We start from the raw sequence: 144,179 nt of genomic DNA on the forward strand, positions 1-144,179 counted from the left end.
AAAATTAGTGGACAAGATTCATAAGTTGCTTATATCCAAGTGTCTTAGCAAATGATTTAGATTGACAGATATCTTGGAGAGGTGCTAAAATGGGACCATATGTCTGATAATTTCAGTGTGATGGCAGCTGAGAGAAGGGAACACTGACTTGATTGGGTTATAGAGCTTGTGAATATCAGATTCTCTGTCAGAAACTTGAGAGGCACAGACACGTACTCCTCCACACCAGCCAGAGGCCGATTCCAGCACTTGGTTGAGCAGCTCTTGCGACAACTTCATGACACCATCAAACTTTTTCATGTCTTTTTGTTTTTTGACTAGACAGAATCACACACTTCACCATCTGATCATAAGGAATGGAATTTTCTTTATCACTTGGGTTTCACATGCCTAAAACAAGGCTTTAAAAAGTGCAATAGTAAAATGGGTGAAATAATTTACTTTGTGACTTTTCAAAGTCTTAAGTGAAACTAATTGCCCAATCTGATGCAGAAATATTAATGAATGGAATATTAAACGAACATTTTTAAAAACTTACCTAATATTACAAATGGAGTAAAGCAAAATAAAAATACCAGATTATATGTTAACTTATTTTCATTCAAGTAAATAAGCTCAAAAGATAAGTCTAAAACTATTGCCTTTTCAGTGAAAAAGCTTTAATTATTATAGATAAATCTTTAAATGTAAATATCTTATAAAAATATAGTACATTGTTTAAGGAGAAATCTCTATGGGGGTAGTAGAGGGTTACAGTTAATCTTTTTTTTAAACCAGAAGCTACTAAAGTGTTGAAGCTTGGGCACAAGAAGAATGTTAATAATATTTTTAATAGGGAACATAGCAGAGGATCTTGTCTAAAATTGGATAAATTTTGCTTTAGACATATTTAAGATATCTATCTACCCTTTAAATCTGTGCCAGATGAATATGGGAACATGGAACTCAGGCTAAACAACAGAATTAAAGATGGGAATTTGGAAAGTATTGTTTCATAAAACCACTGAATTAAAAGAGATCATATAGAGAAAAATATGCAGGTTGAGGGTAGAATTTAAGAAAAGGATTCAACAAAGGAAAAACTGAAGGTACATCTACACATCAATCTTAATGGCGGGATGTTGTGAAATATAAGAAACATTATGGAAATATGGCATTATATGTTGAAAAATAAACTGAAAAGTTGTTAGATCATGTCATGTTTTATGAAATGTGTATTCTTTTTGCACTTAGAAAGACGGGTAAAAAGTGTACATCTTAGCACTTCCAAGAATTCTGATCAAACAACTTCATTTAAAACCAGATAATAACATTTAAAGAAGAATATGTTTGTTAAAAATTACCTGAGACTCCCACTTCAGAGAAGATGGAGTATATCTACTTTTCTTTCTTGCTACCATCAAGCATGACCAAAAATCCTGGATACTATATATTAAGGGGAAGAAAAGGATAAGATTTTGAATAGTGGATAAGGGAATGGAGATAGGCCGGGGACCTCAGAATGGATCTCAGATGCCAAAATGTTATCAGCAGAGGCCTAGAGGAAAGCCAGAAACCCCGCTCCAAACCAAGAGTAATGAAGTACTCTGTCTCTGAATGTCAATAGAGATCAAGTGGGAAGCCTGGACTTTTACTTTGAAGTGGCAGTAATCAGGTGGCACTGGCCCCCCTGTTAGAGTGGTGTCAGAGGAATACAGACAAAACAGAAAGTTTAATAATATTTCAAGTTTCATACATAACATCAAAAACTTCCACACTTCAATTGAAAATCATGTGTCTTAAAAATAACTTTGAATATAAAAAAAAGAAAATCAGTAGATTCTATATTAGTTTTCCAGGCTGTGATAACAAAGTCCAGGTAGTCCCCAACTTACAACAGGGTTCTGTTCCGATGAAGTTGGTTATGATGTAAGTCACATATCTCATTTTTTTTTAATTTTCATTATTATTGCTTTTGATTATTAGTATCTTTATAAATCCGATCTTTATTTGTCTTTGAGGGTTGGCACGAGAATGATAACAGTAGCAAATTTCACACTGCAATATTGTACGTAGTACACATAACTAACAATAAGGTGTAAAAATAAAAAAGGACAGTCAGAAGTGTGATTTGTCATAACTCAAATACATCAGTAAGTTAGGGACTATTTGTACCGACAACTGGGTGGCTTAAAACAGACTTATTCTCACATATTTCTGGATGCTGGGAGTATGAAATCAAGGTATTAAAAGAGTCATGCTTTCTCCGAAACTTTCAGGAAGAATTCTTTCTTGACTTTTCTAGCTTCTGGTGACTCCAGGTATTCCTTGACTTGTGGAAGCATCATTCTAATCTCTGCCTCCATCTTCACAGAGTCATCTTCCCTGTTAATGTCTGTGTTTTCTGTCTTCTTAAAAAGGACACCAGTTATTGGATTTAGAGTCCAGCATTTCGCAGTATTTGTTGTTGTTGTTACGTGCCATTGAGTTGGTTCCAGCACATAGCAACCCTATGCACAACAGAATGAAACACTACCCAGTCCTGAGCCATCCCTACAATTGTTATGCTTGAGCTCATAATTGCAGCCACTGTCTCAATCCACCTTGTTGAGAGTCTTCCTCCTTTCCGCTGACCCTGTACTATGCCGAGCATGATGTCCTTCTCCAGGGACTGATCCCTCCTGATAACACGTCCAAAGTATGTAAGATGCAGTCTCACCACCCTTGCTTTTAAGGAGCATCCTGGTTGTACTTCTTCTAAGACAGATTTGTTCCTTCTTTTGGCAGTCCATGGTATAGTCAATATTCTTTGCCAACACCACAATTCAAAGGCGTCGATTCTTCTTTGGTCTTCCTTACTCATTGTCCAGCTTTCACATGTATATGATGGGATTGAAAATACCATGGCTTAGGTCAGGTGCACCTTAGCCTCCAAGATGACATCTCTGCTCTTCAACACTTTAAAGAGGTCCTTTGCAGCAGATTTGCCCAATGAAATGTGTCTTTTGATTTCTTGACTGCTGCTTCCATGGCTGTTGATTGTGGATCCAAGTAAAATGAAATCCTTGACAACTTCAATCTTTTCTCCGTTTATCATGATGTTGCTCATTGGTCCAGTTTTGAGGATTTTTGTTTTCTTTATGTTGAGGTGCAATCCATCCTGAGGGGTGTGGTCTTTGATCTTCATTAGTAAGTGTTTCAAGTCCTCTTCACTGTCAGCAAGCAAGGTTATGTCATCTACACAATGCAGGTTGTTAATGAGTCTTCCTCTAATCCTGATGCACTGTTCCTCTTCATATAGTCCACCTTCTCGGATTATTTGCTCAGCATACAGATTGAATAGGTATGGTGAAAGAATACAGCCCTGACGCACACCTTTCTTGACTTTAAACCAATTAGTATCCCCTTGTTTTGTTCAAACAACTGCTTCTTGACCTATGTAAAGGTTCCTCATGAGCACTAAGTGTTCTGGAATTCCCATTCTTTGCAAATTTATCCATAATTTGTTATGACCCACACAGTCGAATGCCTTTGCATAGTCTATAAAACACAGGTAAACATCCTTCTGGTATTCTCTGCTTTCAGCCAGGATCCATCTGACATCAGCAATGATATCCCTGGTTCCACATCCTCTTCCGAAACCGGCCTGAATTTCTGGCAGTTTCCTGTCGATATACTGCTGCAGCCACTTTTGAATGATCTTCAGCAAAATTTTGCTTGTGTGTGATATTAACGATGTTGTTCTATAATTTCCACATTTGGCTGGATCACCTTTCTTGGGAATAGGCATAAATATGGATCTCTTCCAGTCATTTGGCCAGGAAGCACTCTTCCATATTTCTTGGCATAAACAAGTAAGCACCTCCTGCACTGCATCAGTTTGTTAAAACATCTCAGTTGATATTCCATCAATTCCTGGAGCCTTGCTTATTGCCAATGCCTTCAGAGCAGCTTGGACTTCTTCCTTCAGTACCATCGGTTCCTGATCATATGCTATCTTTTGAAATTTGAACATCAACTACTTCTTTTTGGTATAATGACTCTGTGTATTCCTGCCATCTTCTTTTGATGCTTCCTGTGTTGTTTAATATTTTCCCCATAGAATCCTTCACTATTGCAACTCAAGGCTTGAATTTTTTCTTTAGTTCTTTCAGCTTGAGAAATGCCGAGCATGTTCTTCCCTTTTGCTTTTCTATCTCCAGCTCTTTGCGCATGTCATTATAATACTTTACTTTATCTTCTTGAGCCGCCCTTTGAAATCTTCTGTGCAGTTCTTTTACTTCATCAATTCTTCCTTTTGCTTTAGCTGCTCGACACTCAAGAGCAAGTTTCAGAGTCTCCTTTGACATACATCTTGGTCTTTCCTTTTTTTCCTGTCTCTTCAATGACCTCTTGCTTACTTGATGTATGATGTCCTTGATATCATTCCACAACTCGTCTGGTCTTCGGTCACTAGTGTTCAATGCGTCAAATCTATTCTTCAGATGGTCTCTAAATTTAGGTGGAATATTATACTCAAGGTCATATTTTGGCTCTCGTGGACTCGCTCTGATTTTCTTCAGTTTAAGCTTGAACTTTCATGTGAGCAATTGATGGTCTGTTCCAGTCGGCTCCTGGCCTTGTTCTGACTGAAGATATTGGGCTTTTCCATCGTCTCTTTCCACAGATGTAGGCCATTTGATTTCTGTGTGTTCCATCTGGCGAGGTGCATGTGTATATTCACTGTTTACATTGCTGAAAGAAGATATTTGCAACGAAGAAGTTGTTGGTCTTGCAAAATTCTATCATTCGATCTCCAGCATTGTTTCTATCACCAAGGCCATATTTTCCAACTACTGATCCTTCTTCTTTGATTCCAACATTCGCATCCCAATCACCAGTAATTATCAATGCATCTTGATCACATGTTTGATCAATTTTAGACTGCAGCAGCTGATAAAAATCTTCTATTTCTTCATCTTTGGCTCCAGTTGTTGGTGCATAAATTGAATAATAGTCGTATTAACTGGTCTTCCTTGTAGGTGTATGGATATTATCCTATCACTGACAGTGCTGTACTTCAGGATAGATCTTGAAATGTTCTTTTTGATGATGAATGCAACACCATTCATCTTCAAATTTTCATTCCCAGCGTAGTAGGCTTGATTCAATTTTATCTCTAAGGACCCCATTTTCATATAAGCTTGCATTCAAGAGGTTTCAGGTTAAAATAGATTTTTTAGGGGACACTATTCACCCATTACAGACACCAACAGCGAGGTGACAATGAACTTAGAATTATCTGATGGAGTTTAAAGTAGCCATCGTAAAAATACTTCAATGAGAAGACATGAAAGTACTTGACACAAATGAAAAATATAAAGTATCAGAAAATAAATAGAAGATATAAGAAGAACAAAACAGTAGTTTTAGAACAGGAAAATACAATAACTGAAATTAGAATGTTAATGGATGAGTTTAGCCATAAAATGGAGGGGGCAGAAGAAAAAATCAATGAATATGAAGACAAAGAATAGAAATTATTATACAATTCTGAAAAACAGAAAAGAATATTGGCTTAAAAAAAGGAGTAGCAGGCTAACGGTGAAAAGTACTTAAAGAAATAATAAAACTTCCAAAATTAAATTTATAATTTTTATTTATAAATATAACATTTAAATATACTATAAATCTAAATTTGCACAAAAATTTCAGATTAAAGAAGCTGAGCAAATTCCAAACCAGATAAGCTTGGCATATTCAAATTTCTGAAAATCAAAGAAAAAGAAAAAATCCTGAAACCAGCAATAAAGAAATTACACCCTACCTTTATGGGAAAAACAATCTGAATGACAGTAATTTCTCATTAGAAACCATGGAGGTCAGAAGGAAGTGGCATAATATTTTTCAAGTACTAAAAGAAAATAACTGTCAACCAGAATTTTATATCCAGTGAATATGTCTTTTAGGAATGTGGGGGAAATCAAGTCACAATGAGATGAAGAAAACTAAGAGAATTTTTCATCCACATCCCTTCAGTAAAGGAATGGCTAGGGAGAGTTCCCTAGACAGAAAGAACATGGTACAAGAAAGAAAGAAAGAACAATGGAAAGGGTAAAAATGTGGTTAAGTACAATACATTTTCCTTTTCTTTTTTAAACATAGAACAATCTGAATGACTCTACAGAGAACTACGCTGATTGGGAAAAGCCCTAGTGGCATAGTGGTTAAGTGCTTGGCTGTTAACCTAAAGGTCGGTGGTTTGAACCCACAAGCTGCTCGATGGGAAAAAGATGTGGCAACCTGTTTCCTTAAAGCTTATAGCCATGTAGACCCTAAAGGGTGGCTTTAGTGTGTCCTGTAGCCTGGCTATGGGTCATAATTAACTGGATGGCACACAACAACAACAACAACAATACCATGTAGAAAACATTCTTGAATGACACAAGAGTATAAAAGGAGAACAGATTAATGATTGCCAGTGGTGACGGATAGGGTGGAGGGCTGTATCAATAAAAGGGCAATATGAGGCATTGTGGTGGTGATGGGACTGTTCTTTATTTTCAATATCTTTATATTTACCGTAGTTTGGCAAAATGTTATCATTCACAGAAACTGGGTAAAGAATATATAGGATATGACTGTATTATTCATTAAAGAGGCAAGTAATTAATAATAGAATTATCTCAAAATAAAAACATTAATTAAGATATTTAATGATAGTCCTGATAATATGAGAGATAAGAAAAAAATTATTTTCAGCAAATTGTACAAAATGTCTCTGTTCTCATATAAGAAATTGAGAAAATTTCTTTTGGATAATTCCAATAATGGACACCAGTCTATGCCATATCCAAGCCACATGCTGTGTCGGATGTATAGGTGGAGAGTTCCATAGCAGACTATTGTCCAAGACTGTAGGATTTATTTCCTCACCGTAAAGAAAGCAAGACATAGAAACAAGCAGAGGAACACAGGGAAGCTCTCAAAGTATTTATGATAGTCCAACATAAACTGAGTTACTCGAGATGTTATATGCATAAAGATATTTCTTTATTCATAAAGTCAGTGTTTCTTTTAATATTTCTTACTATTACTAACTATAGAAGTAATTAATGCATACTGTAAACTATCCCTTTTGTGACCTAATTAATTTTTTTTTTTTTTTTTAATTTTTGTTGATGTCATGGCTTTTCACTAATGGAACTAGTGCCGTATCCTGTATTTTGGTAAATTTTTTGTTGGTCAAGACAGATTATTATAAATTTTATGTGAGACGACGTATCTCCCAGTGGACTCAGAGGTAGGCGAGGAGCAATGAAGCAGTATGTCAAGGATGCTGCAACACGTGTACACTGTAAATGGCCCTTACATGTACCAAGGGGCACAAAGTACATCAAGGACACGTACTTACAGTGTTTTGGACCTGAAAATATCTTACTCACTTGAATGTTACCTGATCCCAGAAACCACGCCTTCCCAACAATACACAGAAAATAGTAAATAAACTTTCAAACCTTGTCTGGCTGTTTGGTAGGCTGAAAGGCGAAAAATGAAAGCAGCATTTATCATCACCATTGGGCACGAAGTACGTCGAGAACGAGCACTTACACAGTTTTGACCCTGAAAACGACTCATGTACTTGAATATTTCCGCATCAAGGAAACTGTACCTTATTTTCAGCACACACTAAATAGTAAATATACTTACCAGCCTTATCTAGCTGTTTGGAAACCTAAAGACGTGAAAGTTTTGCAAAAGCACTCCTTTTGGATGCATCCACTCACTGGAATGTCTCTCAACACTCAAATGTGCTGCCGACCAACTTCCTTGTTTTTTATTTAGTTATACAAGTCTCCGCCCTGATGCTAGAACCTAGTAAAATGGTGATAACATCTGCCAAGAAACCTTCACAGGCAGGAAGTGTAGGGGATACTTAGAGTACTCTTAGGTAGGAGAGGGCTCTGTAAGTGGGGCATGATGCTTAATTCTTAGTAACCTCAGTTGTATCACCTGTAATACAGTAATTATATAATAATATACAGTATAATATACAATACTCAATACTAATAATACAATATGGTATAGTATAGAAAATAAAATATTACTTTGAGGATTTTTTATTGTTGTTGCTATTATTGGCTGCTGTCAAGTTAATTCCAATTCATGGGACCCTAGTATGCAGAGTAAAACCATTCCACAGGGTTTTCAGGACTAAGGTCTTTCAAAAACAGATTACCGTGGCTGTCTCCAAGGTGCCTCTGGATGGGTTTTAGCTGTCAACTTTTGGTTAGTAGTCCAGTACTTAGCCATTTGTGTCTTCTGGGGGAATAGGGCTATTTATATAGTTCTGTATATATACTTATACACAGAACAATCTGGATGACTCTCCAGTGAATTATGCTAATTGAAAAAAGCTCTACAGTCCTGTTCTCAAAGTGAGAATGTGTATGTGCATATAAATATATATAGTGAGGGAGAGAGCTCTGGTGGCATAGTGGTTAAGAGATAGCCTGCTAACCAAAAGGTTGGCAGTTTGAATCTAACAGCCACTCCTTGAAAACCCTATGGGACAGCTCTGCTCTGTTCTATACGATCATTATGAGTCAGAATAGACACAATGGCAATCGGATATATATATACACACACACGCACACACACGTGAGAGTGTGTCTGTGTGTGTATGCACATATATATGTATATATGTCTCAAAGTACTTAATTTATGCCCTGACATGTGTTAAATTATTAATACATATCAGTCATTATTGTTCTCAGCAGTTGTTATTTTTTCAATGACAATAATTTTTAAATGAATAGGAAAATATTAATAGAAGACTGGGAGGATAAAGTTTAGTGGTAGCACAAGCTATAGCTTAAAAAATAGCATCATTTTCAGAAGCAGATAAAAAAACTGAAAAATAATCTCTCCTGATCAATTTACTATTGTCTAATGCAATTCCATAAAATTAACAGTATCCAGGAAGAACCCACAAAGGGATCAGGGATCACAAAGAGCTGCCCAGAGAATTGGTACTGCGGCATTCCAGTAAACATTCCTGCGTGGCTCTATATCACCAGCGTTGAATTTGTTGCATATTGAAAAAGTCACCCAGGAGATACTCAATCATGTTGATCCAGAAAAGATAGTAAACAGGCTTTTAACTAAAATAACTTATTATGCTAAACTGTCAGCCTTGAGCATCACCAAAAACAGAGAGAAATAGAAAGGAAATGAGATGGGTTAGAGATATGAGCAAATGACATCGTGTGACTCATTTTTTAAATAAAGAGGCTATTATATTCAGAGACAGAATATCTATGACAAATATATTTAATATGAGGGAAAATCTTCAAAACAAACCTGGAAAATATACTGAAATATCAAGGAGCTACAAATTGAATTTATATTTGCAGTTCAGTAATGAAAGTTTAAAAGGTCAGCACGTCAGTGTAAAAATTCAAGATCACATATCAAGAGATATCATCATTTTTTCCTGATGCAATTACACCTACCCAGGAAATGCCGATGTTTCAATAACTATGTTATTCTGTCCCAAATTCTGAATGATTAGAAGAAAATATAGTAATAATCCCAGCTCTTACAATTCACTGAGCATCCCTTGGGCCTTAAGCATTATTCGAGCCTCTTTAAATTTATAATGTCTTCTCCTCATCTCAGCCGTCTAATATCTACACCCCACCCCCATTTTATAATCAAGGAAAATGTGTAATAGAGCCTAATTACCTTGCCCCAAAGTGAGGTAGCTGTTTTTTCCATCACAGGAGGTAATGGATTAACAATGAAAAACGACAGTAGATATCTTCAAAAAGAGGTAAAGGCATATAAGCGCTCAGCTTCTGAAAGGTCAGAAAGCAGTTCGAACCCAGCCAGTTCTTGGGAGAAAGATGTGGCAGTGGGTCCCCATAAAGATTTACAGCCTTGGAAACCCTGTGCGGCAGTTCTACTCTTTCCTATAGGGTCACTATGAGTTGGATCAACTTGATGGCAATGGGTAAAGAAAATTTACACATTTACCCCCCAACACAAACTTCTTTATACTCACACAGTATTTATTCACTCACTCATTCACATATCAATGTTGTGAATAAGTTACATATGCCAGGTATTTCGCTATATACGGCACTGGTTTCCGGGTAGTATCTGCTCCAGTTTCAAAAGAGCCTTTCTAAGATTAAAATTATTAACCACTCTGGCATTCTGCTTATATTGAGTGGCAGTAACCATTGAAATTGTCTGTATTACTTGGATGATAAAGGAGACACTGTGTGAAAGTGCCTAGCATGAAAGATGATTAATGAATATATGTATGATTTTTAAATTATTATTACAATAAAAAATGCACGTTCATGATTTTAAAAGGTGAAGAGTACTGAATAGTATAAAAAAATAGAAATTTCTTGTCCCTAACTGTATATTCTTTGACAGTATATAGGATTACATTGCTCATATGTAATCATTTGTACCATATCAGCGTTAAACCAAAAAACCTGTAGCCTTCAAGGTGATTGGGACTTATAGGAGTGGGACAGAGTAAAACTTCCTCATAGGGTTTCCAAGGTGCAGTTGGTAGATTCGAACTGCTGATCTTTTTGATTAGCAGCCATAGCTCTTAATTACTGCACCACCAGCGGTCTGTATCAGTCTTAATTCTTAATATATTTTAAAAGAGCGCTGCCCAATACAGTAGCTATGAGCCACAGATGGTTATTTAAATTTGAATTAATTAAAATTAAATTAAAAATCCAGTTCTTTGGTTGAAATAGCCATGTTTCAAGGGCCCAGGGTCCACAGGTGGCTAGTGGTTATACTGTTGAACAGTCAGTAATAGAACATTTCTATCATTAAAGAAAGCTCTAAATAATATACTTAGTGGTATTGTTTGAATCTTGCTGAAAGCATTCTTAAGTCTTCTTAGATAAAAGTTTCATATAATCTAAATTATTCTCGAAACTCTCTTAGGTGATTAACATCCAGGAGACCATAACGATAATTCTTAAGTGTTTGAAATGACTTCCCCCTGCAGCTTTGGGACATACTGGTCTCTGTGGATAAGTACCGCATAAAATAGGTGGTTTGGGTCTAGGCAGCATTTATTTTAATTAAAAAAAAAAAAAAATACATCCTCTGTAAACAGCAGACTCACAGTGTTTCTGCTCACACTCTGAAAAGGACAATGGAACTGAGATTGATTTCTGAGCAACTGACCTGTCTTCCTTCAAATTCTCACTTTGCGGAATATTCTCTAGCACTTTGTACTCTTTATGGATTTACAGTAAATACTCTCTCTCTCCATCTTCCTCTTCTTCTCTTCTAAGTAATTATAAGTAAGTTCCATTGAATTAATCACTGAGGTGACTCTATCTTTACTTGATTTAGCTACTTTTGATAATACTTATACATTCTGTAGCAAAGAAATGTCATATTTATCTCACTTACAGTTACACTTCCCATTTTTATTGGACATTTACCACCACATTTTTAGATCTAGCCTTTGTAAGACAGATCACTCAATCACTTTAGAAAGGATCTTTCTTTTCATTAGCCTAAGTGCAAAAGGCCCTGCAAATGGCCTTTGCTGGACGCCCATGAGGGTTGGGCTGACTGAATCAGTCCTTCCCTGAAGACTCTTTGATTAATACAACTCCCAAAACATGCCTACGATTTCTAAGCCTAGAGAATCCCCACTCTTCACCTGGCAGAATAAATTTCACATTCTGTGCTGTCTTCTTCAGTATGTATTTGGAGTTCAATTCAGGTGTATGCTTCATGTTAAACATCAACTTACTGTATTTCAGAGATTTAGAAAATAATTCTGCTAAACTAATAGACCTTCCCCTTGACCTTTATATTGTTGTAAATGTATTTTGTAAATACCCTTATACTGTCATGTTGTTGTTAGATACCATTCACTTAATTCCGACTCATAACAACCTCATGCCACAGAGTAGAACAGCACCATAGGGTTTTCCAGGCTGTAAACTTTATGGAAGCAAATTTCCAGGTCTTTTCTCTCTCAAAGCTGCTGGTGGGTTGGAGCCACTAACCTTTTGGTTGGCAGCCGCATGCTTAACCATTGCACCACCAGGGCTCTTTAGCAACAGAAATGTAAAAGGGAGAATACAAACATGTATTCTCAGTCTGTTGTTTGTACTTGTCCTCTGAGTATGACATTAGATTATTTTTTTGTTATGTAATGGAAGGAGAAACTTGGAGTCAGCAGCTTGTGTCTAGTACTAGCTTATTCTCTAGAAACCTATTCAGTGTCCTGTAATGAGAAAAAATTACTTGGAATTTTATATTAACCTCCTCCACTAGACAGGGGGGTATAAAGGCATGAGGTAAAAGCTATTTTCCACAGGATTAGCCTGAGCCTGAAACCTCATTGAAATTGCGTACTCACTTGCTTGCTTCCACTCCTTCTTTATTCTGTTTTCCCCAGTACCTGAGTTCTCCTAAGAACACTGGATCTGAAACCTTGGCTCAGGGTCTGTTGTGTGAGAACACAACCTAAAACATTTGGTACTGGAAGTGGTCCCAGGAAGCAAGTCTTATATTGGATCACATGCTGGCCAGATGGCAAGGAGGACCTGTCTCTGGTTGTAGGTGAAGTGATGATAACCTGGTATTCTGTAGTATTGGAATAGATAAGGATTTTACCTATGTTAAACTGGGACACGATGGAAGTGGAAAAGGATGCACTTGTATGTACCACAGGTTTTTGCATCTGAGAAGTGTGAGATAGTAATAATGAGAACTGTGGAACTGGGTGGTTGTGTCTGAGTGTCGTTGACATGTTGGAGAGAGAAATCTACAGCTCAGGTAGATCAGTGAACAACTTAAGGCAAAGCGTGAAATAGAGCGAGTCCAAGTCATCATGTAAAAATATCCAGAGGACGGAGAGCTGAAGGGCAGATTAAGCTGAATGCCTGGTAGATTTTCAGAGAAGGCTGCATTTGCACACCCCTAATAAAGAAGCAGTGAAATCCTGAAACTTGTCAGATGAATGTATATTGCATGTGAAACCATTATCCTGAAGTTCAATATTCGACTCTCAGATTTCCCTGAACCTCCCAGAAGTAGATTTTGAGGATGCTAGAATGTTGGGACGTAGTGGAATGTAAAGCTTGATAAGGGAGAGTTTTTGATATGGAAATACTCCTCCACGTCTCAGCATTTAATACCCTAGCAAGGGTCCCTGGAGCCAAATCAGATACCCTGGCCAGATGTATCTTGGAAGCTCAGGAAAAAAAAGTAACAAAACAAAACAATAGAAAATTAAATGGAGATAACCAAAATCGCCATAGACGAGTGTGGTTTGGCAGAGGATGGGGAGAGCAGGGGTATGATTGGGACTCATAAATTGATTGTTCTCTTCCGTGTCTGTTATGGATTGAACTGTGTGCCCCTCAAAGTATGTGTCACCTTGGCTAGGTCATGATTCCCAGTATTGTGTGGCTGTCCTGTATTTTATGATCTTATTATCCTCCATTTTATGATATATTGTAAATTCTAGTCTCTGTGCCTATGGTTATGGTCCCATTTGGGAGTGACCTGTCCCTTATGTTAATGAGGCAATATTAGATCATGTTAATGAGGATTACAGTGGTATGCAACACCCTTATTAAAGTCACAGCCCTGATCCAACCTAAGGGGAGTTTCCCCGGAGTGTGGCCTGCACCACCTTTTCTTTCACAAGAAATAAATTGAGAAGGAAACAGAGGGAGGGACCTCCTATCACCAAGAAAGAAGAGCCAGGAGTAGAGCATGTCCTTTGGACCCAGGGTACCTGCACTGAGAAACTCCTAGACCTAGGAAAGATTATTGACAAGGACCTTCCCATATTGCTGACAGAGAGAGAAACCCTTCCCTGAGTTGATGCCCTGAATTTAAACTTAAAAAAAAAAAAAACTTAGAGTCTCCTAAATTGTGAGAGAATAAATTTCTGTTTGTTAAAGCCATTCACTTGTGGTATTTCTGTTATAGCAGCACTATATAACTAGACACTCTGTACTAAGATACTCTCTAAGTCAATGGTATTCTTAGGTATTTAAATATTTGTAAGAAGATAAGGATCCTACTTTTCTTTTTTTTTTTTTTTTGATTAAGCACTACTCATCGGCTAACTGAAAGTCTGGTGGTTCAACGCCACCAGGTACTCTGTGGGAGAAAAGAGATCGTGATCTGCTCCCATACAGATTACAGCCTAGGAAACCCTATGGGGCATTTCTACTGTGTTCCTATAGGGTCACTATGAGTTGGAATCAACTCAGTGGCCCACAAAAATGTTCTTTAAAAACTTAGATTAACAAAGTTGATATTTTACCTTCAGTTTGTTAATGACAGAATCAGGAGTCATTTTATTAAAAATAAATAAATAAATAACATTTTATTTGAGAGTAAATCAAATTGTTGCAGCAAGAAAGCCTGGCACTCAGGAGGAGATACCCAGGATCTTAATTTAAGAAAGATAGCAATCCCTCTTTATAACATCCTTTGAGGAATTTAGTTGGGGAAAAGGAGATAAGTTCTAGAAAGTTGTCATTTAAGCAAAGGCAGGCCTTTGAAGCATGGTAAGTTTGTGATGAGACCTGTTCGGCAGTTATCAGTTCAAACCCACCAGCCATTCCACAGAAAAAAGATGTGGCAGTCTGTTTTCATAAAGATTATAGCCTTGGAAACCCTATGGGGCAGTTGTACTCTGTTCTATATGGTTGCTATGAGTTAGAATTGACTCAACACAAGTTTTTAATTTTGCTGTTAGGCCACACAAGTTTGTGTTCTTTTTTCATTTGTAACCTTTGCAAGTGTTCTTGGCTTTACTATAAGGATGACTGAAAGAATGTAAGTTTGGAAAGTCCCGGTTAGGTAGGTAATATTTATAATTTTAGGTGAAAGCACCTGGGGCTGGTGTAAACTGGTCATGACTGTTTCTGGTTGACAAGTTTTTTCATCTTTCCAAATTTGTCCTGAAGGAAGAAAAAAAAAAATTCAAAATGTGGAACAGCTTATTAGGAATTTAGAAAGTGCCCTGACTTTGAGCTTATCTTAACCTCCTTGAGAGAAAATACGACCATATTTTTCCTTTTCTTTCACCGATCAGTTAAAAAACTGACTTTTCTACTCAAATAAGTGTAGTTTTTAAATCATTGCAGGCTGCTATACAACTTTGCAAAGCATTTTAAATGGATTTGTTCTTGTATAGCAAACACCTGAGGGCAGAGAGAGTGTATCTTATAATGCTTTTTTCTTTACAATTCAATTCTGAAATATATTCCTTAGATAACAGTCTCCAATACTATTAAATATGTTTATTTGAAAAAGTACTGAACTTTCAAAATATATTTGCTATTTCCAGAATACCTACATTTTCTCAAAAAAAGAATCAGAGTTTTTTTTTTATTATAAGCAATTATACAGTTTAACTTTATTCTTGACATGATCTCTGTTCCTGCTTCTTTTGTCCATTTGAAAAGTACTGATCCATTTGTCATACTCCAGGGAGTACAGAAAAGGAGACAGCAAGAGTCCACCTTAGATGCCTGAGAATGAATCTTATTTGACAACTTCCATATGTGTACTCACTTCTTGGTGTCCTCAGCTCAAGGTGGTTTTGAGGGAATTTTTCACTGTAGACTTATTGTTTTAGCTACATGCCATCACAATAATAAATATTAAACTCTGTGCTTTCTTACTCTCATTTTTCTCTAACTGTGTTTTCCAGGGCTGTTGGCCTGAAGGAGTCTTCCTTTTGTCAGGAAACCGAAGAGAAGTAAATGGAACTTTTGCTATGTTCTTATGATTTTAAAAAACCAAAAAAAACATGATTTCTTAATCATATAAGATATATACATATGTCTCTTGATTTACCATATGTCTCCTCTTTGCATATTAAATGAATCATGCTTCTTTTTATATCCAGATTATATTGCATCTGATATTCTGGCCTACTGGACTGAGATTAACAAACCTAAAAATGCTATTTTCAGTCATTTCTCAGAGCTATCTGTAGAACCACCTCAACTGAGTTTAAGAACAAATTTCTCTGCTTATCTGCTCTAGGGTTCTTACCCTCCTCAAATTAACCATGCCCGAACTAAATACTCCCATGAATTAGCTGTTGATTGAGCATAGGTTTTTTTCACTTTGATCATTACCGAAAATCTCAACCTGGCCTCGGAATTGGGAAATCACTTTTACTAATTTAGCAAAGCATTTATTTAGCTAACCCATTTATAATCCAGTAATTAATTTTCATTTACAAATAAAAGTAGCCTTTAGCATCTGTATCAGTCAGGTTTATCCAGAGACAGGGAGAGAGACAGACAGAGAGTCAGAGGATAAGGGAGAAGAGGGTAGGGAGAGAGGTTTATTTTAAGGAGTTGTCTCACGCACTTGTGAAAGTTGTTAAGACTCAAATCTGCAGGCAGGCCAGCAGGCTGGAAACACAGGAGAGAGTTGATGTTGCAGTCCTGAGCTTGAAATTTGTAGGACTGGCCAGCAGGCTGGAAACACAGGCAGGAGCTCTGTTGCAGGCTTGAGGTAGAATTCCTTCTTATCCCGGAAACCACAGTTTTTGCTATTAAGACCTTCAATCAAAAGGCAATCTCCTCTACTTAAAGTTAACTGATTTTAACTGTTGCATCTAGAGAATACCTTCATAGAAACATCTGAATTTGTCTTCCCAGGTGAAGTATATCTTCATATCCTTTGGTCATTTTTTCATTGGATTATTTGCCTTTTTTAGTTGAGGTGTTGAAGTATTTATAGATTTTACTGATTAGACCCTTGTTGGATACATCTTAGCCAAAATTTTTTCCTAGTCTGTAGGTTCTCTTTTTACTCTTTTGGTGAAGTCTTCAGATGAGCGTAAGTGTTTAATTTTTAGAAGCTCCCAGTTATCTGTTTTCTCTTCTGGCATTTGTACTTGTTAGTTATAGTTTGTATTCTAATTATGCCATGTATTAAGGCCCCTAGCTTTGTCCCTATTTTTTATTCCATGATATCTATCATTTTAGATTTTATAGTTAAGTCTTTGATCCATTCTGAGTTAGTTGTTGTGTATGGTGTGAAGTATGAGTCTTGTTCTATTTTTCTACAGAAGAATATCCAGTTTTGCCACCACCATTTGTTGAAAAGTGTCTTTTCCCCACTTAATGGGCTTTGATCCTTTGTCAAATATCATATGACCGTAAGTGGATGGATTTATATCTGGGTTCTCAATCCTATTCCATTGGTCTATGTGTCTGTCATTGTACCAATACCAGGCTGTTTTGACTACTGTGGCTGTATGGTAGGTTCTGAGATCAGGTAGGGGAGGCCTTCTACTTTGCTCTTTTTCATCAACAATGCTTTGCTTATCTGGACCCTTTTTCCTTTCCATTTCTTTAAAAAATGCTATTGGTATTTGGATCAGGATTACATTCTATCCGTAGATCACTTTGGGTTGTTGTTTTTAGGTGCATCCTGTTGGCCCCAACTCATAGCAACCCTAGGTACAACAGAAGGAAACATTGACTGGTCCTGCATCCTCACAGTTGTTGTTATGCTTGGGCCCATTTTTCAGCCACTGTCTCAGTCCATCTCATTGAGGGTTCTTCTCTTTTTTATTGACCCTCTACTTTATCAAACATGATGTCCTTCCCCAGGAATTGGTTCATCCCGATAACATGCTCAAAGTACATGAGAAAATGTCTCACCATTCTTGCTTCTAATGAGCAAACTGGCTGTACTTTTTCCAAGACAGATTTGTTCATTCTTTTGGCAGTTCATGGTATGTTCAATATTCTTCTCAGAATAATTCAAGGCATTGATTCTTCTTCAGTCTTCCTTATTCGTTGTCCAGCTTTCACAAGCATATTAGGCAATTGAGATTAAATAAGCATGGTGAAAGGATAAACCCTGACACACACCTTTCTTGACTTTAAACCATGCGGTAGCCTCTTTATCTGTTCTAATGACTGCCTCTTGGTCTACGTACAGGTTCCTCATAAGCACAATTTAAGAGTTCTGGAAATTCCATTCTTCACAATTTTATCCATAATTTGCTATGATTCACAGTCGGATGCCTTTGCATAGTCAATAAAACACAGGTAAACATCTTTCTAGTATTCTCTGTTTTCAGCCAGAATCCATCTGACATGAGCAAAAGTATCTGTTGTTCCACTTTCTCTTCTGAAACTGGGTTCAATTTCTGCAAGCTCCCTGTTGTTGTACTGCTGTAACCACTTTCGAATGATCTTCAGCAAAATTATACTTGTGTGTGATGTTAATGATACTTCTCAATAATTTCTGCATTCTGTTGGATAACCTCTCTTCAGAATGGGTACAAATATGGATCTTTTCCTAATGGTTGGCCAGGTATCTGTCTTCCAAATTTCTTGGCATAGATGAATGAGTGCTTCTAGCGCTGCATCCATTCGTTGAAACATTTCAGTTGCCATTCCAACAATTCCTGGAGCCTTGTTTTTTGCCAGTGCCTGAAGTGCAGCTTGAACCTCTTCCTTCGGTACCATAGACACTTGATCATATGCTACATCCTGGAAAGGTTGAATATCTACCAGTTCTTTTTGCTACAGTTACTCCTTGTATTCACTTTGGGTAGAACTGACATTTTTGCAATGTTGGGTCTTCCTATCCATGAGCATAATATGATTTTCCATTTGTGTAGGTCTTTTTTTGTTTCTTGCATTAGTTTTTTATGATTTTCTTTTTATAGGTCTTTTATATCCCTGGTTGAATTATTCCTAAATATTTTATCATTAAGAGGCTATTATAAATGGTATTGTTTTCCTGATTTCCTTTTCTAAATTCCCGTTGGTGTATAGAAATCTATCTGATTTTTGTATGTTAATTTGTATCCAGCTACTCTGCTGAATCTTGGGTTCCAGTAGTTTTCTTGTGAAATCTTTAGGGTTCTCTGTGTATAGGATCATATCATCTGTGAATAGGAATTGTTTTACTTTTCCTTTCCAATTTGGATGCCCTTTATTTCTTTCTCTTGTCTTATTGCTCTAGCTAGAACTTCCAGCATAATGTTAAATAGGCATGGTAATAAAGAGCATCTTTGTCTTATTCTTGTTCTCAGGGGGGAATATTTTCAGCCTCTCTCCATTTAGAATGATGCTGGCTGTTGGTTTTATATAAACGCCCTTTATTGTGTTGAGAAATGTCCCTTCTATTCCTATTTTATTCAGAATTTTTATCAGGAATGGATAATGGATTTTATCAAATGTCTTTTCTGCATTGATTGAAATGACCACGTGATTCTTTTCTTTTTTCTGTTTATGTGGTGGATTACTTTGATTGATTTTCTAATGTTGAAACAATCTTGCATGCAGGATATGAATTTCACTTGGTCAGAGTATATTATTTTTTTGATACGATACTGAATTCTATTAGCTAGAATTTTGTTGAGAATTTTTGCATGTATATTCACAAAAGATATTGGTATGTAGTTTTTTTTTTTGGTGTCTTTGCCTGGCTTTGGTGTTAGGGTTATGCTAGCTTCATAAAATGAATTCAAGAGTATTCCCTTCCTTTTGTATGTTCTGAAATAGTTTGAATAGTACTGTTGTGAGTTCTTCTTGGTAGAATTTCCAGCACTTTTTTTTTTTCTTATGGGGGAGAGTTTTTGTTTCTTTTTTTTCCCAATGTATCATTAATCTCTTCTTTTGTTATGAGTCTGTTCAGATTTTCAATCTCAGTTTGTGTTAGTTCAGGTAGGTAGTGTGTTTCTGGAAAATGTCTATTTCCTCTATGTTCTCAAATTTGTTGGAGTACAGTTTTTTGTAGTACTCTGTTATGATCATTTTTATTTCAGTTGAGTCTGTTGTACTGTCTCCCATTTCATTATTTGGATTTTTTTGCTTGTTCTGTTTTTATTTTGTCAATTTTGCCAGTGGTTTGTAGATTTTGTTAATTTTTTCAAAGAACCAGCTTTTGGCTTTGTTGATTCCTTCTATTGCTTTCCTGTTCTCTCATTTATTTCTGCTCTAATCTTTATTATTTCCTTTCTTGTGGTGGCTGTGAGCTTCTTTGGCTGTTTTCTTCCTATTTGTTTGAGTTTTAGGGCTAAGGCTTTGATTTTTATCTGTTCTACTTTTTTGATGTGTGCTTTTATTCCCTTTTAGCATTGATTTGACTGTGTCCCAAAGCTTTTGGTGAGATTTGTTTTCATTCTCATTTGAGTTTAGGAATTTTTTCATACTCTCTTTGATTTCTTCTATTATCCAGTTGTTTTTTAAGCAAGGTATTATTCAATTTCCATGTATTTGATTTTTATCTTTGCTGTTCCTCTTACTGATTTCTACTTTTATGGCATTGTGGTCAGAGAAAAGGCTTTGTATTATTGTTATGTTTTAGATTTTATTGAAGGTTTCTTTGTCAGCTGAAGTATGGTCTATTTTGGAGAATTTTCCATGTGCTTTGAAAAAAAGTATACATTGCTGCTATTGGGTGGAGTGTTCTCTATATGCCTATGATGTAAACTTGGTTGATTATGGCCTTTAAATCTTCTGTATCTTTGTTGAGTTTATTTCTAGATGCTCTGTACTTTACTGAGAATGGTGTGGTGAAGTCTCCTACTATTATTGTGGAACTGTCTATTTGTCTTTTCGGTGCTGTTAGAATTGTTTTTATGTATTATTTTGAAGCCCTGTTTTTGGATGTGTATATATTCATTAAGGTTATGTTTTTTGATAGATTGTCCCTTTAATCATTGTAAAATGTCCTTCTTTGTATTTTGTGGTGTATTTTTCCCTAAAGTTTTCTTTATCTGAAACCAGTATTGCCACTCCTGTTTTTGTGGCTACTGTTTGTTTTATATATTTTTCCATTCTTTAATTTTTAATATATTTATGTCTTTGTGTGTAGGGTGTGTCTCTTGTAAGACAGCATATTGGTGGGTCATTTTTTGTTTTTTAATCCATCTGCCAATATCTGTCTTTGCTGGGTGCATTTAGGCCATTTACATTCAGTATGATTATTGATAGGTATGAGTTTATTGCTCTCATATTGAGAAAGAAAATAAAAGGGTGGCACAGTATGAGCCATCGTGTTGTGGCGGGCCTCACCCGGGTGTCAGCAGGGAGGGGAGTAAGTGGTGTACAAGGCTAGGCAGAAGGGAGGAAGATAAAAAAAGAAAGAAAATAAATAAGTGACATCATGGTGGAGGGTGATGCACTGGTGGCACTCTATCCAAGGTGGTTTGGTGGTGGCCAGTGGGGAGGAGGAGGAGGTGGCATACAGGGTTAGGTTGGAGGGAGAAGTAAAAGTAAGAAAGGAGAAAGAAGAAAAAAATGGCAGCACGTTGGGGGCTGGTGAATGGGAATGAAGTGAATTTGAGGTCAGTGGGAATTGAGAGGATGTGGCTTATGGTGCTAGGTGGGAGGGAGAAAGAAAAAAAGAAAAAAATGGCAGCAAAGTGGGAGCACGTGGGTGGGAGTGAGACAAACCTGGGGTGGTAGTGGGCCAGTGTGCCAGTGGCTGTCTAGCCACTGCAGTGCACAGGGACAGGTGGGAAGGGGTGGAGAGATGGCATATGGGGCTAGATGGGAGGGAGGAAAAAAGAAAAAAATGGGGGTAGGGTGGGGGCCAATGAGGGTGGGGTGGACCCAGGGGCCAGTAATAAGGGGTGGCATAGGTGGCTAGGTGGGAGGGAGAAAGGAAAAAAAGAAAAAATAAATAAAAGGCAACCAGGTGGGAGCTCAGCAGGAAGGGAGCGAGGAGGCATATCGGCTAGTTGGGAGGGATAAAAAAAAAAAAAACAACAAAATCTGTGCAGTTAGAGGGGGGTGGCCCCAGGGGGGTGGGCTCATATTGTGGGACCCAGCAGTGTGGGACTCATGGGATGGGGGTGATTCTTACTTCTACTCATCAGAAGAGTGAGGGGTGGGAAAACATGTTTCTCTGGTTACCAGGTGCACTGTCTCCTGTTGGGAGCTCCATGAAGTTGCCTTCACCTTCTCCCTGTCCAGGGCCTTTGTGGGCTATGTTTCAGAATAGCCATGCTGTGCTGTGTTAGTGGCAGGGGGCCTCCACTTTGCATCTCTCCTTGTTCTCTGTTTCTGTCACTTTATTCTTCCATTTGGTATTTCATCTACTTCTTTTCTCCTTCATTTGATGCTCAGGACTCCAAGACTGACATTGGTATCTGTTTTACTTAGTTTTTTTTGGTCTTTGCTGCAGAGGGATGGTGTGATGTGTCTGTCTAGGGCACAATGTTGGCTCTACCTATCCTGCAAACCTTTATGTTTGTAGTCAAGGGCAAATTGTTCGTGCCACCAAGGGACCATTGAATAAATAAATACATTTTCTGCTTTTTACTGTAATCATAGTTATTGATGTCTTTCATCCCTATTTCCTTTATATGAAGAATTCAGCATGTAGAATATTTTTTATTGGTTCATTTAGATACCCAAACAACATATGTCTCTTGAACATCAATGTTGACATTTCTATTTCTTAAATACCTACTCCAGGTGCCAAGGATAGATCAATGCAAAAGATGACCCTGGCCAACTTTGATAGAACTTACTATCTACTATTGTGACAGAAATTAAAACCCATTGTCCTCAAGTGACCCTATAGAGTAGAACTGACAAACTCTGACAGAGTAGAACTGCCCCATAGGGTCTCCAAGGCTATAAATCTTTATGGGAGCATATTGCCACATCCTTCTCCTATGCAGTAGTTGGTGAGTTTGAACCACTGACCCTTCAGTTAGCAACTGAGTACTTTAACAACTATACCACCAGGGCTCCTTCGATATAAATTAAAACCTGGTAAATATATAAATAAACAAAATAATCTCACATTTTGATAAGCGCAGTAAAGTTAAAATAAACAGATTTTGAAAATGATCTAACATGGCAACATCTACAGATTCAACTTCAAAAGACAGTAAGTGAAGTATATATGCAGTATATATGCTTATTTAATTAAATCACAAATCAAAAATGCTTCTGCATGCATAAATCAAAAAATAAAGGAATATACAAACTCCAGGAATTATGGTTTAAATGCATTTTGTCTCATAAGGAACTAATATATCTTAGTGATTATGGATTCAGGCTCCGGACTAGAACTGCTTGAATATGAACCTGGCTTCTGTCTTTTACTACCAATGAAACATTGGAAAAGACACTATCTCTATCTCCAAAATGGAAATATATCAGTGAGGATTATTGAAAGCATTAAAAGAGTATTAAACATGATATCTGGTACATGTGCAATACCCCAAAGTGTTACTTAATCTATTACTATAGCGGAGTTAAGAAGCCCTGGTGGCACGGTGGTTAAGTTCTTGACTGCTATCCAAAAGATCTGCAGTCCACTCTACAGGGGAAAGATATGGCAGTCTGATTCCATAAATATTTCAGCCTTGAAAACCCCATGCAGTCCTACTCTGTCCTATAGGGTCGCTATGAGTCCGGATCGACTCAACGGCAGGGAGTTTTTTTGTTTTGTTTTTTATAGTAGAATTTAAAATAGACAAATTGCCCCTCCCCTGAAAAAAATTCCTATTTTATGGAAGATGCCCATAGGTTTTCATCTGCAGAGGAAGTAAGCCTTACTGCAATAAAGTGACCCTCTCTTTCTGCTTCTGTTAGACAGTAAGGACTAATTTATTAAAAACGCAAGAGTAAATTTTATATATCGGTCACGCAATGGAGGTAGCCACCTTCGGTAGATTTGTGGTAGCTCAATGGTAAAGTGCTTTGCTGCTAACCAAAAGGTAAGCTCTTCAACCCTACCGGCAGCTCTGCGAGAGAAAATACAGGGCAATCTGCTCCTGTAAAGATTACAGCTTACGACGCCCTATGTGGCAGCTCTGCTCTGTCACATAGGGTCACTCTTAGTTGGAATCGACTTGACCACACACAACATACCTTTTCAAACACTAGATACATTTTGCGTCCTTTTGCAATCTCTAATTCTTTAACCTCAACTCTTCCTTATTACTGTTACCTTTCAGTCTATAATAATAATTATTTAGCCTTAAATAAAGTATTAAGTTTTGACTACATTAAGCAGCCTGGAGGACCCTGTTCCAGTGAAACAAATACTCCTAGCAGCATCAAAATAATCTATTAATTCAACCATTCAAAAAATACCAGTGATAGTAGCACTTGACCGGCACTATGCTAGGTTCTGAGACTACGGTGCTGAGAAAACTGCAATGCTGAGAAAACAAGAATTCAAGTACCTATGCTCCCACCCCAGACCTATTGAATTAGAAACTTAGGTTGCCAGTTGGGACAATCTGGCATGATTCTTCTATACCAAAATCTGAGAATTACTGGTGTAGAGTATGGTCAGAGTTACTTAGTCGTTTGATTTGCCCCACTGATTGTGCAGGACAGGGCTACTCAATATGTAAAGGCCTTGAATTCTGACAGTAATGCCTTTGACTTTTTTTTTTTATTGGATTCTTGTCTGACATTTTTACTTCCCAAGAAGAAAGCTTCTATTCCTGTTTAACACAAGGATCGATACTTAAATTTTTCTAGTCCAATTTTCACAGAATCATTTAGAAATATTTAATGTTTTTCAAACTATTGATAATATCTTTTCATCTATTACCTGGTGCTGATTGTAAAAAATGCCTTGTTTAAAAAAAGGTCTTAATTCAGTGAAAGAAGATGTTAAGTGATAATTTTAAGTTCTCTGATAAACTCATTCTTTTTCCTCCTTTCTTTTCCGTGGCACCATAATTCTGTAACATTCCTCTGGTCTTCCTCATCTGACCTTACTTTATAACAAGGATCTACAGCATTTTCTATTCTATTTTTTCTAAACAGAATTTATAGCTCGGACTGCACTATAAGCTTTGTGAACAACTCAAGTCAATTCCTAATACTCTAGGATTACTATTTTAAGAGAGTTATGAGAAAGATTGAATTCTACTTTATGTAGATATTGCCTGTGCTTTTACAACATTTTTGTGGGCTAGTTTAACTGGCACACCTTTATCATATACTTGGTTTCTTAAGTGCTCAAGATATATGCACTTTAGGAGGCTAAAAGTTTTAAAGTGTTGTGGTTTCCTTCTCTCAGGCGATACTTTTCTTCCTGGAAAAAAACTCACTATCATTTATAATCAGTTGAACCAATTTCAGAAAACAAATATCATTAAAATATTATTCCACACGGTAGTACTTGCATCTTTCTCATACTCAGGTTTTCATGTTATGTGTCCTTTCTTTTATATTTTTATATTCTTTGTATTAAAAAAAAAAATTAGCATGTCATATTAGGAAAGGTGAATCCATGAAAAATGTTTCAAAAAAAGTTATTTTGGGCTTGTACATGAATTTTTAATTATTTTATTTACATATATGGGTATATATGTATATATATATGTTGTTGTGGTGTGCCATTGAGTTCAACTAATAGTGACCCTATATGACAGAGTGGAACTGCCCCATAGAGTTTCCTAGGCTGTAGTCTTTATGGAAACAGACTACCAGGTATTTTCTACTGTGGAGCTACTGGAACCACCAATCATTCAGTTAACAGCCAAGTGTTTAACTGAAAAAATGATAAAGGCCAAATTTATACATCGATTCCACCAATACTTTGTCTCAATATAATTCTAAATTTTTAATGTCCAATGACTAGTATTGTTAAAAGTTTTAAAGCAATTGGGGGACTATATTCTGGTGTCCCAAAATTGTTTATGAATATGGATATAATGTTGCTGCCGAGAAAATTTTTTCATAATGAGTAAATTACAGGCATCACGTCAGTTTTGGCTTTGAAATGCTGGTGATACCATTCTCAGAGCAATCTTCATTCTATAAATAACTCATTAATAAAACATTTAAAATAAGTTAGTATCATTCATACTTCATTGGTAACTTTTTTTTGGTTTAATGGAAATGTGCAAAATTTTTTTCTCACGATTGCCTGCACAAAAGGAATCCATGTTATATATTCTGTGAGTAACATAATAATACAAGAGTATTTGAAGGTTTCCATACAAAGTGGAAAAATCCATTAGATTTCAATTAAAACTTTTTATATTGATGCAGCAACATATACCAATTAAGTATTGGCTATGTTAGCATAAAAGGATTTATGGAAGCACATTTTTAACGATTGGTTTTGGGTATGTCTCCTAAGGTTTGCAGTCACTATCCTGTTAAATAAAGAGCCCTGGTCGTGCAACACTCAGGCACTTGGCTGCTGAGCAAACAGTCAGTGGATTGAATACATCACAGAAGAAAAGACATGGCAATCTGCTCCCATAAAGATAACAGCCTAGCAAACCCTATGCAGCAGTACTACTCTGTCATATAGAGTTGCTATGAGTAAGAATCGACTCGATGGCACACAAAAACTACAACACAATATCCTGTTAAATATATCTTTTGTTGAATCCACCAAAACAACTGTAGACTTTTGATAAAAATTATAAATTCATAACAAATGTTAGATTTATGGAACCTTTGGATATTGAGGAAAGAAATAACCTTTTGTACACTGGAATATTAGAAGCTGAATTAACTCACGTTTTTGTTTGTTTTTCTAATGACATATAGTGCTAAATAGAGTTGAGAAAAAATTCTTTTTTCTCCGCTAGGGGTTTTTCAGCATGATATAACTAGCTAAATATAAGGACCCTTTATTAACGAAACTACATTATCGGAAATAGTTTTACTAACATAGCTAGAATCACAATTGAGATTGCATAACAGTAAGAAACTAAATTGTCAGTCTTTGTATTTAAGACAAACTAGGTCTTTGGAAGTACTTAGGGAATTTCTTCAGGGCCAGACATGTGCCTCTGTGCCTTTTCTTATGTTCTTCTATTGCCTGGATAAGCTAAATAATAATAATAATAAAAAGTCTTCAGGTTTTTTTTGTTTGTTTGTCTGTGTTTCCTTACTTGGCTTTTATTTAATTGCTATTGTTCTTATTTTCCATTAAAAAATTGACATAACCCCACATTTTTTGTCATAAAGTAAATCTTAATAAATTTAAAAAGATCAAAATCATACGAAGTATTTTTTTTTTCCGACCACAATGGAATGAAGCTAGAAATCGATAGCATGAAAAAAAAAAAAAAGTGAAAAATACACAAACATGGAAATTAAACAACATACTATTTTTTTAATTTTTTAAATTTATTGTGCTTTAAGTGAAAGTTTACAAATCGAGTCAGTTTCTCAGACAAAAACTTATACACACCTTGCTGTGTTCTCCTAGCTGTTCTCCCCCTAATGAGACAGCACACTCCTCCTCTCCACCCTGTATTCCCTGTGTCCATTCGACCAGCTCCTGTGCCCCTCTGCCTTCTCATCTCGCCTCCAGACAGGAGCTGCCCACGTAGTCTCATGTGTCCACTTGAACCAAGAAGCTCACTCCTTACCAGTATCATTTTTTGTCTTATAGCCCAGTCCAATCCCTGTGTGAAGAGTTGGCTTCAGGAATGATTTTAGTCTTGGGCTAACAGAGGGTCCGGGGGGCATGACCTCTGGTCTCAGCCAGACCATTAAGTCTGGTCTTTTTAGAATAATTTGAGGTCTGCATCCCACTGTTCTCCTACTCCATCATGGATTCTCTGTTGTGTTCCCTGTCAGAGCAGTCATTGGTGGTAGTTGGGCACCACCTAGTTCTTCTGATCTCAGTCTGATGGAGTCTCTGGTTTATAAACAACACACTATTAAACTCCCAAAGGGTTAAGAAAGAAATCAAAAGAGAACTCACAATTTTCTTACAGTCAAACGGAAGTGAAAGCACAACACACCAAAACTTACGGGATGGAAATAAAGCAGTACTCAATAAATGACAACATTTAAAAAAAGAAGAAGAAAGATCTCAAATTAACAGCCTAACTTGAGAACTTCAGGAACTAGAAAAAGCAAAGTAAACTTAAAGCTACCAGAAGGAAGGAAACAGCAAAGATCAGGGCAGAAATAAATAAAATTGAAAACAACAGAGAGAATTAATAAAACCAGAAGTTGATTCTTTGAAAAGACCAATAAAGCTAACAAACACTTAACTAGACCGACAAAGGAGAGAAAAGATGCAAATAACCTAAATACAAAATGAAAGAGGGGACATTACAACTGACCTGATAGAAATAAAGAGAATTAAGACAGAGTATTATGGACAGCTGTATGGCAACAGACTGGATAACCTAGATGAAATGGACCAATTCTTATAAGCAGACAACCTACACAAACTGACTCAACAGGAAATAAAAACTTAACAGATCCATACAAGTGAAGAGATAGAATCAGTGATAAAAAACTGTTCCAACAACAACAAAAAGTCCTGGGCCAGATGGCTTCACTAGAGAATTCTACCAAACATTTGGAGAAGAATTAACGAATACTGTTTAAACTCTTCCAAAAGATAGAGAAGGAATATTCTCTAATTAATTCTATGAAGCAAACATAAACCTGATACCCAAACCAGACAAAGATACTGCAACACAAAAAAAACAAAACAAAACAAAAAAACTACAAGCCAATATATCTTATAATATGAATCAAAAAATCCTTAACAAAACACTAGCAAACAATGCAACTGCATATTAAAAGAGTCATACACCATGACCCCATGACCAAGTGGGATTTATTCTAGCAATGCAGGGGTGGTTCAACATTAGAAAATCAATCAATATAACACACCACACCAATAAACCAAAAGAAAAGAACCACATGATCATCTCTATGAATTTAGGAAAAAAAAGATAAAATCCAACATCTTTCTTCATAAAAACTCTAAAGAAGATTGGAATAGAAGGGAAACTTCTCAATATGATTCCGGGCATATGTGAAAATCTAACAATCAATATTATAATTAATGGAGAAAGACTGAGAACTTTCCCCTGGAAATAAGGAACAAGACAAGGGTGTGTGATCTCACCACTTCTATTCAATATTGTATTAGAAGTCCTAGCCAAAGCAATTACAAGAAAAAGAAATAGAAGGTATCCAGACTGAAAAAGAAGAAGTGAAATTATCTCTATTTGTGGGTAATATGGAAACCCTGGGGCATAGTGGTTAAGAGTTATGGCTACTAACCTAAAGATTTTCAGTTCAAAAGGTTGGCAGTTCAAATCCACCAAGCAGTCCTTGGTAACCCTAGGAGGCAGTTACTCTCTGTCCTATAGGGTCGCTATGAGTCAGAATCTAATTGACACAATGTCAACTTTTTTTTTTTTTTGGATGGATGATATGATCCTGTATATTGAAAATCCAAAGATTCCACAAGAAAATTTCTAGGGCTAATAGAAAAAATTAACAAAGCTGTGGCTACAAGGTTAACAAACAAAAATCAGTTGGCTTTCTATACTCCAGCAAAGAGAAATCAGAAAAGGAAATTAGGAAAACAATTCCATCTGCAACAGCATCTAAAATAATAAAATGCATTGGAATAAATCTAACTAAGAACGTGAGGGACTTACACAATGAAAACTATAAGACATTGCTGAAAGAGATTGAGGAAGACTTAGTAAATGGAAAGATGTTCCATGTTTATGGATTGGAGGACTTAATGTTGTTAAGATATCAAACTACTCAAAACGATGGATAGATTAAATGCAATCCTGATCAAAATTCCAACAGTCTTCTTTACAGAAACACAGAAATGAATTCGCAACTTTATATGGAAATGGCAAGAGGCCTCTGATAGCTAAAAGAGTGTTGAAAGAGAAGAACAAAGTAGAAGAACTCATACTTTTCTGATTTTAAAATATGCTATGCAGCCACAGTAATCAAAACAGCCTAGTACTGGTATAGACACATAGACTGATGAAACAGAATTGGGAGTTCAGAAATAAACTCACACATCTATGGTCAAAAGATTTTTGACGAGTGTGCTAAGTACATTTGATAGAGGAAGAAGAGTCTAATCAATAAACACTGATGGGGAAATTGGACTTCCAGAAGCAGAAAAATGAAACAGGATCCATTTCTCACACCATACACAAAACAAATACCAAATGGATAAACAATCTACATGTGCAAACTAAAACGATACAATTTTTAGAAGAAAAAGCAGGGGCGATGCTATTAGGCTGAGCTTTCAACAATGGATTATCTAATGCAACAACTAAAGCACAAACGGCAAAAGACAAAATAAATAAATAGGACCTCATAAAAATTTAAACTTTTGCTCATCGAACTACCAAAAATGAAAAGATAAGTTACCAATTGGGAGAATATCTTCAGAGACCATACATCTGACAAGAATTTAATAATCAAACTATATATAGAATTTCAACAATTCAACTACAAAAGACAAATAACTCAATTATGAAATGGAGAAAGGACTTGAATTGACATTTCACCATAGAGAACACAAAAATAGCCACCAAACACATGAAAAGAAGCTCAGCGTCACTAGCCATCAGACAGATGTAGATCAAAACCACAATGAGATATCACTTCACTCCCACTAGGATGGCTAAGACCAAAAAACAAAAAAAAAATGACAAATGTTGATGAAGGTGTAGGGAAATTGAAACCCTTATTCATTGCTCATAGGAATGCAAAATGGCACAGCTGTTGTGGAAAACAGTGTGGTGGTTCCTCAAAAAATCTTAAAATAGAACCACCATTCGACCCAGTAATTCTGTTCCCGGCTATATACTCGAAAGACTTGAAAGCAGACAAGACTAAAAAAGACAGCTGTATAGCAATGTTCATTGCAGCACTATTCACAGTAGACAAAAGGTGAAAACGACCCATCTTAGTCATCTAATTTTGCTATAACAGAAATACCAAAAATGGATGGCTTCAACAAACAAAAATTTATTCTTTCACAATCTAGGAGGCTAGAAGTCTGAATTCAGGGCACCAGCTCCCAGGGTAAGACCTTCTCTTTCTGTCAGCTCTAGGGAAGGTCCTTGTCATCAATCTTCCCCTAATCTCGGAGTTTCTCAGTGCAGGAACTCTGGGTCCAAAGGATATGCTCCCTTCCTGGCACTTCTTTCTTGGTGCTGTGAGGTCCCCGACTCTCTGCTGGCTTTTCTCTCCTTTTACCTCTTTAAGATAAAAGGAGATGCAGGCCACACCCCAGGGAAACTCCCTTTACATCCCTTCAGGGATGTGACCTGAGTAAAGGTTGCATTCTACCTGAATCCTCTTTAACATAACCTAATCTTGGCATTAACAACAGGCAGAGATTAGGATTTACAACAAAAAGAAAAATTTCATCAAATAAAAAAAATGGAGGACAACCACATAATACTGGGAATCATGGCCTAGCCAAGTTGACACATAATTTTGAGGGACAGAATTCAATCCATAACACAACATAAATGCCCACTGACAAATGAATGGATAAACAAAATGTGGCACATATATACAATGGAATACTACTTAGCCCCCCACGTGTCAGTTTGTTGTACTGTGGGAGCTTGTGCATTGCTGTGATGCTGGAAGCTATGCCACCTGTATTCAGATACCAGCAGGGTCACCCATGGAGGACAGGTTTCAGCTGAACTTCCAGACTAAGACAGACTAGGAAGAAGGACCCAGCAGTCTACTTCTGAAAAGCATTAGCCAGTGAAAACCTTATGAATAGCAGCGGAACATTGTCTGATATAGTGCTGGAAGATGAGCCCCCCAGGTTGGAAGGCACTCAAAAGATGACTGGGGAAGAGCTGCCTCCTCAAAGTAGAGTTGAACTTAATGACGTGGATGGAGTAAAGCTTTCAGGACCTTCATTTGCTGATGTGGCACGACTCAAAATGAGAAGAAACAGCTGCAAACATCCATTAATAATCGGAACCTGGAATGTACAAAGTATGAATCTTGGAAAATTGGAAATCATCAAAAATGAAATGGAACACATAAACATAGATATAATAGGCATTAGTGAGCTGAAATGGACTAGTATTGGGCATTTTGAATTGGACAATCATATAGTTTTTTTTATAGTCTACTATGTTGGGAATGACAACTCTAAGAGGAATGGTGTTGCATTCATTGTCAAAAAGAACATTTCAAGATCTATCCTGACGTACAGCACTGTCAGTGATAGGATAATATCCACACGCCTACAAGGAAGACCAGTTAATATGGCTATTATTCAAATTTACAAAACAACCACTAAGGCCAAAGATGAAGAAATAGAAGATTTTTATCAGCTGCTGCAATCTGAAATTGATCGAATATGCAATCAAGATGCATTGATAATTACTGGTGATTGGAATGTGAAAGTTGGAAACAAAGAAGAAGGATCAGTAGTTGGAAAATATGGCCTTGGTGATAGAAACAATGCTGGAGACCGAATGATAGAATTTTGCAAGACCAACTACTTCTTCATTGCACATACCTTCTTTCACCAACATAAATGGAGACTATACACATGGACCTCGCCAGAAGGAACACACAGAAATCAAATTGACTACATCTGTGGAAAGAGACAATGGAAAAGCTCAATAACATCAGTCAGAACAATGCCAGGGGCCGACTGTGGAACAGACCATCAATTGCTCATACGCACATTCAAGCTGAAACAGAAGAAAATCAGAGTTAGTCCACGAGAGCCAGAATATGACCTTGAGTATATTCCACCTGAATTTAGAGCCCATCTCAAGAATAAGTTTGATGCATTGAACACTAGTGACCGAAAACCAGACGAGTTGTGGAATGACATCGAGGACATCATCCATGAAGAAAGCAAGAGGTCACTGAAAAGACAGGAAAGAAAGAAAAGACCAAGATGGATGTCCGAGGAGACTCTGAAACTTGCTCTTGAGCATCGAGTAGCTAAAGCAAAAGGAAGAATTGATGAAGTAAAAGCTTGCAAGGGCCATCCAAATCACAATAATTGGTCTTTATTCACCTGGAGCAACAGACAAAGAAGAAGAGTCAGGAATAGAAAGAGGATATAGAATGTGTGGCTAATTGCCTCCACAAACAACTGCTTCTTTTTCTACGAGACCAGAAGAATTGGGTGGTGCCTGGCTACTATTACTAAACATTTTGATCAAAGATTCCAGAGAAGAATCCTGACCAATAGTGGAAAATGCAGAACAGAATTTTAAATTCTCAAGGACGCTAGACTTTCTGGTGCCATGGAGGGTGGACAAATCCCTGCAACTATTGCTCTGAGATAATCCTTAAACTTTAAACCAAAAATATCCCCAGACGTTATCTTAAAACTGAACAATAGTTTAGCTTAACTGGCAAAAAAGATCTGCCTGGAGCATTATGCTTTTTTAACAACTGTCTCTATGGAATCAAACTGACAACAAGAACTTGAAAGATTAGACAGGAAAATTAACAGGCAGTGAATTTATGTTAATGACAGAGGGACAACTCAGAAAAAGATGATGAGAATGGTTGCACAACTCAAAGAATGTAATCAATGTCACTAAATTTTACGTGTAGAAACTATTGAATTGGTGTATGTTTTGCTGTGTATATTCTCAACAACAACAACAAAATAAATACAATTTAGAAGAAAAAAAGTGGAAAGCCATCTGAGGTTGACCACACTAGCTTTTAAGATTTTTAAGTTTTAGGTCTACACTCCAAATGTGTACCAGTCCACATACAAAACATCACAAGCCTAATAAAGGCCAAATATTACATTTTTACTTCCTTGGACAGGTTGTTACTGTAATTCTGAAAAACCTGTTTTTTTAATTTATTTAAGATTTAAAAAATATGCTTCATCATAGTCTGTAAATTAGTGTAAATTAAAGTCATGAGTCCAATTGCCTCATTTTAGGGGAAGAGAAACTAGGTTCAATAAAGATGAAGTGACTTCACCCAACAAGTTCGTGATGGATATAGCTGTTGTAGTTCTTAGCTGTGGTCCAGCTAGCCCCCAACTCAAGCAATCCCACGCACAATGAAATCTGACTATTGTGATCCATTGAGTTTTCATTAGCTGATCCATTGGATTTTCATTAGCTGATCCATTGGATTTTCATTGGCTGGTTTTTCATGAGTAAATCGCCAGGCCCTTCTTGGAGATCTAGCTTTATCGAGAATCTTATTGAAACAAAAAGACTTAGTATAACAGACATTTATTGTTTTCCTACCTAAAATTAATTTACCTTCCTCTTGGTGCAACAATTTTTCCTGTCACCCATTTCCACCAAAAGACACATGTATACTATCTCAGTCTATGCCAGTGCCATTCGGGTGGAGGAAGTGACACAAACATAAACCAATTAGTACACTGCAGTCCTCTGACCAGAGAAATTGATTCAGAAATGGGTCATGGCCCAATCAGAGCAAAGGAGACAAATAGAGATTTTCTTTGCTAGTAATCTCTGCTGAGACAAAAGTTCTCGCTCTTCCCACAGAGCTGAATTGCAAGTTCATAGGAACTGAAGATGCTGTAACTATCATACAGATACAAAATATCAACCTATATTAGAATGAAACCAAAGAAGAGAGGAAAAAAATAATATATTTTCTGAATCTCTTTCTCAGAATATTCCTGAAGCTACCTTGAGCTCTTGAGTTTTAAATACATTGGGCCAACAAATTTCCTTTTCTCCTAAAAAAAAAAAAAAGACATAACCAAAATATCAAGAAGAATAAGACTATGCAGTGACAATGCTAATAACATAAAAAGGATCACAAAGGTCTAAGACACTTATCAAGACTAAAAGAGGCTATATCTTCCTTGTAGATTTCCTGGAACAACAAAAAAACACAAAAGTTTCTTTTTTGAAAGTAACCTTGAGAAAAACTGGGCCACAGGCTTACTTCTATGTGTAAAGGATCACAGGAAGAGAGCTTGGATGATACTTAGGTCAAAGACTTGGACAGTATAGAATTTAGTGAGCCTGTCTACACTCAATTCCTCCATCCAGCAACTGACAGACCCAGCAAAAAACACTGATCTAAAATTTGCCACATGCACCCTGGGTCATATATAGAATATAGAATCAATGAAGTTTCTCAGCTAGCACAATTGCAACCTAGTTCAATAGAAAAAAAAATCCTCCTATAAACAAAACTAGTAATTCATGCAACAATACCTCAAAATACTAATTTCCTTCTCTATTCTTGCTCCTCAATTTCAATAATTCCATATGCATATAATACATAAATGACAGACAGATAAACTTTAGGCATATTTTCAAATACAATTTCTCATCAATAAAATCTTAAAGAGCTACTTGCTTCATACATTCCAGAAAAACTTTCCTAACGGTAATTTTCCATAACTTTCCTATGATTCCAAAATATAAAAAAACTGAGATTTTTTTTTGGGATCGCACTTATTTATATCATATGTAGCATTTAACTTCTCCTAATATTTAAGTTTTTTTAATATTTTAAGTGTCATTAGAATGTTCATGTACTTCATGTAGTTTATTGTGAACTCTTCCATTTGTTATATAATTTATTGTTATATAATTTTCTTCTAAAGCTCTACCTCCTAGAGAATATGCTACTTTTTGATCGGTACATTTAAAATTTGCCTAAAAGACAATTTCCTTTTCCCTCAGGTTGAGATACTATAAAAATTTTAAGACAGGTGAATAACATAACTTAACAATGCTTTTACATTCATAGTTTCCTAAACTAACACTCTATTATTTATCCTTTTTAAAACCTATTTGTAAAGGAAATAAAAAATAAAGGTTGTGGTGTTACTTTTGAGAAATTATTTTTCTTGCCTTTCTCCTTTGCTTTCTCACTCTCTGTTTATCACCCACAACCAGCTTCTTACCTTACTACAAAGTTGTGAGGCAGAGAACTCAGGTCAAGTCGAATGAGGAAGACAGGAGCATGACTAACTGGAAATGAAAACATCAGCGTAGCACTCTTCTCATGTACTCATTACTTCTTAATAAAAAGTCTTTAAGAAAACCACCATTTCACTAGTAACCTGAATAAGTGCAGCCTTTGCTCGCCTCCCTGAACCAGTTTCATTTTAGAGAGATGATAGGTCAAACCATTTTTTATTGTAATAAAATCACCATGAGGTAAACAGCATTTGAAAAACTGTGCTACAAAGACATTTTCTCTACTTTTTTTATCCAAATACCAAGAGACACCAACAAAATTAGGAAACTGGACAGTTTCTCACTCCTCTGATAGTCAAGCTTTCATTTCAGAAATAAAGGTATGGGTTCACAGATATTAAGTGACTCAGTCAGAATTCTTTATTTGTGCTATCCTATAAAAAAAAATATATAACTATAAATAAAAATTAATATATACCTATATAACTGAACAGATTCTGCACCTGTTTTCCTTAGGTTTGTTCTCACCTTTCCTGATTTGCTCTGGAACAGAGTAGTGCTAATCTATGAACGCCAATTGTCCAGGCTTCCAGGTCAGCCATGCCTTTGGTCAAGCAGAGGCACTACCGTGGAGGCCGGGAGAAGGGAACAGCCAAGGTTTTCCATTATCTATCTATCTGTCTGTCTGTCCATCCATCTATCCATCTATTCATCTATCTATCTATCCACCACTGTATCTCGATTGAGCAAAAATCACCAGTGGCAACTGTACCTACTTGCCAGTGAACTTGGCCCCCAGACTCAAACTGCTCTCTACTTTTCTCCCTCCAGTCTAGAGGAATGAATAGTTCTTTATCTTTGTTGCTGGGTTCTATGCTAATTTATCATATACCTTATTTGGACTGTCAGTCCCTTCATCACTTATGTAACTACCTCCCTGCATAAAATTCCCTCTGCTTAAAAGCTAAACTGTCTTTCTAACATCTTGGTTGTTCCTTACAAAATAAAAGATTATACAAAATATCTCTACTATATACCATCTGGTATTCAATTAATAAATGTTCCAAAAAAACTTAAGATCTCAGAGTTAGAATGGATATTAAAATTCAGCTATCATCTTTAATATGATTCCTAACAAATTATCTCTAGTCTATGTTAGAAGATAATAGGTATTTGTCACTCCTTTTTTTTTTTTTTGCATAGTCTTCTTCACATTGATTTGCAATTTGACCAATTTCGACATATATATGTATGTATAACTTTGATGTCATAGACTGTAAATTTAAAGGGCCCATACGGTACATTATACAACCTTATTTTACTGAACTGAAAACTAAAGAAAACACTGCTCCATCCTCACACTCTTTGTTATGCTTGAGCCCATTGTTGCAACCACTGTGTCAGTCCATCTCAGTAAGGGTCTTCTTCTTTTTCACTGACCTTCTACTTTACCAAGCCTGATGTTCTTCTCCAGGGACTGATACCTCATATGTCTAAACTATGTGAGAGGTAGCCTCGCCATTCTTGCTTCTAAGCAGTCTGGCTGTACTTCTTCCAGGACAGATTTGTTCGTTTTTCTGGCAGTCCATGGTATATTCGATATTCTTCGCCAAAACCATACTTCAAAAGCATCAGATGTCCAGCTTTCACAAGCATATGAAGTGATTGAAAATGGCTTGGGTCAGGCTTGACTTAGTCCTTAAAGTGATATTTTTGTTTTTTAACAAAAACTACAAAAGGTCTTTTGTAGCAGATTTACCCAATGCAATGCATCTTTTGATTTCTTGACTGCATCTTCAATGGCTGTTGATTCTGGATCCAAGTAAAATGAAATCCTTGACAACTTCAATCTTTTCTCCATTTATCATGATGTTGCTTATTGGTCCAGTTGTGAGGATTTTTGTTTTCTTTATGTTGAGGTGCAATCCATATTGAAGACGGTGGCCTTTGATCTTCATCAGTAAGTGCTTCCACTCCTAAAGCCTATCTAATGCAAATATTCCTACAGTTTCTAAGCTTAAGTAGGTTGTGCTATGCCTTTCAAAGAAAATATATAAAGCTTATCTAAGTAATGCACTTATTTTCTCTGTAAGGCATAGTACAACCTTCTTAAGCTTAGGAACAGTAGTCAGGACTACAGTAAAATTGCTAACCAAAAGTACAAAAATGAAGAAAAAACTATGACACTAAATAGAACAAAGAAAAGTCATGCTTACAGTACAAGAGCTAAAATAAGAAGGCAAAATGTCCCCTTGCTTGATCTCACCTGGGAATACGTGTGTCAGGTTACTCAAAATTTTCACCTCTTCCTGAGGATTATCTAGAAGAGATAGGTGAGTAAATGAGCAATAGACTTCATAGCTGTAGTTGGTCTGAGGTAGCATCTGGTATTCACCATTTTCCTCTTTCACTATCTATTCTAAATCTTCAATCATGTTCATTTATAATCTCTATGTCTTAGTGACTTACTTGGTTGTTTCCTTAGTTACCTGGTGTTTCCATACAAAAGATACCACAATGTGGGTAGCTTTAAAGAATAGGAACTTATTTTCTCACAGGCCTGGAGGCTTAAAGTCCAAATCAAGGTCTCAACCATGCCAATTCCTTTTGTAGTCTCTGTCCTAGTTTCTGGTGTCTGCTGACAATCTTTTGACATTCCTTTGCCTGCAAACAGGTGCTCAGATAGTGTCTATATTTCCTTGTGTTTATGTCTGCCTGTCTGTACCCCCATGTATACAACATCACTCAAAAATGATAAGGTGTAGAATCCACTCTAATCTGACATGACTTCATTAGCATAAAAAAGAAAACCCCTCTTTCCAAACAGGGTCATATTTACAGGTTCAGGGGTTAGGACTTCCACATTTCTTTTTGGGGGAATCAGTTCATTACATAACACTCCACTCTTTGGCTGCCAAAATTCATGTCCCCTTAGTCCAAAATGGATTCACCTTATCACATCATTCCCAAAAGCCATAACCTATTCCAGAATCAACTCGATGTCCAAAATCCCATCTTCTGAATTACGTAAATCAAATATGGGTGATACTCTGGGTGTTTTCCATCCTGGGAAAAATTCCTCTCTTGATTTGTGAAACTTAGAATACAGATTATCTGCTTCCAAAGCGCAGTGGTGGAACAGACACAACATATGCACTCCCTTGTCAAAAGGGAGAAGAAATTGGAGGTAAAGAAGCAGTCGAGGGTACGTAACAAGTTCAAAACCCAGCAGGGCAAATTCCATTAGATCTCAAAGTTTGAAAATAACCCTTTGTTCTCTAGGCACATCTGAGCTTCTACTCTGTCCTCCAGACTCTAGACAGGGACCTTGCAGCTCTAGGCTTAGGCCTTCCTTTCCAGGCCCACTAGGACATCAACTCCATCTCCTCAGCTTTGGGAGGCCTCATTCTCCTGGGCCACCAGATTGATGACCAATCATTTTAGCCCTTTGTGACCCCTTTTTTCCAAGTCCAGCAGCACAGCAACCCTGCCCACTCGACTGGGTGGCAGCCTTGTTCTCCAGACTCATTGGAACAACAGACTCACTCTCCGGAACCAAGGTGATGGCTCTTCTCTTTGAACCTAGGCAGTAGCCCTATCCTTTGAAATAAAGGAAGCAGTGGCCCAATCCCCTGACAATCCTGCCACTCATTTTTAGACAAAATGTGAATAACAAGAGACACTAATCTGTGCCCAAGGGAAGATTATCCCTCTTCATTTTATTTCAAGGCCGCCCTCGAAGGTTGCTGTAATTCATCCACCATTTATTTGCAGCTTATATCTACATACGGAGCCACTCTGTTCTTACATGAAGCTTGAACATTTTCTCCCTCCTTCCTATGGTTGTATGAGATACAACTGTGTGAGAGAGGGAAGTCATTGGTATGAGATAAGGAAGAGCTCTGGCACTACCACGGATTGATGGCATGGAGATCTAGGCTCCTTGAGGCTTACTTGAGCCCTCTGCAGCTGCTTACCTGCAGCTGCTTAGGTATTGATTAGTACAATTTTCATCTTACAATGGACTGCTATTAAGGCTATCATCCTTAGACTTGGCTACCATGACAAATCTCAAGACAAGTTCACTTTGTACCTCATGTTCAAATATTATATCTTTATCTCCAGTAATACAACAAAAGTCATTTCTCTAAGTGAGTATAATTCTCTGCTGGAGATGGCATAGGCTTTCTCCTTAACTTTGGGGTTGTGCATGATGATTATCACATTGAGGCTTGTTATGAATTTCATACTACATCTTTTCCAAACACTATGGCCTACTGGATCAGGAAGTACATGCAGCAGTGTGCTTCCATTGAAGCCTAGGCCTGCTGTAGAGAACTTTCCTGCTCCTGGTTCCACTCAAAAAGGCTTCCAAGTCATCTGATATGGTCTGGAGCATTAATGCTAGGTATAGACTGTGTTTCTCCCAGGCCACAAATAGGCCTATGATGTGCCATATTCCTTCTTTGTGAATCTTTTCTTTGGCAGTAGACATCAGTGGTTGCCAATCACCTCTGCTAAAGGGAAATATCCATAACTGTTTTAATTTTATGTACCACCCTCTAGAGCATATGTGAATAACAATGTCTTAGGGCACTGGGTTTTTGCTGGGTTTTTTAGGTAGACTATCCACATCTTGCTCATTCCACTGGATCAGCATGATGTCATCAATATACAGATCACCATATTGTTTTGTGGTTATCTGAAAAGCATACAACATAATGGAATATAATATAATGTTGTAATGCAGATCTTGTCTGACTATCTTATGGCAAAATTTGGGAAGATTAACATAACATGAATTATTTTTTCTCATAAAATAAAAAAATAATTCATGCATCAAATAAATAGTCACATATTTTATTCCCAATTTCATATTCCTTAGTAATGATACCACTTGCACACAGAAGCTAAAATTATGGCTACTAATGGCTTGAGCACATGATAGTATAAAGTCTTTTTCCATCTGGTTTTGGCAGAGACCAGATTGGCAATTTAAACAGAGTGATGATAGAAATCCCCACCAACCTTGTTTTCTTCTGATTGTACATTTTAAGGAGCACCCTTGTTGTCTGTCATTCTGAGTCCTAAGGGTGCCATGTTCTGTTAATAATTTCTGCAACTTCTGAGTCAAATGCCTTGGATGGTCTTCTGATTTTGCCAGTCATCTGGGTAATTGTGGCCTTCTGGCATTGTCAATTAAGTGCCATGACCTAGCCTCAGTTACTTTGAGAAATCCATCATCCTGTGAACTATTAACAAGCATAGATCTATGTCTGTCTCTCTTACCATCAGTTCTGACATGCAGAAGAGAGCAATCACGGAATTTCTTAGTGATGCTGAAATCCTATTCATTAGCACTTTTTTTTTTTTTAGAAAATGTTTTATTCTGTTTTTGGTGTAAGTTTACACAGCAAATTAGATCCCCATTGAGCAATATCTATACATATTATTCAGTGACATTGGCTACATTTTTCACGTGTCAGCATTTTCATTCTGATTGTTCTATTTCCATTAACCTAACTTTCCTGCACTGCCCCCCTCTTCTCATCTTTGTTTTAGGGTAAGTGTTGACCGTTTGGTCTCATATAGATGATTGCTTAAAGGAATGCAGTATTCATGGGTAGCATTGTTTATTTTTTTATGAGCCAATCTATTATTTGGTAGAAAGATGAACTCTGAAAGTGGCTTCAGTTCCAAGTTTAAGGACATCTCAGGGCAATAGTGTCAGGGGCTCCTCTAGTCTCTACCAGTCTAGTAAATTTGCCCTTTTTTAAGAATTTGAGGTTTGTTCTACATTTTTTTCCCATTCTACCTAAAACTATTCATTGTGTCCCTGGTGAGAATAGTTGTTAGTGGTAGCCAGGCACCATCTAGTTCTTCTGGTTTCAGGGTAGCTGAGGCCGTGGTTTGTGTGAGCTATTAGTTCTGTAGACTAGTTCTTCTTTGAGTCTGATTTCCTTTTTTCTGTTTTGTTCCAAATGAGCACAGAACAATAGTTGTATCTTAGATGACCACTTGCCAGATTTAAGAACCCAGACACAACTCACCAAACTAGGATGTAGAACATTTTTATAAACTATGTTATACCAATTAACTGAGTTGTCCTGCAAGGCTATGATCATAAGCTTTCAAACTCAGTGAACCATTCTATGGAAGCATATGTGACTGTGCCCCCATGTGCTTTATTTTCTCTCTCTATATATACATATACACACCCACATTTAAGTATACATATGTATATGAATATATATGCACCACTTACAAACATGTATATATATACATATGCCTACAGATACACCTACACACGCACACCCATATACTCACATGTGCCTCCTTATATACATATATGCATACATATCTACTTCTGTAACCACACACGTACTTCTCAGTTATTACTGTCGTTGCAAAATTGTATATGTTACAACATTTATCAAAATTGTCTTATTCTTGTGTACTTCTTGGTACCATCATTTACCTTGGCCAAATTATGCAGACTTCACCCATATTGAGTATTATCTTTCTCATCACCAAAAGTAATGAGTGGTTACTACTTAGAAATTGATTCCCCCCTTTGTCCCTCTCCCTTCCTTGGTAACCACCAAAGAACATTGCTTTCTGTATGTATACCTATTGTTGCCTTTTTATAAAAGTGAGACCATATAGGATATTTTCCCTTTTGTGATTGACTTACTTCACTCAGCATAATGTCCTCCAGATTTGTCTATGTTATAAGATGTTTCAAGAACTCATCTTTATTCTTTAGAGCTGCATAGTATTCCATTTTATGTATGTACCACAATTTGTTTATCCATTATTCCATTGGTGGGCGCATAGGTTGTTTCCATCTTTTTGCTACTGTGAATAATGCTGCAATGATCATAGGTGTGCAAATGTCTATTTGTATCACTGCTATTAGATCTCTAGGGTGCATACCTGGATGTGGGATTGCTGGAGCAAAAGATATTTCTTCTTCTAGCTTTTTAAGAAAGTGCCATACAGTTTTCATAGTGATTGTACCATTTTACAATCCCAGCAACAGTGTGTAAGAGTTCTAATCTCTCCACAACCTCTCCAGCATTTCTCATTTTAGTGGGGTTAGATGGTATCTCGTTGTCATTTTCATTTGCATCTCTCTAATGGCTAATGATACTGAGCATGATCTCATGTGTTTTTTGGCCACCTGAATGTCCTCTTTGGTGAAGTGTCTGTACAAGTCCTTTGCCCATTTTTTGATTGAATTATTTGTCTTTTTGTTGTTGAGTTTTGAAGTTTTCTATGTATTTTAGAGATTAGACCCTTATCAGATATGTCATTGCCAAAGATTTTTTTTCCCCTTCTCTAGGTTCATTTTTTTACTCTCTTGGCAAAGTCTTTTAATGAGCTTAAATATTTAATTTTTAGGAGGTCTTGCCCAGCCTCGCAATCAAACATTCTTAAAATTCAGTCAGGAGGTATTCTGCTGTCTCTGGCTAGTGCATACTAGCTAATTCTTTCAACTCATCCTGGGTGGAATCTCTTGTCAGCCCGCAGCCGGGTTATGCTTAGAATAACTCTACTTATCAAATAGGCAACCAAGAGAGAGGAGGCAACCAAGATGCAACCTCCTGAGAAAGGCACTTGTCACCTTGAAAAATCTCTGCAGCGTCTTCCTCATGGGAGAAGTGTTAAGTTCTTACTAGAAAGTAGAGTGCAGAGGCAAGATCTAAGAATCCACCCAGATGTCTCATTCCATATTTCAGAGTCCCAGATATTTCCAAAAAGGACACTGATCTTAGAATAACAGAAATTACTTGGTTGAGCATGTAAACCTCTCTAGAATAGAGACTACTGAGTTTGAGTCTGCTCCTCAGTCTGTTTGCTCATGTAGGCCATAAGGACTTTTTGTAACCTACTTAAAAAAAAAAAATTCCAAGCACAACAAAAAGACCTTTAGCTGTAACATTGAGCCTTTAACTATTTGCTTGTTGCCCTCGATTTCTTGTTATCACTCTATAAGTTGTCAATACAACTTAGTAATAACCAGCAATTCCATTAGCCTTCCAGGCATTTTTGGCCCCATACATCTGAATCATTACACTGGCAATTGGGATGTTTTTGAGATCTGCACTGGGGAAAGCTTCAGCAATTGGACTTCCACTTTGTGCCAGAAAGTATCTGTGCCTTCCCTTCCCTTCAAGATGGGTTCCTGCTTGCCAGCTGTGTAGGGAATGAGCCACTGCCTAAGCCTCATCTTACTACCTGTTTTCTCTAACCATTTCCAGTTACCACATGTGTCAATTCTGGTCACTCTGAGAAGCAAATGACATGATGGCATATAATATGAAGGATAAAGGAGAAGGGTATAGGAAGAGGCAGGAATAGCCTTTAGGCAGGTGTTACATCTATGAAAAAAGAGTTGGAAAGACAGAGGAGCAGGCAGAAAAACTTAAGACTGCAGTACAGCACTGAGAAATCTCAGCCAAGCTGACAGTCCCATCACAAATGTTGTTCACTAGTGGATCCCTGCACTGGATAGAAATACCCTTGATTTAGTACCACTATCATCACAGTCATTGGCTGGGAGAAACCCCGGGATTTGTGACCTCAATGGGAATAATGTGGTAGCTTTGAATGTATGTCAGCTGGAGGCTTTCAGTCATTGTCACTCTATTAAGTAATATCTCTTTAAAGGGCTATGAACAGCACACTTCCGGCTGTCATATGTACCAGTGAGAGTGGGTGGTATGCACAATTCATGCTGGCTGTAGGCAATAAGGAGTTTTCTTGTCTGTAAAGAATTTATAAAGCAACCATAGGCTAAAAATCAGCCTGATTTTTAATAACTTCATATGCCAGTAATTCTAAACAATGTCAGAGATAAAATAATCCTCACTGAGGAGATATCTGCCTCATTACCCCTTCTGATTGGTAAGTCTCTGTTGTGTAGTACACTTTTCCATTCCTAAAAGTTTTATTTGCTACTTGCTCTGAACTGCCAAGACACAGAAATCTGGATAAAAGTTATGCACTCTTTTTGATGCTTCTTTTTAGAAGAATGATGCATATTTGTCACAACGAACTTATTAATACTCCTCAGAACAAAAAACCTTTGGGTTCCTCATGGCATTCATTATAATAATAAGACCTGCCCTATATTAGAATAAATTATCTGAATGTTTTCTCTCTAAAAAAAATGTTTTCTCTCTAGTAAATGTCAAATTGATATTCAGCATCCTTAAAGTCTTTTTTTTTTTTCTTCCCCAAATGCATCTCTTTACCCTCCCTTTCGGAAAACTAAGTATCTGCAATACTTCCAAAAGACACACTTGAAAATATTGTGCCATCAAGAAGCAGAAAACATAAATTTATATATTATTTAAATATTGAACATACACTTAAAAATATTCAACAGCAAAGTCCAATAACAAAAGATTTATTTGAGGACACAAGTGTGACAACTTGGCCTGGAAAGAAAATTTATAGTTTATATAGTGTATTATTTTTTACACTGTTGTGCATTTCAGAAATAGTCCAATACGTAAAACATTTAAACTTAAGACAAATATACTATAGCATTTCAGAAATAGTCCAATATATAAAACATTTAAACTTAAGACAAATATACTATAGTAAAAGGAAAATCTCTGGCTTTCCTTTTTTTTTTTTTTTTTTTAATAATCAGACATTTTACAGCACCATATTAACAAAAAGCAAATTAAAATTACTTTTATAAGAAAGAGCAGCATTCCAAGGCTTCTATTAATGACTACCACAATGTCATTCTACTTTGGTTGAAGAAAATGAATATCTTTAGTAGAAAAATGTCATTCCACGTATTTATTTATACCAGTTATTAATGTTAAAGTACTGCATGATAATAACCAGAAAATAATCCAAAATGATATTTCAAAGTAGCACAATCAAATACACTATAGCTGGATGAACGAATAGTTTGTACATTCAGTTCAATTTGTACTTGTGTGTCTGTCACTTTTAGTGTAATTTATTAAAAAAACCAATAAAGTTGTCTATTTGGAAATGATTGGGAAGATGCAAGACTGGAACCAAGGTCATTTATCCAGGACAATTTTGCCATACCAAACCCGCTGCCATTGAGTCTATTTTGACTCATAGCAACCCTGTAGGACAGAGTAGAACTGCCCCATATGTTTTCCAAGGAGTACCTGGTGGATTTGACTACCTGACTTTTGGTTAACAGCTGTAGCTCTTAACTACAACACCACCAGGGTTTCTGATTTTGCCATAAGCTCTGTGAAATTACATTATATTATATATATGTTACAAAGTATATGGTAGACAACACATGGGTTCCCAAAAGACCTTAACCATCAAGAACAGACATGAGGCTGTAAAGAAAGCTTAGATTACATCACAGAGCCATTGCAACCAATAAAAACCATCCACGTTACTGTAATTGTAGGTTCTGTTCTCCTGAAGTACTCACTGAGATTGCTGAGATGGAGTTTGGAGTACAATATATTAATTAGTTACCAAGGTCTAGAAAGAGTGGAGGGTGGAAGCAGGATCAGGCAGAGGAAGAAGTTGAGCTGAGAAGCAGTTCCAGCAAAATTTCAGTCATACCTGGGAAAAACTTTGGATCCTGTATCACTCAAAAATTTGTCCTACGTTTGGTTGAAGTGGCACACATGGGTTTGTCATGTGTTGAAATAGACTTGACAGCAACTGGTGGCTATAAAATTGTCTTGCTCAGTCTTGACGTGTGTTCTGTCCCAGGAAAGACTTCACCTTGGGCGGCTGAGGAAAATCGTGAAGGAACTAACAGGTGGAGGCGGTGTGTAGAATGCATTCCCTGTGAGAGCACACATCCATGAAGGACACGCAGAATAGCATAGTTCCATCTTTAGCACAATTTGAAAAATTATTTGTAGCTTTGTTCCTTTTCATCTGGGTATAACCTAAACAAAAGATTGGCAAAGACACTATTTTATACACTGACATAGACTAACAAAGTAAAAATACTACTATAACATTAAGTATCTTAGAAACCTCAAACAATAAAAGACTACATGTTGATATAATCTTTATAATTTTAAACAGAAATATTGATCTAAACACCTAACTTCATGTCATGTATTTATTTTATTTTAGTATTTATTTATATTTTATTGTACTTTAAGGTTTACAGAGCAAACTACTTTCTCATTAAACAGTTAGTACACATTTTGTTTTATGACATTGGTTAAGAACCCAATGACAACGTCAACACTCTCTCTTCTCAACCTTGGGTTCTGTATTACCAGCTTTCCTATCCTCTCCTGCCTTCTAGTCTTTGCCCCAGGGCTGGTGTGCCCCTTTAGTCTTGTTTTATTTTATGGGCCTGTACAATCTTTGGTGGAAGGGTGAACCTCAAGACTTCATTGCTGGGCTGAAAGGTTGTCTAGGGACCATACTCTCAGGGCTTCTCCAGCCTCTTTCAGGCCAGCAAGTCTGGTCTTTCTTTTTGAGTTAGAATTTTGTATTACATTTTTCTCCAGCTCTGTCTGGAGATCCTTGTCAGAGCAGTCAGTGGTGGTAGCCAGGCACCATCTAGTTGTACTGGACTCAGTCTGGCAGAGGCCATGGCAGATGTGGTCCATTAGTCCTTTGGACTAATTGTTCCCTTATAACTTTGGTTTTCTTCATTCTTTCTTGCTTTTGAAGGGGTGAGGTCAGTACAGTATCTTAGGTGTCTGCTTACAGGCTTTTAAGACCGTAGACACTACTCACCAACGTTAAATGTAGAACATTTTCTTCATAAAATATATTATGCCAACTGAGCTAGATGTTCTGCAAGACTGTGGTCCCCACAGCCTTCAGCCTAGCAATTCGGTCCCTCAGGGAGTTTGGATGTGTCTATGGAGCTTCCATGTCATGTCACATATTTACATTTTAGCTTAAGAACAAAGCTCCCTTTGTATTTGAAATTATTACTTAAAAAATAAAAGCGTTATTGCTGAATTTCAAATTTTGTAGATAAAACAGCAAATAATAAAATAAAAAGATAATCTCTTAGCTAAAAACAGGCATTTATGTTTTATCTTAAACCAAATAAAATGTGTTTTTTAACTTAGAAACATGGGCAAACATTATATCAAAACAATTAACTGCACCTCTAACTGATTTTGTCTGGATTACTGAGAATCTCCATCTTAGGCTCACTCCTCCATTCATTGTAGTGATCCGTTTGAATTTAAACTTACTGCAGCAGTTAACAACATAGACCACCGCTATACACATGAACCTCACCAGATGGGATAGAGAGGAAATAAAGCCACTACATTTGTGGAAAGAGGCAGTGGAGAAGCTCAATATCACCAGTCAGAACAAAGCCACAGGCCAACTGCAGAATAGACCATCAATTCCTCATATATAATTTAAAGTTGAAGCTGAAGATAATTAAAACAAGTCTGTGAGAACCAAAGTATGACCTTGTGTATATCCCACCTGAATTTAGAGACCACCTCAAGAAGAGATTTGATGCCTTGAACACTAGTGACCAAAGACCAGATGAATTGTGGGATGACATTAAGGATATCATACATGAAGAATTTATTAAAAAAACAGAAAAAAAAAAGACCCAAATAGATTCCAGAAGAGACTCTGAAACTTGTTCTTCAATATAGTGTAGCTAAAGTGAAATGAAGAAATGATGAAGTAAAAGAACTGAACAGAAGATTTCAAAGGACAGCTCAAAAAGACAAAGTAAAATATAATGAAAAGTGCAAAGACTGGAGTTAGGAAACCAAAAGGGATGAGCATGATAGGCATTCCTCAAGTTAAAAGCACTGAAGAAAAAATTCAAGGCTCAAGTTGGAATATTGAAGGATTCTATGGAATTGACTTGACGGCACTGGGTATGGGCAATAAAGTGAATGATGCAAGAAGCAGCAACAGAAGATGGGAGAGGGCGGGGCCAAGATGGCTGACTAGGTAGAAGCTACCTCAGATCCCTCTTGCAACAAAGACTCGGAAAAACAATGAATCGATCACATACATGACCATCAAACACAGATCTAAAGAGTTGATCTGAGTGACAGAGACTGAGAACTAACAACTAAGGGGAAGCAGCGACTGTTTTCGGAGCCTGGAGCCAGCGTCCCATTCAGGAAACCTTGGCGTCGGGCTTTGGACTGGGCGCAGGGGAGCTGAGCACGGCATCCTGAGATGGTGCAAACACAGGGCACAGCCCTAGCCCCCTGAACTGACCTCGGGGGAAGCCCAGCCAGTGCACGCAGGCAGCGCAGCCATGCGGCTGACACGAGGAGAAGTCAGCAGGAGGCAGCGACTGGTTTTGGAGCCAGGATTGCGGCGTCCCAGCCAGGGAACATTGGCGTTGGGCTTTGGACTGGGAGCGGAGGAACTAACCGCGGCTTCTGAGACAGCGCAAGCACAGGATGCGGGCCTGACCCTCGGGGGCAATCTCTACCCAGCCAGAGCACACAGTCGACATGCCCCTCGGGAATCTCAGATAAAACAGTCATCCCAAGCAAGATAAGTAACTTTGTTTATATTCGGGGTGCTACTCTCTCCTATTTGCCTGAACCCTCCCCTCCCGTTCCCAGGCAGCTTCATTAACATTGGAATTTCCTGAGCCAGAGAGTGAACTGCTTGCAGTTTTTCTTTCTTTTTGGTCTTTTCCTAACCCATTCTCCTGGCCTGAGAGAAGCAGCTACAAAAAACCCAGGGACCAAAAATCCTTACCTAATTGGACTAAAAACACAGAACCAGCTCCAGCCAAGCATATGTGAACCACAGTCTTGGGCTTTCATCCCTTCAGGGAACAAGGTGGCTGTTATAATGCGAAGGCAATTCTAATAGGGATCTGACTGTTATTGTTTTAGCAGATTACTGGAAAGAAAAGTTTCCCAGGTCTGATATCTCTGCATATTCAACAGAGCCCTCACTGACCCACAACAGGGAACTGAGGGCTGAAGCTCCCCCCAGACAACCTAGTCTCCTGACTTAGGGGTCTAAGGAGGGTGACACCCACCAATCAGTAGAGGTACTTGCATTGGGGGTCTAAGATATAGCTGCAGAGCCCACCCACCAAGGAGCTTTAGGAACAGAGACACATCTACCTCACTGACACTTGGGGGAAGCCTGTCAGCATCCTGCCCCCCCTGGAGCGTGAACTCCTGCTGCTACTAGAATCTGGTGCACACAACTATCACCACTACTTCTCTAGAAGGATAGGTGACAGTCTGCTCCACACACTTGATGACCCAAAATCAGATTCTACTCAAGAATAGTGAATGGACTCTTAGGCTTATATATCTGGTAACAGCCCAAACCAGCTGGTAATAGGACATAAGTGGCTCAAGGGCTACAACATTCAAGACAGTGCAATCTAGTAGCCCATCTGCGTATATTGAAAGAAAACAAAACAAGATAAGACTCAGTGAGCAAATATAGAATAAATCACTACAATGCCTTAGTGATAGCTCGGAGACAGCAGTCAATATCAAACCACATAAAGAAGCAGACCATGATTTCTTCTACAACTCCCCAAACTAAAGAATCAAAATCTTTCCCAAATGAAGATACAATCCTGAAATTGCCAGATACAGAATATAAAAAACTAATTTACAGAATGCTTCAAGACATCAGGGATGACCTCAGAAATGAAATAAGGTAATCTACAGAAAAAGCCAAGGAACACACTGATAAAGCAGTTGAAGAACTCAAAAAGATTATTCAAGAACATAGTGGAAAAATTAATAAGCTGCAAGAATCCATAGAGAGACAGCATTCAGAAATCCAAAAGATTAACAATAAAATTACAGAATTAGACAACACAATAGGAAGTCAGAGGAGCAGACTCGAGCAATTAGAATGCAGAATGGGAGCTCTGGAGGAACAGGGAATTGACACCAATATAGCTGAAAAAAAATCAGATAAAAGAGTTAAAAAAAATGAAGAAACCCTAAGAATCATGTGCGACTCTATCAAGAAGAATAACTTGCGTGTGATTGGAGTCCCAAAACAGGGAGGGATATCAGAAAACATGAAGAGAATAGTTGAAGATCTCTTGGCAGAAAACTTCCCTGACATCATGAAAGATGAAAGGATATGTATCCAAGATGTTCATCAAGCCACATTTAAGATTGATCCAAAAAGAAAATCACCAAGACATATTATAATCAAACTCACCAAAACCAAAGATAAAGAGAAAATTTTAAAAGCAGCCAGGGATAAAAGAAAGGTCTCCTACAAAGGAGAATCAATAAGAATAAGTTCAGACTACTCAGCAGAAACCATGCAGGCAAGAAGGCAATGGGATGACATATATAGAGCACTGAAGGAGAAAAACTGCCAGGCAAGGATCATATATCCAGCAAAACTCTCTCTGAAATATGAAGGCAAAATTAAGACATTTGCAGATAAACACAAGCTTAGAGAATTTGCAAAAACCAAACCAAAGCTACAAGAAATACTAAAGGAAATTGTTTGGTCAGAAAACCAGTAATATCAGATACCAGCACGACACAAGGTCACAGAACAGAGCATCCTGATATCAACTCAAATAGGGAAATCACAAAAACAAATTAAGATTAATTAAAAAAAAAAAAAAAAACACTCACACAGGGAATCATTGAAGTCAATATGTAAAAGATCACAATAATCAAAAAGAGGAACTAAATACAGGTGCAATAGAACCGCCATATGGAGAGGGATACAAGGCGATATAGGACAACACAAGTTAGGTTTTTACTTAGAAAAATAGGGGTAAATATTAAGGTAACCACAAAGAGGTATAACAACTCCACAACTCAAAATAAAAACCAAGAAGAACATAACGACTCAGCAAACATAAAGTCAAATACTATGAAAAAGAGGAACACACAATTTATAAAGAAAAATGTCTCAGCACAAAAAAGTAAGTGGAAAAAAGAAATTGTCAACAACACACATAAAAAGGCATCAAAATGACATATATAGAGCAATACTTATCTATAATTACGCTGAATGTAAATGGGCTAAATGCACCAATAAAGAGACAGAGAGTCTCAGACTGGATAAAGAAACGCAATCCATCTATCTGCTGCCTACAAGAGACACACCTTAGATTTAGAGAAACAAACAAACTAAAACTCAAAGGATGGAAAAAAATATATCAAGCAAACAATAAGCAAAAAAGAAAAGGAGTAGCAATATTAATTTCTGACAAAATAGACTTCAAAGTTAAATCCACCGCAAAGGATAAAGAAGGACACTATATAATGATAAAAGGGACAATTGCCCAGGAAGATATAACCTTATTAAATATTTATGCACCCAATGACAGGGCTGCAAGATACATAAAACAAACTTTATCAGAACTGAAAAGTGAGATAGACACCTCCACAATTATAGTAGGAGACTTCAACACACCACTTTTGGAGAAGGACAAGACATCCAGTAAGAAGCTCCATAGAGACACGGAAGACCTAATTGATACAATCAACCAACTTGACCTCACTGACTTATAAAGAACACTCCACCCAACTGCTGCGAAGTATACTTTTTTCTCTAGTGCACATGGAACATTCTCTAGAATAGACCACATATTAGGTCATAAAACAAACCTTTGCAGAATCCAAAACATAGAAATATTACAAAGCATCTTCTCAGACCACAAGGCCATAAAAGTGGAAATCAAAACAGAAAAATCAGGAAAAAGAAATCAAATACTTGGAAACTGAACAATACCCTGCTGAAAAAAGACTGGGTTATAGAAGACATTAAGGAGGGAATAAAGAACTTCATAGAATGCAACGAGAATGAAAACACTTCCTATCAAAACCTCTGGGACACAGCAAAAGTAGTGCTCAGAGGTCAATTTATATCAATAAATGCACACATACAAAAAGAAGAAAGAGCCAAAATCAGAGAACTGTCCCTACAACTTGAACAAATAGAAAGTGAGCAACAAAAGAATCCATCAGGCACCAGAAGAAAACAAATAATAAAAATCAGAGCTGAACTAAATGAATTAGAGAACAGAAAAACAATTGAAAGAATTAACAAAGCCAAAAGCTGGTTCTTTGAAGAAATTAACAAAATTGATAAACCATTGGCTAGACTGACTAAAGAAATACAGGAAAGGAAACAAATAACCCGAATAAGAAACGAGATGGGTCACATCACAACAGACCCAACTGAAATTAAAAGAATCGTATCAGATTATTACGAAAAAGTGTACTCTAACAAATTTGCAAACCTAGAAGAAATGGATGAATTCCTAGAAAAACACTACCTACCTAAACTAACACAATCAGAAGTAGAACAACTAAATAGACCCATAACCAAAAAGGAGATTGAAACAGTAATCAAAAAACTCCCAACAAAAAAAAGCCCTGTCCCGGACGGCTTCACTGCAGAGTTCTACCAAACTTTCAGAGAAGAGTTAACACCACTACTACTAAAGGTATTTCAAAGCATAGAAAATGATGGAATACTGCCTAACTCATTCTATGAAGCCAACATATCCTTGATTCCAAAACCAGGTAAAGACATCACAAAAAAAGAAAATTACAGACCTATATCCCTCATGAACATAGATGCAAAAATCCTCGACAAAATTCTAGCCAATAGAATTCAACAACATATCAAAAAAATAATCCATCACGACCATGTGGGAATTATACCAGGTATGCAAGGCTGGTTTAATATTACAATAACCATTAATGTAATCCACCATAGAAATAAAACAAAAGACAAAAACCACATGATCTTATCAATTGATGCAGAAAAGGCATTTGACAAAGTCCAACACCCATTTATGATAAAAACTCTCAGCAAAATAGGAATTGAAGGAAAATTCCTCAACATAATAAAGGGCATCTATACAAAGCCAACAGCCAACATCACTCTAAATGGAGAGAGCCTGAAAGAATTTCCCTTAAGAACGGGAACCAGACAAGGATGCCCTTTATCACCGCTCTTACTCAACATTGTGCTAGAAGTCCCAGCCAGAGCAATTAGGCTAGACAAAGAAATACAGGGCATCTGGATTTGCAAGGAGGAAGTAAAATTATCTGTATTTGGAGATGACATGATCTTATACACAGAAAACCCTAAGGAATCCTCCAGAAAGCTACTGAAACTAATAGAAGAGTTTGGCAGAGTCTCAGGTTATAAGATAAACATACAAAAATCACTTGGATTCCTCTACATCAGCAAAAAGAATATCAAAGAGGAAATAACCAAATCAATACCATTCACAATAGCCCCCAAGAAGATAAAATACTTAGGAATAAATCTTACCAAAGATGTAAAACACCTATACAAAGAAAACTACAAAGTACTACTACAAGAAACTAAAAAGGACCTACTTAAGTGGAAAAACATACCTTGTTCATGGATAGGAAGACTTAACATAGTAAAAATGTCTATTCTACCAAAAGCCATCTATACATACAATGCACTTCCGATCCAAATTCCAATGTCGTTTTTTAATGTGATGGAGAAACAAATCACCAACTTCATATGGAAGGGAAAGAAGCCCCGGATAAGTAAAGCATTACTGAAAAAGAAGAAGAAAGTGGGAGGCCTCACTCTACCTGATTTCAGAACCTATTATACGACCACAGTAGTCAAAACAGCCTGGTACTGATACAACAACCGGCACATAGACCAATGGAACAGAATTTAGAACCCAGATATAAATCCATCCACATATGAGCAGCTGATATTTGACAAAGGCCCAGTGTCAGTTAATTGGGGAAAAGATAGTCTTTTTAACAAATGGTGCTGGCATAACTGGATATCCATTTGCAAAAAAATGAAACAGGATGCATACCTCACACCAAGCACAAAAACTAACTCCAAGTGGATCAAAGACCTAAACATAAAGACTAAAACGGTAAAGATCATGGAACAAAAAATAGGGACAACATTAGGAGCCCTAATACAAGGCATGAACAGAATACAAAACATTACCAAAAATGACGAAGAGAAACCAGATAACTGGGAGCTCTTAAAAATCAAAGAGCTATGCTCATCTAAAGACTTCACCAAAAGAGTAAAAAGACCACCTACAGACTGGGAAAGAATATTCAGCTATGACATCTCCGACCAGCGCCTGATCTCTAAAATCTATATGATTCTGTCAAAACTCAACCACAAAAAGACAAACAACCCAATCAAGAAGTGGGCAAAGGATATGAACACACATTTCACTAAAGAAGATATTCAGGCAGCTAACAGGTACATGAGAAAATGCTCTCGATCATTAACCATTAGAGAAATGCAAATTAAAACTACAATGAGATTCCATCTCACTCCAACAAGGCTGGCATTAATCCAAAAAACACAAAATAATAAATGTTGGAGAGGCTGCGTAGAGATTGGAACTCTTATACACTGCTGGTAGGAATGTAAAATGGTACAACCACTTTGGAAATCTATCTGGCATTATCTTAAACAGTTAGAAATAGAACTACCATACAACCCAGAAATCCCACTCCTCGGAATATACCCTAGAGAAACAAGAGCCTTCACACAAACAGATATATGCACACCCATGTTTATTGCAGCTCTGTTTACAATAGCAAAAAGCTGGAAGCAACCAAGGTGTCCATCAATGGATGAATGGTTAAATAAATTGTGGTATATTCACACAATGGAATACTAATCATCGATAAAGAACAGTGACGAATCTGTGAAACATTTCAGAACACGGAGGAACCTGGAAGGCATTATGCTGAGTGAAATTAGTCAGATGCAAAAGGACAAATATTGTATAAGACCACTATTATAAGATCTTGAGAAAGAGTATAAACTGAGAAGAACACATACTTTTGTGTTTACAAGGGAGGGAGGGTGGGAGAGGGTTACTTATTGATTAGTTAACAGGTAAGAACTACTTTAGGTGAAGCGAAGGACAATACTCAATACACGGAAGGTCAGCTCAGCTGGACTGGACCAAAAGCAAAGAAGTTTCCGGGATAAACTGAATGCTTTAAAGGTCAGCGGAGCAAGGGCGGCGGTTTGGGGACTATCGCTTAAGGGGACTTCTAAGTCAATTGGCAAAATAATTCTATTATGAAAACATTCTGCATCCCACTTTGAAATGTGGCATCTGGGGTCTTAAATGCTAACAAGCGGCCATCTAAGATGCATCAATTGGTCTCAACCCACCAGGATCAAATGAGAATGAAGAACATCAAGGTCACACGATAACCACGAGCCCAAGAGACAGAAAGGGCCACATGAACCAGAGACTTACAGCATCCTGAGACCAGAAGAACTAGATGGTGCCTGGCCACAACTGATGACTGCCCTGACAGGGAGCACAACAGAGAACTCCTGAGGGAGCAGGAGATCAGTGGGATGCAGACCCCAAATTCTCATAAAAAGACCAGACTTAATGGTCTGACTGAGACTAGAGGAAACCCAGCGGTCACGGTCCCCAAACCTTCTGATGGCACAGGACAGGAACCATTCCTGAAGACAACTCATCAGACATGGAATGGACTGGGCAATGGGTTGGAGAGAGATGCTGACGAAGAGTGAGCTACTTGTATCAGATGGACACTTGAGACTGTGTTGGCATCTCCTGTCTGGAAGGGAGATAGGAGGGTAGAGAGGGTTAGAAACTGGCAAAATTGTCACGAAAGGAGAGACTGGAAAGGCTGACTCATTAGGGGGAGGGTAAGTGGGAGTATGGAGTAAGGTGTATATAAGCTTATATGTGACAGACTGACTTGATTTGTAAACTTTCACTTAAAGCTCAATAAAAATTATTTTTTTTTAAAAAAGGAAGATGGAAGGAATACACAGAGTCACTATACCGAAAAGAATTGATCTATGTTCAACCATTTCAAGAGGTAGCATATGATCAAGAATCGATGATACTGAAGGAAGAAGTTCAAGCTGCGCTGAAGGCACTGGTGAAAAACAAGGCTCCAGGAATTGAAGGAATACCCAGTGACATGTTTTAACAAACAGATGCATCACTGGAGATGCTCACTAGTCTATGCCAAGAAATTTGGCAGACAGGTACCTGGGCAACCAACTGGGAAAAAGAGACATATACAAGCCTATTCCCTAGAAGGGTGGTCCAATGAAATGTGGAAATTATCAAACAGTAATGTTAATATCACACACAATTAAAATAACCCTGAAAATAGTTTAAAAAATGTTGCAGCAGCACATTGACAAAGAACTTGCAGAAATTCAAGCAGGATTCAGAAGAGGACATGGAATGAGGGATATCATTGCTGATGTCAGATAAACCTTGGCTGAAAGCAGAGAATACCAGGAAAATGTTTACCTGTGTTTTATTAACTTGAGAAGGCATTTGACTGTGTGCATCATAACAAATTATAAGTAAGATTGTGAAGAATGGGAATTCCGCTTAATTCTCCTGGTGTGAAGCTTGTACAAGAGACCAAGAAGCAGTCATTTGAACAGAACAAGGGGATACTTCATGGTTTAAAATCAGGAAAGATGTGCATCAAGGTTGTATCATTTCACCATATTTATTTAAACTGTATGCTGAGAAAATAATCCAAGAAGCTGAACTATATGAAGAAGGACATGGCATCAGGGTTGGAGGAAGACTCATTAATGACTTGTGATATGCAGATGACACAACCTGCTTGCTGAAGGTGGAGGGAACTTGAAGAACTTACTTCCGTATGAATTATACCTTAAGATTGAAAAACAAACGAACATAAATCCTCACAAGTAGACCAATAAGAGGCATCATAATAAATGGAGAAAATACTAAAATTGTCAAGGATTTTATTTTACTCAGATCCACAATCAACCTTCATAGAAGAAGCAATCAAGAAATCAAATGACGTCTTACATTGAGCTAATCTTTGGCAAAAGACCTCTTTAATGTGTTCAGAAGCAAAGCTGTTACCTTGAGGACTAAGACATGCCTGACCCAAGCTATGGTATTTTTAGTAATTACATATGCATGTGAAAGCTAAACAATGAATATGTAAGACTGAAGAAGAATTGATGCCTTTGAATTATGCTTTTGGAGAAAAATATGCAATATACCATGGACTGCCAGAAGAATGAATAAATTTATCTTGGAAGAAGTGCAACCAGAATGCTCCTTAGAAGGGAGGACAGTGAGACTTTGTCTTAAGCGCTTCGGGCATGTTATTAGGAGAGACCATTCTCTGGAGAAGGACATCATACTTGGTGCAGCAGTGGGTCAGCAAAAAAGAGGAAGACCCTCAACTAGATGGATTGTCACAATGGCTTTAACGATGGGCTAAAACCGAACAACTATTGTAAGGACAGCACAGGACTGGACCGTGCTCTGTAGCACTAGATTAATCCCTTGTGTCTTTTTTCATTCATGCACAGTTCGGTTGCCCACTTATTTGACTTACTGCTTTAAGGGTTTTCTTTTTAAGAAGACCTTGATTTAATTCATTTTATGTCTTCAAAACAGATTTTTAAGGTAATTCTCTCAATAATGATGGATAATTGAATTATATTTGAAAATTGATTGTGGATGAAAAAAGATCAATCGAAGCACATTAAATTTTAATTGAATGGGGGAAAAGGAAGAAGGGAAAGAAAAAAAAAAAAATGAAACAACACCAAATAAGAATTAAAGCAATTACAACTAAAAATGCTCAATACAAGAAATAAAGCAAATCTTATTTTGTGAGCAAGGTAAATATAGCCCACACCAGGGTTTTTTTTTTTTTTTTCCCAACAGAGAGGTACTTACTGACTAATCTACTAATGGTCGAAAGATTTAATTTCAAATAGAGTGTAAACTATAGAACTCCTTCTATTTCTAGATAGTTCTTTGATAGCCTAATAAACTCTTCTTGTGATTCAAAGGAAATAAATCTTTCAAGAATCGCTGCCTTGGTGTCCAAGATCACTTTCTTTTCATTCAGTGAGAGCCAGGGAAAAAAGTGTCATTGTATATACAATTTCTTCCATCTGTCTCTGACTTTGCTCTTGCCCAGTGGCAAATTATTGCTACTCTGGGAATTAGACAACAAAAGAAACTGTAGTGCTTTGTGGTGAGCAATATCCCTCAGAAACCATTACACGTCACCTTTGAAACGTATCTCACCAACTTCAGCTTACCTCCAGGGTTCTATTTTTAAAGCTCATAATATTTTATCATTTATTACTGTATTAAATTTTATTTCTAAAATTTGGGGTGGCTGAGTTTTATTTATTAGTGTGTTCATTTGTGTATTAAAAAAATTTTTTTGTATATGATGTGTAAATTCAAGATATAATGGCTACATCAAAAAAGAAGTTTAATTAATTTAAAGGAATTGAAATTTGTAGCTCAAGCTACAAGGTTGCTTGTAGATAATATTTTTAGTAAAAGTACATTTTTGTCCAAGGGTAAAAAGGCAATGATTTACTCTAATAGTTTGATTTTTTACATAAACTAGTTACAAATACCATTGCCTTCTAGTCAAAAAAAAATAAGAAGTTTTTTTTTTTTTTTGTAGTCAATCCAATTTCCTTTTATCTTGTAAGCTATAAACAAACACAAATATATAATAGAGGAATAAGAATACAAGCCTGAGAGACTCCAAAAAGAAAAAAAAAATGTTTTGTACATCCTAATACAGAATGAATGGTATATCAGTAAGATATGGGTGTCTCATAAAACATATCTGAAGCTCCTTAAAGATGATTATGCAGTGCTTAGGAGCTATGGCTGCTAACCGAAAGGTCAACAGTTCGAATCTGCCAGTTGCTCCTTGGAAACCGTATGGGGCAGTTCTACTCTGTCCTACAGGGTCACTACAAGTCGGAATCATTTCAACAGTGAGTTTTTTTGGTTTAAAGATGATTTCGTTATTATATTCACTTGATTTAACCTTTGTTAAGCACAAGAATTCTGGAGTTACACAAATACAAATTCACCTACTGATTCTCTTTGGAGATGCTGAGTAATTTACTTAAGTTGAGTAAGTTCCCAACTCTGTGCATCCTAAATGATTCTAAGATGTCTAGGCTTCTCAATTTATACTTTTCTTTGAAACCTGAACACAAATCCCATATGACTTTGGAAAATCCTACATCATTTACAGTAATTCTAGGGAGTCCTGAGGGTGAGTATAGGAAAGGGATATTTAGCTCTGTTGGTTGTCTGTCACCCTTTGCTTGCTGCTACACTGATGTAGACTGTACTTTAAAAATGAGACCTTAGGGACAGGAATTTCATTAGGATAGAGGAAGAACTTGGCAATTTGTTTGCCAAAAAAAGAATGTACGCTGGATAAATTTTTCAAAACCAACTATTTTAGCGCTTTGGGAATCAATGAAAGCATATATCAAATTGAGAAGTATGTATTCATAAGAAGCTACTGAATCTTGGGTAAGAACAGTGAGAATCTGTACCTTTCTTGCCTGAGAAAATCCCTATCTGCTATTTCAAACTCAGTCAGCACAGTATTTCTGCCACAGCTGGACAAAGTATGAAAACCAGAACTCTGCTACCTGATGAGGTCCACTTCATTTGAAGGGGCTCAAAACATACACTGTGTCACTCTTAATGACAGTAGTGATTTTGGTGGGAAATGAATAATGTCAGAGGCTCAGAGGCCTGAAGTTACAGCCCTGGTCAGAATAAGCAAAAAACTAGCTGACAGTCAGAAATATAGCAGGAAGGTTTGGAAAATAAGACAGATATAGGGGTCTCCAGAAACTTCCACACATATCCAGTTGACTAAAAGACTGAAAGCATGCATAGAAAAGATCAGAGAAGGTCCAAGTTATGCACACATCCCTAGTTGACTGTAAGACCACGCACATGTGTAGAAAAAAAAAAACGTGAAAGGGCCTGGCAGAAAACCAGGGCAGATTTGAAAGTTGCCTGCATTGTGAATGCTCTCCCGAGCAGATCCAATAGCAGTGGGTAGAAACCTTTCTAGACCAAAGTGTTTGATCACAATCACTGACAAATCCATGATGGACCACTAAGTTATGCAGACCACTAAGCTATAAGACTGAATTTCGCTAGGAAGATAGCCTTAAAAATTAAAACAAGAATAAATATATAAATAACAATAGAGTTATCAGTAAGCGTACACCAAGGGAAAAGACAGATTCTATTACTCTTGCCCGGGGATGTTACTAAACAAGCAAAAAACAATAATAATAATAATAAACAAAATAAAATAGTGCTGTTTCACAGGGGAAAAATCAAAACCCAGAGTTGCTAGAATATACCTAAAATGTTCAATTTTCAATAAAAATCACAAGGCAAGAAAAAATAAACAGAAAATTGAGACCCATACTCAGGGGAAAAAAAAAAAAAAGCTTTTTCCCAGGTCCCAGTTCCCACAGGGTGAAGCAGTAATGGGCAGATATTATCTGTGCACGCATTGGCACGCACTACAAGAAAGGAATATTGGAATTAAGAGACTCTGCTCTTATACAGGACTCTGATGGCTTCATTAACATCTCTACTGGATAAAGAAAAACTTTATACTCAGCAATATGAAGTTTTCATGGAGAATTATCTCTCAATAATTCATTAAAAGAAACAAACATGAGGGATGTTGCTAAAATGATGTTTAGAGAAATTTTTAACCTCACAAATATATCACGAAAAGAAAAAAGGCTGATAATTACGATTTAATTATACATCTCAAGAAGTTAGGGGGAAAAACATAAACTATACTAATATACTAGAAAAAAAAATATACTAGAAGGAGCCATAATAATAAGAGTTTGAAATTAATAAAACAGAAAGCACATTTATAATAATAAATTACAATAAATTTAAACATTGGTTTTTTTAAAAGAATAATTAGATTTATAAACTTAGGTGGTGGTCGTTGATGTTAGTTGCTGCCGAGTTCATTCTGTAAGACTGATTAAAACAAAAAGAGTTACTAATATCAGGAAAGAAAAATGGGACTCATTACAGATAATATGAAGACAATTTTAAAAATCATAAAAATTCATGTAAAATCAATTTTAAAGATCTAAATGACATGACAAAATTATTTGAAAAATACTATTTAACGAAACTGACACAACAAGATGTGGGTAAGTAGAATAGTTATACATCTATTTCAGAAACTGAAAGCTTAAAAGCTTTTCCACAAAGACTCTGCAGGCCTAGAGATCATTAATGTCTAATTTTTCAAATACATAAAGATGGGTCTATAAACCAATCTGTGTTATTGAGTCCCCAAATGTGACTTTTCAAGATACTTTTTTAAAATTGTATTACTCTATAACCCAGAATTTATACTTTGTAGAACTTACTGAGGTTGTTTCCTGGAATTTTATGTAATATAAACTTTTTCTACTTTATCTGGGGATGAGTAAGAACATTTTTTTAACATCTCTTTCTGCAAATCTGTCAGGTTCCTTTGCAAGTATAGTTGTTTATGATTAACATATTTTAATTCATACTGTTAGACAAAAAGAGTCATTAAATATTTGCTAATTCACGAATGCTTATGTTTTAATACATTTCTATGAATGTATTCTGAAATTCTAATCAAGTTTTACTTCCATTCCTCCATAAAAAGTGCTCTGTTTGAGTTCGCCAGTGAGTTCCTGAATTCAATGATCGATTTATCTTCCTTGACCTATCATCAACATTGACACAGTTGATCACACCCTTCTTTTAAATACTTTTTCTATACTCAGCCTCTAGATACATCCCTCTCCTAGTTTTACTTTTTCTTCACAAGTAACTTCTCAGGCCCTGTTGCAGGGTTTTTTTTTTTTTTCTTCTTCTCGTAAAGTTCTTAATGTAGCAGACCCTTCAAGGCTTAAATCTTGGTACTTTTTTTATTATTAAGGAAATTAATAAAAGGATATTCTTAAATAAACATTTTTATATCTGCACACTTTGCCAGCTAAACCTTTAAAAAACCTGGACAGCCATATTGGAGTATAAAATTCTGAGAATGAATCATGAGATTTAGGGTATCATCCCTAGCCTATGTCACGTTCCCTCATTTTCTCACTGCAGGCTTCTTCCTATGCTGAAAAAGTCTTCAAATACATGTTCTTGTCTATTCCTGAATGCAAGGCTAAGCTCCAGCTGTGTACCCTGAAAAGAGCTACTGCTTAGTTCTCCTCAGGAGGACGGACTCAGAGGAAGGATTGCACAGGCCTTGGGAATTTGCTTGGTCCACTCGGGGCGGGGGGAATCTGGAGCCCTTAAATAGGGTCTAGAAGGGGTTACAGGGATTCCAGGCTGGCACGGCACCTTGACTGCAAAAACTATGTATGTGTGTTACAGAGATGGCTACCCAAATGAGGAACACATTGTTGTTTTCAAGATCTTGAAGTCCAGAACAGATGACATCTTTGCAGGATCTAAGAACAATATTGCCCCAAACTGAACTTTTTTTTTAATTGAACTTTAGATGAAGGTTTACATAACAAACCAGTTTCTCATCAAACAGTTAGTAAACACATTGTTGAATGACATTGGTTAACAACCCCACAAAATGTCAACACTCTCCCTTCTCAACCCTGGGTTCCCTATTACCAGCTTTCCTGTTCCCTCCTGCCTTCTAGTCCAAGGCTGGTGTACCCGTTTAGTTTTGTTTTGTTCCATGGGCCTGTTCGGTCTTTGGCTGAAGGGTGAACCTCAGGGGTGACCTCATTAATGAGCTGAAAGTGTGTCCAGGGACCATATTGCAAACCGAAATTTTTATAACAGACATCTCTCTCAAACTTGAGAGCCCTTTATCAAACATTTTTTTATATCTGTACCTGGATGCACAGTAACCAGCTCAAATACAAACTCTCCAAAGTCTCCCATCTTTTCCTGGAGAATTAAAATCAAGGTCTTAAAAAAGACCTTGTTGTTTGCTGTCAAGCTGATTCTGACTCTTAGTGACCCCAAGTGACAGAATGGAACTGCCCCATAGAGTTTCCTTGACTGTAATCTTTATGAAGGCAGAGAACCAAGTCCCTTCTCCCACTGAACAGCTGGGTAGGTTCCAACCATCAACCTTTTGTTTAGCAGCTGCACTCTTGAAAAAAAGGTTTTTTTTTTTTTTTCCCCCTTGAAAAAAAAGGCCTAGGGAACCCCAGATGACCTGAGTCCCATGATATCTCTAACTTATCTTGCTTCTTTTTCTCTCTCCCTCACTTACTTCCATGCATACTGGCATTCTTGATGCTTCTGTATACTGCAGTCATTCTCTTACCATAGTGTTCTTGCTGCACATCTTCCTATGCCCAGAGTGCTTTTTTCTGTATATCCATGACGCTAATCCCTCACTAACTTCAAGTCTTCCCTTTAATCTCACCTCAGTGAGAGCTATTGAACATTCTATTTAACGCTGCAAAGTTCCCCCAGGCACAATAGTTTTTCATCTTTTCCACAGCACCCATCATCTTATACCATAATATCTAATTTTTGCAGAACTGTAGTGCTATTTGTTTATTGTTTGTCCCCTTCTACTAGACAATAAACTCCTTCTACTAGAAAATTGTAAGGGATTTCCATCTCTTTTGTTTATTGATAAGGCCAAAGCACTTGGAATAGTGACTAGCACGCAAGAGGTACACAATACCCAGGTCAGGGAATTAAAGGGCATTTTTTTTTTTTTTTTCTCTTAAAAAGGCTGTTGTCGAAGGAAAATCTGAAATTTATCATTAGTGGGCCACAAAATTTGAATTCATGGTATCTTTTTTTCAATGCCACTGCCTTGGGGGTGCATGAGACCACTCTACATTAGCTGTCAATTGAGGGGAATGAAATGTAATCAATATGGGTTGGGAAGATATAACACACAATCATACATAAACTGTTATGTATGATTGTATGTTATATTTAAAAACTCATCAATGACGCATTTTGAATCAGTAGGTAAAATATCTATAATATTGTAGGCAAAAGAGTGGTAAGCACCTACCAGAGCGCTTATTACATGAATAGTTTTTACATGAAATAATTACTTCCCAATAAATTCATAGTGGTGGTGGTGTTATTACGTGCTGTCGAGTCGATTCAAACTCATAGGGACCCACTGAGTGAACATAACTGCATTGTTTTGGGGGGCTTTATGACATCGACATTTGTAGATGAGCACAGCTTTTCACTGAAAGATGATTAACAAACTTCTGCTATAAAACGAATCTACAGGTGCAGAGACGGAAGCACTTTCCGTGATTTGCAGAAGAGCATCAATTGTAGTCTCCTACCAACCAGACTGAGTTCTAATGAATGCAGCAAAAATTGTGAAAATGAATTTAAAGAGCTCAAATGGCTACAGTAAGGTAGGAAAAGCTGAACACCCAGCAGGTGTCCTCTAATTAAGTGGATATCCAGCAATTTGAAAAACAAACAAAACAACAACTATGTATATATATTTGTATATATATATATATATATATATAAAACCCAGTACCGTCGAGTGTATATATATGTATAAAATAACATTATGAGGTCCTTAAATAGCACACATGAACACACATCAACTAAAATAATCCAATATATAATTTGAAAAAGAGGCTGATTATTATTTAGAAGTGAATATTGGAAGATCAATTTGTTGAACTATTTCAATTTCCAAAACCAAAAACAGAAAAATACAGAAATCACATTGTAAAAAAAAAGTCTAGAAAAGCAGAGCCAGAAAAGTTACCATGTAAAAAATGTAAACGCTAGAAAGAAAATAAAAGAAAAAAATACGGAGAAAAAGAAATAAATTATTAAAGACCCATCTCATGAGTTGAAGAAACTCTGGATCTAGAAATCAAAATTTCACTGAGCTACATAAAAATAAAGAAGAAATAACACACAATGGGCATATCCTATAATTAATTTAAAAATCAAAAATAGGAAAATTAGTTTTGAAAGCAAGAAGATGGTAAATAATATCCCCATAAAAAGATACAAAGCTTTTGCCCATTAACAGTAAGAAGGAAAGATTAATTGAACATGTTCAAAAGCTTTTTAAGTGCTTTCTGTCTGAGGAAATGACGTGAGGAAATGACTAACCAGATACGAAATTTTAAAAAGAGGCCTTAAATAAAAGAGTAAGAAAGAAAAAATAACAAAAGGGTGAGAAACTTGATATCATGAATTATAAATGGAAATAACAGAGCTCCTAAAATGTGTAATTTGATATTAATTTTTTTGAAATAGAAGAGATGAACTCAAATGAAATTTCTTAAAGGAATGAAATGCAATAAAGTAACTTCAAAATCGTCAGAACAAGAGTTCTACCTCCTCTTAGGGTGTAGAAAGGCACTAAAAACGTCACTATCACCCTGATAATGAAAAAAAATGGTGAATTATCAACACAGTCGTATTTCTTACACACATCAGACAGCTGAGATGGCATGAAAACCCAAAATTTAATTTCAAAGCATAGTTAAGTCCCTGTGAGGAAAACAAGACTCCTGGTGTGTTGCCTACGGCAGGTTACAGGAGAGAGGTCACTAAAAAGCAGGAATTCCTGAAGTTTGAATAAGGGCTACCATGACAGTTTAGAAAAACTGGGAGCCCACACGGAAGGAGCGTTCATAGCCATTTATTTTTTATGGGCTTCCCTGAGTGCTCATGAGAAATATTGGGGATAATGCAGATGACTGGAGAGATAGTTTCACTGACACAGGTGTAGAAGAAACGATCAGATGCTATTAGGTTCAGGTACAAAATACCATCCAACTGAGGGGGCTCTCGTAGGAAGCATATGTCTTAAGAAACCCCTCCAGTCACTAAAACCGAAAAAACCAAACCCAGTGCCGTCGAGTGAATCCCGACTCATAGAGACCCTATAGGACAGGGTAGAACTGCCCCATAGAGTTTCCAAGGAGGGCCTGGTGGATTTGAACTGCCGACCCTTTGGTTAGCAGCCGTAGCACTTAACCACTACGTCACCAGGGTTTCTCCAGTCACTAGTCCCTTGCAAAAACTCATTTCGCTGATCATTTGATATTGGGCAAATCAGGAGGAAAAGAAAGACGGCATAAATGCTCACATAGCTCATTGATTAGGGTAAGATTGCACAGCCAATTACTGTAATTGCTGTCAATGAATTGTTGTTTTTAGGTGCCGTCGAGTTGGTTCTGACTTATGGTGATCCCATACACAATAGTCACCTGTAAAAAAAAAAAAATAAAAGCTAGAATATTAATAATGTTTACAGACAGTGGGTGGGCTACCATATTAGATCAGACTTGCCCATGTATACGTTGTTGTTGTGTGCTGTCCATTCGATTCCAGCTCATAGAAGCCCTATAGGACAGAGTAGAACTGCCGCATAGGCTTTCCAGGGCTGCAATCTTTACAGAAACAGATTGTCACATTTTTCTTCTTTGGAGCAGCTAGTGGGTTCGAGCCACCTACCTTCTGGTTACAGTCGAGTTCTTAACCACTGCACCACAAGGGTTCTTTCTCTCATGCTCTATAGATAGATAGGATAGACAGACAGGTGATGGATAGATAGACAGGCAGGCAGACAGGCAGACAGACGGGTAGGTAGACAGACAGGTAGGTGGGTAGGTAGATAGACGATAGAGAGAAATTAGATTAGATAGATAGATAGATGATAGATAGGTTAGATAGATGATTAGATAGATTAGATGGATGATAGATGATAGACAGATAGATGAAGAGAGAGAGGGAGAGACAGAGAGTTTTCCCCTACTGTCTGAAAGTAGAGCTTTCCTATGAAATCTGTCATAAGTCAAAATGGTGTAAAGGGAAGAAGCAATTACCATTAACTTATATGGGAAAATTGAGCATTCCCAGACCCCAAAAATAACTTATCAAATCATACCAAATAACACATAAAATCTGAAATAACACTAACAGCTATGAGTCTATGACTCGGAATCGACTCGACGGCGCTGGGTTTTTTATAGCAAAAACAGGTATGATATAATAGATACATAGCTGTCTTAGGCTTTTCTGATACTTCAGGACTCAACTTGCTAACAGATGCACGAAATAAATGGAGAGAAAGATAAGGGGCGTTCAGACACAGTGCAAAGTCCCGCGGTTTGATGCTGAGGTGTTGAGTGTAGTTCCCAGGGAAGGCACTTGGCGACGCCACTCTCACTGCTCTGGGTACGTGCTGGCCCTTTAACAGATCGCTGCAAAACAAAGGCTGAAGGCTATTTCCACTTTTTGCCTTTTCTTGTAAAAGCGGAAATACTCTTTGGATGTTCTTACAATTAGCAAAAACAGGTACTAATGTAGGTCTTTCATAAAAGTGAACTGGCATAAAGAGAACTTTCGAAGAGCGGGACATACCTGTATGCGTACATGCATATGTATATGTATGTATCTCACAAAAATGGCAAGAAAAAAAATTATCAATAGATAAAGCAATTAAAAAAATGAGACTCGGAAATGACAGAATTTTATTCACCGTTAATCTAAAAAATACCAGTTGATCAGGCATTTATATTATGTAAACTTTTCTTCAATTTAGACACTGTTTTTAGGTAAAAGAGATTTCGAAAAATAAACCAAAATGTGTACACATATATATTTTTCTCGAATAATGTCAATTCAATTGATAATGGAGAAATAGTGTATCAGAATATTCAAAACCCTATTTCAATCCTAATTCAATGTAATTTTTATATATTTTTATGTCAAGTTATTTTTGGATGGCAACTATTTTGTGACCTCTTACAGAATCAAAGACTATGAACCCCATATTCATTGATTATTATGTTCAAACATGGTGTGTAGTGAATGTCTTCATATTCTATAGTTCTTAAAAAAGACAGATTCTACTTTTTATTCTTGCACACTTCATGGAAAAATAATTTGTATTTTTTACGTTTATTATCTCAAAGGAAGAAATCGTTTTGAGGGGTATCATCTGAATTGACACATCACTGATTTCATTTCAGTACCCTATTGTCAACATCAAAACTGAGACAGAATAAAACTAACTTCTGATGCAACAGGATAGGCTTTTCATATTCAGAGCCACTAAACATAACCAAGAAACTATTTTATTTAAGTGGTTACAAATTAATAGTTTTGAAAGTCTAAGTCAATTAAAAAAAAAAAAAAAGTATTTCATTTGACATTAGCCTTGCAAAGGTAATTATGTAAGAACGCATTTACTGGCCAAAAAAGGTAAAATAAACACACATGCTAAAATCATATTTTTTCTATATATATTTTCACTATATTTTCTTTAAAATTTATTTTGTTGCTGTTGTTGAGAATAAACATGGCCAAAAAAAAAACATACAGCAGTTCAACAGTTTCTACATGTACAGTTTATGGACACTGATTACATTCTTTGAGTTGTGCAGCCCTTCTCACCTTCCCTTTCTGAGTTGTTCAACATTATTAACATAAACTCACTGCCGCCTAAGGTTTCTGTCTAATTTTTTGAGTTGTTCTCAATTTGAACCCATATAGATAGTTCTTAAGATAATGTTCAAGGCAGACATTTTTTACTAGTTAAGCTAAATTATGGTTTGGTTTTAAGAAGACTTCAGGGGTTCATCAAGCCTCTACATCTCCTGAAAGTCTAGAGTCCATGAGAATTTTACATTCTGTTCTGCATTTTCCCCCTTTGGATCACAATTCTTCTATGGAATCTTCGATCAAAATGTTCAGTAAGTGTAGCTGGCCACCATCCACTTCTTCTGGTCTCATGGCAAAGCAGGCAGTTAAGTTGTTCATGGAGGCAATTAGCCGCATGTTCCATTTTCTCCTCCTATTCCTGAATGCTTCCTCTGTTGCTCCAGGGAAATAGAGACTGATTGTCACGCCTTAGATGGTTGCTTGCAAGCTTTTAAAACCACAGGCACTACACAATGAATTAAGAGGTGGAACAGAAGCACCAAACACATTGTTAGGCCAATTAACCGTAATGTCCCATGAAACCATGACCCTAAGCCTCCAAACCAAAGAACCAAATCCTATGAGGTGTTTGTACATAAACATTCTTATCTTTTAATCGTCTTATAGGAAAAAGATAAATATGAATTATGACATTGGTATTTGTGGAATCACTCTTCCAATAAATTATTCTTTTTAGTATTTGTAGTGCTAATGAAATTTAAGTAAACTCACAATAAAGGCAAAGTCACATTTAGCAAGATTTTTTTTTTTAAATAAGTAAAATTGAATCAATTAAATGTGACTCAATTATTTGGTAGAAAATTTGGGATGTGATTTTAGTAGCCTATTTCATAAATTACAATTACTTTCTGCCATACCATCAACTATAAGAAAAGGGAAATACATGTTGGAAAAAGTTTCCATCAAAAAGGAATCTCTGTATTGAAGATCTTTCAGAAGAGTATATGTCATTCATTTTTCTTTCACAATATACAGTAATTGGGAAGTGATGTAACATTGACACTGAGTGCTTTCAAATTATCTACCAGGTTGAGATCTTATAGACTAACATGATGGACAGTATAATATTAAATACTTTCTGAAAACAAAATTAGACACCAAAGTAGCAGTTTTCTGTCAATGTGCACATCTAGATATGACAGTTTTAATCTTTTCGACATCTGCTAATAATGGATACTCAAAGATCTTGTCACAGAAAATGACCTCCGAAACTCAAATTTTTAAGCCAATGAAGACTTTAAAAAAAGAACCACTTACTGAAGGTTAGATAATAAGAAAAAGAAATAATTAGGTCAATCATTGTTTTAAGTATATGTAATTTTTTTCTCTACCATATTCAATTAAATTATATTTTAAATATTGTTATTGACCCTTTAATGTCAATGATTCAATAAATTATTTAGTTTATATATTAAATATCTATAAGTGGAGGCATTGCATTTTGAGAAAATTTATATAAACACTGAAAAGTTTGAAACAAATATCTTCCTTGATATAAAGTTTCTATGATTGAAATTTTTAATAAAATATTAATAGTATTTTTTTTTATTTAAATGTGGGCTGTTTATAACACTGTTTTAAACACTCTGAACCCCAAACAACAAACCCACTGCTGTTGAGTTGATTCCAACTCATAGTGAGCCTGTAGGACAGAATAGGACTGCCCCATAGAGTTTCCAAGAAGCACCTGGTGGGTTTGAATTGCGTACTTTGGGTTCGCAGCCATAACTCTTAACCACTATGCCACCAGGGTTTCCAAACACTCTGAATTGGGAGCCAAATTTGCTCAACATCCAAGCCATATTCTATTTAGATATCATTTAGACTTTTGTAAACACTTCAGTCAACCTTGGTAGGTTATAAAATATGCCTGAAATATCCTAAAATAAACCTATCTAGCTAGAGAGTCTAATGTGCAACTAAAGTGTAGCTTAATTTTTTTGGAAAATGTATATTAATTATTACAGATATGTTCTTATTCATAAACACATTTCATTCTCAAAGAGATTCTTATGACAATGAAGAAAGAAAATATTTTTAAAAAAATCCATTTAATTTAAAGGACATAGTGATTATCATTAACAATTTGTCCTACTCATCATCCTAATAATAGAAACAAAGGATGTTTGTTGATACCCATCCAAAATGTTGATATTAATATCAACATACACGTAAGCCAGATATTTCTTCATCTTAAGATAATATATTTTACATTTTTTTCAAGATATTCTTGAACAGATTTCTTTCCAAAATTTCTGTCAGTTTGCCATTTGTAGCATTAGAGCCCCTGTCTATTTTTCATTGGGTTAACTCCCTTGAGTGTGTTAATATTTTCATGTGATTAAAAAAAATAAAAACAAAACAAAAAAAGCCCCACATTTAAATGATCTACACAATATTATTTGAAAATGTCCAGATTTATTCAGGTTCAAAATATGTCTTTTCACCTAAAAGAATCGCTAAAATTTAGGGATATCATAGCTGAAATACAGAATTAAATTTGAAGTAAAGGTACACTTATGGCTAATTGAAGGGGAATCTAATATTCAAACAAAAGTTATTTGTTACCACTGGGGAGGAGTGGGAAAAAAAAAAGGAATTTGGAGTGATAGCTCTTCAGCCATTAAAAGTTGGAATGAGGGAAATATCATCCATAGACCCAGGGAACAACCCAATTTTGCCCTTTTTCAGGCTGTGCCCATTCCCTCATGCTGAGATGACCTGAAGCCAAGAGTACTCGGAAGGATACTGTCCTTGTCTATGCTTTCCAAGTACCTGGGATCTTGTCGCTCTCTCCCGGTGTTTCGAGGACCTCTTCCCTGAATAGACACACCATGTTGAAAGTGGACCCCGTGCTGCCAATGTTGTACACTTTTAGGCTGGAGAGGAGATCATTCTTTCTCATCTCTATTTTATGTTTATTTCACTCTCATTTTTGGAGGATATATCATGTGGGTAGATAACTTTGAGTTCACAATTTATCTCCTCTTCCCTTCAGCACTTTAAACTCCATTTTCATTTGGTCTAAATCATTCCTCATAAAAAGACAGCCTTTATTATGTCATAGTTTCCCAGCATTTAATTTGCAATACTTTCCCCTTCTGGTTGCTTTTAAGATTTTTTTATTGTCTTTGTTGTTCAACAGTTAGATTATGATGAATATTGTGTCATTTTAAAATGTATGTATACATATATATATATTTCTTGACTTTCACAAAGTTTCTTGGTTTTGTACGTCAATAATTTTCATTAAATTTGGAAATTCTTGGCCATTAGTTTTTAACTTTTTGGTCTCATTGTCTTCCATCTCTTCCTCTAAAACTCTAACTATATATACATTTGATCACTTGGTAGTGTCCCACAGATCATTGAAGCTTAAGTCCTTTTTTGATTTTTTTTTGTTTATTTGTTTTGTTCTTCCACTCTGTTTTTTATATTTGATAATGTCTATTGATCAGTCTTCCAGTTCAATGACCTTTTGTTCTGTTTCTATTCACTGCTTCCATTTTTGATTATGGAATTCATTCTTGTTTGAAAAAAAATTAGCAACAGTTTTATTTGTTGTTATATATTATGGAAGATTTATTGTAGATTGCCTGGATTATGTATTTTTTTTTTCTTTTAAAACATGTTGATTTTTTTTCTAGCACTCATTAGAATTATTAGTGAATTCTTTTGATTCATTAGGTGTAGTTTTATTCTTTGAGTGGCTCTATTTCAGTTTTATCTTTAAACCTAAGGAATGGCCCTTACCATAATGTGGGGTCCTTATCATTCAGGTATAAACATTCTTCAGAGTCAACCTTTCCCCCCAACCATGGACACCCCCACTCCTGCTTGCCTGGAACACAATGTCTCCCAGGACTCCACAACTCGCTGGTATCTTTATTCAGTTCTCAGCTGCTCTCTGCTGTGCCTTGTGGAGTCTTCCTGTGTATGAGCAACCTGGCTTTAGCTAGAGATTCACAGTAAATTCCTACTAGTTTAATGGGCCTCCTTTCTTTTCCATAGCAATCCTCTTTCTGGTTCCCTGCCCAGAAAATTGTAGCCACTTCAGAAGCCCTGATTGTAGTGTCCATCTTTTCAGTTTAGCAAGAACACCTACTCCTGATAGGGGACCACATTCCTGTTTTGCCATTGTGAACATGAACCCAGACTTCATGCTTTTTTTGCTGGGTAGAATGTAAGATTTTCTTCTTACACTTTTGTCTTCTCAATGACTGTGGTTCTACAAGACCTGAATATTTATGCTAAGTTAATTTTTGTTTTCTTATATCGATCAGTCCAATACCCTTTATTCAAACATGGCAGAAGTCAAAGCAAACTGTATTATCTTCTACATTATCTTCAGGTAATTTCTATTCTTGAGGTCTGGTGGTGCAGTGGTTAAGAGCTACAATGAGCTACGGCTGCTAACCAAAATGTCAGCAGTTCAAATCCATCAGCCACTCCTTGGAAATCCTATGGGGGAGTTCTACCCTGTCCAGTAGGGTTGCTAGGAGTCAGAATCAACTAGACAGCGATGGGTTTTTGTTTTATAATCTCTATTCTTAAATATTAAAATATATATGTTCAATTTTATATGTTATATTAAAATATTCTGATAATACCAGCATGGATATTTATCATAGGCTTTTAGATTTCACATGATAGAAGAACTAAAAATTATCCAATTTATTAAATTAGTTTGTAAGGATTTTTTGAAATAAAATATAACTTCCTTTAAAAGTACTTTAAGCAAAGAACCTTAAAATGATATATATATATATATATATATGACTATGGTTGTATCTGTATCTGTGTATACTTCATAATAAAAATCATTTCTCAAAGGGAGCCTCGGTCTTCTCTCATTGAGTTTCTTTGTTATCTTGGGCATTTTTGTTTGTTTTTTTTAATTTTCTGAATTTCAATTTCATTTATCAGTAAATAGGAATAATACTACCCTCTTTTAATAATTCAGTAACTTGCTAATTGCATCAAATTAAATAGTATATTTTAGAAAACTTGAGTGCCTTGCTATTACCAAAGTAACACTTAGCTTCCAATCTTTCTTTTTAAGATGAAAACATAGACTTTGGATAATTGAAAATCTTTTAATCCAGAAAATGATAATTGTACTTAGTAGAGTATTATCTACATGGGAATACTTATTATTTGGTTGGTAAATATAATTTAAAATATTGATTTATACTGTTTGGAATGTACTAAAATACAAATAATATCAAAAAATTGATTATTGAGAAAAATTTCCCAAGGTTAAGCAAGAATCTCTGATGATGGCCCATCATGAGATAAGACAATGAAAGAGAGAGGGAAGGATTGACATTCATTTATGTCCTATGGATATCAGTTTGTTCTAGCATCATGTTGAAAAGACTATCCCTTCCCCATTGGATTTCCTTGGCAACTTTTTGAAAATCAATCTGCTATCCTTTTTTTTTTTTTTTATCCATATATATACATGGATCGATTTTTGAATTCCCTAATCTGTTCCAAAAGTCTACTTGTCTATCCTCACACTAACAGAAAACCCTCTTGATTATTTCATAAACCTGTCTTAGGTTTATACTAAATCATGAAATCAGACTGTGTAAATTATCAAATTCACTTTTCTTTATCAAAATCATTTTCTCCTTTACTATTTTGTATATAGAGTCAGGGTATCAATTTATACAAAATGCTGCTAGCATTTTGTTTGGAATTAATTTGAATCTATAGAAATAACCAGGTCTAATTGCAGCTAAAAAATAAATTATTAAATATCTCTATATATTTAGATATTCTAAGACCTGGCGATGCACTTCTGTAAAGATACAGCCTAGAAAACCCTACGGGGCAGGGCTACTCTGTCCCATGAGGCCTCTATGAGTTTAAATCGACTCAGCAACATCTAATAAGAACAACAATGTATCTTTATGTGTTTCATTTTTTTAGTGCTGTTGCAAATTATGTTGTTTTATAATTAAAAATGTTAGATAAGTAAACTTTCTTTACACTGATGTCCTAAACATGGAATTAAAGCTCAACATAAATGAGTAATTTAACTCAGCAATATATAAAAATGAAAATACATAATGACCAAGATTATCCAGAGAATACAAAGTTAAACCTTAAAAAAAAAAAAAAAACTATCTACCTATCTGTCTACCTATCATCTATCAATATCATTCACCGTTATAACAGACTAAAGAAAAATAAGTAAATAAAAACTTCAATGGATGCAGAAAAAATCTCTTGACAACAGTCAACATCCGTTTCTAATAATTGAAACACACACGCACACAGCACACTGCAAACTAGGAATTAAAATGATCTTTCTCTATCTGACTGTTTTTGCCCTGAGTATTGAAACCAGAGTGGCAACCCAGGGTAGGGGTCTCAACCCTGCTCCCAAGGGCCTGCTGCCCTGAGGCTGCACTGCTTGAGGGTAGATCTGGGCCTCTGACTGAGGTGTTGCTTCTAACTTAATTCTGGGGCAGGGTAGCTCCCAAAGTACTAGGTCCCAGTGTTCACCTGACTGGATGTCCTAGTCAATGGAATCATGTTAGAAAAAAAATAAAGATCATACAGATTGGAAAGGAAACTCTGAAATTCTATTAAATTTTAAGTAATGCAATCATAATAATAAATACTTATAAATCTGAAGAATTCTACAGTGAAGCTACTAGAACTAAAAAGCCACCCTACTAAGGTCACAGGAAGCAAGGTTCATACCAAAAAATCAATTTCCCTTTATAGCTAGCAGAATAAGTTGGAAGTTAAAAATGAAAACATATTATAATTAATATTAAACATAAAATTCGACTTCAACTAAAAAACAATCTTTTTAAAATGTCATCAAATTATAAAGTGCCTAAGGATATACATAACAGAATGTATGCAAACTGGCATCCTGAAAATTGTAAAATATTGCTCAGAAAACTATCATAGTTAAGGATCTGAAGCCCAATATTATTAAAATGCAAATTCTCACTAAACTGATCTACAAGTTTATTGCAATTCCAATTAAATCCAAGAAAGCTTTTTGGATGAAATTAAGAAGCTTATTCTAAAATTCATATGCAAGTACAAAAAACCTTGATAGCCAAAAGGCCTGTGCATTTTTTTTTTTTTAAAGACATGTGATACCTGATTACAAGACTCACTCTTAAGGTATAGAACTCAAAACAATATGGTAATGATATCAGGGTAAACATGATGGTTAGTGAGTTAGAATAGAAAGTTCAGAAATAGGTCCATACATATATTTTTGACAAAGGTGCCAATTTGATTCAATTGGGCAAAGTAAGGTCTTTCACAAATTGTACTGGAACAACTTAATATCATTAAAACAACATGAACCTTCAGCCTTACTTCATACCATAAACAAAATTCAAATATAAATGAATTATAGACTTAGTGTAGGGCTTAAACTATAAAACTTCTAGACGGAAACATAGATAAAATACAAATACTCCTGAATATAGGAAACAATAATAAATCAGACTTGCTCAAAATAAAATACTTTTTCTCTTTGAAAGAGACTGTTGAGAAAAGGAAATGTCAAATCACAGACTGGAAGAAAATATTATCAAACACATAACTGATAAAGGAATTTTGTGCAGAATGCATAACACTAATATAACACAATAATAAGAGAAGAGGCAATCCATTAATAACGAGTAAAGATTTTGAAGACACTTCGTCATGTGCAATACAGAAAGAGTAAGAACTTTGATGTCATTAGAATTTAAAGAAAAGCCAATTAAAATCACATTGAGATGCCACCCTAAATCCACTAGAATGCCTTGGGGACTGGATGCCTTTACAAAATGTTTGCTCAGTGTTTTCACTCCAGCCAACTATCCCTTCCTAGGTAGTGTTCCTTTGCTTCCTTCTTGCTGCTGAATTTTTCATTTTCATTGTGTGTGCTCAATGACTAGAAACACACTGCTCCCTTTCTCTCTTAAACTCATTACACTCTTTCACCCAGCCACCACATTAAACTTGCTTTTGTCAAGGTCACCAATAACCTCCACATAGTTAAACCATTGGCCAGACTTAGGTCCTGGTTATATGCATGTCATTTTTTATGTTCTATGTTTCATTCTAATTAGACCTGGTAGATCATTACTTTCTCCTTGAAATTCTCTTTGTTAGTTTCTAGAATATAGCACATTCCTGGTTTTCTTCTTACTTTCTGGTCACTATTCCTCAATTTTGTTTGCTAGTTATTTTTTTTTGTTGGTGTTAACCTCTTAATGGAGTACTCCTGCTCTCACTTCTTTATCTAGTTCACTCACTTGTTCTCTCATTCAAATTAATGGCTTAAAATAGCATTTATTTAACAATGACTTCCACATATATCACCAGCAGCTTAAACTTTAAACCCTAAATATAGACTTATGTAGCTAACTGTCTATTTTAGATTTCCACTTGGGCATCTAATAGATATCTCCGTTGAAACTGAACTTCATATATTTCTTCCGCTAAACTTTTCCATCTATCAATCACTTAAGCACTAGGCTGCTAACAAAAATGTTGGCAGTTAGAATCCACTCAGCAGATCTGCATAAAGACTATAGCCTAGAAAACCCTACGGGGCAGTTATACTTTGTCACGTTGGGTTACTATGAGTTGAAAATAGACTCAATCGTACCTAACAAAAACAACAACCTTTTGTCATCCACAGCCATTTTAGTTACTCGCGACAGCATTTTTGCCATTAGTCAAGTCAAAAAATATTGGCCTCATACTTGGCTCTCCCTTTTACTTTTCTCAGACCATAACCAATCCATAAGGAAATTCTTTTTGTTTACACCTGTAACAGAGTATCTAGAATCTAAATATTTACCACCATTTTCCCCATTATCATCTTTCTCCTTGCTCCCATCACCTCTCTCCCAGTATTCAGTAACCTCCAAATTGGTGATTTTATTCCTATTTTTGCACCTCTTCTATTGACATGTTCAACATAACAACCAGAGTAATCCTTTAAAAGCCTACATTTGCTCATACCCATTAAAGTTCAGAATCTTCCAAAGGCTTGTCATTTAACTTTGAATACAAGTCCAAATATTCTTTAACTTTGAGTACAAGTCCAAGGCCTATAAGATCCTGCATGATTTGGAACTCTCCCTTCCACACACCACTATAATTACTTCGTTGATCTTTTTTTTTTCTTTTTCTCCTTCTTACTCTAACCAACATGATCTGTTTAACATTCCTGGAATATATTGCTTTATTCCCACCTTAGGGCTTTTACACAATAGGTCCTTGCTGCCTGAATATTCGTCCTCCAGATAGTTACATGACTAATGTCATCACTTCCTTTACTCAAATATAATCTCTCAGTGTGGTCGACCATCATAACCTGCTTTAAGATTCAACACCCTCCAGTTCTCCCGTTTCCTCTTACACTGTTATGTTTTTTATTGCATTTATTATAATCTAATTTATAACTTATTTTGAATTGTGTCTGTTATTTAACCATAGAATTTAAGTACCATAAGCACAAAGGTCATCATTTTGATTTCTGATTATTCTACATGCTTATATTGGTGTCTGGCACATAGTAAATATTCAATAAGTAAAATTCAAATTGAAGAAATGAGAGGATTGATGATCTATGGATATTATGCAGTGTATATTACACATTTATGTTGCCTCAATATTTTTATTAGGTTTATATTTTATGTGGTTTATGCTTGCTTAGAAAACAAAATCTAGGTATCTAATAATTGTTGCTCCCATTAAAATCTCTTTTTCAAATAATATCACTTTAAGAATTGTTTAGCAATAATAGTTAAGTTGTTAGGTGCCTTCAAGTCAGTTCCTACTCATAGTGATCCTATGTACAACTGAAGGGAACACTGCCTGGTCTTGTTCCATCCTCACAATCAGTGCTATATTTGAGCCCATTGTTGCAATCACTGTGTCAATCCATCTTGTTGAAGGTCTTCCTCTTCTTTGCTAACCCTCTGCTTTTTAGTAGTTACACTATTTAAATACTAAATATGTGTTAGGTTCTTTTTTAGACAGTTTTACATATATTTATCTCTAATATCTTCTTTTTAACTTGTATAATAACTGTAGGGTTTGTGTATTAAGTTTGAATTATGTTATTGAAGAATTTGAGTCTCAATTCCCTCAATGCCAGGATTTAAACAGAGATCTGTCCAATACGGAGGTCCCTACTGTAAGGTCTTGTAATGCCAAATATTTATACACACACACAAAATGTGTATTCTCTATTTAACAACATATGATCCACCAAGAAAAATATATGTCATAAAGAAATAGTGACTGTGTAACATATTTTGATTTTCTAATAGAAAAACATAAAAGAAAATGTCATGGCAATATAGTTACTTTGTTCCTGTTTATAGAAAATATCAGGGCTGTTATTGAAATAGATGTAAACATATTTATTAGGCCACTTAATAAGTAGATTTTATGGTAGATTTTTTTTTTTATTGTATATATACACAATTGTATGTTGGAAAGCTGTTTATTTTTCCATTTTTGTAAATAATATATACATTTCAATATAGTCATTTTGGTAGTAATGACAATAAATTCTTTCACAATGAAAGTACTGATTTGTAATAAAAAACGCACACGGTAACTTGCTCAGGCTTATCAGCAATATGAACATGCACCAGTGTGTGAGTGTAACTTATGCTTATGCCAGTCCATTCTGGGGACTTAATGACATGTTAGCTACTATAAATAATTCTAAATCACTCTTTCCGTGGTCTTCATTACTCATTTCACAGCAAAATATCCAGTTTATCAGAACCAAAGTTAAAGCAGAAAAACTATAGTCACTCAGTGGCTAACTTTCCTTTACAAGGAAAACTCTGTCACCGCTTTTGAGACTTAACACAGATGTTGCTTTCTCTTTGAAGTCTTTCTTGAACACCCAAGTATTCATTTAAAGAGATCACAATCTATTTTTGCACACTCGAAACATTTATTCATCTACATTATGGGACTTATTAGAATATGCTGTTAAAAAATAAAAGCAAATGTTTGCATGTACCTCATCCCCTCCCAGACACTGAACATCACTGCAGTTATAACTGTACTTTTATTGTTTTGCATTCCGAGAAGCAAGTAAGTGCAGATTCTTATACAGAATGAATAATAAAAGAGTATTTTTGTAACAAGTGACTGGCCATGAAGGAACACAGGACAGCAGGTTCATGCACAAAAGTCAAATTTTAAGAATTCTGTGTATATTGGTGGTATAATGATGAGACAAACATATGGAAATCAAGATATGAAGACACTCTGGGGTCATTATTAGTAACAAAGAATCCATCTGCAACAAATAGGTTGAGAGATAAGAGTCTGGAGTTTTCTGTTTAGCTCCAGAAACTATAACCTGTTATATGAGGAAAAATCAAATGCTTCTTTGTTTTGAGTTTCTAATCAGATGATTTCAGAAAAAATAAAAACAGTTAAGAGCTGATGTATTCAGTAGTAATAATAATGATAACAATAGTCTTTTAAAAATCAGTGCTTGTCGAAACCAAGAATAAAAAAAAAAAATTACAAAGCCACTCTAGCTTAAGACAGATAAGGGAGTTGGAACACTGGTTGTGTGATGACTGATATCTTACTTAAAAATCCAAGGAAACCTAGTGTTCTAAGGAAAAGAGTTTGAAAAGCAGAGGAAGTACAGAAGGGAAATGTTAAAGGTTATAGATGAGAAACTCAGGCACTGATAATTTAAGTGGTTTGTCCAGTTCATAGTTATTTAGTGGAAGAATGCATACATCTAAAAGTAATTTAATGTTTTAAGCTGAAGTTTCTATACTTTAGAAATGAGTGATTAAGCCCTATCAGAAAAAAAAATGGATATTTCATAATCATATATTTCTTATCTTTCCCATAGTGAGAGAAATCAATACAGCAATAGAAACTATGCAAAATGGAAAACAGAAAGGAAAGGAAATCAAAAGCAATGATCAGAAGCTGAGATTTACAGGAAAAAATACAAGTTGCCTGATATCCGTGTAAGTAGAATCTCAGATAAAGAGCAGGGAGCAACACAGGAAAATATTTGAAAAAACAATGCCTGAAAATTTCCCAAACTGAATGAAAACTCCTAACCCACTGACCCTGGAAGATCAATGAATCCCTAGCACAAGAAATGTAGAGAAAACACCACCAAGGCACATCATAATCAAATTGTTCTAAACCAGTGATAAAGAGAAAATCTTAAAAGCAAGCAGGGGTGCGAGGAAGGGGAGGCAACCAATTATGTACAAAGTAATCAATATAAGGGGAATATCAGATTTATCTCCAGAAAAAAAATGTAAACAAGAATACGGTGGAACGACATGTGTAAAGTAAAAATTACTGAAAGAAAAATAAACCCCAAAAGCTGTCTACTCAGAATTCCACATGCAGCAAAAATATCTTCCAAAAATGGGGTGAAATAAAGTCTCTCAGACACACAAAAACTGAAATAATTCATCAGCAGCAGACACATACTACAGAAAAAAAAAAAATTAAGAAGACTTTCAGACAAAAGAAAAATGGTACCAGATATATATATGTATACACACACACACACACACACGCACACATATATATAGATCTGCTACAAGGAATGGACAACAGTGGAACTTCCCTGATTGTTCTTCATATTAGAAAATAAAACATAAACAATGATCTTGCAATAAATAAATCCACTTCATTTTTCTTTTTGAATGCAATTTTAGAGTTTAACAGTAAATGAAATTTAAAAGACTAAATATTAAGCTTAGATATAAACAGTAAATCTAAATAAAAATAAATAAAATAATGGAGTTTACCTCTTCAGTAAGGGTCACAATGGAACTTTTGGGAGGATATAAATGATCTTTAGTTTAACATTGATATATATACACGTATAACATATATTGAGCTATAGACAACATATGTTTTTAGTTCATGTAAATTATAACTCAATGAAATAATTAAAGACTAATCATAAAACTTAAACCCACATTATCCAGGTAAATCATAGTTCAAGGTAAAGGATGATACTCCCCTTCCCCCCTCCCCCCAGAAAAACCCATTGCCGTTGAGTCGATTTCAACTCAGTGACCTTACAGGGCAGAGTAGAACTGCCCATAGAGTTTCCAAGGAGCACCTGGTAGATTCAAATACTGCAGACCTTTTAGTTAGCAGCCGTTGCACTTAACTACTACTCCACCAGGGTTTCCAAAGATGATAGTCCAACTCAAAATGTCTGCAAGATAAACTATACCAGCAAGAGAAATTTCTTGTGTTTCAGATATTTCTGAGTCAGATTATAAAAATCCCCATTTTGGAATCTGGAAATTATTCTGATGGTATTAGGGGACATCCATAGATGACAAGCATTTACAGTGTTCTAAGAACAACAACAAGTAAAATGCAGAGAGTAAGTTATAAATGAAACAAACATTAATAACTGGTGCTCTTTCAACTTAATCTATCCTAATTTTACATAGTGCCATACATTTATATAAAGCCTCTGTCTCCTTAACTAATAAAGGAAAATATCATGGATATAAACCAAAACCAAACCAAACCCCTTGAGATCGAGTCAATTCTGAATTATAGTTACCCTATTTTTTTTTTTATAGGGCAGAGTAGAACTGCCCCATATGGTTTCCAAGGAGTGACTGTTGGATTCAAACTGCCAACATTTTAGTTTGCAGTGGAGCTTTTAACTACTGTGCTACCAGGGCTGCATCATGGATATAGAGCCGCTATACCCAGAACACTTAATTGTGCTCATGAGGAACTTGTACATAGATAAAGAGGCAGTCGTTGGAACAGAACAAGGGAATACTGCGTGGTTTCAAGTCAGGAAAGGTGTGTGTCAGAGTTTTATCCTTTCATCATACTTATTCAATCTGTATGCTGAGCAAATAATCTGAGAAGCTGGACTATATGAAGAAGAATAGGGCATCAGAATTGGAGTAAGCCTCATTAATACCCTGCATTATGCAGATGGTACAACCTTGCTTGCTGAAAACGAAGAGGACTTGAAACACTTACAGATGAATATCAAAGAACATAGCTTTCAGTGTGGATTACACCTGAACACAAACAAAACAAAAATCCTCACAACTGGACCAATCAGCAACATTATGATAAATGGAGACAAGGTTGAATGTGTCAAGGATTTCACTTTACTTGGAACCACAATCAACACCCATGTGAAGCAGCAGTCAAGAAATCAAAAGACACATTGCATTGGCAAATCTGTTGCAAAAGACCTCTTTAAAACATTACAAAGCAAAGATGTCACCTTGAGGACTAGGGTGCACCTGACTCAAGACATGATGTTTTCAATCATCTCATATGCATGTGAAAGCTGGACAATGAATAAGGAAGATTGAAGAAGAATCGAGGCCTTTGAATTGTGTTGTTCTCAAAGAATACTAAATGTACCATGGACTGCCAAAAGAACACAAAAATCCGTCTTGGAATAAGTACAGCCAGAATGCTCCTTAGAAGCAAGGATGATGAGACTATGTCTCACATACATTGGACATGTTATCAGGAGGGATCATTCCCTGCAGAAGAACATCATGCTTGGTAAAGTAGAGTGTCAGCAAAAAAAGAGGAAGACCCTCAATGAGATGGATTGACACAGTGGCTGTAACAATGGGTTCAAGAATAACAATGACTGTGAGGATGGCAAAGGATGCAGCAGTGTTTGTTCTGTTGTATATAGGGTTGCTATGAGTAGGAACTGACTCCATGGCACCTAGCAATAGGGTAGCTATAGGGTTGCTATGAGCCAGATTCAACTTGATGGCATGCAACAACAACATCATGGATGATATCTTTGAGGATTCACTGTATAAATCAGTTTTATTCTTTGTTACAATTTTGTTTATATTGATGTCAATACTTTTGTCCTTTCCACTGCATTCTTTGTGATGGATAATATTTCTGAACTTAGCACATGTTAACTCCAGGAAAATCTGCCTGCCTCATGAGAAAATCATATTTCACAGGCTAAAGAGAGCAAGATATCTGTATGGGACAAAAATTAATTTTGGCATTGGAATATGGTTCAAAATTGTTTGGGTGCCCATGCAAATAAAGTCATGCTAGAAACTAATTACTTTATTGTAGGGGGCGATATTCCTTGCTTGGTCAATGGTTAGCTGTGCTCCTATGTAAAGCAGTGCAAATGGGTTTCTCTTTAACAACCTTAGTATTAATAGTGTTTTATCCATTTCCCCAAATACACTTCTAGAGTTTCAAGTTTTGGAATCATATAGCTCTTTAAAATACTCACTGCCCTTGAGTTGATTTCAACTCATAGTGACTCTACAGGACAGAGTAAGGCTGCCCTATAGGATTTTCAAGGCTATAAATCTTTATGGAAGCAGACTGCCACATCTTTACCCTGCAGAGTGACTTGTGGGTCCTAATAAACAACGTTATGGGTAGCAGCCAAGTGCTTTAACCACTGTGACACGAGGGCTCCTCCCTTTTTAAAATAATGACCTCAAAAACATGTAATAAAAGAAAGAAGTCTGGAATATAACAAATAAGAATTTTCTCTCAATTCTATTCCTGAAAATTGTATAAAAAGTTGAGTAAGCCATATGATAAAAACTCATAGTGGCTCATCCATAGAGAGAGTACATCAAACTAGACAACCTGCAGGATCTCTGAGAACTTAGACTGTCCAGCAACAACATGTTTTTTTATTTCTCAAGGAAAATTAATTAAGCAGCTATTGAAAAGGCCCCAAGTCCTTCGTTATGTGTAGCTCTTGAGAAAATAGTAGGAAAACAGATTGTTGGCAGTGGGTGTGGCTTGTTAAAAAATTACCAGAGTCTTATTAGGCATTTATTTAAAAAAAAAAAATTATTTCAGGAAAGGCATTGCTGGTAATGAAGCAGAAATAAAAATGAATATGAAGAGTGTGCCCTTAAAAGGTTAGAAAAGCCTGTTGCATCTCTACCCAGGAAATAGTACGGGAAAGCCCATTAAGACTCAGCTTTGCAGCAAAGATTAAATTAGGGTTGAGTTCTTAACTCTCAACTTCAATGGCTTCAGGGTAGTTGCTATTAACCTGGATGGAATAGGTATTTGAATACATAAACAAGGAGTCAAGTAAGCCATGAGAATAACGTTTAAGTGAGAACTTTGTAACTTCTAGTGCAAAGACATAATTGGAAGCAAATAGATCAGCAAAGTATAGAGTGAGATAGTATTGTGGTTTTGACTACCCTTCACCTATATAGCAGGACTGAACAACCATGACTCATTGCCACGTGACTTTCAGAGCTTTCTGTGGATTGCGTACACCTTCCTGCTCCAATCACACTGAGTTTGTTTTCGCCAGTAGAATGCAAATGGACATAACATATGATATGTCACGGCAAAAGCTTTAAAAGCCATTGTACATTCCAATCAACTCTTTTGCTGTTTTCCGTATGCCACCATCATGTGGCATCCCAAATAGAAACTGTGACTTTAGGCTGGACCCTAGAAAAATGAACAGTGATGCTGACCTGCAGCCTATCTGCAACTTGATGAAGGATCAGAGAAATACAACAGACTCACTACTCAGAGGCAATAGATCAAGAAATAAAAAATTGGTGGATGTTAAAAGCTACTGAAATTTGGGGAGTTCTTTATTATAACAATAAAATCAAACAAAAACTGATCATTTCCCTTTTTTTAATGTTTTCCCAAAGAAACAAATCCCGCCCCCCCATACACACACTAAAACAAAACCTGGCTCTTTAACTAGCTTAGGCATTAAGTGAGACTGGGAAACTTTTTAGCCCCCAAGGACAACAAACTCCCGATTACCCTCATTCCAGAAAAACAAAAACTAGTTGCCATGGAGTTGTTTCAATTCATAGCGACCCCATGTGTATGAGAGTAGAACTGTGCTCCAAATGGTTTTCAATAGCTGAGTTTTTTTTTTGAAGTACATTTCCAGACCTTTCTTCTGAGGTGCCTCTGGTTGGATCTGAACCCCCAAACTTTTGGTTAGCAGCCTAGGCATTTAATGTTGGCACCAACCTTGGACTCCATTACCCTCATTATTTTATGGCCATATAACAAGGAAAGACCTCCAGAGAGTAGAGTCAGAGGAACTGCAAAACAACGAATGAATAAGTACTTCACAAAGAACAAACTCAAGGTCATATTGGAAATTCCTCCCACTGGCAAGGAAAAGTTGTCAAAATACCTGGCAGTAACAACAACAACAATAACAACAAAAATCCAATTTTTCTCTTTGCTTTTAATAAGTTTTGTGTGTATGTGTTTTGGGTGGGTGGGATGAGAGGTGACAGATACCTTATCCCTTCGCTAACATTGTATATTGGGTAGGCAAATAACTTTTTCTTTGGAATAGGAGTTGACAAACTTTTTCATACAAGATCAGATTGTAATTATTTTAGTCTTCTGGGTCATACAGTCTCCTTCACAACTACTCAACTCTGCTTAACTCTGCCATGTAGTGTGAAAGTATCTATAGACAACGTGTAAACAGTGTGTATGGTTGTACTCTGGTAAAATGTTATGCACGAAAAGTATGATTTGGACTCTAGTTTGCAGACCCCTGTTCCAGAACAGTGGAGTATGAGAGTGTCATTTGAACCTGATAGAAAGATTATGCTTTATGTAGAAATACTAGTCCAGCAGTGACTGATGGCACTTTGAGTTTCTCTGTCATATGAGGAGGGTGGAGAGTGTTTTTTGTTTGGGAATGAAGAGTGACCAGAAGAACAAATTTTAATACAAACCCATTTCTTTTTCTACAGAGCATACAAGTAGACTTCTTTTTTTTTTTCTCCCCCAATTCTTTCTGCTATCTGATATGGCATGTAACTGAGTTCTTACCAACAGAATGTAGGGAGAAATAATATTCACCTATTCTAGGCATGGACAAGAAATAAAGCTCTCAGGGCTTTCTTATTCTCTTCTTTCATATTTATAAAAATGTTGATTGACACCTAGGGCAAATCTATTATGGCTACAGATTGAAGATGGAGGAATTTAAGTCTTCCTGAATCCCTGAAGGACAATGCAGATTATTGATTAGGAAAACTCATTTGGTCTGTGATTTAAGAATTTACTAGTTAAGAAACTAATTTTACCTTAAATAATTCAAGAATATTCTTATTATACATGGCTTGAACTGAAATACCATCTAGGTCATTACTAGAGTAGATCACATTTTTTTTTTTTTTATAATAACTTTTATTAAGCTTCAAGTGAACGTTTACAAATCCAATCAGTCTGTCACATATAAGTTTACATACATCACACTCCCTACTCCCACTTACTCTCCCCGTCTTGAGTCAGCCCTTTCAGTCTCTCCTTTCTTGACAATTTTGCCGGCTTCCCTCTCTCTCTATCCTCCCATCCCCCCTCCAGACAAGAGTTGCCAACACAATCTCAAGTGTCCACCTGATATAATTAGCTCACTCTTCATCAGCATCTCTCTCCCACCCGCTGACCAGTCCCTTTCATTTCTGATGAGTTGTCTTCGGGGATGGTTCCTGTCCTGTGTCAACTGAAGGTCTGGGGAGCATGGCCGCCGGGATTCCTCCAGTCTCGGTCAGACCATTAAGTTTGGTCTTCTTATGAGAATTTGGGGTCTGCATCACACTGATCTCCTGCTCCCTCAGGGGTCCTCTGCTGAGCTCCCTGTCAGGGCAGTCATCAATTGTGGCCGGGCACCAACTAGTTCTTCTGGTCTCAGGATGATGTAGGTCTCTGGTTCATGCGGCCCTTTCTGTCTCTTGGGCTCTTAGTTGTCATGTGGGCTTGGTGTTCTTCATTTTTCTTTGCTCCAGGTGGGTTGAGACCAATTGCTGCATCTTAGATGGCTGCTTGTTAGCATTTAAGACCCCAGACGCCACATTTCAAAGTGGGATGCAGAATGATTTCATAATAGAATTATTTTGCCAATTGACTTAGAAGTCCCCGCAAACCATGCTCCCCAGACCCCCGCGCTTGCTCCGCTGACCTTTGAAGCATTCATTTTATCCTGGAAACTTCTTTGCTTTTGGTCCAGTCCAATTGAGCTGACCTTCCATGTATTGAGTGTTGTCTTTCCCTTCACCTAAAGCAGTTCTTATCTACTGATTAATCAATAAAAAAACCCTCTCCCACCCTCCCTCCCTCCCCCCCTCATAACCACAAAAGTATGTGTTCTTCTCAGGTTTACTGTTTCTCAAGATCTTATAATAGTGGTCTTATACAATATTTGTCCTTTTGCCTCTGACTAATTTCGCTCAGCATAATGCCTTCCAGGTTCCTCCATGTTATGAAATGTTTCAGAGATTCGTCACTGTTCTTTATCGATGCGTAGTATTCCATTGTGTGAATATACCACAATTTATTTAACCATTCATCCGTTGATGGACACCTTGGTTGCTTCCAACTTTTTGCTATTGTAAACAGAGCTGCAATAAACATGGGTGTGCATATATCTGTTTGTATGAAGGCTCTTGTATCTCTAGGGTATATTCCGAGGAGTGGGATTTCTGGGTTGTATGGTAGTTCTATTTCTAACTGTTTAAGATAACGCCAGATAAATTTCCAAAGTGGTTGTACCATTTTACATTCCCACCAGCAGTGTATAAGAGTTCCAATCTCTCCGCAGCCTCTCCAACATTTACTGTTTTGTGTTTTTTGGATTAATGCCAGCCTTGCTGGTGTGAGATGGAATCTCATCGTAGTTTTAATTTGCATTTCTCTAATGGCTAATGATCGAGAGCATTTTCTCATGTATCTGTTGGCTGCCTGAATATCTTCTTTAGAGAAATGTGTGTTCATGTCCTTTGCCCACTTCTTGATTGGGTTGTTTGTCTTTTTGTGGTTGAGTTTTGACAGAATCATGTAGATTTTAGAGATCAGGCGCTGGTCGGAGATGTCATAGCTGAAAATTCTTTCCCAATCTGTAGGTGGTCTTTTTACTCTTTTGGTGAAGTCTTTAGATGAGCATAGGTGTTTGATTTTTAGGAGCTCCCAGTTATCGGGTTTCTCTTCATCATTTTTGGTAATGTTTTGTATTCTGTTTATACCTTGTATTAGGGCTCCTAGGGTTGTCCCAATTTTTTCTTCCATGATCTTTATCGTTTTAGTCTTTATGTTTAGGTCTTTGATCCACTTGGAGTTAGTTTTTGTGCATGGTGTGAGGTATGGGTCCTGTTTCATTCTTTTGCAAATGGATATCCAGTTATGCCAGCACCATTTGTTAAAAAGGCTGTCTTTTCCCCAGTTAATTGACACTGGTCCTTTGTCAAATATCAGCTGCTCATACGTGGATGGATCTATGTCTGGGTTCTCAATTCTGTTCCATTGGTCTATGTGTCTGTTGTTGTACCAATACCAGGCTGTTTTGACTACTGTGGCTGTATAATAGGTTCTGAAGTCAGGTAAGGTGAGGCCTCCCACTTTCTTCTTCTTTTTCAGTAGTGCTTTGCTTATCCGGGGCTTCTTTCCCTTCCATATGAAATTGGTGATTTGTTTCTCTATCCCCTTAAAATATGACATTGGAATTTGGATCGGAAGTGCGTTAAATGTATAGATGGCTTTTGGTAGAATAGACATTTTTACTATGTTAAGTCTTCCTATCCATGAGCAAGGTATGTTTTTCCACTTAAGTATGTCCTTTTGAATTTCTTGTAGTAGAGCTTTGTAGTTTTCTTTGTATAGGTCTTTTACATCCTTGGTAAGATTTATTCCTAAGTATCTTATCTTCTTGGGGGCTACTGTGAATGGTATTGATTTGGTTATTTCCTCTTCGGTGTTCTTTTTGTTGATGTAGAGGAATCCAAGTGATTTTTGTATGTTTATTTTATAACCTGAGACTCTGCCAAACTCTTCTATTAGTTTCAGTAGTTTTCTGGAGGATTCCTTAGGGTTTTCTGTGTATATAATCATGTCATCTGCAAATAGTGATAACTTTACTTCTTCCTTGCCAATCCGGATACCTTTTATTTCTTTGTCTAGCCTGATTGCCCTGGCTAAGACTTCCAACACGATGTTGAATAAGAGTGGTGATAAAGGGCATCCTTGTCTGGTTCCCGTTCTCAAGGGAAATGCTTTCAGGTTCTCTCCATTTAGAGTGATATTGGCTGTTGGCTTTGCATAGATGCCCTTTATTATGTTGAGGAATTTTCCTTCAATTCCTATTTTGGTAAGAGTTTTTATCATGAATGGGTGTTGGACTTTGTCAAATGCCTTTTCTGCATCAATTGATAAGATCATGTGGTTTTTGTCTTTTGTTTTATTTATGTGATGGATTACATTAATGGTTTTTCTGATATTAAACCAGCCTTGCATACCTGGTATAAATCCCACTTGATCAGGGTGAATTATTTTTTTGATGTGTCGTTGGATTCTATTGGCTAGAATTTTGTTGAGGATTTTTGCATCAATGTTCATGAGGGATATAGGTCTATAATTTTCTTTTTTTGTAATGTCTTTACCTGGTTTTGGTATCAGGGAGATGGTGGCTTCATAGAATGAGTTGGGTAGTATTCCGTCATTTTCTATGCTTTGGAATACCTTTAGTAGTAGTGGTGTTAACTCTTCTCTGAAAATTTGGTAGAACTCTGCAGTGAAGCCATCCGGGCCAGGACTTTTTTTTGTTGGGAGTTTTTTGATTACCGTTTCAATCTCTTTTTTTGTTATGGGTCTATTTAGTTGTTCTACTTCTGAATGTGTTAGTTTAGGTAGGTAGTGTTTTTCCAGGAATTCATCCATTTCTTCTAGGTTTTCAAATTTGTTAGAGTACAATTTTTCATAATAATCTGAAATGATTCTTTTAATTTCATTTGGTTCTGTTGTGATGTGGTCCTTCTCATTTCTTATTCGGGTTATTTGTTTCCTTTCCTGTATTTCTTTAGTCAGTGTAGCCAATGGTTTATCAATTTTGTTAATTTTTTCAAAGAACCAGCTTTTGGCTTTGTTAATTCTTTCAATTGTTTTTCTGTTCTCTAATTCATTTGATTCAGCTCTAATTTTTATTATTTGTTTTCTTCTGGAGCCTGATGGATTCTTTTGTTGCTCACTTTCTATTTGTTCAAGTTGTAGGGACAGTTCTCTGATTTTGGCTCTTTCTTCTTTTTGTATGTGTGCATTTATTGATATAAATTGGCCTCTGAGCACTGCTTTTGCTGTGTCCCAGAGGTTTTGATAGGAAGTATTTTCATTCTCGTTGCTTTCTATGAATTTCCTTATTCCCTCCTTGATGTCTTCTATAACCCAGTCTTTTTTCATGAGGGTATTGTTCATTTTCCAAGTATTTGATTTCTTTTCCCTCGTTTTTCTGTTATTGATCTCTAGTTTTATTGCCTTGTGGTCTGAGAAGATGCTTTGTAATATTTCGATGTTTTGGACTCTGCAAAGGTTTGTTTTATGACCTAATATGTGGTCTATTCTAGAGAATGTCCCATGTGCGCTGGAAAAAAAAGTATATTTTGCAGCAGTTGGGTGGAGAGTTCTGTATAAGTCAATGAGGTCAAGTTGGTTGATTGTTGTAATTAGATCTTCCGTGTGTCTGTTGAGCTTCTTACTGGATGTCCTGTCCTTCTCCGAAAGTGGTGTGTTGAAGTCTCCTACTATAATTGTGGAGGTATCTATCTCGCTTTTCAGTTCGGTTAAAATTTGATTTATGTATCTTGCAGCCCTGTCATTGGGTGCATAAATATTTAATATGGTTATGTCTTCCTGATCAATTGTCCCTTTTATCATTATATAGTGTCCTTCTTTATCCTTTGTGGTGGATTTAAGTCTAAAGTCTATTTTGTCAGAAATTAATATTGCTACTCCTCTTCTTTTTTGCTTATTGTTTGCTTGATATACTTTTTTCCATCCTTTGAGTTTTAGTTTGTTTGTGTCTCTAAGTCTAAGGTGTGTCTCTTGTAGGCAGCATATAGATGGATCGTGTTTCTTTATCCAGTCTGTGACTCTCTGTCTCTTTATTGGTGCATTTAGTCCATTTACATTCAGGGTAATTATAGATAAATAAGTTTTTAGTGCTGTCATTTTGATGCCTTTTTATGTGTGTTGTTGACAATTTCATTTTTCCACACACTTTTTTGTGCTGAGGCGTTTTTCTTAGTAAATTGTGAGATCCTCATTTTCATAGTGTTTGACTTTATGTTAGTTGAGTCGATACGTTTTTCTTGGTTTTTGTCTTGAGTTATAGAGTTGTTATGCCTTTTTGTGGTTACCTCATTATATACCCCTATTTTTCTAAGTAAAAACCTAACTTGTATTGTTCTATATCGCCTTGTATCACTCTCCATATGGCAGTTCAATGCCTCCTGTATTTAGTCCCTCTTTTTGATTATTGTGATCTTTTACCTATTGACTTCCATAATTCCCTGTTATGTGTATTTTTTTTTTTAATTAATCTTAATTTGTTTGTTTTTGTGATTTCTCTGTTTGAGTTGATATCAGGACGTTCTGTTTTGTGACCTTGTGTTGTGCTGATATCTGATATTATTGGTTCTCTGACCAAACAATATCCTTTAGTATTTCTTGTAGCTTTGGTTTGGTTTTTGCAAATTCTCTAAACTTGTGTTTGTCTGTAAATATCTTAATTTCGCCTTCATATTTCAGAGAGAGTTTTGCTGGATATATGATCCTTGGTTGGCAGTTTTTCTCCTTCAGTGTTCTGTATATGTCGTCCCATTCCCTTCTTGCCTGCATGGTTTCTGCTGAGTAGTCAGAACATATTCTTATTGATTCTCCCTTGAAGGAAACCTTTCTTTTCTCCCTGGCTGCTTTTAAAATTTTCTTTTTATCTTTGGTTTTGGTGAGTTTGATGATAATATGTCTTGGTGTTTTTCTTTTTGTATCAATCTTAAATGGGGTTCGATGAGCATCTTGGATAGATATCCTTTCGTCTTTCATGATGTCAGGGAAGTTTTCTGTCAGAAGTTCTTCAACTATTTTCTCTGTGTTTTCTGTCCCCCCTCCCTGTTCTGGGACTCCAATCACCCGCAGGTTATCCTTCTTGATAGAGTCCCACATAATTCTTAGGGTTTCTTCATTTTTTTTAATTCTTTTATCTGATTTTTTTTCAGCTATGTTGGTGTTGATTCCCTGGTCCTCCAGATGTCCCAGTCTGCATTCTAATTGCTCGAGTCTGCTCCTCTGACTTCCTAGTGTGTTGTCTAATTCTGTTATTTTATTGTTAATCTTTTGGATTTCTACATGTTGTCTCTCTATGGATTCTTGCAACTTATTAATTTTTCCAGTATGTTCTTGAATAATCTTTTTGAGTTCTTCAACAGTTTTATCAGTGTGTTCCTTGGCTTTTTCTGCAGATATCCTAATTTCATTTGTGATATCATTAAGCATTCTGTAAATTAGTTTTTTATATTCTGTATCTGATAATTCCAAAATTGTATCTTCATTTGGGAAAGATTTTGATTCTTTTGTTTGGGGGGTTGGAGAAGCTGTCACGGTCTGCTTCTTTAAGTGGTTTGATATAGATTGTTGTCTCCGAGCCATCACTGGGAAACTAGTTTTTCCAGAAAATCCGCTAAAAAAAAACTGCAGTCAGATCCCTATCAGAGTTCTCCCTCTGGCTCAGGCTATTCAGATGTTAATGAAGCCGCCTGGGGAGGGTGGGGGAGGGAACAGAGAGATAGGAGAGTAGCACCTCAGAATATAGCCAGAGTTGCTTGTCTTGCTTGGAATGACTGTTATATCTGAGATTCCCGCGGGCGCGTCGCCTATGTGTGCTGGCTGTGTGGAGATTGCCCCCAGGGGGTCTGGCCCGCTGGAGTCACGGTCAGATCCTCCGCTTCCAGCCCCACGCCCAGCGTCAAGGCTCCCCTACTGGGACGGTGCACTCTCAACTCCAAAATCAGTCGCTGCCTCCCGGGGACTTCTCGTCCCTCCAGCCGCGTGGCCGTGCTGCCCCCGTGAACCAGGTAGGCCCCCTCCCGGGGTTAGTTCAGATGGGTGGAGTAGCTCCCCGTGCTTGTGCCGCGACCAAGTGTCCCGGCTGGAACGCTGTTCTCCCCACTCCAATACCAGTCGCTGCCTCCCGGGGACTTCTACCGGCTACGTCCCACGCCGCCCGCGCGACCCGGCTGGTCCCCTTCCCGGGGTTAGTTCAGGGGGTGGAGCAACTCTCCGTGTTTATGGCGTACCTGCGAGCAGTCCAAATCCCTGCGGGACGGTTCCCCGGCTCGGATGCTGCTCTTTCTGCTCCAAGATCAGTCACTGCCTCCCGGGGACTTCTCCTACCGGCTGCGTCCCACGCCGCCCGTGGAACCAGCTGGTCCCCCTCCCGGGGTTAGTTCAGGGGGGTGGAGCAGGTCTCTGTGCTTGTGCCGTACCTGACTGGTACGCTGGCTCCAGGCTCTGGAAACTATCGCTGCTTCCCCGTATTAGTTCGTTCTCCGTCTCTAAATCCGTGTTTGTTGTTCAGGGTTCGTAGATTGTTATGTATGTGATCGATTCACTTGTTTTTCCGTGTCTTTGTTGTAAGAGGGATCCGAGGTAACGTCTGCCTAGTCCGCCATCTTGGCTCCGCCCCCCCGAGTAGATCACATTTAATGTGTTTGAATACTGCACTTTATTTGGCAAGCACATTCTGAGATTATCTTGGGCCAATCCTCCAGTAACAAAAGTACAGTGAGCAGGGAGCAGAAGGCAATTCTGAAAACCTACATATATATATATATATATATATATATATATATATTTACACCAAAAAAAAAAACAAAAACAAAAACCCAGTGCCATCGAGTCTATTCCGATTCATAGCAACTCTGTAGGACAGAGTAGAACTGCCCCATAGAGTTTCCGAGGAGCACATGGCAGATTCAAACTGCTGACCCTTTGGTCAGCAGCCATAGCACTTAACCTCTACTCCACTAGGGTTTCCATATATATATATATATATATATATATATATATATATTCACAAATAGCCATAGAATGATGTTTTAGTGTACTGAAATACATGGTAACATTATCTTTAAGTAAGTGACTTTTATGAATATATATTACATATGGAAAATTTTAAGGTTTAGAAAAGACATTTTAAAGGCCAAAGAGTTTGTTAACTCTTTTGCTAGTATTTGAATTTTGTTCCATATGCTTCTGTAATCTTAAATTATGCTAATATATTTCCTTAGTAAAATCAGCATGAGGTTGTATGCTTAGATTTTACATAAGAAAGAAAGAAAAAAAAAAGATAGTGCATGTTAATCTAAGAAAAAATTGGGTAATGGAAAAAAAAAATTCAATCTCCAAAATGTGACATTGACCTTGATATTTTATTGACTAGATGGCCTGGATATTTTGACCATAGGATATTTGGAAATTCCAAAATAATCTTGAATAATGTCAAAGAAGAATGCATTATGTCCTCAACATTCTGATTAAACTCAGTGGACCAGAAAGAATGGATTCTAGGCCATAGGAGTTATAAATAGTTGTTTTGTAGACTATGGATTTTCCCAAAGTAATAGCTGTATACATTTATCCATGCCTGTAGTATGCAACTGATTTAGGGATGCTTCTTTCGTTTTGCACATACAGTTATAACCTGAGCTATACACAGTTTGATAATCATACAACTTAGTTGGAAAGTGGTTTATCATCAGAACTGAATCTTACTTTTCAAGCACTTATAACATTTTTAAAATACATTCTTTAGCATGCTAATTTTATTGTGAATGAAATATTTAAAAAGGACTTTCAAGGACAAAAATATTAGTTCAGTTTACTGTTTCCATCATTTGGAATATTCTAAAAGTAAAGACAATTTATTCTGTAAATGAGCAAATCATTATTTAAATTAGCCATGCTCTTTGGCATTGACGTTCTCAGAGTAGGAGAATTAAGCACTTTTTTGTCAATTTCATATTTGATTTGACAGAACATTTTTTGCTGTAATCATTAGCTCTTAAAACATGACAACTTAGGGATTTGGATAAGTCATGAGTTGGCAAAAGATATGGAAGTTTTTGTTTCTCAGTTTTGTGTTAATTTTAGCACTTAGCTTGTCATTACATTCTGAAAAAAATGGTTCAATAGTGATTATAACTGGACTTGAAGAACAAGGACACTTGTCATCATCTTTGTGACACTTAGAGATCAAAAGCAAAAAATAATTCTTGCTTGAATACCAAAGTATTATGTAAAGGCTTTTGTGAATAATTTAGCAATTTACCTCATTCCCACTCTCTCCCTCTTTTTTTTTTTTTTTTTTTTAGTTTTGGTTTTGTTCTCTTTTCCAAAAAAAAATTACTCTGTTTTTAAAAGTTGCTTATATCTGTTTTTCTTCCAATAATTAAATTGAATGACATTTATTGTATAGATTCTTACATAATCGTTACCAGATTGAGTTGTTTAAGCAATTTTCACAGCTCTCTGTACCTACATCTAAATTGTTATTTCTTGTCCACATTATTATTGAATTTTATTTCACATCGACCCCACTCAATTTTGAACATGTTTAGGACAAGAATAGACTTGTGTTTATCATTTTATTCACAACTTCTAACACAGATTGGGAATTTGTGGACCTGATAAGCATTTGGTGAATGAAGACTGTCCGTATAGCCTTACATTCTGAAACATATATTTGATCTCTTGCCCATTATTTCCAAGGATTCTTGGTAATGTCATAATTATGGGGGCAAGTATAAGTATGGATATATTTATAACAGAAAAATTAAGTATACTGAACTTTATTTTTATTAGGTAGACTATACAAAATATATGTATAATATATATAGTGCTCTATATAGTTTATACATATTGTATATAAAGTCAAAAACCAAAGCTGGTGCCATCCAGTCAATTCCAACTCATAGCGATCCTACAGGACAGGACAGAACAGAACTGCCCATAGGGTTTCCAGGGAGTGACTGGTAGATTCAAACTGCCAGCCTTTTGGTTAGCAGCTGAACACTTAACCACTATGCCACTAAACCCATTGAAACCCAGTGCCGTGGAGTTGATTCTAACTCACAGTGATCCTGAAAGACAGAGTAGAACTGCCCCAAAGGTTTCCAAGAAGCAGCTGGTAATTTGAACTGCCAGCCTTTTGGTTCACAGCTGAGTTCTTAACCATTGAGCTACCAGGGCTCCCATATTGTATATAAACCCAAAACCAAACTCATATCGACACTATAGGACAGAGTACGACTGTTCCACAGAGTTTCCAAGGAGCACCTGGTGGATGCAAACTGCCAACCTTTTGGTTAGCAGCCATAGCACTTAACCACTACACCACCAGGGTCACATATTGTATATGGTATAACATAAATATCTAACATACAGAACATATATATACACTTATGCACACACATATGTCACATATGTAATATTTAAGTGTGTGTATAGTGTGTTAATTACATTCAGGTTTTTTCTGGAGGTGAGTGTCATTTAACACATATTGCACAAAAAGTCTTATAATTTACTAATAATTTAAAAAATAAAAACCACTAAAAGGCACTTAACATTTACAATGTTTCAAATATGGCTTCCATTTTCATGGAAATGGGAGGAGCGGTAGATTTCCTGCTTGTCTACATTTACAGAAACTGTCAAGTCTCTAAAGACAAAGTTTCTTAGAAGTCAATTTTCATCTTCTCAGAGGTTAGTGTAGTACTGGGCACATATCATACAGGCTTTGATAATCATTCAATTAAAAAAATGGATTATTAAAATGCATATTTTCTCCTAAAGAGAGTCTTCAAAGTTAAAATGATATATTAAATATAGGTAATGTATTAAGGTGTGTGTATATGATATCCTTTCACTATATCTATCCAATCTATATGCTAAATAAATACTCCGAGAAGCTGGACTATATGAAGAACAGGGCATCAGGATCGGAAGAAGACTCATTGACAACCTGTGTTATGCGTATGACACAACCTTGCTTGCTGAAAGTGAAGAGGACTTGAAGTATTTACTGATGAATATCAAAGAACACAGCCTTCAGTATGGATTACACTTCAACATAAAGAAAACAAAAATCCTCACAACTGAATCAATAAACAACGTCATGTGATAAACGGAGAAAAGATTGAAGTTGTCAAGGATTTCATTCTACTTGGATGCACAATCAACACTCGTGGGAGTAGCAGGCAAGAAATTAAAAGACACATTGCATTTGGTAAACCTGCTGCAAAAGACCTCTTTAAAGTGTTGAAAGGAAGTTGAGCTGAAGACTAAGGTGCTCCTGACCCAAGCCATGGTGTTTTCAATTGCTGCATTTGCATGTGAAAGCTGGACGTTGAATAAGGAAGACCAAAGAAGAATTGACACCGTTGAATTGTGGTGTTGGAGAAGAATATTTAATATGCCATGGATTGCCAAAAGGACGAACAAATCTGTCTTGTAAGAAGTTCAACCAGAATGCTCCTCAGAAGCAAGGATGTTAAGACTATATTTCACATACTTTCGACAAGTTATCAGGAGGAATCAGTTCCTGGAGAAGGACATCATGCTTGGTACAGTAGAAGGCCAGCGAAAAATTCGAAGCCCATCAATGAGATGGATTGACCCAGTGGCTGCAAGAATGGGTTCAAGCATAACGATTGTGAGGATGGCACAGGACCGGGCAGTGTTTTGTTCTTTTGTACATAGGGTCACTATGAGTCAAAACCGACTTGATGGCACCTAACAACAACAAATATGTTTTTGTATTCACAATTACATTAAGATGTATTATATAAAACAAACATTTAATATTATAATCAGCTTTCATTAGGATGGAAAGTTTTCAAATTAATTTTTATCGGCATGAATATTATATCGACCTAGGTTAATTTGGGTAAGGTGCTGATATTTTGCAATGGAAAAAAGAAGTATCCACAAGGCTGTAGTTTATAAAAGGATCCGATTCTATTACATACTTATTATTTCCGTTCTATTGATCCACTATAGAGCTTGAGTGTGTCCTTTCATTTATTTCATCCATGAATACTGTCATTAGAATTATTGATTATTCATTGTATGGAAGGAGAAAAAAGCAGAGGCTTATTAATTACAGGCAGTTTATAATTTGACAAATGCATAATTAAGTTAACATTTCACCAAGCCTGGTATCTGACTGAAAGAGCAACAGGAAATAACTTACCTGATTTTTTTTTTTATTTCAGCAGGAAAAGCAACATTGGCAAATTTGCTTTTGAGACTTTTTTAAATGCACAAATGTGATATAAATTAGTATGGATGTCCTTTATATTTTAGTTAACATAAAGTAAAGCATGATATTCTCTGAAAGCCTAGTGCACAAAATTTGCAAACTGAGGGGAAAAAAAAATATAGTGTTGAATTCACTCATGCATGCACTCAGAAACTTCCTAATCAAGTAATTGGAAATTGAAAGTAGTGTTAAATTGATGAAATATTATCTGTATACCAATACACAGGTTTGTAAATTAGATATTGGTATACTAGATTTCTATAGTCAGATTTTGCATAGTGATATTAACTTAAAATAGGGAGACAATGAGGAAGAGTGACGTAAAAATGCACCTTTTGGTCACAGCAAGACAGAATATATTCATAACTGATACATTCACAAACACACACATTCCTATACACTTTTGCTCAATTTTCTTCTCTAAGGTAATCCTCAAGTCACCTAAGAATATATTTCTTTTTTCTACCTCATTTTTCATATTTAATCTAAATTATACATCCTTTCTATACATTCTTGACTCAAGACCGTTCTATTAGTTCTCATCTTTTTATCACCTCATTCCCTTTCCCACTTTGTCATAAATAATCCAATTTTTGAAGTCTTTTCTGACTAATTTTCTCCTAGCTGTGTCCTTTACTGTTTCCTATGATTACAAAAGTTTTGTAAACTATAACTTCCATTCATCTTTTCTCTTAAAGGTTTACTCCACATTAGTGTTACTTTAGAAAGCCCAAATGAGTGGGAAATTGCACTATTTGCTCAAATATTCATTTTCCTAATTACAGATGCTTCTGTTTGAATTGTACAAGAGAAAAGGGGCTTAATACATAATAATACATGATAAGAAGGGTCAGATGCAGAGAAGAGCTTCCTGATTAATTTTTATTGACATTAAGGGGACTTGTGTTATCTACTTTCCAGAAGGATTTTAAGAATTGAAGAGACTCATCTCTCTGAGAGATTAGGTGCAATTTTGCCTGGAGGCAGGTGACAGATGAGATAGCTCCTGTACTGTGATATGCAATAAGGAATAATAGGTTTTGAGTACCTTATAACAGCAGTTCATCCCTTTTTTATCTCCCGAATTTTTTAAGTTGTCTCGACTTTGGATATAGGATTGTGTCATTAAGCAATTTTTGGATTTAGCTAAAATTACAAACCAGCCTTATCAGCATTTGTGAAATATTACACCATCTGACATAGGTGCTGAAAGTAATTTTCCTTTTTTTTTAAGGAAAAGTAGGTTGTTTCTTTCCCTTTTTTTTTTGTATTACAACACGTAACTGTTGTAAAGGTGAGTGCAAATAATCTTTTACAATCAACAATTATGAGTAAAGAAATTTAGTAAATCTATTCTCATGAAGGAACAACATGTAAACAGATTTTTTTTTTTAAATATTACATTTTCCAAAAACCTGGAAAATATTCTTCTTATTTTATCCCTTCTTAAAATACCTATATATCTCCCCCCACCCATTGTAAATATCAATACACCTTAATTATGTCTCCTGTATATATACGCAGGGCACTGGATAAACTCCTGGGGCTTTTTTTTTTTTTTATATTAGGTGACACAATTTTTAAGATTAAAAGAATTAGTAATACACTTTGTGAAAGAAGCCAAATCACAAAAGCTCCAGGTTTTAATATCTAAAATAATGTAAACAAGTAACTGTTTAAAATTCAGACACATATTTATAAGCAGCAGCTTAGGAAATTATCAAACAAAACAGATATTATCAATGATTTTAGAAAAATTACAGACAGGGAAAGTAACAGAAGAAAAGATAAGATTCCTGTGGAGCTAATCTCCCACCAGAAAATAACAGGAGATAAAATAAGGCTACAGAATCCTGAGACTTCTTATTAATGATTTCCAATTGGAAGTCCCTGGGCTTAGAAAGGAGAGGCTGAAGAAAATCATAGAAGGGAGATAGCAATACCTTCCACTTCAGCTCTAAACAAAATGGAAACAGAACAAGATAACATTTTGCTTTTTTTTTTTTTTTTTCCAGACTGGAAGTACATTGGAAAAGGGAAGCAAAACAACTGTAATTACACAGATTGTTACCTCCAGCTTTGCAAGCACACCAGGATGAACATTACTGGGACAATTGAAATTTAAATAATGGTACTACGTTAGATAAGAGTTGCTTATTAATTTTAAATCAACATTAAATTTCTGAATGTGATCATTTTAAGGTGTTTATGAGAAAGAATTACTTTATTTATTATTGGGGATGTGGAAAAATTGTAACCTTCCTATATTACTGGTGGGAATAGAAAATGATGCTGTCACTTTGTAAAACAGTTTAACAGTTTTACAAAATATTAATCACAGAGTTATCATACATAATCCAGCAGTTCCACTCCTAGGCCTATATCCAAGAGATATGAAAACATATGTCCGTGCAAGAACTTATACTCAAATGTTCAATATGACATTCTTCTTCGTATTCCAAAAGTAGGAACGATTCGAATGTCCATTAACTGATAAGTGGCTATACAAACTGTGGTATATCAATGCTATGAAATATTAGTACACAAAAACAAAGAACGAAGTACTGATGCATCCTACATCGAAATTGCTAACCAAAGAAGCCAGTCAAAAATGACAGTTTATTGTATGATTCTAATTATATTAAATGCTCAGAAAAGACAAATCTTTAGATACAGAAATCAGATTGGTTTTTCTCTAGGTCTGAGTGATAAGAGAATGGAGAGTGACTGCTAATCAGGGTGAGGTTTCTTTTGAGGGTGAGAATTATTCTAAAATTAACTGTGATGATTAAATAACTGTGGATATACACAAACCCAATGGACTTTTGACACGTAAATTATATCTTAATAAAAAATATGTTTTCTGAAGAAGTGAATGGTGTTTTATCTCAATTGCTTTGAGAGTTCAATGTAGAAAATGATAGCAAATTGACAATTAGTTACAGCAAAGTGAAGTGAATTGACAAGATGAAGGAGTTAGGTTGTGTTAATAAGGCATTTTTTTGTAGTTTAGAAAACAATTTGAGGTTTTAGAGTAGTTAAAACGACTATGTTGTTGTTAGTGTGGGCCATTGTGTTGACTCTGACTCATATTGGCCCTGTGTGATAGAGTAGAGCTGCTCCATAGGTTTTCTGTGCTGTAATCTTTATGGGAGCAGATTGCCAGGGCTTTCTCCCCAGAAGCTGCTGAGTGGGTTCAAATCACCCACTTTTCCTTTAGCAGCTGAATGCTTAACTGTTGTGCCACCAGGGCTTCTTAAAGTAACAATAGTAATATTTTAAAATGTATTTTCTGTGTGAAGGAGCAGAGATAATAAGTGTGAACTCAAGGGTATGTAGGATCATAAACCTAAAAAAAAAGCCAAACTCACTGCCATCGAGTCGATTCTGACTCTTGGAGACCACATAGTAGGATTACAGGGATTAACAGTCATTTTTAACCATGATTATATAAAGTTTTCAATTGTCTAGTAGGGAATGGGGGAAAAACACAGTGTAAGCAAATAGATGTAATTACTTAAAAAGTGATGTGATTTGGCATTAGTAAAAAGATTAATTTTAGTTAAAAGCTGTGACTGCAGTTCTTCCAATTTATTAAGATGGAAGACAGAGTAGATGGGTTACTAGTGAAAGTAATTTGGTAGATTTTATGGCAGAAAAAAAAGGCAGTTTCTCCTTTAATACTATCTTTCCTCATTGGGATTAGAAACAAGATGATAAGCTTAGAAAAACAGTGGTTCAAAGTAACAAAAAAGCGATATAAGTTAAAAAAAAAAAAAAAAAGGTTCAACCAGGAAAGAGGGGAAGAGGATATTAAAAAAAAAAAGAATGTTACAGAATTGAAGGTCAGTATTGAGTTCAGGCCCCTGGGAGATTCATGATCATGGCATTATAATGACATCATTCAACACAATTGTAGATAAACAGTAGAGGTCAGCTGGTCTTTTGCCAGCAGTTATGGCAGAAGTTCAGCAGGGGAATGATAAAAAAAAAAAGGAAAAAATGTGAACAAGTGAGTGAGTTTATTCCCAGAACAAGGAATATAAACTAGGTAAAGAAGGAAGTGAGAAAATTAGATTGTGGAGCTGGTTGCAGGATCAGGAGTTGGAAGGTACCAATGCAGTTAAAGAATTTCTGGAGTAAAGATTTCAGAGTAAGTGACCCATAAATATAGTGTGTAGTGGTTACAATCTGCTTTGAATGAAGATTTTGGAGTTTTGTAATTACTTTTGATAATGAAGTAAAGAGTATCTATAGTAATGGGAATTTGAGGTGGAGAATATGAATATAACTTTGATCTCAGGATGTCAAGAAACTGAAACACCAATATGGATAGAATAAAAAAAAAAAATTTTTTTTTTTTTTTTTTTTTTTTTTACCAACAATGCCAACAGAAGTAGTTGTGGAGCAGAAGACAGCAAGATCAAGAAGTTATCAAGAAATACGAATGTGACCAGGAGTTTCATAAATGACCAAAATATATAAGACATGAAGTTATTGTTTTCTTCTGGCAAATTATGGGGATTTTGAAGGGGAAAATAAGGAGAGTACTTTGGAAGAAGTAAAAGGTAGCAAGTCTAGACCTTGAAGTCCATAGGGTGTGTGTTTGTGTCAGTAAAATTTTGTCAGATGTTTTCCTCCTGGTCAGTCAGAACATGAAGATAAAAAGATGATTTAAGGAAAAGTCTGAAGATATAGGTAGGGGTCTAAACTTCTAGTTGCTACACATAATATTCATTCTTCTCTATTTCTAAAAAACTAAATCCTTGTTTCAGTGGTGGGGGGTGCAGTAACGTGTCCTGAAATGGCTACGTTTCCCAATCCCGACTCAAGAAATAGGTCCAAGTGACATGGTCCAGGCCAATTAGATAAAAGGGAATGTGAATGACGACACACGAGCAAGCTCTGTAAAAGAATATAGACTCAGAATATGCCTTTTGTATTTCACTTTTCCCATCTTCATGCTTGGAAGACAGATACAACTTGATGAAAATGATGAACCATATTATATCACAAAGGAAGCCAAAGTTGAGAAAGAGGGGAATTAAAAGTCAAAAGATTATGAAGTCCTGAACAGACCCCTGAGACAATGTAAAAACATTGTACCATTCAGTCACTTATATCACAACCCTTGAGAGAAACAAACCAATATATGGCTACACAAATTCTATTAGCAGCTTATCTTAAATGCGGGTGAAATAAAATGCTAATACAAGGAGAGTTTTATTTGAATTTCAAAATGCACAGAGGATTTGCACGTTTTGGTGAGGTAGACTAGGGTGGGAAAATGGTTTTTACAAGAAATCTACAGAGTAGTGTAGAGTTGAGTGTCCATTAGTATAAATTGTCTGCGTGACTTACTGTTCAGATAATAACTAAGAAAGCATGTGAGCTACAATGCAATTTACCATGGTAGTCTCTCTTATCATCATCTCATCTCACATAGGGTCGCTATGAGTCGGAATTGACTCGTCGGCACTGGGTAGTCTCTCTTAAAGGGGAGGATGAGGAGTCAATTAAAATTATAGTCCTGAATATTTAATTGGATGATATGAGGACATGAGGAAGCCATCAGTCTTAGAGATCATGTGATGTCTCATCAAGGAGATACTACAGGAGTACAAGATAGTTCTCTTGTGAAGATACCTGACCTTTTTTAGCCTGAGGAAGGTACCATCTCATCTCAAAGGCAGGCACACCAGGATATCCAGCTCTTTCTATAGATATTGTTGCACATGAGAGAACAAAATAAAATTAATACAAATTAGTTAAGCAACATAATTTAGAAGGCAGAAAACAAAATAAATACAAGGAAACACAGGACAATGATAATTAAAGTAACAAAAGTTAATAAAGAAGTAAAATAGTAAAAACTATTAGTTGTAAAAACTAACAAAAAAAATAAAATTTTGAGTAGCCCAAACAGGAAAAAAAGATAGAGCCTAAATACAATGTATGAAAAATGCAAGACAAGAAATTAGCACAAGCACAAAAAAAAAAAAAAAAAATTATAAAAAGGTATTTTGTCAAACTCTAGGCAAATGCAATTGAAATTCTTTATTAGATGATTTTCTGGGAAACCATAACTTATAAAAATGAACACAGATTCAAATGATGAATAACTGTGAAAAAAAAAACTGAAGAAATAGAAGTATTCCCAGAGAATCTCTAGTATTAGATGGTTTCTCAGGGGAATTAATGTACAACAATGATGGCGATTGCACATTAAAATGAAATAGAAGAAGGTCAAAAGAAAATATTTGTGCCTGGGCCTCACCCCAAGAGATTCTGATTTAATTAATCTGCGGTGACATCTAGATATTGCTCTTTTTGAAATAAACTCAATACTCCTAATACACAGAACAACTTACTTAAATTATTTCAACACTAAACAATTTTAATTATTAAATGAACATAATATGGTTTGTATCTGATAGGGTCCTTCCACTAATTGCTTTTGTTCATCAGGATATTTTAGGTAGTTAAATTTTCAAATAATCTTTCCTATGATTTTAATAAGTTGGAAATAGACCCTGTTGTTATTTTAGTTTCAATTCAATTATTTTTGGTAATGAGGGAGAATTGACATATTGAAGGAATTGGCTTTTCATGTTTTATACTTAACGTTATTGTTAAGACTCTCACTAGAATTTTTATTATATGTATTCCTAATTTTTAGAAATCTGTTGTTTGCATTTATAAATGTGACTTTTTTGTGTATAGGATAATTTTTATTTTGGTATATTACTTTTACATCCAGTCAACCTATTGGATTATATTATTGTTTCTGAAACATTCCCAGTTGGTTCTCTAGACAAACAATATTACCCTTTGCATATAAGAGAAATTAAAAGAAAGATGAGTGTAGAAATATACTCATGGAGTAAATAAATTACACATTTTGGCCAAATCACTAATGCTGAAACACTATTGGTCAAATAACAGCATTAAAAAAAAAAAAAAAAAAAAATCAATGTTAGTTTATGGCAGAGAATTCTAAAAACTGAGGCAACTTTCTCCTATGTTGGATGACTATGTGCACTTATTTTAATGAATATGTGTGCTTATCAAAGAAGTAGAAATTGTCTCATATTTGAGGACACTTAGGGCAATGACAGATTGAGTAAAAAAAAAGTGAATACTAATTAATAGTAATGAAATACAAGTAAATGCAAGAAGAACAAAAGGAAAAGGAATGGGGGAGAGATCATAATGTGAAAAATCAGAGTTAGAATTCAGCACACTGTGGTGAGGGGAGATGAAGTATTTTCCACCGTCATTTGGTAGACACTACTGAGATTACCAAACACTCGATTGCTCAAAAAGAAGAAATAGAATCTTCAAACCATATATTTAGATAAATAGATACATTAGACATGGGCTATTTTACCCTTAGACTTTGTCTTCTCTCTTTTTCCTGAAATAAAACTTTCTGTTCAAATCAAGAAATTCTTTAAGATCATTTACAGGTAAGATTTCAAGGAAGCTGCCTTCTAGTAAGTACATAAGACAGTTCTACCAAGCATGTTATTATTTTGGGGTAATTGTTATGATAATTTTATTGCCAGATAATGTGTTTTTATTTTGACCTTGATTTCTAAACTCTCCTATATTTTATTAAATTCTAGAAAAAATCGCAGCACCTTTGAGCACAATTTTTTTCTTATATTTTACCCTGTGCAGAAAACCAGAGAAAATCAAGGGCTGAATATTCCTCACACTTCTACAAACTTAATCTTCTAAAATCTTAGTTTTGGTTAACAAGAAGGATAGTCCCAATATATCTGAAAATTGGGAGACTGTGTCAAAAGAGGCCTCCTGGATCTTTTTTTTAAAAAAAGAATTTCTTGTCTCTCCCTTCAATATTGCAAATAAACCCTGATTTTTTTATTTTAGTTCCATATCATCACTTGATATTGCTAGTACAAAGAAATATTTCTAATTTACATTTTGTGTTATCAATTTCAGAACAAACTAGGAGCTAGTAAAATCCTAAATTCCATGGAATAAAAATAAGTGAAATGGGTAGGGATGTGTTAGTATCATTGCCTTATCGGGAGAAATCTTATAAAATAGAAATTCTGGAAAATAAACTAGCTTTGGAATGTTACACGCATTTGACCTTGAGATCATTTGGAATCCCAGAGTCATTGATTCTTTATCTGTATGTGGAGTAATAAAATTCTCTTGATGCTTTATCTTGAGTTTTAAATGAAGCAGTGTATATTTAAATGCATAAATTATAAAGGAGATTTTGTTTAATTCAATAAGGGAAGGAATTCTGATATTATTGTATTAAACATTTTCCTGAAAATGGTATTCTTTAAAATTTTAATTATTTTTGTATTGCTTTTGTGTCTTATATAAACCTAAAACCAAACCAAACCCACTGCTATCGAGTCAATTCCAATTTAGTGAACCTATGGGACAGCAGAACTGCTCCACAGGGTTCCCAAGGCTGTAAATCTTTACAGAAGCAGACTGCCACACCATTTTCCCTCAAAGCAGTTGGTGGATTTGCACCCCAGTCTTCCAGTTAGCAGCCGAGTGCTTTAATCACTGCATCACCAGGGCTCCTGTAAGCTCTTAGATGCTTAGAATCTTTAATTAATCTCCAATCTGAGCTGCAGCATATAACAGATGTAATTTGAGTACTTCCGTTTAGAGTCGACGGCGGTGGGTTGGGTTTAGAGTGATTTCAATTAGTTGAGGTTTTTTTTTTTTTTCTGTAGTTTTATTTTTTGTTGTTGATGTTGTTTATATGTATAGCAGATGGCAACAATCATAGAAATCAGCACAGCAATCAAAGGGATCAGTGGTATGATGCATCTTTGTCAGGGTCACAGCATGCACGCACTTGGAAAATAGCAACATCTGACGTCAAGTGCTGAACACGATATCGTTGAGTCATCAGACTGGATCAGGACCGAGGGTGACCTAGATCCACTGAATGAAATATGAGAGGATTGGGAAAAAAAAAAAAAAATGCTGGGAGATTATTTGCTGCAATGAGACTACATAGGCAAAATGCATCTTTTTGTTATTGTAATAGTTAATGTCCACGGCACTCTTGATAATTTTTATGTTGTTTGAGATAACATGGTAAATCGTATGAGTCCAAGTGCAGAGAGGTGCAGTTTGCACAAAAATTTTCTTAGTTCCTTACACACATTTTGAAATCTGAGCATTTCTAAGAAATCCAAGGAATTCAAATACTATTGGCAATTCTGAGCAAACGTATCATGGATACATTTAAAGAAAGTTATATTACGCATCATCATTAAAAAAAAAAAAAGTTGCCATTGAGTTGATTGCAATTCACAGTGACACTGTAAGACAGAGTAGAACTGATGGCTTAAGGTTACCAAGGAGCGGCTGGTGGAGTCAAACTGCCAACATTTTGGTTAGCAGCTGAACTCTTAACCACTACCCACCAGTGAACTTTTAAAATTTTCAAGGCATTTTAATTTTTTTTTTTAAATCACTCTTCCTTTTCTTACTTGATCTCTTTGATCTTACATGCTGCAAAGGTGAGAGTTTCTGAATTTTGGGAAATCAATCCCCTCTTCATCTCAATTCCACACCAGTAGTAACAACATTCAGTCTCTTACTTTTAACTCCTGTGTACACAAGTCTCAGTCGTTGATTTCTAGCTCTGACCGGTCGCTGCTGAATGATTTTCCTGGATCCTCAAAACTAGCCTAACTCCTGACATCATTTACACAAGAAGTCAGTCTTTCTGACTTTCATCAGTTAATATAATTTTTACAGGAAGATTTCAGACTTGAAATCCTTTGGCATTTCTAATGCCTGCATATATCTTCCTCTGAATTCATTTAGTTATCATTTTTTTCACATACGGATTTTCATTTAATATCCCCATTTCCTTTCTCAGTGTCATCATTGTACTTCCAGGTATTTTCCATTCTACTACGTATTACGAAGGTAGTGGCGATTCACTGGCAGAATTCTTGCCTTCCACGTAGGAAACGCGGGTTTGATTCCCAGCCAAAGCATCCCATGTTCAGCCACCACCTGTTAGTAGAGGCAAGCTTGTTGCTATGACACTGAACAGGTTCCCGCGAACCTTTAAGACTAAGTTAGCCTGGGAAGAAAGACTGGAGATATACTTACAAAAGTCAGCCAATGAGAGCCCTATGGATCACAAAGGGTTGATCCACCAGTTGATCTTGGGGAAGGCACATGACTGGGCAGTGTTTCATTCCACTGTGCTCGAGGTCACCATGAAGTGGGGACCAACTCCATGGCAGCTAACAACAACAAAAACAACAACAATATGTCATTTAACAAATCAAAACACATGATGGGTTTCTGATGGGTATGTCTTTAAAATTATTGCACCTGGAAAAATAATTGGAACCTTGTAAATTGTGTCTGTATTCTATGCAGTGAGAGAGGTTTGTCCAATGCAAGAAATATTGATGATTTTTTTTCGTTTATTTACTTGTTAAAAAGAAAAATGTAGCGAACCTTTTAGAGACGTAGCCAAGTAAATAGATTAGAAAGGCAAATACTTTTTTTTTTTTTTTGTAAAACATATTCCTGAAGTTACTGAAGCCATGTTCATCAAGAAAGTTAGAGGTTTTGTTGTTTTGTTTGTTTGCTTTTCTTTAAATCTGGGTTATAGAGTTTCAATGCTTCTAAAGTATTTAATTTTCTTAGAATATTTGCATTTTTTCCTCAGAAAGTCAGGAATTTGTATGTGGACTGAAATTGTAGAGAATTAGAGGGTGCGATGGTCCTTGGACTGGAGAAAACAAGGGGGTTTCCCTCTTATTGTTGACAAGGGATGGGGGCTATGCTCAGAAACATAGACGTATATGTTCTCAATTGTGGAATGGAGCAGTCCCTGCTATGTTACATTTTTCTAAGCGGTAACAGAGGCCCTGGAGCTGTTTTTGGTTCTGTGAACAAAGGTAACAATGTCTAACCAAAAAAACAAAAACAAAAAAAACCAAACACACTGACGTCGAGTTGATTTCGACTCATAGCTACTCTATTGGACAGAGTAGAACTGCCCCATGAAGTTTCCAATGTCTAGGAAGAGGAAAAAATTACTTTGTGCTGTACTTTTGTTATTTCAAATCTTTGGTAAAATACTTTTAAAAGTTATTGCCTAGGCTTAACAGATACTTTTCAGATATCTATGTTCAGTGCCGCCCTGGTGGTGCAGTGGTTAATAGCTATGACTGCTAACCAAAAGGTCGGCAGTTCAAATCCAACAGCTGCTTCTTGGAAACCCTATGGGGCAGTTCTACTCTGTCCTGCAGGGTCCCTATGAGTCGGAGTCAACGGCGAAGAGTCTGTTTTGGTTTTATGTTCACTATTTGCGTAGAACTAGGCAATGATTAGTTCTGTTATACATAATGTCACCATGAATCAGAACCTACTCGATAGCAACTAACAACATCAATGTTCATTTAAAAAAAAAAAAAAACTCACTGCCATCGAGTCGATTCCGACTCATAGTGACCCTATAGGACAGAGTAGGACTGCGCCTGGTGGATTCGAACTGCTTACCTCTTGGTTAACAGCTGTAGTACTCAACCACTATGCCACCAGGGTTTCCATGTTCATATATACTGCCCCCTAAGGGTAAATTTTCCAGTGAGGTTTAAGGACCTGAGACAAGGGACTGCATCATGATCTTTAGTTTCCTTCATCTTGCTAGCATAATCCATGCCACGTGTAAGAAACAAATTGTTTGTAGTTCATTATGCTATAAATTCAGTATGCCACAAAAATATTAGTATATGTTAGATGAATTCAGCATTGTTATCAGTCCTTAAAAAAAAAAAAGACTCAAAACAAAACAAAAAAACTTAAAATTCTAGGGAAGATGACCATTCTTTGGACCTTCATTTCCTTCATTTAGAACATAGATTTATAGCATAATGCTGTTTTTTTTTTAATTTCTTTAATAAATGTAAAAATTGGTTCTATAACAGTAAAAAGTAGATGAGCTTTTGATGCAAATAGAACTGAGCTTTAAATCCTGTCTTTTTAATATCTAATATTAGATTGCTAATTCATTTCACAGTAAGTAAGCATAAGTACATATTTTAATCGGTGATGTATGTGAGATAACTGGTAGAGTGGCAGAAAACAGAGCATAAAGTGGCAGGTATTGTCATTTTTAAAACCACATTCAGTCTTTACTTAGGGGGCTATGGTTAGCTTAATAAAATAAAACAAAATAAAGCATGGGTACTTTTGAGTGCCATGAACTGTACAAGCAGAACGGATCTTTACTGTACAGATTGTTTATAAAACAAAATACCACAGAATGCATTCAAATGTCACAAAATAAATGAGAAATGCAATCAGAGGTCGAATAAGATATATTATTTAAATATGTGTGAGTTTAAAAAGATAACTTCTTAAAGAGCCTTAGTGCGCGTACACACACACACAAATCTTTATGATTACACTACATCGGAAACGAAACAAAAAGTAACTCCAGGAGGGGAAAAGCAAAACTACTATGTGCGTGTAGTTTAAACGTTTCCAGGATGACAGCCTTGCATTAGGCCTAAAAAGCGGAGGTACTGAATGAAGAGAAAGATAATCTTCAGGAAATGCGACATTTCATGGAAACTACAATATGGTGCCAAACAATATAGCTGAGCAAAATATGCTTTTTATGACAAATATATGTGAACGTTAAACTCTTGTAAAAAAACCGAATTTTATCTGACTTCCATAGTCCAAATATGAAATAAATTGAGGTTTCATGTTTTTCAGATAAGTTAGCTAAACTGAGTCCCTGATCCACCTCATAAAAAAAAAAAAAATCCAAGAAAGTGCATGGCAGATTATGGAAATCATTCCCATGCTCAAATTTTATTAAAACGACAAGAACCACAACAAAACAAACACAAAATAATGGAAATGATTTTTGGATTCCAAGTTATTAGAAACTAAAATTTAACCCTGCCCACCACCACTGATTGCGGAGTCTTGCGGTTCCCACTGTTTGCACCGCTGCTACTGTTTGTCTCCTGCTTGGCTCTGCTGTACTTGCTGCCGTTTCTCTCTATCTTTGGTATGACCAGCTCAGTGATTGTTAACCAGCTCAGTATTCCAACCCTTGACCTGTATTACAGCTCCTTTAGAACGCTCTCAGCACAGGGCTCTCTGGCTCTCCTTGATCTGGAAGTTCTATCCAAGGCTCCTGTCCTATGGTTTTTATCAGGCACTGGGCAGGGGATACAGCCAACCATGGTAAAGGTCAACTACTGAGGCAACCCCCCGCCTTGCTATCCAGCCAATCTTGTAAAGGTGGATGGTAAACTGACTGATTCTTTAGCAGATTGCAGCTTGACCAATTATTCTGGGAGAATTACAAATCCAGGGACGGTAAGGCCACATAAAAGGAAATCTGTTGCATAACACCCACAGACCTTCATCGCAAGAACTATTAAAAGATAGGCATCAGCAAGAAGTGAAATCAGAAGGAAAGAGTGGGAAGTAAGAATCAACAATGAGTAAAAACTCATTCAAATAAATTTTAACATCTGAAGTAAAAAACTATAAAATATAAGACAATAATAATGGTAAATATTCATATTTATTATTACTAGTTAAAACTTTATTCTCTATTTTTTGAATTATTTTAATTCTAGAATGAAGCTGTCTTCCACTGCTTCACCAAGAGATACTAAGAAAAGTTATACACAGAAGAAAGAGAAAACAAAATCTGTGAATGTTGAGTGAGACCAAATGTTTAAAACACATACGTGCAGAATTTTATAAGACTAGATAAACAATCTGAGATTAGAAAAGAAGACAAATAATCAAGAGCCTGTAAACACAGCAGACAAGAAAAATGTTGAGAAACCTTAGATGTCTTTGGAAAATGACCTTCCCTTCCTTGGCATTTCATTCCCTGGAAAAATAGAAAGAACAGACAGAAAGATGTCACGATATGCAACAATTACACACATACAGAGGCATGCACAGACACACAAAAAGGGGAGGGATGCACCCACTAAATACACACAAAATAGAGGAATAAATCCAATTCAAATCAGATGGCAAAGCCACTGCTCCTATTGATTTTCAAAAGCAAGAGTCTTGGACTTACAAATATTACTGGAATAAAAGTAAGTTTATGACACCCGCAAAATGAGCCATACGAACTGAGAGCTCATATATAAGTCTAGGAGATTTGAAAGATTGCCTTCATAGTTTCAATTCTGTCAATAAAAATAAATCTAATCATCAACAAACGGAGATGACAAGGTTTTTGTTTTTCCATGCATGAGCCTATGAGTGAAAAGAAAGAAGAAAACCTTCCAAACGATTTGTCACTACAAATATGTAACAAATGACAGGGAAGAGACTAATAGGGACAAAGAGAGAAGACTAAGATAGAAACAGATCCAAAGAGAAATTGATTTTGTTTGTTGTAAAGCCAAAAGGGATTTTTTTTCAACTTTGAGTAATCTCCAGTATGGTTGGGATATTTGTAAATTAGCTAAATGTTTTAAAACAGTGTCTCACCGACTTTGAACTCTTTCTTGTGTATTGCTAGCAGTAGCTTTGTTTTTTAATGTGAGATTTAAGCATGTTTGTTTAATTTTTGAAAGAATACTGCCTTTTGCTAAGTGTGACAGAATTGCTTGAAGTAAAAATATAAAAAAAGAAACGTGGTGTGCCATGGATAAGGCAAGCATGGTTTTCTTTGTATTCCCTGAATATGAAGATCTTGCTGCATACTTTTGGAAGTAAAAATATTTATTTTAAAAAAAATCTGGCTTCATTTGTGTTTTGCAGTAGAATTTCTACAATCTACATACATGATCTGTGAAATCCATGCTTAAGAATAAATATAAAATGATCTTGATGGAAATATCACAAAAAGCTAGGTAGACATTAGTACATATTATACATCAATAAGCAACCCAGACTCAGGACATTCTAAAGATATGTAAACATAAATAACTCTAAAATAGTAAAAATATGATCATTGAATTGTTAAAAAAAAAACAAAAAAACACTGGATGGATTAAAATTTATTTTAGGCAAAATGTAGAATAGTGAACCAAAATACAGACATGAGGAAAAAGAGCATTCTCCACAGAGTGACTAAAATATGAGAGATTAAGATACATGGAAAATAGAAAGAGGGATCTAATATGGCATTTACCACCAAAATGATAACCAAAACCAAACCAAACTCCTGCCGTCGAGTCGATTCCAACTCATAGCGACCCTATAGGACAGAGTAGAGCTGCCCCATAGAGTTTCCAAGGAGCTTCTGGCGGATTGAACTGCTGACCTTTTTGTTAGCAGTCATAACACTTAACCACTACGCCATCAGGGTTTCCAAAACAATAACAGCAGCAATAAATAAGTAAATTAAATGCCCCAAGCTAGCAAAAGGCGTTGAATTAATTTCTATAAGTAGAAAATGTTTGTATAACTCTCTCAATAATTATTTTACCAATGGTAAAAGAAATTAGTAAGAATTAAAAGGATTTGAACAGTTTAATAACAGTCTTGATTTTTATGAACAGATTATTATAAATCACACTAGAAAACTCACATAGTCTAGGATATAAGGTAGTTTTCAATACATTCCAAAGACTTTGTGTCATACAGACTACGTTCTTTGATCAAAAATAATTAAATTAAAAATTAAGCCAAATGCTGCTAGGAAAAAAAAAAAAAACCCCTCATAGATACAGAAATTGAAAACAGTTCTAATAGATGATAGAAGGGATAAAAAATAACAGAGATGAATACAGACATTATACAATATTTAAATTCAATGAATGAAATTTGAGTCTGTTGAAACTATGGAATGCAATTAGATAATTTAATGGAAATACACCAAGTATTTCTTAGAAAATAAATGGATCTTCTTAAGGGGAAAAAGGAGAATGCAACCGAGGAAAATGGTACAAAGAAAATAGTAGAAAAAATTATTTAAACAGATCAAAGAAATACAGAAACATGCAATAGAGAGGATTAAAAAGACAAAAGACAATTTTTTTTTTTAAAGAAGATAAGTCTTTGACATCATTTGAGAAAAAAATAGAGGTGGAAATAAATAGTAGAAGTAAAAAGAACCTGCAATAAGTTTAAATAGGAAATATTTATAAAAAATTATTTCCAAAATCTTGAAATCATAGAAAAAGCACACATTTCCTTGAAAAAATATGACTCAAAAAATCTGACTCAGGAAAAATAAGAAAATCTCAATAGAACTCTAAGTATTAAATAAACTGAACTGTTAGTTAACTATTTAACCACATAATAAACATAAGGCCAAAACCATTTCACAACAAATGTTGTGTTTTAACATTATACCAGAGGTTCTAATCAGTATGACGTGAGAAGAAAAAGAAAATGCAGTAAGACTGGAAAAGAAGAAATTCATTGCCATTATTTGGAAATAAAATGATTGTGAATGAAGAAAATACAAAAAAATTTACTGCATAAGCAGTAGAAGTCATAAGTTAGTTTAGCTAGGCTGCTTAATTCAAGGCCAATGGATACAAATAACTAATGGGTAATGGGTTTATATACTAGCAATAAAAAATAAAAAATGGTATTAAATTTCTATTTGAAATAGCAACAACAATATCATATTCATAGAATTATATCTAGTAATGGATGATAAAGACCTCCACAGTAGAAAATATAAAACATTTCTGTGGGAAATTAAAGATGTAGATAAATGTGAGTCTATACCATGCATTCACCACCTGTCTATCAGTTTGTCATATTGTGGTGGTTTGCATGTTGCTATAATGCTGGAACTAATGCCACCTGTATCTCAAATACCAGCAGGGTCACCATGGTGGACAGGTTTCAGTGGAGCTTCCAGACTAAGACAGACTAGGAAGAAAGACCTGGCAATCTACTTCTGAAAATTATACAATGAAAACCCTATGATTCACAACAAGATATTGTCCAGTATAATGCTGGAAGATGAGCCGTCTAAGATGGAAGACACTCAAGATACAACTGGAGAATAACTGCTTCCTCAAAGTAGAGTTGATTTTAATGATGCAGATGGAGTAATGCCTTCAGGACATCCATGTGTTGATGTGGCAAAACTCAAAATGAGAAGTAACAGCAGCAAACATCCATTAGGAATCAGAACATGGAATGTAAGTGGTATAAATAAAGGAAAATTAGAAATCATCACTCATGAAACGGAAGGAGTAAAGATTGATATTCCAGGCATTCATTAGTGAGCTGACATGAATTGGTATTTGCAACTTTGAATCTGATAATTCTATGGTCTACTTTGCTGGAAATGACAAATTAGGGAAGAATGGCATTGCACTCATTGTAAAAAAAAAAAAAATTAAAAAGCTCTCAGTGACAAGTTAAGATCCGTATGCATACAAGGAAGACCAGTTAGTATGAATGTTATCCAAATTTACACACCAACTATGATTGCCAACATTGAAGAAATTCAAAATTTTTATGAACTGAGCTACTACAGCCTTAAATTGATTGAATGTACAATCAAGATATATCAATAATTACTGGAGACTGGAATCCAAAAATCAGAAACAAACAAAAAAAAAGGATCAGCAATTGGAAAAAAAGGCCTTCCTGATAGAAATGGCACTGAAAATCACATGTTAAAATTCTGAAAGACCAATTTACTCTAGTATTTATTGGAAATACATTTTTTCACCAACACAATTGACAGCTACACATGAATCTCACCAGGACAGACTACACACGAATCAAATAGACTATGTCTGTGGAAAGAGACGATGGAGAAGTTCAATATCACCAGTCAAGAAAAAGCCAGGGGCCAAATGTGGATCAGACCATCAATTGTTCATGTGTAAACTCAAGTTGGAGAAAATCAAAGCAAGTCCATGAGAGCCAAAGCATGAACTTGAATACATCTCACATGAATTAAGAGACCATCTCAAGAACAGATTTGACATACTGAATACTAATGACCTAAAAAAAGAAGAATTGTGGGAAAACATCAAGGACATCATACATGAAGAAAGTGAACAATCATTGAAAGGACAGGAAAGAAGGAAAAGACCCAAATATATGTCAGAAGTGATTTTGAAGACTGCTTTCACGAGCAAAGTAGTTAAGCAAATGGAAGAAATGATGAAGTAAAAGAACTGAACAGAAGATTTCAAAGGGCAGCTAAAGAAGACAAGGTAAAGTATTACGATGAAGTGTGTAAAGACCTGGTGTTAGAAAACCAAAAGGGAAGAACACAATTGGGATGTTCCAAGATAAAAAAATGGAAAAGAAAATTCAAGCCTCAAATTGCAATACTGAAGGACTGTATGGGTAAAAATCTGTATGATACAGGAGGCATTAAAAGAAGATAGAAAGGATATACATGTTCACTATATCAAAAAGAATTGCTTGACATTAAAAAGTTTTAGAAGCTAGCATATGACCTAGAACGGCCAGTATTGAAGGAAGAAATCCAGTCTTCGCTAAAGGCACTGGTGAAAAACAAGGTTCCAGGAAATGAAGAAATTCCATTTGATGCAAAGGTTGAAGCATTCACTTTTATGAGTCAAGAAAATTGTAAGACAGCTACCTAGTTAACAGACTGGAAAAGATCCATATTTGTGCCCATTCCAAAGAAAGACAAACAAACAGAATACTGGGATAATGAACAATATTACTAATACCACACCCAAACAAAATTTGCTGATGATAATTCAAAAATGACTGCAGCCATACATTGACCCATAACTGCCAGAGGTTCAAACTGGATTCAGAAGAGGACATGGGACATGCTGTAGTCAGATGAATCTTGGCTGAAAGCACAGAATACCAGAAAAATGTTTACCAGTTTTTACTGGTAACATGAAGACATTCGATTGCATGGATCATAATGAAGTATGGATAGTATGGAAAGGAACGGTACTACAGAACACTCAATTGTGCTCATGAAGAACCCCTACGTGGATCAAGAGGCAGTCATTAGAACAGATCAAGGGGATATCGTGTGGCTCAAAATTGGAAAAGGTGTGTGACAGAGATATATCCTTTTGCCTTACTTATTCAATCTGTATTCTGAACAAAACACCAAGAACCTGGAATATATGTAGAAGAACATGATATCAGGATTGAAGGAAAATTCGTTAACAATCTGCCATGTGCAAATGACACAACTTTGCTGACAAAAGATGATTGGAAGCACTTACCGAAGAAGGTAGAAGCCTACAGTCTTCAGTATGACTTACACCTGAACATAAAGAAAATAAAAGTCTTCACAACTAGGCCAATAAACGACATCATGATAAATGGTGAAGAAATTGAAGAAGTCAAGGATTTTATTCTACTTGGTTCAACCTCTCTTTATTTACCAATAGTTAACAATCTCCAGAAATCACAACTTTTCAAAAAAAATTGGAAGCAGCAGTCAGGAAATCAAATACAGACTGACTTCTTGAATTATTTGCTTAGCATACAGATTTCACCTTAATAAATAAGGCAAAAGGATACAACCCTGCCACACACATTTTCAATTTTAAACATGAAATATTGTCTTGTTCTTTTTGAACGATTGAGTCTTGTCCTATGTACAGATTCTCCATGGGCCCAATTATATGTCCTGAAATTCCCATCCTTCATAATGTTATCCATAGTTTGTTATGCTACACAAAGTTCAATGATGTTGTTTAGTTGATAAAACACAGATAAACATCTTTCTGGAGTATATATATATATAAAAAAATCTTTCTGGAGTATATATATATGCATATATATATAATATATTGACACATATATAGGGTCGCTATGAGTCGGAATCAACTCGACGTCAGCGGGTTTGGTTTTTGGTATTTATGAGTGTTTATGTCTTTTAAAAGGAAAAGAAAACAATTTGCATAGCACTGTATCATTCTTTGTTCAACCAGAGGAGCAGAATCAGTAAGATACTGATTACCATATAAATATTCAGATGTTTATTACAAGGAATTGGAATATACAATTATGAGTGCTGGCTAAGCAAGTATACGAGTTGTAGGGTGGACTGTAAGGAAGAAGATTAAAAGCAGTTTGGAACCCTACAGGCAGGGACTGAAAATCTTGTCTAGTGTCAATGATCTTTTCTCTCACCTGGGACAACCTCCACTGATTAGGTCAGGCCTATCAGGATAATTGGAGCACTGATGGCATAGTGGTTAAGAGCTTGGCTGCTAACCAAAAGGTCGGCAGTTTGAATCTACCAGCCACTCCTTGGAAACCCTACGGGGCAGTTCTACTCTGTCCTATAGGGTTGCTATGAGTTGGAAGCCACTCCACAGGCACCTAACAACAATGTCAGGATAATTGGAGGAGTCCTGGTGGCATAGTGATTAAACACTCAGCTGCTAACCGAGAGGTTAGCAGTTTAAATCCACTGGCTGCAGTCTGCTTCTGTAAAGGTTAGAGCCTTGGAAACCCTAAGGGGAAGTTCTGCTCTGTTGGGTCACTATGAATTGGAATCCATCTGACAGCAAAGGGTTTGGGTATCAGGATAATTGCCCTTACAGTCAATTGATTAAGAACTTTAATTACATCTGGAAAATACCTAGATTAGTGTTGATCGAGTCACTGTGAATGGTAGCCTAGCCAAGCTGATAAATAAAAGAAAAAAAAGCTTCACACACAATAACTTCTAAAAGGTGTATTGTGATATTTCAGCTATCCTTTGCACTGTGAGAAACTAACTCAAAATTTAGTAGCACACACACACAGATTTTATTATAGCTCAAGATTTCGTAGGTCAGTAGTTAAGGTAGAGTTCAACTGTGTTATTCAATTCCATCTGCCATTGCCTAGAGTCAGTTGGTGGCATTCAGGCTAGGACATAGGTGGAGAGTCAAAAATGATTTTAGTCACATGCCTAATACTTTGATGAAGATGGCAAAAGGCTGGGCTCCCATGGCCCTATCTCCTTATCCATGAATTCTCAAATCTTCTCCAAATGGTTTCTCTAGAAGCTCATTGCCATTGAGTTGTAGCAACCCTACAGGACAGAGTAGAACTGTCCCATAGGTTTTCTAAGACTGTAATCTTCAAGGAAGCAGACTGCTACATCTTTCTCCTGCAGAGCTGCTGGTGGGTTCAAACTGCTGATCTTCCTGGTAGCAGCTGACTGCTTAACCATTGTGCAACCAGGACTCCAATCTCTAGAAGAGTAGAAGGATTTCATAAAGTGGAGTTTAGGATTTCAAGAGAGCAAGGCAAATGCTGCCATTCCTCTTAAAAACTAGCTCTGAAACTGACATAAGTAATCACTGCAAAATTTCATTAGTCAGAGTAGTTACAGAACAATCCAGATTCAAGCGGAGAGGAAATAGATTCCATCTCATGAAGTAAGAAATGTCAGAGAATTTGAGTGTATTTTCAGCCCAACATGTACCAAAATCTGGAGTCAAATTAAATGCTCTTTAAATAATAAAATGGATAAAAATAAAATTATGGTATACCATGCAAGAAAAAAAAAAATAAATTGCTGATGCATGCAACAACATGGATGAATCTCACAAACATAATATTGAGTGGATACTGTTACACACTAAAAAGCAGATATCGCATAATTCTAATTTGCAAAGTATAAGATCAACCAAAACTTGTAAAAAGTGAGAGAAATCAGAATGATTGTTAACTTGAGGTGATACTGGTACAGAGAGCCCAAAGAGACATTTTAATGTCTTGGATATATTTGGAAATATTTGGATATACAAATAATCTTGTAAAATGCAATAAATTTCAACATGGTTCAGACTTTGTATTTTACCAAGGAATATAAAAGAACTCTTATGTGTTGGTTGTTTGTTTTTGTTTAACATTTTGCTTTCAGTGGGTAGCACCAAAAGCAGAAGACCTAGAATCCAGGATCTGAGTATGATTAATGCATCTGTCGTATAAAGACCTCTGTACAATGTATATCACAATGTAAAGTAGAACAAGGAAACTGATGAAAAGACTTTTACTGTAAATTAGATTGGAAACCAGTGTACTGGCTAATGTTTAATGAATACAATCTGCATACTGTCTTATCAGTTGCTGTCAAAAACAAAATAGGGAAACCATTTAGGAGACTAGCACAGTAATCTCTGCTTACATTAAGGTGGCAGCATACATCAGTGAGAACAGTAGAAAAATCTATATGTTTGAAGGTAAAGCCAATTACATTTATAGACAGATGAAATATAATGTGATGGCATGAGAGGACTATGAACTCAAGTGTTCTGTTTGAGCTTTTGGAAAGATGGCATTGCCATTTACTTAGGTGAGGGGGACTACTGAATGAGTAGGTTCAGAGAACAAGGGAAAAACTGAAATTCTGTTTTGCGCATATTAAATCTGAGGTTTTCTTGGTCAGTGTCTTAGTTATCTAATGCTTCTGTAACCAAAATATCACAAGTGGATGGTCTCAACAAACAGGAGTCTATTCTTTCACAGTCTAGCAGGCTAGAAGTCCAAATTCAAGGCATTGGCTCCAGGGAAAGACTTTTTCTCTCTGTTGGCTGCGAAGGAAGGTCTTTGTCATCAATCTTCCCCTGGTCTAGGAGCTTCTCAGTGAAGCATCCCTGGGTCCAAAGGATGCATGCTCTTGTCTCTACTTTCTTGGTAGTATGAGATCACCCTGCTTGCTCCTCTCTTTTATATCTCAGAAGAGATTGATTTAACACAAAATCTAATCTTGTAGATTGTGTCCTGCCTCATTAACAGAACTGCCTCTAGTCCTGCCTCATTAACATCATAGATGTAGGATTTACAACACATAGGTGAATCACATCAGATAATAAAATGGTGAACAATCATACAATACTGGGAATCATGGCCTAGCCAAGTTGACAGATATTTTGGGGGTACACAATTCAATCCATGACAATCAGTAATCCAAGTAGAGATGTAGAGTGCGCAAGTATTTATAAGTCTAGAGTTTATGGCAAGGATTGAGCTTGAATTATAAATTTTGGAGCCCTTCAAACATACTAGGCATTCAAAGTTATAAAGCTGAATGAAGTCCTCAAGGAAGTGAGTGTAGATACTGAATATCAGAGTTCATGTCACTGAGTCATGGGATGCTCCAGTTTCCTTGTGGATTACTTTTCATCCCCAGTGAAAGAGAAAAGAACAGAAATGCCAGAAGGGAAACAAAAACAGCGAAGCAGAGTGTTCTGGAAGCCAACTAAAGAAAGCCCTTCAAGAGGAAGGAATAATCAATTGTGTCAAACACAGCTGAGAGGTCACGTGAAGGCTGAGGACTGATAATTTGTTGTTGCTGGGTGCTGTTGAGTTGATTCCAACTCATAGTGACCCTATGTAACAGAGTAGTACTGCTCCATAGCATTTTTTGTGTGTAATCTTTAGAGAAGATGATCACCAGGTCTTTCTCCTGCAGGGCTGCTGGGTGGGTTCTGAGTGCTTAACTATCCCACCACGAGGGCTGACAATAGAATTCGTCAAAAATGTGAATCCAGATGACCTTGACATGCAGTCTAAGTAGAGCTGTAGCTTTGTGGGGCAAAACTGGCTCAGTGGATTAAAAAATAATGTGAAGAAACAATTGAAAACCACAAACAGACCATTTTGAATGGATTTTTTTTTTTTTTTGCAAAAGGGTGGTTGGTGGATGTAAAAGTGAAGTTAAAAGAGAACTTTTTGTATGTATGTCAAGAGGAGATAACTGCATATTTAATTGCTGGGGAGAATAATCTAGTAGAGATTTAAAAAATGAAATATGATTGAGAGTTGAGAGTTCCTAGCGCTTACCACGTACTTGATAAGATTGGAAGATATGGGGTTTAACATAAAAATAGAGTGATTTTTTTTTTTTTTTAGATAGGACCTGAGCAGACAAAACTTGGTGTGGTAGCTACATGGGTTTGGTCTCCAAATACAGTATATGGATTAAGCAGACTTAGACCCTTGATCAAAGTCGTCATTGGCATACATGCCAAGTAAATCTTATGTTATGGAGAAGCTGAGGAAAACCTTTGCCGTTTATGGACACCTTTGCATCTAAGAAGACAAAGGAAGAAGCTGGCTCAGCTCAGTATTTCATCTCAACATAAGCAAACATTACAACTTCCTGGTATAAAGTGAGTGAAAGCAAGAAGGTACCTGCAGTTTATCAGCTGAGCTGGAGAGAAATGAGCTGAGCTGAGCTGTAGGCATCAGAGTATCTGATTAACAAGCCAAAATGAAAGTAACAGTCAAGGCTTTAATCACTCACTGGGTGGTATACGTGAGAGAAATCTGGAAAAGGGGCCAACTCCCTACTCTGCCATTTTCCTCGGGAACAGAGCCCAAGCAAGGGCCAGTGGAATGAGTGCAGAAATGATGATCTGTCTCACTGTTGAGGGAACCCTGAATAAAAGGCTTCTGCAGATTTTTAGACCCCAGAGCTGAGAAGAGAGTTGAGGGGTATCATGGATTGAATTGTGCCCCCCCAAAAATATCTGTCAGCTTGACTAGGTCATGATTCCCTTGTACGATTGTATGATCTACCATTTTATCTTTTGATGTGATTTCCTTATGTGTTGTAAATCCTATCACTATAATATAATAAGGTGGATTAGTGGCAGTTATATTGATGTGGTCTAAAGATTAGATACCATCTTATGCCAATCTCTGTTGAAATATAAAAGCGAGAAGCAACCGGAGAGACATGAGGATGGTATACCACCAAGAAAGAAGCACTGGGAGCAGAGCACATCTTTTGGACCTGAGGTTCCTGTGCTGAGATGCTCCCAGACCAAGGGAAGATTGATGACAAGGACCTTCATCCAGAGCCAACAGAGAAAGACTTCCCCTGGATCCAACACCCTGAATTTGGACTTCTAGCCTACTGCACTGTGAGAGAATAAACTTCTCTTTGCTAAAGCCATCCACTTTTGGTATTTCTGTTATAGCAGCTCTAGATGACTAAGACAAGGGGAAAGGGCTAACAGTGAAAAACTTACTGATCACTGAATCAAAGTGGTGAAAAATGTCTTCAATACCCACTCCCAACCCACATAAGAAGATTTCAGCCGAGGTACCTGAAAAAGGCTTCTGCCAAAGGCCCGTGATAAAGGGGTCTCTGGTTGGAGACACTTGGGCTAGAAATATAGACAGTGAAAGAACATGGCTGGCCAAGGGGATCTAAGTGCTTGATTACCACTCCCTTCGGAGACTGCAATGGATTGATGGTGCACTAGGTCTGGTGGGAAGGGAAGGTTTCCCCCGTAAGACCTGCCAGGTAAAGTTTTCGTAATGCCAGTGGTCAGGCCTAAAAATTTGCCCTTCGGTTTTTAGCCAGCAGCTGGATTCCTCAACTTACATTCATCTCCCACTGCTAGGGAAGAAATATCAACAATGGGAAGAATTTTCCCCAATCTGAATTAACTAATTAGCACTCAGGATATTAGTATCAAGTTTGGGGCTGTGTGTTTTTATGTTTATAGTTGCTATAGCAGTAGGTTATGTTTACACTTTGCAAGTTATAGAAAGATATATACATACGTATATAAACATATTATCTCCACCACCTGGCTGTCAGTTTGTCCTACTGTAGAGGCTTCTTGCACAGATTAGCCAATAGGCAAAGTATATATGGGCTTATTTGTATTTACTTGCTAATCTGTGGTGAACAACAAGGTGAAATTGTGCAACAATGGGCTTGAGCATACTAATGATCATGAAGATGGCACAGGACCAGGCAGCATTTTGATTTGTTATCCATGAGGTTGCCATGAGTCTGAGCTGACTAAATGACACAAAACAACATATATATATATATATATATGTATATATAAAATGTTCTTTAATAATGGAGGAAATAACTCTCCTCATCTCTTCTGTATTACTTCTAAATTTTCCATTCCCAGATGAACCCATTGCTATTGAGTCAATTACAATTCATAGAGACCCTATAGAACAAAAAGGACCTGCCCCATAGGGTTTCCAGGGAGCAGCTGGTGGATTTGAACTGCCCACCTTTTAGCTAGCCAGTCATAACCTTAACCACTGTGCTACCAGGGCTCCAATGAAATTAGTTTAAAAAATTGATATGAGTATATTGGAAATTTGTTTTTAAGTCACATTTATTACATTTATATGTGTGTGTGTGTGTGAGTGTGTGTGTGTGTGTCTCCAGGAGTAACTGTGAAAACCTAAACCATTAAGTGAAAAAGACAAAATATAGGGACACAAGGAAATAATAGATGAATCAGTAAAGTTAGTATCACTGTTCAAACATGCAACACATCAAGTTTCATTAATTTAAAATGAACCATGGTCTCGGGGGACATGTAGCTCAATTGGTATAACATAGTCCATAAAGAAAATGATCTACATCTGATTATGGTGCATAGCTCCTGGGGTCTTAAAAACCTGAGAGCTGCCACCTAAGATACATCTATTGGTCCCATCCTGGCTGGAGGAAAGGAGAAAATCAAAGACACAAGGGAAAGATTAGTCCAAAGGACTAATGGACCACAACTACCACAACTGCCACCAGACTGAGTCTAGTACAACTAGATGGTGCCTGGTTACCACCACCAACTGCTCTGGCAGGGATCACAATAGAGGGTCCCAGACAGAGTAGTAGAGAAACATAGAACAAAATTCAAATTCATACACATACCAAAAAAATGACCAGGTTTGCTGGTCCGACACAGAAACCCCAGGAACATGGCCCCTGAACACCTGGATATCTTTTTAACTCAGTATTGAAGTCACTCCTGAGGTTCACCCTATAGACAAATCTATAGGGCCACCAATAAACATGTGAGGAACTTGCTTCATCGTTCAATCATGTTAGGAGACTAATGGGCACACTAGGCCAAAAACAAAGAGGAGAAGGCAGGAATGGACAGGAAAACTGGACAAAAGGAAACAAGGAAGCTGGCTTGGAGAAGGGGAGAGTGTTGACGTTGCAGGGTTGGCAACCAATGTCACAAAACAATTTGTGCATTAACTATTCAGTGAGAAATTGATTTGCTCTGTAAACTTTCACCTAAAGCACAATAAAATAATAACAATAATAAATAAATAATTTAAAGTAATTATTCAAGTTTATAAAACTAACACATTAGCCTACTGGGTAGCTAAAATATCTGAGATTTTCCCTGTATCTCTAAATAAATTGTTTTAGGAGCCTGAGAAGTTGGATGAGGATAATGAAGACAGAGACTATATGCTGTGTCTGGGTGTTGTCCACTATCTAATAAAACATGTGGTGGCAACATACGGCAGTAGCAAACAAAACAACACACACATATAGCTTTGTTGCAGATTTGACCCTGATGGCTGTCAAATACAATACGAGTGTAATCTCTAAAAAAATCTCTAGAGCACAATTAATAATAAGGAAAGCATAGCAGCTTTCAAGGGTGATGTACAGAATGGCACGGATTTCACAGGATTCAGCAGCGAACACTGTAAAGAGCTGAGACAGCCATCAAAGATGTGTGCAGCTCCTTGACAATTGTTGGAATTCACTTATCTATGTCCATCGTCAACTTTCTTTGGTATAAAGTACATTCTAGTGTTTTATTACTTGAAATCCTATTTTACTGACAGGCCAGTTATGTTTTCTCTATTGCCGAGTCCAAGGAACATTTATTAAAATAGAAGGAACTGAAAATGTAATTACTTGCCAATTCATCTATGATTTTGTGTTTATTTTATTTGTTACCTGAAATGGAGAGTAAGCAATGACTCTAGGTCAGTGACAGCCAATGTCATATGACATATGTTAGTCATTCTCACAGAATTTTAATGAAGTGTTTGTGAAATGTGATTAACAAAAAGTCTTTAGGAAATTTCAGAATTGTATATGGCAAAATGGTCAAAATACAGTATATTTTAAAATGCATATTATTTCCTAATTAGGAACCATACTTAGGACCAAAATTTTGTTTTGATAATTTATCAAGCAATATTTTCATATAATTTAAAGAAAATGAAACCAATCACTTCCTCCTACATTTTCGTTTGGTATATGCCTAAAGAATACCACCTCAAAAAATGGAAATTTCAACAGCACAAATTTTAACGTATATTCCAAGGGAGGGATAACAATTTAAATAACCCTTTGGCAGTGACGTCTATAATAATCACAGTCAGTTAACTAACTGAACAAAAACTCTAAAGCATGGGGTACAGGATATGCTTGGGTAAGAATTATCAAATGAGAGTCTACAACAAATGGTATTTGCCATATTCAAGAATATTTTTTTTATTTTTTTATTAACTTTTATTGAGCTTCAAGTGAACTTTTACAAATCAAGTCAGAATGTCACATATAAGTTTATATACATCCTACTCCGTACACCCACTTGCTCTCCCCCTAATGAGTCAGCCCTTCCAGTCTCTCCTTTCCTGACATTTTTGCCAGCTTCCAACTCTCTCTATCCTCCCATCCCCCCTCCAGACAGGAGATGCCAACACAGTCTTAAGTGTCCGCCTGATATAATTAGCTCACTCTTCATCAGCATCTCTCTCCTACCCACTGTCCAGTCCCTTTCATGTCTGATGAGTTGTCTTCGGGGATGGTTCCTGTTCTGTGCCAACAAAAGGTTTGGGGACCATGACCGCCGGGATTCCTCTAGTCTCAGTCAGACCATTAAGTATGGTCTTGTCATGAGAATTTGGGGTCTGCATCCCACTGATCTCCGGCTCCCTCAGGGGTTCTCTGTTGTGCTCCCTGTCAGGGCAGTAATCAATTGTGGCCAGGCACCAACTAGTTTTTCTGGTCTCAGGATGACGTAGGTTTCTGGTTCATGTGGCCCTTTCTGTCTCTTGGGGTCTTAGTTGTCGTGTGACCTTGGTGTTCTTCATTCACCTTTGCTCCAGGTGGGTTGAGACCAATTGATGCATCTTAGATGGCCGCTTGTTAACATTTAAGACCCCAGACGCCACATTTCAAAGTGGGATGCAGAATGTTTTCATAATAGAATTATTTTGCCAATTGACTTAGAAGTCCCCTTAAACCATGGTCCCCAAACCCCCATCCTTGCTCCGCTGACCTTTGAAGCATTCATTTTATCCCGGAAACTTCTTTGCTTTTGGTCCAGTCCAATTGAGCTGACCTTCCATGTATTGAGTGTTGTCCTTCCCTTCACCTAAAGCAGTTCTTATCTACTAATTCATCAGTAAAAAACCCTCTCCCTCCCTCCCTCCCCACCTCGTAACCACAAAAGTATGTGTTCTTCTCAATTTATACTATTTCTCAAGATCTTATAATAGTGGTCTTATACAATATTTGTCCTTTTGCCTCTGACTGATTTCGCTCAGCATAATGCCTTCCAGGTTCCTCCATGTTATGAAATGTTTCACAGATTCGTCACTGTTTTTTATCGATGCGTAGTATTCCGTTGTGTGAATATACCACAATTTATTTACCCATTCATCCGTTGATGGACACCTTGGTTGTTTCCAGCTTTTTGCTATTGTAAACAGAGCTGCAATAAACATGGGTGTGCATATATCTGTTTGTGTGAAGGCTCTTGTTTCTCTAGAGTATATTCCGAGGAGTGGGATTTCTGGGTTGTATGGTAGTTCTATTTCTAACTGTTTAAGATAACGCCAGATAAATTTCCAAAGTGGTTGTACCATTTTACATTCCCACCAGCAGTGTATAAGAGTTCCAATCTCTCCTTAGCCTCTCCAACATTTATTGTTTTGTGTTTTTTGGATTAATGCCAGCCTTGTTGGAGTGAGATGGAATCTCATCGTGGTTTTAATTTGCATTTCTCTAATGGCTAATGATTGAGAGTATTTGCTCATGTATCTGTTAGCTGCCTGAATATCTTCTTTAGTGAAGTGTGTGTTCATATCCTTTGCCCACTTCTTGATTGGGTTGTTTGTCTTTTTGTGGTTGAGTTTTGATAGAATCATATAGATTTTAGAGATCAGGCGCTGGTCGGAGATGTCATAGCTGAAAATTCTTTCCCAGTCTGTAGGTGGTCTTTTTACTCTTTTGGAGAAGTCTTTAGATGAGCATAGGTGTTTGATTTTTAGGAGCTCCCAGTTATCTGGTTTCTCTTCATCATTTTTGGTAATGTTTTGTATTCTGTTTATGCCTTGTATTAGGGCTCCTAAGGTTGTCCCTATTTTTTCTTCCATGATCTTTATCAGTTTAGTCTTTATGTTTAGGTCTTTAATCCACTTGGAGTTAGTTTTTGTGCTTGGTGTGAGGTATGGGTCCTGTTTAATTTTTTGCAAATGGATATCCAGTTATGCCAGCACCATTTGTTAAAAAGACTATCTTTTCCCCAATTAACTGACACTGGGCCTTTGTCAAATACCAGCTTCTCATATGTGGATGGATTTATATCTGGGTTCTCAATTCTGTTCCACTGGTCTATGTGCCTGTTGTTGTACCAATACCAGGCTGTTTTGACTGCTGTGGCTGTATAATAGGTTCTGAAGTCAGGTAGGGTGAGGCCTCCCACTTTCTTCTTCTTTTTCTGTATAATAGGTTCTGAAATCAGGTAGAGTGAGGCCTCCCACTTTCTTCTTCTTTTTCAGTAATGCTTTGCTTATCCGGGGCTTCTTTCCCTTGCATATGAAGTTGGTGATTTGTTTCTCTATCACCTTAAAAAATGACATTGTAATTTGGATCGGAAGTGCATTGTATGTATAGATGGCTTTTGCTAGAATAGATATTTTTACTATGTTAAGTCTTCCTATCGATGAGCAAGGTATGGTTTTCCACTTAAGTATGCCCTTTTTAATTTCTTATAGTAGAGCTTTGTAGTTTTCTTTGTATAGGACTTTTACATCCTTGGTAAGATTTATTCCTAAGTATTTTATCTTTTTGGGGGCTACTGTGAATGGTATTGATTTGGTGATTTCCTCTTCGATGTTCTTTTTGTTGATGTAGAGGAATCCAAGTGATTTTTGTATGTTTATCTTATAACCTGAGACTCTGCCAAACTCTTAGTTTCAGTAGTTTTCTGGAGGATTCGTTGGGATTTTCTGTGTATAAGATCATGTCATCTGCAAATAGAGATAATTTTACTTCCTCCTTGCCAATCTGGATGCCCTTTATTTATTTGTCCAGCCTAATTGCTCTGGCTAGGACCTCTAGCACAATGTTGAATAAGAGCAGTGATAAAGGGCATCCTTGCTGGTTCCCGTTCTCAAGGGAAATGCTTTCAGGTTCTCTCCATTTAGAGTGATATTGGCTGTTGGCTTTGCATAGATGCCCTTTATTATGTTGAGGAATTTTCCTTCAATTCCTATTTTGGTAAGAGTTTTTATCATGAATAGGTGTTGGACTTTATCAAATGCCTTTTCCGCATCAATTGATAAGATCATGTGGTTTTTGTCTTTTGTTTTATTTATGTGGTGGATTACATTAATGGTTTTTCTAATATTAAACCAGCCTTGCATACCTGGTATAAATCCCACTTGATCATGGTGAATTATTTTTTTGATATGTTGTTGAATTCTATTGGGTAGAATTTTGTTGAGGATTTTTGCATCTATGTTCATGAGGGATATAGGTCTGTAATTTTCTTTTTTTGTAATGTCTTTACCTGGTTTTGGTATCAGGGAGACGGTGGCTTCACAGAATGAGTTGGGTAGTATTCCGTCATTTTCTATGCTTTGAAATACCTTTAGTAGTAGTGGTGTTAACTCTTTTCTGAAAGTTTGGTAGAACTCTGCAGTAAAGCCGTCCGGGCCAGGGCTTTTTTTTGTTGGGAGTTTTTTGATTACCGTTTCAATCTCTTTTTTTGTTATGGGTCTATTTAGTTGTTCTACTTCTGAATGTGTTAGTTTAGGTAGGTAGTGTTTTTCCAGGAATTCATCCATTTCTTCTAGGTTTGCAAATTTGTTAGAGTACAATTTTTGATAATAATCTGATATGATTCTTTTAATTTCAGTTGGGTCTGTTGTGATGTGGCCCTTCTCGTTTCTTATTTGAGTTATTTGTTTCCTTTCCTGTATTTCTTTGGTCAGTCTAGCCAATGGTTTATCAATTTTGTTAATTTTTTCAAAGAACCAGCTTTTGGCTTTGTTAATTCTTTCAATTGTTTTTCTGTTCTCTAATTCATTTGATTCAGCTCTAATTTTTATTATTTGTTTTCTTCGGGTGCCTGATGGATTCTTTTGTTGCTCACTTTCTATTTGTTCAAGCTGTAGGGACAGTTCTCTGATTTTGGCTCTTTCTTCTTTTTGTATGTCTGCATTTATCGATATAAATTGACCTCTGAGCACTGCTTTTGCTGTGTCCCAGAGGTTTTGATAGGAAGTATTTTCATTCTCATTGCATTCTATGAATTTCCTTATTCCCTCCTTAATGTCTTCTATAACCCAGTCTTTTTTCAGGAGGGTATTGTTCAGTTTCCAAGTATTTGATTTCTTTTCCCTAGTTTTTCTGTCATTGATTTCTAGTTTCATTGCCTTGTGGTCTGAGAAGATGCTTTGTAATATTTCGATGTTTTGGATTCTGCAAAGGTTTGTTTTATGACCTAATATGTGGTCTATTCTAGAGAATGTTCCATGTGCGCTAGAAAAAAAAGTATACTTTGCAACAGTTGGGTGGAGAGTTCTGTATAAGTCAGTGAGGTCAAGTTGGTTGATTGTAGCAATTAGGTCTTCCATGTCTCTATTGAGCTTCTTACTGGAAGTCCTGTCCTTCTCCGAAAGTGGTGTGTTGAAGTCTCCCACTATAATTGTGGAGGTGTCTATCTCACTTTTCAGTTCTGTTAAAATTTGATTTATGTATTTTGCAGCCCTGTCATTGGGTGCATAAATATTTAATATGGTTATGTCTTCCTGATCAATTGTCCCTTTTATCATTATATAGTGTCCTTCTTTATCCTTTGTGGTGGATTTAAGTCTAAAGTCTATTTTGTCAGGAATTAATATTGCTACTCCTCTTCTTTTTTGCTTATTGTTTGCTTGATATATTTTTTTCCATCCTTTGAGTTTTAGTTTGTTTGTGTCTCTAAGTCTAAGGTGTGCCTCTTTTAGGCAGCATATAGACGGATCGTGTTTCTTTATCCAGTCCGAGACTCTCTGCCTCTTTATTGGTGCATTTAGTCCATTTACATTCATCGTAATTATAGATAAATAAGTGTTTAGTGTTGTCATTTTGATGCCTTTTTATGTGTGTTGTTGACCATTTCATTTTTCCACTTACTTTTTTGTGCTGAGACTTTTTTCTTAGTAAATTATGAGATCCTCATTTTCGTAGTGTTTGACTTTATGTTTGTTGAGTCGTTACGTTTTTCTTGGCTTTTATCTTGAGTTATGGAGTTGTTATACCTCTTTGTGGTTACCTTAATATTTACCCCTATTGTTCTAAGTAAAAACCTAACTTGTATTGTTCTATATCGCCTTGTATCCCTCTCCATATGGCAGTTCTATGCCACCTGTATTTAGTCCTTCTTTTTGATTGTTGTGATCTTTTTCATATTGACTTCAATGATTCCCTGTTACGAGCATTTTTTTTTTTAATTAATTTTAATTTGTTTTTGTGATTTCCCTTTTTGAGTTGATATCAGGATGTTCTGTTCTGTGACCTTGTGTCATGTTGGTATCTGATATTATTGGTTTTCTGACCAAACAATATGCTTTAGTATTTCTTGTAGCTTTGGTTTGGTTTTTGCAAATTCTCTAAGCTTATGTTTATCTGTAAATATCTTAATTTCGCCTTCATATTTCAGACAGAGTTTTGCTGGACATATGATCCTTGGCTGGCAGTTTTTCTCCTTCAGTGCTCTGTATATGTCATCCCACTGCCTTCTTGCCTGCATGGTTTCTGCTGAGTAGTCTGAACTTATTCTTATTGATTCTCCCTTGAAAGAGACCTTTCTTTTCTCCCTGGCTGCTTTTAAAATTTTCTCTTTATCTTTGGTTTTGGCAAGTTTGATTATAATATGTCTTGGTGTTTTTCTTTTTGGATCAATCTTAAATGGGGTTCAATGAGCATCTTGGACAGATATCCTTTCGTTTTTCATAATATCAGGGAAGTTTTCTGTCAGCAGATCTTCAACTATTTTCTCTGTGTTTTCTGTTATCCCTTCCTGTTCTGGGACTCCAATCACACGCAAGTTATCCTTCTTGATAGAGTCCCACATGATTCTTAGGGTTTCTTCATTTGTTTTAATTCTTTTATCTGATTTTTTTTCAGCTATGTTGGTGTTAATTCCCTGGTCCTCCAGATTTCCCACTCTGCATTCTATTTGCTCGAGTCTGGTCCTCTGACTTCCTATTGTGTTGTCTAATTCTGTAATTTTATTGTTAACCTTTTGGATTTCTGCATGCTGTCTCTCTATGGATTCTTGCAACTTATTAATTTTTCCACTATGTTCTTGAATAATCTTTTTGATTTCTTCAACTGTTTTATCAGTGTGTTCCTTGGCTTTTTCTGCAGTTTGCCTTATTTCATTTCTGAGGTCATCCCTGATGTCTTGAAGCATTTTGGAAATTAGTTTTTTATATTCTGTATCTGATAATTCCAGGATTGTATCTTCATTTGGGAAAGATTTTCATTCTTTTGTTTGGAGGGTTGGAGAAGCTGTCATGGTCTGCTTCTTTATGTGGTTTGATATCGACTGCTGTCTCTGAGCCATCACTAAGATATTATAGTGATTTATTCTATATTTGCTCACTGAGTCTTATCTTGTTTTGTTTTCTTTCAATATACGTAGATGGGCTACTAGATTGTGCTGTCTTTTTTATTGTAGCCCTTGACTTATTATGACCTATTACCAGCTAGTTTGGGTTGTTGCCAGATATATATGCCTGAGTCTATTCACTATTCTTGAGTAGAATCTGATTTTGGGTCATCAAGTGTGTGCTGCACCCTAACACCTATCCACCTCAAGAAGTAGTGGTGATAGTTGTGTGCACCAGGTTCTATTAGCATCTGGGGTTCACACTCCGGGGGGGCAGGATGCTGACGGGCTTCTGCCAAGTGTCAGTGAGGTAGGTGTGTCTCTATTCCTAAAGCACCTTGGTGGGAGGGCTCTGCAGCTGTACCTTAGGCCCCCAATGCAAGTACCTCTACAGATTGGTAGGTGTCATCCTCCTTAGACCCCTAAGGCAAGAGCTAGGTGGTCTGGGGGGAGCTTCAGCTCTCAGTTCCCTGTTGTGGGTCAGTGAGGGCTCTGTTGAATAAGCAGAGATATGAGACCTGGGAAACTTGTTTTTCCAGTAAATCCACTAAAAAAAATGCAGTCAGATCCCTATCAGAAATGCTTTTGCATTATAATAGCCACCTTGTTACCTGTAGGAATGAAAGCCCAAGATATGGATCATATATGCTTGGCTGGAGCTGGTTCTGTGTTTTTAGTCCAATTAGGGAAGGATTTTTGGTCCCTGGGTTTTTTTGTGGTTGCTTCTCTCAGGCCAGAAGAATGGGTTAGGAAAAGACCAAAAAAAAAAAAAAAAAAAAATTGTAAAGAAAAGCCGAGGAGCCGGAGCCTTTCTCCGTCTGGCTCAGGAAATTCCAACGTTAATGAAGCTGCCTGGGAAGGGGAGGGGAGGGTTCAGAAAAACAGCGGAGAGTAGCACCCCAGAATATAGCCAAAGTTGCTTATCTTGCTTGGAATGACTATTTTATCTGAGATTCCCGAGGGGCGTGTCACCTACGTGTGCTGGCTGTGTAGAGATTGCCCCTGAGGGTCTGGCCCACAGAAGCCGTGGTCAGATCCTCCGCTGCCAATCCAAAGCCCAGCGCCAAGGTTCCCCAGCTGGGACACTGCACTCCCCGCTCCAAAACCAGTCACTGCCTCCTGGGGTCTTCTCCTCCCACCAGCCATGTCACCACGCCACCCACGCGGACTGGCTGGGCCCCCTCCCGGGGTCAGTTCAGGGGGGTAGGGCTGTGCCCCATGTTTGCACCATCACAGGATGTTGTGTTCAGCTCCCCTGCGCACAGTCCTCAGCCCGGCGCCAAGGTTACCTGACTGGAACGCTGGCTCCAGGCTCCGAAAACAGTCGCTGCTTCCCCGTAGTTGTTCGTTCTCCATCTCTGTCACTCAGGTCAACTCTTTAAATCTGTGTTTGTTGTTCAGGGTTCGTAGATTGTCACGTATGTGATCGATTCACTTGTTTTTCCGAGTCTTTGTTGCAAAAGGGATTCAAGGCAGCGTCTACCTAGTTGGCCATCTTGGCCTCCCCTCATTTTCTTTATTTTTAAGAAACCAATAAATAAAATGTAATCTGACCTGGGGAGTTTGTAAGTAGCCCTAATGGCGCAGTGGTTAAGTGTTTGGCTGCTAACCAAAAGGTTGGCAGTTTGAACCCCCTAGCTGCTCTGTGGGAGAAAGATGTGGCAATCTGGTTCCATAAAGATTTACAGTCTTGGAAGACTTATGGGTCAGTTCTACTCTGTCCTATAGGGTCACTATGAGTCAAAATCAACTCGACTGCTGTGGGTTTTGTTTGTTTTTTTGATCACTGTAAATACCTATTTTCATTTTTAGTATGTTTGCTAATGGGTTTCTTTGTAAGACAGAAGCCAAAGGTAAAATATAAGTTCTCTCCTAGTAAAACTTAAAGTTCAACTCATTGTATAGAATCGGAAATTCAAAGGGTATGACAACCTAATTCTCAAGTGAGTTTCTCTTAGTGCACAAATCAGTATGTAGCTTACCCTTTGTGTTGTGAGCCTTGGAGACTAGCCTGTATGTAAGGATAGAAAAGACGTGATAAAGAGGATACTCTGTTTTAAGCACAGTAGCAGGTTGAGTCCTCAGTTCTCTCTTGAATTCTTTTCTGATTATCTGCTGTTGTTCATAGGTAGAAAGATCAAGATACAAGAGAGAGGTAGCCCTCCTTTCCTTTTCTTCCATTTCAGAATTAAATAAATTCTATGTTTATATTTAATAAATGTTTTACCAAGCCTTACAAAATTCTTACTTTTCAGAGTTTCAAAATCTTAGCCAAAAAAAAAAAAATCATGATTTTGACTTTACTGTATAATTCCTAAATGCAGATTTCATTCTTTGATTCATCCATAGCACAATGCTTCCACCCAGCAATATATTTACTAAAAATTTTGAATATTCAGCACATGCTAGACTTTGGGATAAAATATTGAGCAAAAAGAGACCGAAATCCAGAAGGTAAACTGACTTGGCCAATAACACATAAGAACAGGTATCAATATACATTTGTCTTTATCACTAGTCTGGTATGAATTCCATAACTTACTGCAGTTTTTTAACCCAGGTCTACTAATTTTGTTTTGTTAATTTTTAAGCTATTATTTACTTAGCTGGCTTAATGGAAATGCAGACTGTTCATTTTGGTCAATAAGTTGACCACATATGAGAAACTATTAAATGGTGGATTAATGGATCATTTTTCAATGATAAAAGTGTTTGAAAAACAAACATCAAGATGGTGAGATAAGATGCCCATATAGATGCATTAGGTAGATTTAAAATAATTAATATTTTTAGATCTACTTGGGTTTAGAAAACACTAGGTATGAATGGTAATTTGAACAATTCCTGTCCTCCTTTAATTATTTTATTTGCCAGGTCAAAGCTTGCTGATTCATGAAACAGTAAATTTGCCAAATGTATTCAGAGAATGAAAAACAGCATTATTGGAAGGGCACTCATAATCTTTACAAGACATTTTAATGCTATAGAGAATTTAGTGCTTATCGATAGTAATTAGCAACACAAAATGCACTCTGATACTCCACTAAGAAATAGATCTTAAAAATGTCATTATACCCATGTTTAAAACATTGCCCGAAACTGGAACTATTCTTCTTTGTCATCTTTGAAGCTTAAGAAACTGAGATAACACTATCAAGAGAGACATGTTTATGATATGTTTGTGGTTTAAAAAAATTAGTTTTAATATTTCTAGTTAAATATACCAGGTTCAATATACATGACTGTCTTAGTCATCTAGTGCTGCTATAACAGAAATACCACAAGTAGATAGTTTTCACAAAGAGAATTTTATTTCCTCACAGTAAAGTAGGCTAAAAGTCCAAATTCAGGACATTGGCTCCTGGGGAGGGCTTTCTCTCTCTGTCTCCTCTGGAGGAAGGCCTTTGTCCTCAATCTTTCCATGGTCAAGGAGCTTCTCAGTTGCAGGGACCCAGGGACCAAAGGATGCATTCTGCTCCCGCTGCTGCTTTCTTGGTGGTATGAGTTCCCCAACTCTCTGCTTGCTTCTCTTCCCTTTTATCTCTTGAGAGATAAAAGTTGGTGCAGGCCACACTCCAGGAAATCTCCCTCCACATTGGATCAGGGAGGTGACCTGAATAAGGTTGGTGTTACAATCCCACCCTAATCTTCTCAACATAAAATTACAATCACAAAATGGAGGACAAACATACAATACTGAGAATCATGGCCTAACCAAGTTGATACACACATTTTTGGGGGGACATAATTCAATCCATGACAATGACTATCTGCTTTTTCTTCTCTTTGCTAAGCCCTCCCTAAAATTATATTATATATTGGGTATTATCATGATCATTCTTTACTTCGGCTGTAAGATCAAAAAGTGACAATGGCTGAGAAAGATCAAATGGATGGTGGAAGCTGAAAAGCAGGTAGATGACAGTAACTAATTATTATAGCAGAAAAAGGTAAGAACTATGCCTAAGTTGACAGAAGACAACATTAAGAAATTTATGGCCTAAAACCCAGAGAATGCTCAGGAATTAAAGGAGCGAAGTACCTGTGAAGGCAAGGGTTTGGTGTACCACTGAATACAGAAAGTCTGGCGCAAAATCTGTTAAAAAAAAGAGAGAGAGAGAGATCATAGAATTATTCACTAAGCAATATAGTCCCACTTTAATAGATTGAACGGCAGCCCCCAAAAGATGGGACCATGTCCTAATCTCCAGAACCCATGAATTAAAAGAATTGAAAACAAAATCCATAACAAGATATATCATTGTGAAATTTTAGACATCACAGATAAACAGAACACCCCAAAAGCATCCAGAGAGGAAGCACACACATATACAGAGAGAGATTCAAATTGTTGATAATTAGAATTTTACAACACTTTTAAAAATACTGAAAACTCATGAAAAGTAAACAATGAGTTCAAAATTCTGAGGGACAATTATATTCTCCACAAGAATGTTATACTAGTTGTATTATCAGACTGGCATGAATATAAAATAAATGCCTTTCCAGACATGCGCACACTTTCAATAGTCCAGCACAGGAAGGAAGAGGCAAGGGCCCCAGATAATGCTGGAGATCAGTCCCTGGATGTGCCCTGTGTAAAAGGCCCGGAAGCCACTTCGTTCAGATAGGATTAATAGGTGAATCCGAAAACTATTGGCAGGAGGTGGAGTCTTTGGACAGGGAGTTTCATGATCATTTAGTGATAAATTGTAAAACTAGATAAAACAAATAAAAATTAGGCAAATATTAGCCTAAGAAAATTATTTAAAAAAAAGTTTTAAAACAAGGAAAACCATCAGAGAATGATATGTGTCTCAGTTGTGAATAATATCTTATTAGTCATGAAGACACACATTCTGAAAACCGGTGTAAGCAAAAATTGTGTTATAAATAAACTGATGAGCTAAGGGTATAAAAGAACTTCATCCATACCTTGCACAGTGTCAAGATGGCAGAAAACACGTAAAAGAGACATACACATGTAGCAATATCAATATATAGTTTTGATATATGGAGTTAAATACCAACTATCTTTTTTTTTGTGTGTGGACACATAAGCATTTATTTTTGTCACATAACAAGAATTCTGGAGGGGAACAATTGATGATGGTGTTTCAATGGCCCAAGAGTGTCTTGGAAAGCCACTTTCTTTCTATTTGCCCACCTCCATCCTTAGGATGTTGACTTTCATCAACCTACTTGCCGACTGATGGTCATGAGATGTCCACTTTACTTCAAATGGTCACGTGCACATTCTGACAAGGGAGAAGGAGGAAGACAAAGGACCAAAAAGCACACCAGCCGAGCCTGTCCCATTAGAAAATGACTTATTAGAAGCCCTCTACCCTGCAACTTCCACTTAAATCTCATTGGTGAGACTGGCTCCCAGGACCACTACTAGACTGGTCACTGGAAAGCATAGAGGGAGAAGAGAGAGGTCTTTGGCTGGGGGTTGGGGTGGGGTCAGCCATCTTCCAATCTGTTACTGTCTAAGCCTTCAGTAACTCTTGGGCATGAGGGCCTATTTCACTTGTCCCTAGAATAACTATTTTTTCCTCATGGAACCAACTGTGTTGACTCTAAAAATGTACCTTGACACCACCACCAATAGACACCTAAGTGACTCAATGCCCCCAATTGCCAAGCTTTGTAGCCTTAAATTAGTCAAACCTGCAATCAAGATAATTATTGGTAACTGGAATGCAAAAGTTGGAAACAAAGAAGAATCAGTAGTTGGAAAATAAGGCCTTGGTGACAGAAAGGATGTCAGAGATCACATGATAGAATTTTGCAAGACCAATGACTTATTCATTGCAAATACCTTTTTTCAACAATGTGAAGAGTGACTATACATGTAGACCTCACCAGGTGGCATACACAGGAATCAAACTCACTGCAACTGTGGATAGAGAAAATGGAAAAGCTCAATATCATCAGTCAGAGCAAGTCAGGGGCTAACTGCTGAACAGACTATCAGTTGCTCACATGCAAATTCAAGTTGAAGCTAAAGAAATTTGAAACAAGTCCATGAAAACCAAAATAGAACATTGAGTATATCCTACCTGAATTTAGACACCATCCCAAGAATAGATTTTGCACGATGAACACTAATGACCAAAGACCAGACAAGTCGTGGGATAGATTCAAGGACATTATACATGAAGAAAGCAAAAAGTCATTAAAAAGACAGGAAAGAAAGAAAAGACCAAAACGGGTGTCAGAAGAGACTCTAAAACTTGTTCGTGAACTTAGAGCAGCTAAAGTGATTAGAAGGAATGATGAAGTAAAAGAGCTGAACAGAAGATTTCAAAAGATGATTTGAGAAGAGAAAGTAAAATATATTTAAATGTACCAAGACCTAGAGTTAGAAAACCAAAGGGGAAGAATACACTTGGCATTTCTCATGCTGAAAGAACTGAAGAAAAAAATCAAGCCTTGAGCTGCAGTATTGAAGGATTCTATAGCAGAAATATTGAACGATGCAGGAACCATGAAAAGAAGATGGAAGGAATACACAAAGTCCTTGTACCAAAAAGAATTTGTCAAGGTTCAACCATTTCAGGAGGTAGTATATGATCAAGAACTAATGTCTCTAAAGGAAGAAGTTCAAGCTACACTTCTAAGGCATTGGCAAAAAACAAGGCTCCAGGAACTGAAAGAATGCACATTGAGATGTTTCAACAAGCGGATGAAGTATTGGAGGTTCTAACACATCTATGCCAAGAAATTTAGAAGACAGATACCCGGTCAACCAACTGGAAGAGATCCATATTCTTGCCTAGTCCAAAGAAAACTGATCTAACAGAATGTGGAAGTAATCAAATAATATCATTAATATCACATAAGGAAATTTTTGCTGAAGATAATTAAAAAACTGTTGCAGCAGTACATTGACAGGGAATTGCCAAAAATTCAAACTGAATTCAGAAGAGGATGTGTAACCAGGGATAAAAAAAAATAAATAATTATTATTTTTTTTTTTTTTTAGCATTGCTGATATCAGATGGAGCTTGGCTAAAAGATGCTTACCAGTGTTTTGTTGACTATGCAAAAGCCTTCAACTGTGTGGACCATTAAAAAAATATATATATATATATGGATAACATTGCGAAGAATGAGAATTCAAGAACACTTACTTCTGCTTATGTGGAACCTGTGCATAGACCAAGATGCAGTCATTAGAGCAGAACAAAGGGATATTGTGTGGTTTAAATGAGGAAAAGTATGTGTCACGGTTGTGTCCTTTCAACTTGCTTATTAAATCTGTATGCTGAGAAAATAATCTGAGAAGCTAGACTATCTGAAGAATAATGCAGCATCAGGATTGGAGGATGACTAATTTAACAACTTGTGATATGTATATGACACAAGTATGCTTGCTGAAAGTGAATAGGACTTGAAGCACTTACGAAGATCAAAGACCACAGCCTTCAATACAGATTACACCTCAACATAAAGGAAACAAAAATCCTCACAACTGCATCAATAAGCAACATCACGATAAAAGTAGAAAAAGATTGAGTTTGTCAAGGATTTCATTTTACTTGGATCCACAATCAACACCCTTAGAAACAGCAGTTGGAAAATCAAATGACGGATTGCATTGGGCAAATCTACTGCAAAAGACATCTCTAAAATTTTAAAAACCAAAGGTGTCCGTTTGAAGACTAAGGTGCTTCTGACCCAACTCATGGTATTTTCAATTGCTTCATATACATGCAAGAGCTGGACAATGAATAAGGAAGATGGAAAAAGAATTGATGCCTTTGAATTATGGTGTTGATGAAGTACTTTGAATACTCCTTGGACTGCCAGGAGAACGAACAAATATGCCCTGGAAGAAGTAGGGCCAGAATGCTCCTTTGAAGCAAAGATGGTGAGACTTCCTCTCTCATACTTTAGACTTGTTATCAGGAGAGTCTAGTCCCCGGAGAAGGACATCATGCTTGGTGAAGTAGAGGGTCAACAAAAGAGAGGAAGACAGTCAACTAGACGGATTGACACTGTGGCTGAAACAAGGGGTTCAAGCATAGCAACGATTGAGAGGATGGCATGGGATGAGGCAGTTTTTCATTCTGTTGTACACAGGGTTGCTATGAGTCTGAACCAACTCAAAGGCACCTAACAACAACAGCAACAACCACGTGAAACTGTTAAAGGAATAGAAATCTTTGATTCTGGTAAGAGTGAATTTCTTCATTTAAGATTTAGAACTATGTATATACACCTTCAAATTGATATTTACACAGACAGACAGATTGATAGACAGATAATAGGTGGATACTACCTTTATAATAAATATTTTCAAACCTGTTATATTAAAATAAAAGTAACAATGTTACCATAATATGAGAGATTTCTTCCGCCTCTTTTGTACAAGGGCAGGAGTATAAAGTCACTAAACTATCTCACTTTAGGAAAGAGTTGGAGTCTAGGGAGTATTTGGGAACACAGGAATCTAAGACTGCATGTCACTAGTCACCTCTGCAACAAAAGATAAAAGGGCTAATTTTTAGTCAGTATGCTGCATACCTGTGACTGTTTCTAAACAACTGTCCAAAGGAGGATTTGAAGTATGAAATAAGCAAACAGGTGATTTGTCAGCTTCCTCTGTTACCTTCATCTACAAGAAGAAGCCAGTACAAGAAAGCTATTCAAAAAGAAATGTCCAGGCTCCCAGAAGAAAGAAAATCAAATTAAAACTGACTGTGAACACTGCTCTTGTTCATTTTATCCCTGCCACTCTCTAGTTTCACATTTATTCAAGTTCTCTTACTAGAACTAAGAACTAAAAAATATTTCAAAATTAAAAACGAAGGACTATCTCCTCCTATAAGCCTTAGTAGATTGAACAGGGCACCAGTTTTTCCTCAAAATATTCAATAAAGATTACATTTAGTGTAAAATACACTTCAGAACACACATACACACAAACATACATACTTACTTTGATTCAAGGAAAAATTATGAATGAAAAAAGACAAATCTAACTAGCATAAGCAAGCAAGTGGTATAATCAAAGTATTCTACAATGCTTATGAGATTTCCAGTCTCCAATTGTGCAGTGACAGCATAATATTTCAATTAGCAATAGAATAAGATAAAAAAAAAAAAAAACCTAAGGAAAATTATGCACTGACATTTTACTAACTGCAAGATGCTGTGTTATCCTGATACTTTGCTTCTGTAGATATACCCTGTAAAATGCTTTCCACCCACAGGTGTGAAATTTGATTCTAGCTGTATCTCAGATTAAATAATAGGCATTCCACTTTCGGATACCATGAACTATGTTACCCCTTAAAATTGTCCTTTATCAAAACATGAGTTGTTTTGACAGTCATTCCAAATAATCAGGTCATTATTTTGCCATGCTGTACATGTATGGTTATTGATAAATTGGGGATAATTGAGATAAAAAACCAAAAAACCAAACCCACTGCCGTCAAGTCGATTCCAACTCATGGTGACCCTATAGGACAGAGTAGAACTGCCCCATAGAGTTTTCAAGGAGCACCTGGCAGATTTGAACTGCTGACCTCTTGGTTAGCAGCTGTAGCATTTAAGCACTACGCCACCAGGCTTTCCAATTGAGATATTGATCATCAATTCTATTATCTTGGTGCTATTTCCATACCTTCTTTAGCATTTTTTAATGCTCAACATCTGAAGAAGTAACTTAATTCCATCTAAAAAACATTCCATCTAGACGCTCATAATGATTTTCAATGCAGAAAATTTATTGTATCAATCAGAGAAGCTGAATTTTGTGAATAGAATCATTATGAGTCAGAATTGACCTCAAGGCAATGGGATATATATTTAAAAATACATAATTTGTTCCTTAGTCCATTTATATATATTCATATATGTGTGTATATATACTATATATGTTGAATATATAAATAGATGCAACATTTTTAATATATAAATATAGTTATTGTTTATACATATAGTACATATGTATAATTTATAAACTTACATACAAACCTTTATACATACAGAATATTTATATGTTGTTGTTGTTGTTAGGTGCCGTCGAGTCGGTTCCAACTCATAGCGACCCTATGCACAACAGAACGCAACATCGCCTGGTCCTGCACCATCCTTACAATCATTGTTATGCTTGAGCTCATTGCTATAGCCACTGTATCAATCCACCTTGTTGATGGTCCTCCTCTTTTCTGCTGACCCTGTACTCTGCCAAGCATGATGTCCTACTCCAGGGACTCATCCCTCTTGACAACATGTCCAAAGTTTGTAAGACGCAGTCTTGCCATCCTTGCCTCTAAGGAGCATTCTGGCCGTACTTCTTCCAAGACAGATTTGTTTGTTCTTTTGGCAGTCCATGGTGTATTCGATACTCGTCGCCAACACCACACTTCAAAGGCGTCAACTCTTCTTCGGTCATCCGTTTTCATTGTCCAGCTTTCACATGCATATGATGTGATTGAAAATACCATGGCTTGGGTCAGACACACC

This window comes from Loxodonta africana, chromosome 17 (assembly GCF_030014295.1).
Source record: "Loxodonta africana isolate mLoxAfr1 chromosome 17, mLoxAfr1.hap2, whole genome shotgun sequence".
Taxonomy (NCBI): Eukaryota; Metazoa; Chordata; class Mammalia; order Proboscidea; family Elephantidae; genus Loxodonta; species Loxodonta africana.